At 35.8% G+C, this 134,873-nt stretch overlaps 5 protein-coding genes across 10 annotated transcripts; all 5 read left to right on the top strand.

The window, feature by feature from the left end:
- Positions 1-13,100: 13,100 nt before the first annotated feature.
- LOC100922314 (keratin, type I cytoskeletal 24-like) lies at positions 13,101-18,862 on the top strand. The gene is made up of 8 exons (XM_012548332.2): positions 13,101-13,625; positions 14,802-14,884; positions 15,688-15,844; positions 16,298-16,459; positions 16,558-16,683; positions 17,625-17,842; positions 18,426-18,499; positions 18,655-18,862. Exons 1-8 carry the CDS (start codon positions 13,101-13,103, stop codon positions 18,756-18,758), a joined length of 1,449 nt encoding a protein of 482 aa, XP_012403786.1. The 3' UTR covers positions 18,759-18,862.
- An 18,222-nt stretch (positions 18,863-37,084) lies between these two features.
- LOC100933924 (keratin, type I cytoskeletal 24-like) lies at positions 37,085-43,940 on the top strand. 2 transcript variants are annotated; one of them, XM_003768251.2, is made up of 8 exons: positions 37,085-37,639; positions 38,568-38,650; positions 39,364-39,520; positions 39,762-39,923; positions 40,022-40,147; positions 41,741-41,958; positions 42,705-42,746; positions 43,543-43,940. In XM_003768251.2, exons 1-8 carry the CDS (start codon positions 37,085-37,087, stop codon positions 43,646-43,648), a joined length of 1,449 nt encoding a protein of 482 aa, XP_003768299.2. In that variant the 3' UTR covers positions 43,649-43,940. The 2 variants fall into 2 exon arrangements, with proteins under 2 accessions (XP_003768299.2, XP_012403781.2); XM_012548327.2 differs by having other exon boundaries at positions 42,633-42,733; positions 43,545-43,940.
- An 11,190-nt stretch (positions 43,941-55,130) lies between these two features.
- Positions 55,131-67,403, top strand: LOC100922568 (keratin, type I cytoskeletal 24-like). The gene is made up of 8 exons (XM_012548331.2): positions 55,131-55,564; positions 56,004-56,086; positions 58,492-58,648; positions 58,823-58,984; positions 59,070-59,195; positions 62,225-62,442; positions 62,901-62,929; positions 67,172-67,403. Exons 1-8 carry the CDS (start codon positions 55,196-55,198, stop codon positions 67,270-67,272), a joined length of 1,245 nt encoding a protein of 414 aa, XP_012403785.2. The 5' UTR covers positions 55,131-55,195; the 3' UTR covers positions 67,273-67,403.
- A 13,358-nt stretch (positions 67,404-80,761) lies between these two features.
- Positions 80,762-100,321, top strand: KRT222 (keratin 222). 3 transcript variants are annotated; one of them, XM_031966237.1, is made up of 7 exons: positions 80,762-80,912; positions 81,630-81,704; positions 90,145-90,273; positions 94,173-94,393; positions 96,303-96,379; positions 97,394-97,499; positions 98,152-100,321. In XM_031966237.1, the coding sequence occupies exons 2-7, from the start codon at positions 81,639-81,641 to the stop codon at positions 98,378-98,380; spliced, it is 828 nt and encodes a 275-aa protein (XP_031822097.1). In that variant the 5' UTR covers positions 80,762-80,912; positions 81,630-81,638; the 3' UTR covers positions 98,381-100,321. The 3 variants fall into 3 exon arrangements, with proteins under 3 accessions (XP_031822097.1, XP_031822096.1, XP_031822098.1); XM_031966236.1 differs by lacking the exon at positions 80,762-80,912 and adding an exon at positions 83,509-83,679; XM_031966238.1 differs by lacking the exons at positions 80,762-80,912; positions 81,630-81,704 and adding an exon at positions 83,648-83,761.
- Positions 100,322-112,489: 12,168 nt separating this feature from the next.
- Positions 112,490-133,212, top strand: SMARCE1 (SWI/SNF related, matrix associated, actin dependent regulator of chromatin, subfamily e, member 1). Of its 3 annotated transcripts, none has more exons than XM_012548367.3 (11): positions 112,490-112,742; positions 114,620-114,671; positions 114,850-114,893; positions 118,041-118,145; positions 125,120-125,200; positions 125,529-125,660; positions 125,752-125,923; positions 126,730-126,902; positions 127,736-127,837; positions 128,603-128,855; positions 130,171-130,398. In XM_012548367.3, the coding sequence occupies exons 2-11, from the start codon at positions 114,665-114,667 to the stop codon at positions 130,275-130,277; spliced, it is 1,176 nt and encodes a 391-aa protein (XP_012403821.1). In that variant the 5' UTR covers positions 112,490-112,742; positions 114,620-114,664; the 3' UTR covers positions 130,278-130,398. The 3 variants fall into 3 exon arrangements, with proteins under 3 accessions (XP_012403821.1, XP_012403822.1, XP_003768300.1); XM_012548368.3 differs by lacking the exon at positions 130,171-130,398 and adding an exon at positions 129,201-129,792 and having other exon boundaries at positions 112,496-112,742; XM_003768252.4 differs by lacking the exon at positions 130,171-130,398 and adding an exon at positions 132,985-133,212 and having other exon boundaries at positions 112,499-112,742.
- Positions 133,213-134,873: the final 1,661 nt, after the last annotated feature.

Raw genomic sequence — 134,873 nt, 5'->3', positions numbered from 1 at the left:
TCTATCTCCCTTCAAGTGAGATAATATTTTTGGAAAACGTTTTGCACAGTTCCTAGCACCTAGTAGGCACTTTAAAATGCTTGTTCCTTTCAGTACTTCCCTTGAAGAGCCTCCCTATACGCTAATTTATGCCCCCACTCCTTTGTCCCTGATTGTCACTGATGAGTTTTCAATCTTATCTGGCCTTGGTCTGAGCCCAGCATGACACTCTCTTATCATTTCTAAGCTTTGTTGCCATGCCTACCATGGCCCCTCCATCCTTCTTTCCCTTTTTAGAATTTGAGTTTTTTGAGAGCAGATTGTCTTGCTTTGTATCACCATCTCTTAACACAGAATGTATCCTTAATACTTTTTTTAAATTACTTTTTTCTGTGTCGTCTGCTGGCCTGTGTTAGTTGTCTGCAGCTTCCAAAAAACTCCCAAAAATTCCCATTTAATTTCTTATGCTTACCCACTATATATTGAAACTATGGGGAAAGTCAAGATGTAGAAGAGATAACTGTAAGGAGAAGGGGAGGCAGATGGAAAAGATAGCTTAGAATTTGAATCAATAAAATTTGGCAACTGACTAGATATGGGTGATATAGGAAAAGGAAGAATCAAGCCTGAAGCCAAAGCTTCAAGCATTGGATAGGAAGAATGGCAGTGCCTTTGATAGAAAAATTAGGAAAAGGGGATAGAATTGAGGGGAAAGATAATAGGAAAGTCTATTTTGGACCTGGCAAATTTGAAATATCTATAAGATATATAGTTACATAGACATCCAAAAGTCACTTGGCTGTTTGAGAATGGAGCTAAGAACAATATATAATTATAGTTATAGATAACTGCATAGAGAGAATATATATACATATTATATGTTATATATAACATATAATATATATAGGAGAGAAAGTGAGAGAGAGGAGAGAGAGAGGGAGGGAGAGGAGAGAGGGAAAAAGAGAAGGAGGGAGGGACAGAGAAAGTTAAGAGTTTCTGGATACCATTAGTATATAAATTTGAACCCTGAAAACTAATAAAGTCACCAAGAGAGAATATAGAAAAAAAAGAGGATCCAGACGAGAGGCCTGGGGGATACCATGTTTAGGGAGATTGAACAGAGAGGATGATCTTACAAAGGAGTCTGAAGAGTAGACCCAAAATAAAAGGAAAAAGAACCAAAAGAGAGCAGTATATTTAAAAAAACGGAGAAGAAACATGGTGAAAAATATAGCAGAGCTTTCTAAACTTTTTCCACTCACAGTACCTTTTTATCTGAGAAATTTTTACATGACCTCAGGTATATAAGTATATGAAATAGGTATGCAAATCAAATATTTACTGATAATAAATCATAACTTCACAACTCCCAAATTCAGTTTTGAGACTCCATATGGGGCTTTAAGAAGCTTTGCATATAGCAAATGCTAAAGCAGTCAAAAAGATAATAATGAAGTAAACTGACATCAGATTTCATAATAAAGAGATTATTAATCACCTCAGAGATAGAAATTTCAGTCAAATAGTGGGAACAGAATCCAAAATACAAGGGAATAGGAGTGAGTAGGAGGGTAGAAAATAGCAGCAACAGGTCTAAAGAGCTTTTTCTAAGAATCTGGCTATAAAAAGGAGGGGAAAAAATGAGATGACAGCTTGAGAAAATGGTTGACTTGGTAGACTCAAGTGAAAGTTTTTTTTAGCAATGAAGATCAAAGCATGTTTGAAAGAGCCAGTGAATGAGAGAAGTTTAATAATAAGAAGGAGAGACAGGATGATTGAAGCATTCATGATCCTTCAAGATAGTAGAAACAAGTGAGGTTATTACCTCTTTAGCAAAATGAAGTGGGGAAAAGGTGAAGCTATCAAAAGGCATGCTTCCTCTCTCCAGCAGCTGCACCCCATTTGAGCCCCTTTTTCACTAATCTGTGATTCCTCTCTTTAAAATGGCCTCATTGTTTCCTTCAGAAATTACCTTATGTCCTGAAGTCTGAGCTCCTACTCTCCTCAACTTAAATATCAATTAGAAGGGCCCCTTTGTGCAACTATATTTAATCTCAGCTTTATTTCATAGGGTTCTTTACAGAATTTCTAGCTGTGCTTTTGTGAGTAACAGTGAAAATCTCCTTCTGCTGTTAGTAAATTATCAAGGCAATAAAACTGAAAATCAGAGAGAGAGAGAGAGAGAGAGAGAGAGAGAGAGAGAGAGAGAGAGAGAGAGAGAGAGAGAGAAAGAGAGAGAATGAATCAGAGAAGATTATTGCATCCCAATTTGTGGCTGAAAAAGAATGTTCCCAAATACTTCAGGGACAAGGATAGGCTTTTTCCCCACAGCTATGCTGAGCTCTCCTTTCTACGTGACTGGTTTTCCTGCCTGGTAGCATCCTTGTTCAGATTCTTGGTTTTGGGCCTCATTGAGCATACTTGGGCTTGCCTCTAGCCAGAGCACCTAAATCAATGCTTTGGGATTTTGAAATTTTAAGAAGCACTTTTCTAACAATTTACTGTTCAAGTATTACTGACCTAACATAAGCACTCTTTCAATAATGGGAACAAAGGAAATATATAATACATAAGTTGGTGAGGGCAGCATAGTATATTGGAGAGAGCATTGGACTTGCTGTGCAAACATGGGCAAATTTTTTTTTATTCTCTCTGAACTCATGAACAAAGTTTTATCTTGTTTTGATTGGTTTTGCTCATCTTTAGTAGAGTGACATCATAATTTGCTAAGTGCTTATAAATAAAACATTCAAGGTGCTAATTTTTAAGGATTTGGCAATTTAAGATTTCACTGTAGTATTGGAGAAATTTTGAAAAATAAATTATACAAGGAAGATAAAAACAAAAATAGGATTGGATTCTAGTTAATTAATTGCCTCTTGAGATAGTCAAAATAAGAACAAAAAGGGAACAAACTCACAAATACATATTTTTTTCAACTTCTCTCAAAGCCTCTTGAGCTTTTTTTATTATTATTATAGCTTTTTATTTGCAAGATATATGCATAGGTAATTTTTCAGCATTGACAGTTGTAAATCCTTTTGTTCCAACTTTTACCCTCCTTCCCTCTACCCCTTCCCCCAGATGGCAGGTTGACCAATACATGTTAAATATGTTAAAGTATAAGTTAAATATAATATATGACAAATGTTTTATATATATTTTAGTTCAGATTCCACCTCAGCACCAACTATAGTGCCTGGCATATAGTAAGTACAGAATATGATGCAAACTAATTGCTAGTTTCTTGGTTCTTACACAAAAAGACTTCATTTAACAGAATTCAGTAATCAAGTCATGCTGTCCAATTCTTCTCTTTCCCCTCTTCTAATGTTCCTAGGATCTGCACAGTGTTGAAAATATATAAAAAGAAGATACTCATACTATTTGCCACAATTATTCTACTCAGTGAGTTCTATTAAAGTTTTCAAAAATATACCCCCAAGAAAGCCTCATTCTATAACACAGTGTTCAGGAGTCTGCTGGAGGCAGTTGTAACTGGCTTATGGGCATTACTATTCAGTATGAACATTTACATCAGAGAAATTGGCAATGTGGGTAAATCATGGATTTAGGAGAGAAGCATAGGGAAAAATATAATGTGAGGAAGTTATAGCATAAAAAAACAAAGGAACACCAGAGTTTGTAATTAGAGAAGTGTAGTCCCAATGTATGATTATCCCTATCTCTGCTGACATAGGGTGAAGAAGTAGGTTATGGAATTTAAGGATAGGAATTGGGAGGTTAGGGAGTTTGAGGAAGAGGCCAGAATTTTACATGCCAAACAGAATGCTTTATAATTAATTGATTTTGAAGCTAATAGGGAATCACTGGAGTTTATTGAGGGAAAAGAGGAGATAATACAGACTTATTCTATAGGAAAATCACTGCCAGCTGTGTGGAAGATGGGGTGAGATTTGAGGTAAAGAGAGATGAATGTGCTTGTCCAGGTAAAAAGAGAAGAGGGCATGAATTATGTTGGTAGCTACGTGAGTATAGAGAAGGGAATGTGTACAAGAGATGTTACAGAGAATAAATTACATTATCTTATCATTGAACCCATAGGAACTGATGAAATAACTGCAAAAGAAAAGTTCAAAACGGAGCCTTAGGACATATGGCACCTGTGACATCAATGGAAATCCAAGAAAGAAAACTGAAAAGGACCAATTAATTGGGGAGGAGGAGAAGCAAGAGAAAGCAAAGTCACAAAAATCCAGAGTGGAAAGAAAATTCAATAGGACAATGTGATCAAAAGGGCCAGATTTTATAGAGAGGTCAAGAAGAATGATGATCACGTTGAGATTATTAGATTTAGCAATTATGAGATCACTGATTAGTAACTGGAGAAAGAGTAATTAGCAGTTTCATTTTCCCTTTTGCCACATGGATAGCCTACAAATGTTCTTTGCTCCTGTCTTACCTTAAGTTTGAACTCAATATTCCCCTATGGGGGACCTAAGTATACTTTCATGAAATTATGATCCAAGCATTGAAGAGGACATGTTTTATGCCAACTATTCCTATTTTTACTTTCTTAATAAATGTTTTTGATAAAAACTAACTAGGGCCAGTGGTACTTTCCCAAACACTTGGGAAAAGCTTATTGTAGGAAATGGGTTTTTAGTTGGAATTTGAAGAAAGCCAGGGAAGTCAGTAGGTGGAAATGAAGAAAGAGAGAGCATTCCAAGCAGGGGAGACAGCCAAGGAAAATATCCATAAACTGTATGAAATGGAGATTTTATTTGGGAACATGACAAATTCAGTGTTATACTACTAAGAATAGTAAGCAGGAACCCTCTGGAGACATTCAACACATGTAAATCAATAAAAATTATATATATATATATATATATATATATATACACACATATATGTATTTCCTACTATATGAAAGGTGCTGCATTAAGCATTAAGGAACTGCCCTCAAGGAACTTACATTTCATTGGGGAAAGACAACACAAAAAAGGAAGCTGAAAAGTGGGGAGAGAGGAGAGGAAGATAGTGAAATACTGAGGAGTGCAGCCAGATGGGAGGAAAAGATGGCTCCCTTGGGTTCCACTCTGAAATGGAAGCTCTGGGAGAAGCTCCCCATTCTTCAATCAAGGGGTGAGCTCTAGGGCTGAAGTGATCTTCTAAGATAATGAGGTTTCTAAAGTATGATGAGAAAGTATTGAGGAGTGCAACCAAGTGGCAAATGAAGAGATGGCTGGCTAGACACCACTCTTAAATAACAAGAGTGAGCTACAAATTGAGGGATTGTTCTTACAAGAAGTGATACTGATTGGATGACCCTTAGCAAATCACACAACCTCTCAATGTCCTAGGCAATTCTCTAAGACTGTGAATTGTAGAACAGATGCTCATTTTCATTGGTAGAATGAGTTACCTCATTAGAAAGCCTCCTACATCAATGACTTCACATGTGCAGACAATAACAAAAGTATGTGAATAAGTAGGCAGACATGACAAAATTAACAGGCATCATCTCACTTACAAAATATGGCCTGGAACATTCAGTACCATATCTATGACTAATGACCAAGTCTGGTACAACAAATAACATTCATTGGATTAAGAAAAATTTTATAAAAACAAACCACAGGTACAACCCTAATTAGAGTAGCATCCTTATTAGAGAGTCACAAGAAAGAGGGATAAGTTTCATGGGAAATGTGGTTTAATTATAACTTTTGCAAAACTTGAATGATGGTATATATAGGGTGAAGCAAATTTGATGGAACCATACTAAAAGGTAAGGAATAATTGCTCCAAAAAAAAAAAAAAAGACAAAAGAATTGCTCATCAAGGATTTTTTTTTAAATGTAAAATGTTGCTCTGATTCACCCTGCTGCATTATGAAAACAATTTACATTGCCCCAAGTAATCTTTCTTTTTCAATTAAACCAAATAAAACTATAGGGGCTGGGTGAACAGTACATAGAGTGCTTAGCTTAGAATCCAGAAGACTTATTTTGCTGAATAAATCTAGCCTCATAAACTTACTAGCTATGTAAGGAAAGGAAGGAGGAAAGGAAGGAAGGAAGGAAGGAAGGAAGGAAGGAAGGAAGGAAGGAAGGAAGGAAGGAAGGGAGGGAGGGAGGGAGGGAGGAAGGAAGGAAGGAAGGAAGGAAGGAAGGAAGGAAGGAAGGAAGGAAGGAAGGAAGGAAGGAAGGAAGGAAGGAAAGGAGAAAATTAAGAATTCCTTTCTTCAGTCTTGAGTGAGGTGTTTGACTAGAATTATATCCACTTGCACCAGGAAAGTGTTGGTATTCTAGGCCAGCACTGTCAAATTCAGATAGAAATGGGGATCATTAAATCACACACAAGAATCCCTGCAGGCACATATTGACTTTTTTTAAATTGACATTATTGTATAGCATCTAGCACATAGCAGAAGTCTAGTGTTTGCTGATGACACCAGGATAATAGTATAGAAGACTGTATAGGTCTTAAGGAAATAGACACCAATTAGAAGGGGTTGAATGGAAAAATAGTTTTGATTATTTATGATTTATTTATGAGCTTGTGTGCCAAGATAAATAAAGAAAACCTTAACCTATGTTTGATACTTTATTAACCTGTGTGCTTGCATGGGAGCTGAGGAACATTTATTTCCTTTTGATGTGGATTCTAATAGATTATAGGTATATCTAATAGATAATAGATTATAGGTAGAATATCAATATCAATTCTGCACTCAGAAAGATTTCTCTTCCTGACTTTAAATCTGGCCTCAGATATTAGCTGTATAACCCTAATCAAGTCACTTAACCCCTGTTTGTCTCAGTTTCTTCATCTATAAAATAAATGGAAAAGGAAATGGCAAACTACTCCATTATCCTTGCCCCAAAAAAATCCAAATGGGATCACAAAAAATCAAACATGACTGAAAAAAATGAGTGAATTAATAGATTATAAAATTAAATATTTTAAATCTTGTTCATAATATGTTTCAATATTCCAAAATTACTAAGGACTTTGTTGTTGATATTTCAAATGTAAAAGGATTGTTTTAAACTGAGAAAACATCTTCACAGTTAAAGTTTCTGATAAAGGCCTCATTTCCAAAATATATAGAGAATCGACTCTAATTTATAAGAAATCAAGCCATTTTCCAATTGATAAATGGTCAAAAGATATGAACAGACAACTTTCAGATGATGAAATTGAAACTATTTCCACTCATATGAAAGAGTGCTCCAAATCACTATTGATCAGAGAAATGCAAATTAAGACAACTCTGAGATATCACTACACATCTGTCAGATTGGCTAAGGTGACAGGAAAAAATAATGATGAATGTTGGAGGCAATGTGGGAAAACTGGGACATTGATTCATTGTTGGTGGAGTTGTGAACAAATGCAACCATTCTGGAGAGCAATCTGGAATTATGCCCCAAAAGTTATCAAACTGTGCACACCCTTTGATCCAACAGTGCTACTACTGGGCTTATACCCCAAGGAGATACTAAAGAATGCAGAAGGACCTGTATGTGCCAAAATGTTTGTGGCAGCCCTCTTTATAGTGACTAGAAACTGGAAAATGAATGCATGCCCATAAATTGGAGAATGGTTGGGTAAATTGTGGTATATGAATGTTATGGAATATTATTGTTCTGTAAGAAATGACCAGCAGGATGAATACAGAGAGGCTTGGAGAGACTTACATGAACTGATGCTGAGTGAAATGAGCAGAACCAGGAGATCATTATATACTTCAACAACGATACTGTACTAAGATGTTTTCTGATGGAAGTGGATTTCTTTGACAAAGAGACCTAATTCAGTTTCAATTGATTAATGATGGACAGAAGCAGCTACACCCAAAGAAAGAACACTGGGAAATGAATGTACTGCTTGCATTTTTGTTTTTCTTCCTGGGTTATTTCTACCTTCTGAATCTAATTCTTCCTGTGCAACAAGAGAACTGTTTGGTTCTGCATACATATATTGTATCTAAGATATACTGTGCCATATTTAACATGTATAGGACTGCTTGCCATCTGGGAGAGGGAGTGGAGGGAGGGAAGGGAAAAATCGGAACAGAAGTGAATGCAAGGGATAATGTTGTAAAAAATTACCCTGGCATGGGTTCTGTCAATAAAAAGTTATTTAAAAAATATTGCCCCAGGATAAAAAAAAAAAGAAAGAAAAAGGAATGTTTTCAAGATCACTCAACTAATTCACAAATCATTAGCAGGAACAATTCCAAACGTGAAGGATCAATACTTATTGACCACCTGCTATGGGCATGCTAGGTGTTAAGGAGGCAACAAGATAAATACATTTCCTACTCTGAAGGGCTTGAAAAGCTATTGGGCTGTGAGGTGGAAAGGTTTTACACTAGAGGCTTCAAGGGGATGAAATTGCCTAATTAAGAGAATCAAGAAGTAGGTGAGACTATGTCTGATATTAGAAATAGTAAAATTGGCCCAGGACCATGGAAGAAGAGCCTCCAAGTGGGAAAGTCTGTGGGACAGGTCTGGGTTTTTGTAAGATGTGATAAGAGAACACTCACATTGGTGAGTGAGTGCATAATGTATGTAGGGGGAATGAGCTCATGATAAGAGTTATTTCAGTAGCAGTGGGTGGAATTTCTTAGTAAAAGAGTCAACATTTTTCAGGGAAAGGAAAAGGACTCCAGAGCCCTATCTATGCCTTGATAAGCCATGATGTACACAAACTGTATGCAGGAACCAGGATCTGACTTTGTTGCTCGATCCTCCCTATATATAGACACACAGAGACAGTGAGTGGCAAGAGCTATATACAAATACTATAAAGTTTCATATATTTGTTGTTCACTCATGTTTCAGTCATGTCTGCCTCTTCACGATCCCATCTGGGATTTTCTTGACAGATATTAGAATATTTTGCCATTTCCTTCTCCAGCTCATTTGGCAGATGAGGAAACTGAGGCAAACAGGATTAAGTGATTTGCTTAGGATCACACAGTAAGTGTCTGCAAGAATGCAAGAAAATTAATTTTCATGACTCTAAGCCCAGGCATCTTGTATACTATGATGCTACCTCTCATTCCCTTCTGTTTCATATAGTTTATCTAAATCTGATTTTTGAGCTACTCGTGGTTTCTGTTAAGAAAAAGCTGTCAAGGGACAAGAGGATAACTTAGGTAATTTTTGTGTCTTGGACCCCTTGGACAACAGTTGAAAGCTATAGATCCCTTTTCAAAATAAAGTTTTGAAATTAATAAAATAAAATACATGGAATTACAAAGGAAACCAATTAAATTATAATCTAGTTAAAATATTTTTAAAATCAAGTCCCTGGATCCCAGGTTAAGAATCCCTGAAAGAAAAATAAAGGTATATCTCTCTATATAGTACTATATAGAATATTAAAGTAAATCAGTCAATTAAATAAAAGTAGCCACATGCCCAGGAAATGCACAACAAGCATTTAAGTGCTTACTATATGCTAGGCACTTTGAGAAGTGGTAGAATATAAAGAAAATTTAAAATATTTAAAATTTTTTAAATTTCTCTGAAGAATTCATATTCTAAAAAATAATTCATATTCTAATGTCTAAATTTAAAGGTACATACAAGGAGATAGGCGGTAGTCTCAGAAAAAAGCATTAATAGTTAGGGGATATAGGAAAAGAGAATGGTTTCCTAACGTCAGTGAATCACATACATAAACTCCTGGAATTTAGAGGTTTTGCTCATCTTCTGAGTCAAAAAAACATTGTATAATTTGGAGATGGGAATAGAAATTCTAAAAAACCTGCAATCACTAAAAGGATGGCAGGGAGTTGAAGGAAGCCTTCTCCCAGAGACCTGAAACACCAGCAGAAACATTAATTCAACTAAACTCGATTAAGAATAGTTTTGTGACAAGCAGGGGCACCATGGCCAAGATGAAATTTCCCCTCCCTGAGTTCAGAGTGAGAAAAGCTGCAGTGTAGTGTGGAATGTAGAGAAAATGACAGCCCTTTCCTGCCCACTCTTCCCCCCTGCCCTATTTAAAGCTGAGCATTATTGAAGTAGTTCATGCACTCTGCTAAAAGTTGTATTTTATTGACCTAGTCTTATTTCTCATAAGTGTCTGCAGTGGAGCCAGAAGTGCATTTTTCAAAGTGCAATTGGAGGTGGGAAGGAGGACAGAGGGACACTGACTGGAAAACTCTCGTCTTCCTTCCTGTCTCTGAGATAAAATACACTTGTCCAGTGTTTTCACTAATTATGATTTTAAAAAAAACTTTCAGAAATTGAAAGGGGGAATTCAGGACTAATCACTTCCAATATATTTATAACTCTAACTTTCATTATGACCTGGGCAAAATAGTAACACCTAGGATTGTATTTAGGGTTATAGATGTAGAATTGGTCATGTGACTAACAAGATAGCAGACTAGATATTTTCTCTGATCCCTATTAATATTTCAGAAAACATCAAAACAGGAATTATGCACTAGGTGTAAAACAATTACAGTTGAAAGGACAGAACACAATCACAACAACTCTTTTAAGTTAAAAGCTTATAATTAGCACTGGATACTGCTAATATTTAGGATTCATTCAATCCCCCTCTGCTACCAGCTTGTGCTGAGGGACATAACTCATGGGTTATTGCCTAGGATCCAGACCCTTAATGAAAATATTTCTAGCAGTCCCATCCATTAACCATTTCCTCCCATGAGATAAATACTGATTCTGCCAAACCACACGAATAGGAGACGAGGAGAAATGTACTACACTATGCCTGAAGTAGCATCTAAGATAAGACTTTTAAGGACTCAGTTCAGAACATTCTCTCTGACCTTCACCAATATCAAGAAACAAAAATGGCAAACACTAATTCAACCCAATTAGGAAAGGAAAGGACAAGAGGCAAGGAAGATACTAGAGCAAGAGACCAATATGCACTACTCTACTAGTCTGAAGGAAAGGGGACTGAAACCCAGGTGCAGTCAATTTTATCCTTCCAGAAGCTAGTTAGGGAAAATAGCAAGGTTGGTGAAAAGTAAATTCCCTTCAATGTGAGAGACAATTAAGGCAACTTACAATCCAACCCCCACAGTGTCCCTACCTCAAAAAAAAAAAAGGAATCACAAAGTAAATAATAGGAATATAAGATATTAAAACATTAAAGATTTCAAAAGAAGCAAATTTAATTAAAAACCAAAAGTGCAAACTAATAAATCAACAGAGATGATCCTATAACTAGAAGGATGAGTATTAAACCATCTAAAAGAACATAAAGCTCTCTTAAACATTACAAAATGAAGGAAAGTGAATCAACCTCTGAAGAAACAGAATCCTATGGACTCCTAAGAGACCATAAAAAACAGAAAGAAAATCCAGAATAGTTTAAAAAACAAACCTATATAAAAATTGAAATAAAACAAAGATCAGAATATAAGATTTTTGGAGGAAAAATAATTAGCAGATTAGACAAAATTGATTCCATATCAGTGAGTTTATCCCCCCAAAAAATGAAAGAGAGAATAGCAAAATTGGAACACAAAAATACTGAAATGGAAGAAAATGTAGCAAGAGAGAAGCAAAAATAAACCAAAAAATTATAAACAACACTGAGAGCCATACAAGCCAAAAACCACAGGTCTTAAAGATGGGATATTCAAAGACAGCAAATATGATGGGTTTCCAAGGACACAACAATCAAAAAACATGAATATTAGAATACAAGAAAAAATATCTCTCCAAAAAACTGCCCAGAACTTTTGAATATATAAAATACAATATCAATCAAAAAATTCCACCAATTGCCTCCAAAAAAGAAAAAGAAAAACCTACACTACATATAGATCTGTAAAGAACCTTAGAGGTCATACAGTGTAATTCCTGCACATAGTAGAAATGAGTCCCAGAGAGCTGAATTGACTAACCCACCACACAGGTTGGGCCCCTGATTGCAAATATAGCACTTTTTTTCCAGAGCAGCAATATTTTCAAAATAAATCTAAAAACCAATGCTAAAAACTAAATACTAATAGAAATTAGTTTTCCTTAATCTATGTGTAATCCTTTTTTACACCTCTTTTATGTCACCCACATAAACACCACAAACACATATACACACATACACATACATGGCAGTTCTTTTGAAAGAAGAGACTGTGTCTTATTTATTTTTTATCTTCCATTAGCATTTAGTATAATATTATACATATAGTAGACCCTTCTTAAATAGTCAGAAAAATTCATTTTTGCTATTTTAAATAATATTGAAATGACAAGATGAAGGGGAAAGTAGGACAATAACTACCAATTATAACTACATAAAAAAGAGACAATGGTGAGAATGAGAAAAAATGCTTGTGGATCAACCAAAGCAGATGAAATATTCTTTAAATGCTTTTTGGGGAGATGAGTAAGAACAAAGAAGAAGCATGATGCAGAGACCAAGACTTTGACAGGAGCTATTTACCTCAACCTGCTCTTTACATCTTGATAAAATGTTTAAGACCATTAACTGGCATAGACCATCTTCTGCAAATGATCTCACCTGACCTAACAATCCTTGCTTTTAAAGCTAGTCTGTAAACTTGCAAAGTCAGGCTTACATTTCCTTTTTCAAGGATCACTGCAATGCTCTATTTGTACCCCTAAATGAAAAGAAGGTAGGCATATGATGCTACTCCTAATTATCACTGGATTAAAAAAAAATCTGCCTGAGGAATCACTACTAAGTGGAGTCAATTGAATTCTGACTAATTCTGACATTATGTATAATTGTTTTACCTGAGTGACACAGGAGAAGGGAGAGGATTAAGGTCTCTAAAGCCCACCTAGATGCGTCATAAAATTAGAAAATGTGTGACAAAACAATTCAGATAAATGGAAGAAAAGAGGGGGGAAATAGAGAAATAACAGATTGTGGGATGCTCACAAGCTGAAATATGATAATGATGCTCATAGCTCCACCCTTGCTAAATTTTTTTCATTATCAATTGACCCAGCAGGGTGAGGTTAGTTATGAGAAATTCATCCACTGGGGTTAAGGGGTAAAAGGACAGAGATGGAATTGAAAGAAGCAAAGAAACACCCTAAATCGTTGTATATAAGGAGGGCCTGATCAGGGCACTCTTCACTTCCATTCCTCCCTCTGGGACAAGACTGACTTGGTGCATTATGTCTTGCTTCTCTAGGATTTCTTCCCAGGCTGGAGGCAGCGGTTGTGGCAGAGCGTCTGGTGGTGGAAGTAGCTTCAGCAGTAGCAGCAGATGTGGCTTGGGGGGTGGCTCTGCTTGGGGCTTCGGAGGCTCCAGCAGCTGTGGACTGAGTGGAGGCTTTGGCAGTGGGTTAGGCGGGGGCTTCGGAGGTGGGTTCAGTAGCAGCTCCATGATAGGAGGCCACGGAGGTGGCCTGGGTGCCAGTGCAGGCTTTGGTGGAGGCTTTTACAGTTGTGCTGGCTCCAGGGGCAGTGGAGGAACTGCCAGTGATGGGGGACTTTTCTCTGGAAATGAAAAGCAAACCATGCAGAGCCTCAATGACCGTCTGGCTAGCTACCTAGACAAGGTCCATGCTCTAGAGGGGGCCAACACTGATCTGGAGATCAAGATCAGGGAATGGTATGATAAGTCTGGGGCTAAAAATGCAGAATCTAAGAAAGACTACGACAAATATTATCAAACAATTGAAGACCTAAGAAACCAGGTAACGTAATATCTCAATCTCTTTTTCTTTTTTCTAGGTTATTAAAATGACAAAAGTAATAGATTTATTAATGTTTGTTAAATAATATTTTGCACAAAGGATAGCACAATATAAAATATAGTTAGGAAGATCTGATTTTAAGTCTTGTCTAACAAATTATAAGAATGAGAATTTTTATAGCACTCTAAATAAATATCTAGGATTATCCTTACAATCACCCTGAGAGATGCTATTATTATTATCCCCATTTTACAACTGAGAAAACTAAGGCAAGTAGAGGTTAAGTTACTTGCCTAGAATCACATAGCTAGTAAGTATCTGAGACAAACTTTGAATTCAGTTTATCTTGACTCAAGGCCTAATGCTTTATCCATTTAGCTTATTGTTACATGGGGTGCTGAGAGGTTAACAATATCAGGCATTGTTAAAGAGGGGTCACTGATTTTCTTAGGTAGAAAAAAATTTCCGCAGAGATAGTTCTCTCACATCAGTGAAATTATAGATCTGGACCCCAAAATTTTTCCTATAAAGTTAAAATTTTTAAGCTTTTAGCGACTGAAAATTGTTATATATTAATTTTATATATATAATGTAACATAATAATTATATGAATAATATAATATCATAATATATACTATTATATGAAAACATGTTACATATGTGAAAATTGTTATTTGTACTAAGTTCCTGGAGTCAGGTGACACATAATCTTTTGCTTCTAATACATAATAATTGTGCCACATTAGACAAATCATATAATTTCTGAACTTAACATGCCTTACCTTCAACATGGAGATTATATAATAAAAATCCTTATAGAACTTACTTCCTAAGCTCAAAAGAGATAATTTGTGTTCATAGCTTGGCATCTTTTTATATAGCATTTTTGGAGTACTATATAAATTTCAATTTCATTATCTAAAATATCAGAAATAAGATACTAATTATAAGGCTCAAAAGAGATGATTTGTGATCATTGGCAGTTTTTTATGTAGCACTTTTCAAGTAATATATAAATTTCAGTTTTATTATCTAAAATATCAGAAATAAGATACTGATTGAGACAAGTTTTTTTTTTTATTCCCTCAGGAAAGTATTTCTTAATTAAGGCTACCTTAATAAATATGTACAGATGTATTTAGCCTTGTTTTTCCACCATTTTTGAAAATTTTCTAGATCATTGCCGCTACCATCGACAACGCCAAGATCATTGCACCTATTGACAATGCTAGGTTGGCTGTTGAAGATTTCAGAATGAAGTAAGTTTGTTTTTAACTACTATTTCTAAAAGCAGTTTAATAAAACTAATAAAATCTAGGACTAGGAAGGACTAGAGAAATCAGGGAAAGAGCAAGACAGCAAAAAGAACATAGATAAGATATCAGTTTCCTCAACTTCAAAGTAAGAAGGAGAAGTCTAGATGACTACTTATGTGTTTTCTGATTCCAAAATCTAAAGCATCTAATTAATTGGTCATATAAATATAAGCAGCCCTATATCAGAAGAAATTGCTAAAGAATTGAAATGTATATTCTAATAAAGAAATTCTAAAAGATATAATCTTTTTTAAGCCTAATAATAATATATTATTATAATATATAATTTTTGTTATAATAATTAATTATATATAATATATGATATTATTTTGTTATAAAATTAATTATAACATAATATATAATCTTTTTAAAACAATCTTATGGTTTAATCACTTAGCATCTGATAATTATATACATCAGTGCATAAGATGGGAAATAAAAAAGTGGTAGGTTTGATACTTAGAGTAGTTAAATATAAAGTTCATAAAATAATTTGGAAAGAGGCAGAAGAATTGTGTTCAAATCCTCCTTCTGAAGATGTTAACTACCTGTATGGCCTTGAACAAAGCATTTAATTTCCCTTGGCCTTAGTTTTCCTCATCTGAAAAATGAAAGGTTTGAATTAGACTACCTTTGAGATGTCTTCCAAGTCTTAGAACTATAATTCTATGAATATTTTGTAGATGAAATCAAAGCTTTCAAATAATTCACCTAATTGAAAAATCACACTCTGGACATTTTCTAAGGTATGAAAATGAGCTTTGCATACGGCAGTCTATGGAAGCAGATATAAATGGCCTTCACAAAGTGCTTGATGAGTTGAATATGACCACATCAGACCTGAAAATGCAGTATGAAAGCTTGAATGAAGAGCTGGTTTATCTTAAGAAGAATCATGAAGAGGTAGGGAGAAAGTCCCAGGGGGCTTGATTCATCTCCTTATTCTTCAATTGTTCCCTTCCTCAATGATCAGGCTGCTAAAACCAAAGATCTCAGTCTGCCAAGGACATTTTCCCACTGCTTCCCTCACTCCCACCATGAGCCTAGAGAATTGCACCCCATGGGACCTCTGGGATCATCTGGAGCCATCAGAATGAAGGCAATTTGCCACCAGGTGCACTAGACGTTGCTGTTATACTTCTATCCATCACCACCAGAGTAAATGGAACCATAGCCTTCCCTCAGTCACTATCTTGCTCTGCTCTTCTTCAGAGTTCATTCCTGTCTGTCCAGGTCCTTCTTGTTATATCACCTGCGGGTCTCCAAGTTACCCTCTGTGCTCTCCAATATGTCTAGTAGTCTTCTTCTCTATCTCAGCAACATTATTATGGTGGCCTTTGATTTTTTCCTTTCTAGGAAATGAACAGTTCACAGGGGAGTAATCATGGGGATGTGAACGTGGAGATGAATGCTGTTCCAGGAATGGATTTGACCAAACTGTTGAATAACATGAGGGCCCAGTATGAGGAGCTGGCTGAGCAAAACCGCAGGAAAGCAGAAGAGCAGTTCCGTAAGCAAGTAAGTCCACAGCAACTGAGCAATCAGAAGCAATGACTGGAAAGGAACAATTCACACATCTTTTATTCCGTTCTCTCTTGCCTCCTATGTGACTATAGAGTGCAACCTTGCAAGCACAGATCTCCACTGATGCAGGAGCAACCGACTCAGCCAAGAGTGAGATATTGGAACTGAAGCGGACTCTTCAAGGCCTGGAGATTGAATTTCAGTCCCTAATAACCATGGTAGGTAAATGCCAGCCCTGATTTCAAACTTCTTGAAATTGTCTTGCATGTTTCTGTTATTCTACAGGTAAGGAGAAAAGGTAAGGGTAATCTATAGTTAGCTAATGTCACAGGTAAATCTAGAGGATCAAAGGCACAGAGACATAAAGGCAAAGACAAACAGAAAGATGGAAAGGGAAGGTGAAGTAGAAGAAGAGGGAGAGGGGAGAAGGAGGAGGAAGAGATGAAAAGAGAAAACAAGACACATACAGAGAGAGAAAGAATGAAAGCCACCTCCTCCTCGAGAACTCCAAATCACTTGATCTTTTGAGATCTCAGTTTACCCAAATTATGGATTGGACTAAAGGGCTGGAAGATGTTTTTTCATTTCTAAATCTCCAATAAAATTATAGGTACTCAATTCCAATTGTTCTGCAATGAAGAGAGCCATCTACACCCAGGGAGAGGACTGTGAGAACTGAGTGTTGGCCAAAACAGCATTTTCACTCTCTGTTGTTGTTTGCTTGTATTTTTGTTTTTCTTCTTGGGTTTTTTTCTTTCTACATCCAATTTTTCTTGTGCAGCAAGATAACTATATGGATATGTATACATATATTGGCTTTAACATATATTTTAACATGTATTAGAATACCTGTCATCTAAAGGAGGGGGTGGAGGGAAAGAGGAGAAAATTTGGAACAGAAGGTTTTGAAAAGGTCAGTGTTGAAAAATTACCCATGCATATGCTTTGTAAATAAAAAGCTATAATTAAAAAAAAGAAATTATGGGTACTTATGGATAGCTTGCCTTATTATGAATATTTCACTCACAATGTCAGAAGCACAATTGGGGAAGCACTTCCTACTACTGAGACATATATATGCTTAATCTCCATTAATATTTTTTCAATATTTTCGATGATTTCATTTTGATATTTTGTGTCTGAATGCACATATTTGTAGCAAGACTCCCTGGAAGGCACCCTTGCAGAAACTGAAGCAAGCTATGTGGCCCGGCTCTCCCAAATGCAACTTCAAATCAGCAGCCTGGAGAAACAAATCTGCCAAATTAGAGGAGAGGTAGATTGTCAGAATGCAGAATATGAACAGCTGTTAAACATCAAGACCCGCCTGGAGATGGAAATTGAGACTTACCGCAGCCTGCTTGATGGAGAGGGGAAGTAAGTTGAGAGTAAAAATCAACTCCATGAATCACTCCATTTCATTATTTTTTCTGGCCCTTGGAATTAAATATCTACAGGTTGAAATAAGGCATCCCTTGGAAGGAGTACACTTCATCTAATTAAATAATCAACAAGCATTTTAAAGCATCTACTATGTACTAGGGATGATGTTTGGAAGGAAATTGCATGAGCTTACTTCCCATTTCTTTGACAAGAGAAAAACAATCTACACCAAAGGTCTAGAATGAATTCTCACTTTTACCTCTTATTATTCTCATTTTCAAGGTCCAATGCAGGTGCCACATGCTATATGACATTTTTCCAGATCACCATTGTTTTTTCAGTGTTTTCTCTCCACTCAAATTATCTTGCACATACTTATCAGTGGAAATAATATCTCTCCCCAATAAAACATAAGCTCTTCAAAGACAGGGATTTTTGAGATTGCCTCCCCTCTTCTCCACCTCCCTCCCCGCCCCCAGGAATCTAGTACAGTACTTTCCTTAAAATAGACACTGAATTCTTAGTGTTATTTAATTAAATAATTGGTAATGATTCTTTCTATTTTCTTCTTTTTCAGTAGTTCTAGAGGCAAGGGAGAAGTATCAAGAGGTCTACCATCTGCTGACTCGGGCACAGACCAATCAAAGAGAGGTAAAGTCTTTGTTCCTAGTTTCCTTTCTGTGCATCAATCATAAGTAAAACCTTCATTTACTGCGCTCAGAACCTTCTATTTAAAACATAATTAGGAAACATATGTCTTTTAATCTTCATCCTTTCCAGTTCTTGTTTCTTTCCTTTTTTTAAAGAGTCAAACAAAACCAGAGTGACCAGGATGATGAAAGAGGATCCGACTAGTAGTCAAGGGCTGTCATCTCAAGCTAATTATATTTCTGGAATGAAAATTAAATAAGCAGATGCTCAGATGGCCTTTGTCATAGAGAATGAAATAACGAGTCTTCCTGGAGAAATAAACTATCTGAACAGCCTAAGAGAAATCAACTCTTTTAGGCCCTCTCTGCTTTTCTTTTGGCTTTCTCTTGCCAAATGCAAACTTGCAAAATGTGTTTCGCTTCTTAGCCATGCTGTCAGTCAATAAACTCTCGTCCTGTTGCAAATCAAACAGATTGGGTTTTAGTATTTTGTGGTATTTCAAATATTCAAGCTTACTGTTGCATATGAATATGTCCCATGAATATGTCCCCAAAAAATTCTCCCTAAAAATTTTTTTTATTATGAAAAATCTGATGTAGTCTCCTCTTCTAAGTTGGTAGGATTTTTGCATACATTAAGGGCTTAAAAGGCAGTGTTCACTGACAATATGCTAAGGACCCATTCTAAAAAGTCTACCAAAAAGGGAGAGAAATTTTGATCATTCACTTTCAATTCCATTTAATTTGGGCATGCTTTTATCTTTTTATTAATTTTTTTCAATTAACAGACATTTACTTTGCCACACATCCCCCAATGGAAAGAAAAGAAAAAAATTTAAACTCTTATAACAAATATGCATAGTCAAGCAAAACAAAATCCTACATTGGCCACATCAAAAAAAAATGTGCATCATCCTGCATTTTTAGTCCATTATCTCTCTATCAGGTGGTAAGTAATATGCTTCATCATGAGTCTTCTGGAATATTGGCCAATCTGTGCATTGCTCAAAATTCTTAAATCTTTCAAAACTAAAATAAGCATTTGTTAAGCACAAAGGGTTCTGGATTTGCTGTCAAATGACCCAGGTTTGATTGCCGGATCTCTCTCTATGTGACTTGATTAAGTCATTTAATATTTAGGGGTCTCAGTTTCTTCATCTATAAATTCATAAAATTATACTGGAAGGTCTTTAAGATCTCTTCCAGTTCTAAATCTATAGTTCAATTGTCCTATGATCATATTAAGTGTAATGCACTGTCCTGGGTGCTAAAGATAAAAAGACAAAAAAAAATGTATTTAAAGGTTTCTGTCCTCAAGAGACTTATATTTTACTGAGAGTCCAATGCTTTATCCACAGCAGTGATACATGGACTCTTGGGTTCCAGATCCTTTCAGGGGTTCCAGAAAGTCAAAACTATTTTTACAGTAATACTAAGACATTATTTGTTTTCTCAATCTTATTCGTTCATTGATAACATTTCAGATTCCACATTGCAACTATCCTTTAAGAAACTACCATTTGTCAAATTTAATAGAATTACCAAAGAATAACATCCACAATTATCTGAAAAAGCAATAAAAATACTTTTACTTCTTCCAATGACATTCCTATGTGAATCTGGATTTCTTTCATATGTTTCAGTCAAAAAAAAAAAGGTATCACAAGAGATTGAAGGCAAAAGTAGATAGGAGAACCCAGCTATCTTTTATTAAATGATATATTTAAGAAATTTTCAAAAATATGTAAAATGATACAACTCTTCTCACTATTTCTTTTTATTTAGGAAAATTTAGTTAATTTTCATAGGCCAGCTAGGAAGTACACTGAATAGAATACCAGACCTGAAGTCAGGAAAACCTCAGTTCAAATTTGACCTTAGACATTTTCTAGTTGTGAGACTGTAGACAAGTGACTTAATTCTATTTACCTCAGTTTTCTCATCTATCAAATGAGCTAAAGAAGAAAATGGCAAGGCACTCCACTATCTTTGCCAAGAAAATCTTGAATGGCGTCATAAAATGTTAGACACTACTGAAAGCAACTAAACAACAATAAGTTAATTTTCATAATTGCTTATGTCAATATGTAATTATTATTGTAATGTGTCAGTGTTATCCTATACTTATTAGTAAATGAACATTTTAAATTTTATCCTTTAATTTCTAATATAATAAATAGTGATAGATACAAATTACATGCCATGTTATTGTTGTTTATGGATCTCTCCCCTCTCTACACAATTATTATGCCTACAACCAATGAACCATTGTTTAACACTCAAAAATTTTCTAACTATTTTTATATTATACTTATATTATATTTTATATGAAACCATCAGAAAAAAAGCTTCAGCAAGGAAGCAACATGCTTCTGGTACTTGCTACCTGTGACATTGGGCAGGTCATCTTCATCTTCAGTTCTTCATCTCTAAAATGAGATGATATGGTGATTAGATGATATCTAAGGTTTCTTTTAGCTCCAGAACCAAGTAATCCTATGAAGTGTGCCTTAAAAGTCTAAACCAGATAATAGCATTAGAGCTGGAAGAGACCTTGGAGGTTTCTTTAAATACTGAGTGATTTGACCTCCTTTCTGTCCAAAGGACTTTCTAGCACTACAATTCAAAGATGCTAATTCTGCAGTTCTCTCAGCTTTTCAACTCTCACAGTCATAAATTACTACTGAAAAAAACCATAGTTTTGACTATATGGACCTTTGTCAGCAAAACTTTGTGAGAATACAACTCTCACAGCCATACTTTACTACTGGAAAAACCATAGCTTTGACTGTTCTGAGTTTTGTTTAATATGATGCCCTCATTTTCTAAGAAGGTAGAGATTCTTAACTTAGGATCCATGAAACTAGGCATCCAATGGAAAATTTTGAGAGGAGTTCATTAAAATGCATGGGGAAAATGCATCTTTCTTTCAGTATAATTGGTTTTTTGTGATCATAAATATTTAATTTTATCCATTCATAAACATTCTGAGAAACCTATGGTTTCAACACATAGGTTTCAACACATTGCCAAAGGGTTTCATAACACCAAAAAAAACTAGTAAGAACTCCTTCTCTAGGGGGAATAAAGGGAGAAAAACATTTTAGTCAGATAAAAAGCAATAATCCAGATTAGAATAAGTTTAATAATAATTGCTAAATGGAAAGTTTGCAAAGAGCTGAATAATATCTTGTTCAGAGCTGAACAAGATGATTGATGCTTTGCCCTTGGTGAAAATATCTGTGTTGCATATTTCCTGCCACTATTCTCATTGTAATTATTCTCAAATAATAACAATTTATTATTCTCCACTCAGAGAAAAAGACTTAAGCCACCTGGAAGGTCCAGTATGCAAGAGCAGAAGGACTAATGAGGAATAAATGGGTCAGGGCATAGTAAGAACTAGATGATATTCAGAGGCTAAGAGAATAAATTCTGATATTATGCAAAGAAAATCTATTCCAAGGTTAAAAAGAACATGTCTTAAGTCCCAGTTACTGATTGCATAAAAAGGGGTGTTTTCTGTGTTTGTGACATTTTCCCATTCAAACTTCAGATCATGACTTGAGTGCACTGAAGTGGAGAGATAAACAACCTGGATTCATACAGACAATAGGAAGCAAAAACCATATCAAAACCAGCATTAGCCAATATCAGCTGAGGATGGGCAATTACTGTGAATCTTGTTCTGGAGCAGATTGGTATACCATGGGATAGTCTCATCTTCCCCCTTCCTTTTCTTTTATCTTTGAGTAAAGATGAAGGTCCCTATATGAGTGCTTAGGAATTTCCCAATATACACAGAAAAATCTGAGGATAAGAAGGCTGTGAAAGACAAATAGATATTTTGCAGTGATTGTCTTGACTTAGATGGAGAAATATAATTGTCTATTTTCCCTTTTTATTTTATTATATATATATATATACTTATTCTACATGTATGTTATATATGTATACAATAAAATGTTCACTTAATTCTATATCTAAAATTTCTAAATCTGAATGCTGTGAGATGGAAGGTGAAAATAAATGTAAGAGCAGCAAATTTTATATTTTTATATTCTCAATATTTATTTTCCTAGACTATATTAGGACCTGGGGGCAAAGGAAAAAGTCCATAGAAAGACTGCATGTTGGGCAGGGAAAGCCACTTAAGCTTGTTTAGACTGCAAGGTTAATTCAGGCTCTGAGTGCTGTGACAGGTCAAGTAGTCCTCCACCTTGTGGTTAAGTCAAATATTACACTCAAAGCTGATTCCAAGCCCCTAGACTATATGATAGCCCATAAATTGATTGTTGCTGTTCAATTGTTTGTCAGTGACATCCAATTCTTCGTGACCCCATTTTGTGTTTTCTTGGCAAAGATACAGAAATGGCTTGCTATTTTCATCTCTAGCTCATTTTACAGATGAAGAAACTGAGGCAAACAGAGTTAAATCACTTGTCCAGGCTCACCCAGTTCGGAAGAATCTGAGGCTAGGTTTGAATGTGATGAGTCTTTCTGACTCCAAGTCCAGCGCTTTATCTACTGCATCACTTAGATGCCCTCAATGAGCAAATAACTCAAACAAATATAACATGGATATTTGATGTTACATGTGGATCTTTACTCTCACAGATATTTTACATTGTTATTCTCCAATGTACCATTGCTAGGAAATGCCTACTTCCAGCTCTTCTGATTCTTGATATTCAAAACCACCTTGTCCCTCAATAAAAAATCCCTTTAATTTACTTCACTCCTATCCAGTTCATCTCTATACCTTCCTATACCCTACCCTATTCTTTCAAATTCTCTTACACCTTAGATTGCTTTCTTTTATATTACCTTCTTTCTTCTTGGCTCCTTGTTCCTTCTCTCACACTCTGAATATAAGGGACCAAGATGAAAAAGCTGATATACTTCTTGCTCCCTACCACCACTTTCAGACTCACTCTGCTGTCACATTCCCAACCACCATTTCTCCTTCTTCAAAGTTCATTTCAGCCTTTACATAATCTTGTTGCTATAATCTATGGTCTTCCATGCCCCCTTTTCTTCTTCCCAATAAGTTCAGTAGTTGATTCAGAGTCCTCCATCTAGAAGAAATTCCTCAATTCCTCCTCAATTCCTATGAATTCTGTCTCCAGTTTACCTTAACAATGTAAAGGTGTGGGTTATGCTTTAAACAAGTACAACCCATTTCACTAAATTTGCCTCAGGTACAAAATTCCTAGCCTCATCTAATTTTCACAAGAACCTGGTAAAATTAGTATTACTATATTCTTTTTAAGGATGAGAAGATGGGGTAGCTAAATGGTGCAGCAGACAGAGCACCAGCCCTGAAGTCAGGAGAACCTGAGTTAAAATCTGACCTCAGACACTTAACACTTCCTAGCTGTGTGATCCTGGGCAAATCACTTAACCTCAATTGCGAGAGAGAGAGAGAGAGAGAGAGAGAGAGAGAGAGAGAGAGAGAGAAGGCATGATAGTACATGTTTATAGTCCCTGCTATTGAAAAGGCTGGGACCGATGGATCACTTGACTTCAAAAGTTCTGAAATTTATTGGATGTCTATATCCAATTGATATGACACCAATATAATAAGTCCCTGGGAATTAGGCAACTGGGCTTTTTAAATAGAGGTAAAATGGCTCAGAATGGAAACAGTACATGCTAATCAACAATAGGTTGGAACTGTGAGTTTCCACTGAACTTCCAGCCAGGGCAAGATAGGGAGAAATTGTCTCAATAAATAAATAAGATAAGAAAATGGACACTCAGAAAAGTTATAAATGACTTGTCCAGGGTCACACAACTAGTAAATGTTAGAGGTATCTGGCACGGAAAGATAAAAGTTGGATAGTGAGAAATAAGCATTAGGTATTTATTGTTCAGTTGTTTTCACTTGTGCCCAATTCTTCATGACCCCATTTGGAGTTTTGGAGTTTTCTTACAAAGATACTAGAGTGTTTGCTATTTCCTTCTTCAACTTATTTTACAGATGAGGAAACTGAGGCAAACAGACTTAAGTGACTTGTCAGCTCAGGGTCACATGACTAATAAGTATCTGAACCTGGATTTAAACTCAAATCTTCCTGATTCCAGGACAGATGCTTTATCCACTGTACCACTTAGGCTATCCAAGTAGAAATAATAATAAATAACAATAGAGTCAAGAAGATCTGAGTTCAAATCTAGACTCAGACACTTACTGACCATGTGACCCTAGGTAATTCAATTACTAAATAAAAAATAGTTGCTATTAATAATAATAACAAATTAATCTGCCTTGGTTTCCTTAATTTTCAAATGGGGATTATAATAGCACCCAATCTTCAGGGTTGTAGTGCGTAGGCAGTGAAAGATGTGTGGTAGATACTTATCAAATTCTAATTTTCTTCCTTCTTTCCTACCCAGGAAAAGTTTATATTTGAGTTCACAGGTTGGCTCTGCTACTTATTCTTGTATGATGCTGGGCAAGTCACTTTACCTCTTCAAGTCTCTGTTTTCTCTCCTATAAAATGAAGGAAGTGAGTTAGTGATCTGTAACATCACTTCCAATCAAAAATCTACCATCTTCAAAGTTAGCCAGCAAACTATAGATTAACTATAAAAATTTCAAAGTCAGGCAAAGGAATTTAAACTGATTCTAACCAAGGAAAATAAGAAACCATAGAAGATTCTTGAGTAAATAAATTGATATATCATCTAAATAATGTAATGAATGGATTGAGCACCAGTCCTGGTTTCAGGAGGATCTGCTTCAGATATTTAACATTTACTAGCTGTATGATCCTGGGCAATGCATTTAATTCCATTTAACCCCAAATACCTTGCAAAAAGAAATAAAAGTAATGTTTTTGGAAGGTTAATGCATATTAGAAAAATGGTACAAAACCTCAGGGACACTAAACAAGAAATTATTTTAATGCTATAAAGTAACGAGGGTCTATATAAGGGTTGTGGCAAGAAGAATGGAAAGGAAGAGACAGATCTACAAACAAGAAGAAATTGCTGGCAATATTGATCTCAAAGTTGAGGAAGAAGAGTCCACAAGGACTTTAAGGTCTTGGGTCTGCATTGCTTGATTGGTTATCATCCTCAATTCTTGAAAAGGACCAAAATGACATCTTGATGTTGGAGTCAAGATATATCTTAGTGTGGCCAATCAGACCCATACAAACTCAGAATGTTCTATGGCAGGTTGGGCACAAATAGTCCACATGAACATTTGGAGTGGAGATGTCTCTAAATTTGGACAGCTCACTTTTTAAAATACTACAACTCTGCTTTACTTATAAATCATGGTACCTTTTTTGTTGTGGGTACTTTGCCAGTGTCTCTCATATCATGCAATTAATTCCAAAGTGCTTCAGCGATAGAATACTAGAGAGATACAGCAATACTAGAAAAAATGGCAGCATCGATTAACAGAAATATCAGTGGTGAAAAGGAAAAAGAGATGATGAATAGTAATACTTTAACTACAGGAAGACAGCAGATCTGTATTTTTTTTTAAAAAAGAGAGCAAGAGCTGAAGCACATCATGAGTAATTTGTGATCTGCAGAGATGTAGTTCACATGCAGAAATAGAATTTAGCTAGAGTATTAGGGGAACAAAGGATGACTATTACTGCTCACTAGCATTTATCTTTTTATGTTTCTCTTGATTTTGTATCTTAGTCATACTTTGTATCTATCTATGACTTTGTATCTTAGTCATATGCTCTAAATCATTATTGATTAAAGAAATGCAAATTAAACAATAATATCATTTATTACCTATAGATTGGTTAAAATGATTGAAAGGGAAAGAGACAAATGTTGGAGAGAATGTGGAAAAATTGGGACACTAATTCACTTTGAACTAATTCAACCATTTTGGAGAACAACCTGCAACTATGCTCCAGGAGTTATTATACTGTGTGTGCCCTTTGAATTAGCTATACAAGTGCTAGGTCTGCTTCCCAAGATGATGAAGGAAAAAAGAAAAGACCCTATATTTTCTAATACATTTATAGCAGCTCTTTTTGTGATGACAAAGAACAGGAAATTGTGAGGATGCTCATCAACTTGGGATTGACTGAACAAGTTGTGATATATGATCATGTGGGAATGTTACTGAACTATAAGAAATGATGAGCTCAGTGATGTTTGAAAAGTATGGATAGACTTGCACATAATAATGAAGAGCAAAATCAGCAAAACCAAGAGAATGTTGCATGCAGTAACGACATTGTTTTAAGAATGTGTGGAATAGAGAGATAAGGTGAAGAACTTACAGGAATATGTGAATTCTTTTTCTATATTTTATTTTCATTATTTCTTTGTTTCCCCTATGACTTGTATAATATGTGCAGGCTCATATTTACTTGAGCCTTGGCCAGTTATAAACATATTTACTTAATCTGAGCTGATGACATTTATCAGTATTTGACATTTGTCAATATTTAGTCTATTAGCTTGACTACTCTCTGCTTAATTATCTGAAGCCTAAAGGCCTGATTTTCTGTTTCCTAGAAATCAGGTGATTTGGGGGAAACAGAAACCTTCCATTCCAATCTCTCCGGATAGCAACAACCAATTAGATGCCTCCCCCACCCCTTCTCAATGCTTTCTTACTTGTGATATAATCTCTTGTATAAAAGCTGTGTACCTTTACTACTTCTTTAGCCCTCCTACCACAAGCTTTCTCTTTCTTATCTTATGATGGGACAGTTCATCCTCCAGAGGTTTCAGTAAACAACCTTTCTGCTTTCTATTTTGACTGATCTCTGAGTAGTCATTTTGGGTAAGGGTCTTCTACATCCCTGACAAGAATAACTTTGAGTCATTTCAACTATTATAAACACCCATTAGCTCCAAAGGACATTTGAAGGTAGATGCTATCTGCATCCAGGGAAAGAATTGATCAAAAGAAATATGTGTAGAACATTTATATATATATATATATATATATATATATATATATATATATATATATACACATATTTGTAGCTAACATGTCTAAAGGTGGGGGGGGGAGAAAAAAGTTATATGATAACTTTCTTATATATTTAAAAGGAATAGCAAGTTGTACATAATAGATTTACAGTTTCATGTGCAATCATCTTTTTTTCTATTCTACTATGTTATGGAAAGGCTTATTTTATTTCTTAAGTTCATAAATAAAAAAAAAGAAAAAGATTTTGTGTCTTTTATGCTCACCCATTTATATTCTATCCAAGTCTCTCTTTTATATCTCTCATTTCTTTTCTAATTCTCTCCTCTATTCTTCTCATTTCATTTATCATTTTAACTACTTTAACTCTTGCTTTATTTCCTCTAGGAATTAAAATTGATTTTTCCCTCTGTATTTTTCTTTGAGAGTTTCTTGTTAGCTGTTTTGGATTATTCTTTTCTGCTTTGTATATATGTTTCGGAAATGCTTGTCATAATAATAGCTCTTTATATTTTGGGCATTCTCATTCTTCCAGCCTTATTTTCCAAAGTGGAACTTTGTGTTAAATCTAGGTTCTTTGTATTTCTGGTAGTACTATCATGACTTTGTATGGCCATAATTGTTTGATCTGTTATATGCCTGCTGAATCCTTGTTGGGTTGTTTTTTGGTTTTTTGTTTGTTTTGTTTTTTTGCGGGGGGGAGGGGGAGGGAGATTGTCCTTGAGTTGAGTCCTAGGTATTCTTTCCCAAGGGTTGAATTTTAAGTCTTAGAGATCCAAACTTCCTCTTATGGGTAAAGCCATATCACTGAGGCCTTCTCCTTCCCCAGGGACTAAGTCGAAGTTCCCACTTCTAGTGAGAGCACTATAGCAACATCAGGAGCCAAGTCCTGATTCTCAGATTTCCCCTCCTCAAAGCAGAACAACAGCATTAAGATCCTTTTCTTCATCCAAAGGATGAGTCCAAAATATTCCACTCATCCCTGAGGGCTAACTTTGAAGTCCCAATCCTAGGGTCCCAGGGTCAGTCTCCAATATCACAACCCATTCTTTCCTGATATATAATTTTTACCATAGTTGTTTGCCTATGGGTCAAATTTGTGATCTTATATTAGAAGGATGACCTGCTGTATTTTCTCCTTAGATTCTTTATCACCACCCAAACTGGTATTTATTTGAGATTATTGTTCATATAGCCATTGGGTATCTAAATGTCAGGTACTAGGGAAACATATTTTAAAGGAATGGCTATCATACTCCAAGTAGTCAGTATAAAGTAAAGGCAAAATTGTCAGGCACTAAAGTTCATCTCAACTGCATTTTTTTCTAGTGTCTTCAACAACTATCATATTTTGCTAGTTTTGAAGGAATTATCTTCATAACAAGTCACTGTAAAATTCACATAATATTTGATTGTTGAATGGACAGATGAAGTGTCTAAACTGTAACTTGCTGAAAGTAACATAAACAAATTTCCTTTTCATCAGTGGGGAGCATGAAAAAAAATTCTTCCACAAACTTTTCTTCTTTATCTTTATGTACATCTATTCAAACACTATTTCTGAATCTAGAACCTCCTAGAAATCACATCCAGCTTGCAGAAATTTATGTTGATGTCTATTTTGTATGGAAAAAAACGGAAATAATTGCCCTATTTTGCAAGTAAGACACTATGGTAATTGATAAGCTCAGACCTCAAAAGCTGGAAGGAACCTTGGAGATGATGTAGTGCAAATCCCTCATTTTACAGATGAGAAAGCTGAGACATAGTGGCATGAATTAATTGACCTAAAGTCACACAGGCAATAAGCTGCAGAGCCTAACACAATTCCTCAAATACTTGTGATTCGTATTGCAATAATATTGGATTATACTTGTGGCATGTATTGTAATATTTTACTATATTATCTCATTTTAATATGGAAGCATTTAATTGGAATATTGAGCTTGCTTAGACTTAATACCAAGCATGATAGTTCATTATCATTTGGATACCTCAGTCTCTTTTTATTTTAGTCCTATGGTAAGAAGAAAAAAGGCTGCTTTTTTTTTTTAGTTTTTAATCTGCAAAAATCTGCCTTCTTCCTCCTACTTTGTCATAGAGAACATCCTGAACACATACATTATCATATTTGATTAAATGCAAAGTTACAATTGAAGGTTCAAGCTCTCTTAGGATGCCTAATACAATAGCATGGAGGTAGAAAATTAAATATCAAGTCCAGTCAACAGAAAGATCAATTTGACTGAAATAGTAAGCATGTGAAAGGGAGTAATATGAAATAAACCTGAAAAGGCAAGCTAAAGCTAGACTGAGAAAGGCTTGAAATGCCAAGTTGAAGAGTTTTTATTTTATTCAAAGCAGGGGATCTAGACCTGGGATCTATGAAACTGGACTTTTAAAAGTATTTTGATAACTATATAATCGGTTTCCTTTGTAATCCTGTGCATTTATGCATTTAATATTTTTCTGAGAAGAGGTCCATAGGCTTCAGGGATGAATGACAAAGGTTGTTGTTTTGCGGTTATTTTTCAGTAATTTCCTACTCTTGTGACCCCAGAATTTTCTTGGGATTTACATTGGAGTAGTTGGCCATTTCGTTCTCCAGATCACTTGATAGATGAGGAAACTGAGGCAAACAGAATTTAAGTGACTTATCCAGGGTCGCCCAGATAGGAAATGTCTGAGGCCAGATTTGAACCCAGGAGGATGAATCTTCTTAACACCAGCACTGGTACCAAATAACAAAGAGGTACATCCCAAAAAAGGCTAAGAATCCCTGTCTTATCAGCAACAACTGGATTAGCATGTTATTATAATAGTTCAGAGAGAGATGATGAGGGCCTGGATGGCCATGAGAAGAAAGAGAAAAGAACAGATCAATCAACAAGCATTTATTAAGTAGGTCAGGTACTATACTAGGTCCTAGAACCAAAAACAAATAAGAAACTGGTAGATAAGGAAGATGTTTTAGAAGTGAAACTGACAGACTTTGGCAACCAATTGCCTGGTTTGGGGGAACCAAGAAAAGGAAGAGTAAAAAGTTGAGGATGACTCCAAAGGTATAAACCTGATTGACTAGAAAATGAAATGGGGAAGATGAAGGAGAAATAAGAAGTCTGAAGGAGAGACACGTATGGAGTTTGGAGGTGGAGAAGATAATGAGTCCCATTCTGAATGTGTTTAACCTGATATTTATGGGTATCCTCTCCCCCTACCAAAATAAAGTAATTCCTCTCATATATGCTTCCAGATATAAAAAATTGGGGACACAAATACCAAAATCTTGGTAGCAAAACTAGAAGTGAATGCACTTTCTTACCACAACATGAAGAATTTTTTCGTCTTTGGAATAATTTCATATCTTGAAGAGCAATAAAATATAACATAAAATAGAAAACAGAAGAAAAATCAGCCTAAACAATATTTGCCAATCACTTTTCCATGGTGCTGGGTTGCTACAAGATTTGTGTATGTGGCTTCAACAAAGGAATGACTTAAAAGAATTGGTTTTAAATATCTCTAAATAAATGCTAGCATAGCAAGCTCCTACTATCTCTATCACACATATTAGAAAGGTTGCCTTATCATATGTTAAATAGAAAAGAAAGAAATCTGTAACCCTCCTGAAATATTAAAACTATTTTTGTTGTTTTTGTTTGGTCAATTTAATCATGTCTAACTTTCCACAACTTCATTTGGGGTTTTCTCAGCAAATATACTGGAATGGTTTGCCATTTCCTTCTCCAGCTCATTTTATAAATGAGGAAACTGAGACAAATAGGATTAAGTGACTTGCCCAGGGTTAATGCATCTAGCAGGTTGTCTTAGGCCACATTTGAACTCAGATCCTCCTGATTCATGGGCTAGTACTCTACCCAGTTAAGTCTAAATAAAGAGGAAATCAAGGCATCCAGCTGGAATTTTAACTGTTTCTCTAACACTGATCTAAGGAACTTTTTTCTTTCCTGTTGGAAACCGTGGAGGGAAAATTTAATTAAATGCTTTTCCTCTTCAAATTGATTCTCAGTTAGTCCCTTCACTATCTACCCTTTCTTTTCTTGCTCCCTTCATATAGGCACATCCTCCTAAATTTTTGTCCACAGTCTTCCATTCTTCCAGTTTTTTATAGAATTTGATTTTTTTCTTCAGTAAATTTTTATCTTGAGTTCTATAATTGAAAAACAATTTTGGGGGCAGCTAGGTGGCGCAGTCACGAGCCCTGAAGTCAGGAGGATCTGAGTTCAAATCTTGTCTCAGTTTCCTAGCTGTGTGACCCTGGGCAAGTCATTTAACCCCAATTGCCTCAGGGGGAAAAAAATTAAGAAAGAAAATCATTTTTTTCCAGTTATGGTCTTTTCATCAGAAAAGCTTGAAAGCTTTCTATTTCACTGAATAACCATTTCTGCACACATACCCCAAAGGATTATGCTCAGTTTTGCTGGATAATCCTAGGTCCTTTGCCTTTTGGAATATTATTCCATGCCCTCTGATTCTTTGGTATAGAAGCTACTAAATCCTCTATAATCCTAGCTGTGACTCTCTGATATTTGAACTGTTTCTCTTTGCTGCTTACAATATTTTATTCTGGACCTTGGAGCTCTAGAATTTTGCTATAATATTCCTAGAAGTTTTCATTTTAAGGTCTCTTTTAGGAAATGATCAATAGAAGGTACTATAACCTAAGGTTACAACCGAAGTAATAAGTAACAGATCCAGAATTTGAACCTACGTCTTCACTCTCAAGATCCAGCACTCTTACTGAATCATGCCTGAACATTCCAAAGAGAAAGTCAATTGACAATTTCGATGAGCTACAAAATGAAAGATGCAAATCTTTAATTCTGAGTGTGTAGTCCTTTAGCAAAACATCTGTACAAGGCTAAAATTTGAAAGTTGCTGGATATAAATATATTCCAACTTGATTCAAGGCACTTGGATTCAAACCACGATGCTTCCTGATTGTGCAACTATGGGTAAATCACTTAACGTCACTGGCCAGTTTCCTCATTTGGAAAATGAAGGGCTTGGACTAGTGAGTCTCCCTAGGGTCTGTTCTAGTTCAAGTACTATGATCCTATAAAAGGTATAAAAAATTAAATATCTCCATTGATTTTGAATTACTTCAGGAAGCAATTTTTTTTTCAATTTTATCTGTCATTTTATAAGTTGAAAAAGCTCAAGCGACAAAAAATATAGCTATAATTTTAAAATCTGCAGGTAGATTTGTGTGAGAAAATGTGTGTGTGTATGTATTGGCAAAGCAATTAAAGTTAAGTGACTTGTCTAGTGTCACACAGCTGAGAAATGTTAAGTGTCTGAGGCTGCATTGGAACTCAGGTCCCCCTGACTCCATGGCAGAGCCATCTAGCTGCCCCATATATTTCAATAGTGATAGAAAGCTTGGGACATTGGGCTTAATCAAGCTTCACAGTTCCATAATCAGTAATGACCCACTGAAAATAATTAATGGATAAGAGTTTGTTGAATCTTCTCCAAACCTAAAAACAGTGATGAGGATATTTTTTAACTTTATCTGTAACAAAGACATTATGTGAGAGGATTTTCAGTCAATTGAAATTAATCAAGTATCAAAAACAATTTGCAAAAAAAAATAAATTGACCAATGGATAGTTCTTCTACAAAGAACACTCAAATAGTTTGTTTGTGAGAAAATAATGAATGGATTTTATTTTTTATTTTCATATTTTGTGTGTGCCCTTTGTAATTTAATATATGTAATTTGGGGGTAAACTATAAGAGTATAAAGTGATATATGAGATATGTGAGCCACTTTGCTTTAGAGATATAGAAATTGGGAAAGAAATTGTAGAACTGTTTTGTGTATTACTTGTTTCTCAAATAAACTGGTCCTCAGTTTTTTCATCTGTAAAATAGGGGCATGGGTCTTTGGCAAAGATTCCCCCCCCCAAAAAAAGGACTTTTTATCCCATCAATATATAGCCAGTTCTTATTTGTTGATGCATTGTCCAACTTTTCATGATCACATTTTGGGGTTTTCTTGGCAGAGGTACTGGATTAGTTTGCCTTTTCCCTCCCCAGCCCATTGTACAGATGAGGAAACTGAGACAAATAGGGTCAAGTGACTTGGCCAGAGACAAATTAAATGTCTAAGATTAGATTTGAATTCAGGTCTCCCTGACTTTAAGTCCAGGGTTCTAATCATTGAGCCACTTAGCTGCTTATCTTAAACCAGAGGGAAGTTATCTTAAATCAGAAGGCAACTAGAAAGAGGATCTTGTCATTATTGAAAACAAATCTACATTAGGAAATAGCATACTACACATTGTGCAAATCCTAGACTATTTTTAATTAAGAAGCTCACCATCTGTAAGAAAAGTCACATATGCACAGAAGGAATTAGGACTCATCCAAGAGCACACTAAGGGAAGAAAAACCAGTCAGGATTTTATTCACTGAATGCCTTTGGCAAGAATTGGCTTTGAGACATATAATTTCTGAGAGGCTTCAGGATGATTTAGTTTTACAAGTAGAATCTAAAAGACAAAATGGAGGTGAACTGACAAGAACTAAGAAGGTTAGCAAAAAAAAAAAAAAAAAAAAAGTGAGTAAAGGACAAACTTTCACACAAATACAAACACGTACACATACAAACACAGAAAATATTAGACTTGCAAGAGACCTCCGAAAACAGTATAGTGTAATGGGGGAAGGGGGAGATCATGTCATGGAATAAATTCAGAGTCTGAAATCAGTGGATCTGGGCTAAGATGCTGGCTCTGCTAAGTGCTACCCGAGGGTGTTAGTCACTCCCTTTCTTTCTCTCTCTCTGATGAATTTCCACATCTATAAAATGAAATATTTGAATTAAATGATCTCTGAGATCCCTTCCAACAGCTAAATCTTCTGGTAATGGAGCCCAACCCCCTAATTTTAATACAAGAAGAAATTGAAGCCATAAGAGATTAAATGGGTTGCCATATGGTTAATAAGTAACCAACCAAACTGATGTCTTCTTTAAAAACAAAACAAAACAAACAAACAAACAAAAACTTGATATCTTTTTCTTTTGCTACCATCATCCATTTCCCCATCACCTCCTACTGAGCCATCATTTGCAATGATGAGAAAGAAAAATCAATTCCCCACAAACTTAATCTGATAGTTATAATCAGTGTTCTGCATCCAAGTGACATATGTCTGCAAAGAGGGAAGAGAGATACATTTCTTCAACTTCTCTTCTATGGGATCAAGCTTGCTCATTATACCTTCTATCGAGGCCATGTGTTTGGACTGTAAATTCAATGTTTTCTTTGACCATAACACAGTTAACAAAAGCAAGCTTCCTTTACCTAGATTCACAACCCTAAGGATCCCAATACACAAAATTAAGATGCTAAAACATAAAACATAAAGCCATTTAAGTGGCTCCAGAAGAGTTTCATAAAAAACAGACTCAAAAGTCATGGGAGATGTTGCTGGGGTTTTTATTCATTTTTCCCACTCAACCTTTTTTCCCATCTCCTTTTTTCATCTCTCAAATTTCCAAATCTCTTTTCCAATTTTGGTCACAATTTGCTATTATTGTCTCTGTTCCTCTTTTCTCCAAATACCTATTCTTATACAGTAGGACACTTAAGAGGACTGAATTTAGAGTCAGAAAATATGGATTCATTTCCCTTTTCTGCCTCTAATATTGCCTGTGTAACCTGAGGCTAGTCACTTATTTGAGTGTCAGTTTTCTCCTCTAAAATATGAGGCATTGGACTAGTGACCTTTGATGTCCCTTTCATCCCTAAATCTAAAACCTTGTGATTTTATAATTAGATAATTGCTATTCCCACCTTTGGCAGTTGCATACCTTTCCACGATTAGTGTTTGAACTCTCATGATTTCACAGCTTTGGGGAAAGGAGAAATAAGGGAGACAACATAATACAACCTTTGATACATTTTTTACCTTCCTCACAAGGGTGTGGAGAGGAATTATCTCTGCTAAACAATTTTAAATTTGCAAAGCACTTCTCTTCCATGAAGGGAAATCCTCTTAGAAATATGAAACAATAATGTAACTACCAAGAAAGATAGCTTACCTTTGTTGTTCATTTGAGATTTTCTTGGCAAAGATACTAAAGTAGCTTGTTGTTTGTTTACTTCTCCAGCTGGTTTCACAGATGAAGAAACTGAGGCAAACAGGGTTAAATGACTTGCCCAGGGTTACTTAACCTAATAAGTGTCTGAGGCCAGCTTTGAATTCAAAATGATTTTGCAGTCTCCAGACTTGGAACTCTATCTACTGTGCTACCTAACTACCTTGGCTTACCTTTACCATAGGATAAAATTAAGTTATAAGAAATGCAATAAAAAGGCATCATTTTGCCTTTTAATAATATGTTCCAAATGTTGGCTCTATAAGGAAAGATAAAAGAGATATAACACCAAAATCCTGGGCAACATCAGACCAAAATAAAATGAGAATTTTTTGTTGTTGTTTAGTCATTTCAGTGATGTTCAACTCTTTGTGACTCTATTTGGGGTTTTCATGACAAAAGTGCAGAGTGATTTGACATTCTTCCCTGGCTTTATTTTACAGATGAGAAAACTGAGACATGCAGGGCTAAGTGACTTGCCTAGGATGAAACAACTAGTATTTGAGATTGGATTTGAATTTAAGAAGATGAGTTCTCCTGACTCCAAGCCTAGCACTTTAATGACAATGTCATCTTGTTGTCCTAAAAAGAACATTAATTAGTACATTCAAATAATAAGAAGGAAAAAAATAACCAAGAAGAAATTATCAAGATGATGAAGAAAAAGAGGAATACTGATTAAACAAAAACCACCTGCTTAAATATCTGACTGTCAAGGCTAAGGAAAACATGGAAAGACTTTATGCCAAAGAGTTTGTTTGTTATTTTCAAGTAGGTTTTTGAACCCAAGAAACTGCATGCTTGGGCAAATGATAAGATTCACATTAACAATAGGAAAGAGAAAAACGAAGAGAGATAAAAAGGACTGGGAGGAGATTTCTATCTTCAGTAAGTATGAAAATTATGATATCATGAAAATGGGTTGCCAGGGAAGAGCTTCATTCTTTGACATATTTGAAATGACTGCAAATACAGAAACAACAATGCCCTTACAGATTTTAGTCAAGGAAAAACATTTAAATTCACATTATTAAGGGGTATTCCATTATTTGTAGAATTTATAATGACACTGGTAATATTTAATAGGAAAATAAGATAGATTCAAAATTTTTTCTCATTTGAAAATCATTCTCATACTAACAGCTTTTAATTTTCTCTTTTAAAATTATTTAAGAAGTTGGGAAATGATAAAACAAATTAAAAGCATTAGATTTAAGAAAAATGAATGGTCATCAGAATTTCAGAACGATTAAAGGTATAATACTGAAAAATTTGCCTTTGCTCCACCCTTTCTCCTTCCTGATACAGCAAACACCCTCAGGCCCTGACCTAGCTTCAGAAAAGGAGGGGTTTGCTGAAAAGAAATTATCTAATTATGGATTAGAAAAAGGCAACTGGGATTAAAATATGACACAAAAAAGAAACACCCAAAAACTTTGTATATAAAGGCCCCAAAGCCGCCTCCATCAGTGCACTTTTTACTTCCACTCCTCTTTTACATTTGGGGCAAAAGAAATATTGACCAGAGCAACATGTCTTGTCTCTCTAGGGTTTCTTCCCGAGCTGGAGGGAGTAGCTGTGCCAGAGCCTCTGGTGGTGGAAGTAGCTTCAGCAATAGCAGCAGATGTGGCTTTGGGGGTGGCTCTGCTCGGGGCTTCAGAGGCTCCAGCACCTGTGGACTGGGTGGAGGCAGTGGGTTTGGAGGAGGCTTCGGAAGTGGGTTCAGTAGTAGCTCGGTAGTGGGAGGCTATGGAAGTGGTTCAAGCTCCGGTGCTGGCTTTGGTGGTGGGTCCAGTGGAGGCTTTTACAGTTATGGCGGTGGTGTTGGTGGGGGTGCTGGCGGAGGAGGTTTCGGTGGTGCTGGTGATGGAGGCCTTCTCTCTGGAAGTGAGAAGCAAACTATGCAGAACCTCAATGACCGCCTGGCAAGCTACCTGGACAAGGTTCGTGCTCTGGAGGAAGCCAACACTGATCTAGAGATCAAGATCAAGGAGTGGTATGATAAATTTGGACCTGGAGCTAAAGATTCTGGATCTGGGAAAGACTACAGCCACTTTTATCCAGTCATTGAAGATCTGAAGAATCAGGTAAGAAGGCATACACTAGAGTATTTCATGTTATTTTATATGTGAGGACCAGGCTTTATTCAGATAATATACTGATATGAAATTTTAAAATTAATTAGAATTAATTAACTAGAATCACTTACAAAATAGCTATGACAGACCATTTAAATTCCCAAGAGACAAGAAGCCTGAATACCAACCTATTCATCTTGTGTTCATTATTCATCAATGGCTTGCTTTTTGTCTATTAATGGAACTTAAACTGATCAGTTACACTGATAAAAAATGTACATTTCAGATTGATGACCCTGGACCAAAGTCATCCCCCAAACAGAGTTATTCTATGATCCCCTCTAGCAGAATAACATTGTTTCTGTGATGTAATAGTTTCTGTGGCATCCTTGAAATCAAGACTGAATCTTAGCAAGAGTACATGAATGTGGGGGAGTCTCTTTACAATAGTTTTCCCAAGATTTAAATCAAGCATCAATTTTAGCCAATCCTACAATAAAAACCAAGAGAAAAGATAAAGCAGTTCAGGGGAAGTGCAATTATTTTGCACTATTTTCTATATGAATTGATGAGTAGTGACAGTCTGGATTAGATACAAATACTATCATTGAGGAAAGATGTAATATGTTATACTACCAGCTCCTTTGAAATTGACCTCTCTCCCTACATTCTCCAGTGTTATTTCTTATTGGCAAATAAGTATAATATCATAATAGATGACTTTAAAATATCTTCTGGCTATAAACCTATAATCTTAAAATACATAGGCCATAAAAGATATAATTGTAATGTAGTTACTGCTACTATTATCAACTACATTCTGATATCAACTTAATTCTGAGAAAACAGTGGTAAAAACTAGAATATGATCAGTCTATCTATCTCTGTAACATTTCTTTAATTAACTCATTCTCTTATACTTTTTCCTATTTTCTAGATCATTGCTGCCACTATTGAGAATGCAGGGATTGTCTTGCAGATTGACAATGCCCGACTGGCTGCTGATGACTTCAGACTGAAGTAAGAAAACTAGCTCTTTCCGATTGTTATTAGAGAATTAAAATTAAACATACTCTTTGTTTTGCTATTGAAAAATGTTCTTGAACATTATAATTCCTTAAACATAAAAAACATCAATTTAAAAATCATAATTTTTACCAAAAATCACATTAAAAATATTATGAGAAAAAAATATTTTCTATGGAAATAATTTCATATTCATGGAAGAAATATATTTTTATGCTTCTCATTGAGAAAAAACATCTAAAGAAATTTGTCTAGAACTCACTATACTTTTTTCATAGAAAACCTTAAAGGTGGAATTTTTACTCCATTTCACTTAAATTGGAAGATACTCTTTAAGAGGTGACCAATAATGCAAAAATATTTTATAAGGTATCAAATGTCATGAGAGACAGTATGTAATGGAAAAAAGATGTATGCTCTGTCTCTGACACATACTGGCTACATGACTATGGGAAAGTCATTTAACTTCTCACCATTCCCAAAAACTCCAGACTGCAAAATGCAGAATTGGTGTTAATCTGTGCTGATGGAAGAAGTTTCCTCACCAGCTAATTCTCTATATTAATAAAATTATAGGTCCAGTTCAAAAGAAAAGTATTACAGAAAAATAAAATATTATTATTTCTATTGCTAACTCAAATTTTTGTTTTACCCAAAAAAAGTGACTAATATAGCTAACAATAATTTATTCCTCCAATTTTTTTTAGGTATGAGAATGAATTGTATCTCAGACAAAGTGTTGAAGCTGATACCAATGGCCTACGCAAGGTCCTGGATGATCTGACTATGGCCAGATCTGATCTGGAGATGCAGATTGAAAGCCTTACTGAAGAACTGGCTTATCTCAAGAAGAATCATGAGGAGGTATACACATGATCCACAGAATTACACCAACTATCACTTTTTTTTAAAATGTCTAAAATAATTTGCTTACTTAATAGTAAAATATCCACTTGATTGCTCTTTGAACATCTTATCAAAGACTATATAAGAACTAACCTACTACATTGCTGTAGTTTTCAGTATCTTGACATTATGAGCAAATGTATTTTAGGAGTAATTTATTGCACTCTTGCTCCTAATGCTCTTTCCTTCCTCCTGCTAGGAAATGAAGAACATGCAGGGATCCTCTGGAGGTGATGTGACAGTGGAAATGAACGCTGCCCCAGGCACTGACCTAACTAAGTTGCTGAACGACATGAGAGCGCAGTATGAAGACCTGGCTGAGCAAAACCGTAAAGAAGCTGAAGAGCAATTCAATAAGCAGGTAAAGCGACCCCTTTGGGAAAGGATCCCAAATCAGAAGCCAAACAAACTGCTTTTAGTGCTTCTGAAACAAGTTCTCTACCTGACTTTCAATTTCAGAGTGCCTCCCTGCAAGCCCAAATCTCAACCGATGCTGGGGCAGCCAGCTCAGCCAAGAATGAAATCACAGAACTGAAACGAACTCTTCAAGGCCTTGAAATTGAGCTTCAATCCCAACTGGCTATGGTGAGTACTTGAGTGGCTTTTCAAATGAGGTAATATTTGCAAATTTAGTACAGTGCTTGGCACATAGTAGGTGTTTAATAAATACTTGTTGCTGTTGTTGTTTTCAAACTAAGAATTTGTGAGAACACAATTTGTGATTTGGTGATCTTCACTTTGCCAAAAAAAAAAAGCTCTACTAGGTAGTACAAAAAGAAACTTATAGATACAGGAGATCTATTTTAAAAATTATTTTGTTTATAATTGCACATAAGTTCAAAATATTTTATATATTTCTGTATTAATACAAGTATATGATGTACTATATATCTGTTATAAATAAGTATATTTTATATTATATCTTGTATTATTACATTAATAATATGTAAACATATGATAATCTAATTATATTCATATATTGTTATATATTATATAACTTAAATATAATTCATTATATAGTATATATAATTATAGCATTAAAATTTTAATATGCAGCCAATGTTGTAGGCTTACCATTATTATTTCAATCTAAAATTTTCAACAGTACCTTATCATCTCTAAAAGAAAATTCTCAGATTGGTTTTTCAAGCCCTTCAGAATCATTTCCAGTCTTACATCATATCATATCTTTTCATACATTCTATACTATATTCAAATTGCACTGTTCTCTGTTCCCAGAGCTTAACAGTTGATCTCTTGCCTCTGGCCTTTTGCCCAAGACTTTTCCTGGGGATGGAATGCACTCTCTTATTCCCTTCCACCTCATAAAATCCCTTGTTGTGTTGACTTGGAATGGCACTTTCTTCTCTAGTGTACCCATTTTATAGATAAGGAATTAAGGCAAACAGGAGTTTAAGTAATTTGCCCAGGATCATAGAGTTTGTTTTCAAGTACAGGTTTGAATACAGAAAAATGACTCTAAGTGTCCTTCAGGCATTATATAACTATATAAATGTTAGCTTTAATAAATGTTATCATTTATAACAATAATGATAATAGCCTCTGTTTCTCTGTGTATCAACTATAAAAGGAGGATAATAACATTTCTTAACTGGAAGGATTTTCATAAGGATCAAATGAAATAAAATGCACTTAGAACAGTACTTGGCATATTGTAGGCTTTGTATAAATCCGTCTTTCCTTATTTTCCCCTGTCTCCCTACATTATATAAATTTTGTATTTATTTAGATGTGGATATATTGCTTCCACCCCTAGCAAAATGTAAATTCCTTGAGGACAGAGATTATTTCAGTTTCACCTTTTGAATCTCCAGCATCCTCCAGTGACCAGCAGTGTCGCCTGCATAGTAGGCACTTCAATGTTTGTTTTATAGATTTCCATAAAAATTCCAACAAGGGCAATTCCACTGGGCATGGCAGAAGGTAAAGGCGTTACAATGGCTGATAGAATTTGTGGTCGGTCTCTGGCATGTATCAGCTATGTGACCCTAACCAAGTCAACTAACTACCCAGCGCGCTGCAAGCAGTTCTGAGACCATGATTTAATGGTGTAGAGAACAATGCAGACGCTCGATGGTAGAGAATGAAGCGACTCCCGTGAACCAGCCTTTTTTCACATGTTACTTTATTCACCTTGGCTATGCTTTTTGCTGGCAGAAAAGCTCTCTGGAAGGCACACTGGCCGACACCGAAGCGGACTACGTGGCCCAGCTCTCCCAGCTGCAGATGCAGATCAGCAGCCTAGAGCAACAAATCTGCGAGATCAGAGGAGAGATGGAGTGTCAGAACGCAGAATACGAACAGCTGTTGAACGTCAAGACCCGCCTGGAGATGGAGATTGAGACTTACCGCCGCCTGCTTGACGGAGAGGGAGGGTGAGCAAAAAACCTAGGGTAGAAGAAGAGCACCCGTTCATGAAATTCTCTTATAAACAATTAAAAAAAAAAAAAAAAAAAGAATGAGCTACATTCTACACAAAAGGCAGACAAAGAAAATTGCTTTGTGTCCCATGTATATCCCCCTCCTCCATTATATTGTGAAAAGAGTGTGTTAAAGTTCCTGAGTTCAAATCTCTGCCATTTGCAATCTATGTGATCTCCATCAGGCAGGGTGGCAGCGGAGTGGATAGAGTGCCAGCCCTAGAGTCAGGAGGACCTGAATTCAAATATAGCTTCAGACTCTTCCTAGCTGTATGACTAATGGGTCATTATATCCTGTTTGTCTCTGTTTCCTCATCTATAAATTGAGATGGAGAAAATAAATGGCAAGAAAGCCCCAAATGCCATTATAAAGAGACAGATACAATAGAAACTTAACAAAAAGTGATCAGCAAGGAATCTCTACCAAATCACTTTTTCTCTCTACAACTTAGTTTTCTCATTTGTAAAATGGGTTAGCTTTTAAAAAGCCCTTTGACATCCCTCCTATCTCTAAATTCATGTACCTATATAGGCTTTGGTTCTCTTTTCCCCTGTTCTACAACTAGAACTTGTGTTGTATAAAGACTATTTTTAAAAGGGAAGGAACTTATGCTGAAATTTTTCTCCAGTGATTCCCATTCTGGAGGATCAAATTCTTGGAAATCAGGGAACAGGGGCTCATCATCTGGTGGTGACTCAAGATGTGGAAGTTCTTCAGGACAAGGAAAAGGTAATGAGAGTAAAATGCTTTTATTACAATTTTGTTAATTTGTATGCAATTTAGAAACAATAAATATTTATGGTTTGTTGCCCCCCCCAAAAAAAAACTCACAACACAGTATTTGGAGTCCACAGACAGATCTCCAAGGGATCTATGGACAGATTTCCAGAGAGTTATGAACTTGAAACACACACACACACACACAGAGAGAGAGAGAGAGAGAGAGAGAGAGAGAGAGAGAGAGAGAGAGCTTTATTTCCATTAACCTCTCATTGAAATTTAGCTTTTCCCTTAATTATTTAATAACATTTACTCTGAAAAGGAATCTGTAGGCTTTACCTGACTGCCCTAGAGGTCCAGGATGAGGAAAATGTTAATACCTGCTTTAAATAATTGCCATAGTTTAAAATTCCACATTTAATAAACGGTTTAATAATACTTAAAAAAAAACATTAATTTCCCAATATTCCCCTGATCCTGACCAGCCCTTCTCACATTGGAAGAAAAGAAGAGAAAAAAAAAAAAGAAAGAGAAAGAAGAAGAGAGGGAAGGAAGGAAGGAAGTCATTTGTTTAGGGATTTTCTTTCTAAGCAAAATAAACTGGCATATCTTTCAGACAGCACATGTAGTATTTTGCAGCTGCAGCTCACTACCCTCCTACTGAGAAGAGAGAAATATCATTAGGTCTCTGGACTCAAGATTTCCCATGGAACTAAATTGAATCCAGATCCAGATTTATATTTTTTGTGATTTATTTTTTGGTCACTGAATTTCCAAATTCTGACCCGCTCATTATTTCTTTTTTGTTTTCTTTTTTCAGATTCAAACAAAACCAGGGTAACCAAAACTATTGTAGAGGAGGTCGTGAATGGCAAAGTTGTCTCATCTCAAGTCAGTAATGTTTCCGAGGTCAAGGTCAAATAAACAAGTTTTAGGGTCAACAGTGCCTTTCAGTGAAACAAACAGAAAGTCACAAATGAAGAAATCTCTTTGGATCAATCCAGAATCCTGAAGAGCCCAAGGAACTTGTTTTGGATTCCCAGTGGATGAATGCTTCATCAAAGTTTCTGCTTCTTTTTCCTTTCTTATTAGAATGATCCTTGTCAAAATAGAAATGACAACTTAAATCAAATTGTTTCTGTGCTTCAATAAACTTACCTTTTTTGCAAGTTCATTAAACTTGTATTGCAGATGTGTACATGTTTGGGGGTGGAGAAACAACTCATGATTTCATTGGTAAGGGTAATTCCCAGCAAGGAAATTCCCTCTACCAGTATAGATCAGCATCTGGTCTACAACTTGGCATGTTGGGAGTAGGCAGAACGAGTACTGCTGAAAAGTTAAGAAACTTGTCCAGGATCATTCAACCAGGATGTATCAGAGGCAGGATTTGAACACTGTTCTTCCTGTCACTAAGGCAAGCTTTCCATCTGCTAGGCATCCATCTTAATCCTGTATATCTCCCATTCCTGAATTAAGCTGTCAGTTATAGTCAATCATAGTAGCATCAAGATTAGCATTTTTAGCATGGTATTTTCCCCTATTATTAGTTCTCCCATGCAAGAAATGTGGTTATTTTATATAGAAGCAAAACAATTCTCTGTTTTTCTTAAGATCACACAGAAAATTAAGATTAGACTTTCCTGTCCCTGAACCCCAAGTTGACTGCTTAGCTTCCAAAGGCAAACAAACAAACAAACAAACAAAATACAGGAGTCAGTCAGTCTTTACTGAGCATCTTTACTTAGCATCAGAGTCCAGGCTTCATACTAAATGCAGAGCACTATGGCAGATAGAAAATAACTGTAATAGATGGCCCCTGCCATTTTAGTTATTGGAGCAAACTAAAACACAAAAGAATTAGCAAATAATCCAAGAAACTATAAAATAAAATCTTTGATATCAGGTAAAAGTGCTATAGGCAATGGGGAAAGACTATTATTCCAGGAACACTTAGGAAACAGATCTGAGAGAAGATTCATCTTACAAATTGAAGTCAATCAATAAGCATCTTTTCAAATTTTTCAATAGTATTTTATGTTTCAATTACATATTGTATGACTAGCTTCCAACATTTGTTTTGTTCCAAATTTTATGTTCCAAATTTTTCTCCCTTCTTCCTTTCTTCCCCTCTCCCCAAGACAGCAAATACTCTGATAAAGATTAAATACGTGCAACAAGCAATGTTAAGCATTGTCTACTATGTGCTCAGCTCTGCACTAGGAACTGAGGAAGAAAAAGAGAGAGAAAGAGGAAGGGAGAGAGAGACATAAAGAGAAACAGAGAGAGAGAAAGACAGACAGACAGAGACAGACACAGAGAGAAAGAGAGCCAGAGAGAGAGAAGGAAGAAGAGGAGGAGGAAGAGGAGGAGGAAAGGAGGAGGAAAGAGAAGGAGGAAGGGAGGGAGGAAAGGAGGAAGGAAGGAAAGAAGGAAAGCTTCCTGGACTTAAGAAACTTATACTCTATTATGGAAAAATAATATGAATTATAGTCAGATGGTTAAAAGTGAAGCCATGTTAAGAATAACTTAAAAAGTCAAACAGCTGAGGAGAAAATCAGAGCAAATGCATCTCTCTCCCTTCTTTGCAGAGATGGGGGACACATGAATATGGAACAAGGCATATATACTGTTAGACTCTACTGGTATTAGTTGTTGAATTGTTCTTTTTTTATACTTTTGCACAAAAGATAGTATTTTGGGGAGGGAGAGTAGAAAGAAGGATGTGCTAATAAATGTTTAATAATTGACTGAAAAAAATTGTTCACATGACAAACTTTTAAGCTTAATCTCAATTGTTAATATTTGCTTCATTGATTTCTAGACAATCAACAAAATCTAGACAATCAAAAAAATAATCAAATATGTATTTGTAGTATTTGTCACTATCCAAGGTGCAAATACACAAACTGAACATTTTAACAATCAGTTCTCTGAAACAAATAAGAGTTGACTCCAACACACTCATTGGAGAAAAAGGAGATAGATTTATATATGAATATAGATATAGTTATACAGATATAGGTTTAGATATAAGCATAGAACTGGGCAACGAGGTAGCTCAGTGGATAGTGTGCCAGGTATGGAGCCAAGACTCATCTTCCTGAGTTCAAATTTGATCCTAGATACTTCCTAGCTGTGTAACTCTGGGCAAGTCACTTAACCCTGTTTGCCTCAGTTTCCTCATCTGTAAATTAAACTGGAGAAGGAAATAGCAAACTACTCCAGTATCTCTGACAAGAAAATCTCAAATGAGGTCACTAAGAATCAGACCCAAATGAATAACAACAACAATATATAACTATAGATGTAGATATTCAGATATATCCAAATATCCATATATGGAAATGAGAATGATGCCCAAAAAGAAAAAAAATTTTTCAAGTGAAAATATTTGTCAGACAAAAACACTCATTTGCTTCCTTATTTTTTTCTTAATCTAATTCCAGCCTACCACTTCTTTCTCTCATATGGATGCTCATCTTCTCAACAAAATCTAATCACTGATGGGGCCATAGGAAAAAAAATTATAAATGGTGATAAGCTTTCATCCCAATGGGTACTTACAAGAAATCAAAAATCTTAAACTATAAAAAGGACTCTCTAGAAGTGGAATTTCAGGCAAATAAAGGGAGGAAGAAGAAAGGAGAGGGCTAGATTTGGAAAGAGAGGGAGAAAGAGGAACTTGCTGGTATCCCTGAGATCATACCACATGAAGCTGCCAAATATTGGTTTGGTTTGGCGCCCAAGGAGGAAAGGACTATTACCAGATATTGTACCTATTTATGGTTGAACAATACTCAGGGAGAGCAATGTTTTGATGGAAAGCATCTGAAACCTTTTGTCTCAGACAACTCTGGATGTTCAGCAACTCTTTCTATCCTCACCCCACAAAGGGCTGGGATAGCTTTGAAAACTCCAATAATAGTCTCCTTCACCCACCAAAAGTCACATACAAACTGGGTTCATGCTCTGCCCTGTTCAAGTCTAAGTGAGTGACATTTCCTGGGGTGAAGGCTCTCTTTCACCAAAGATACCTCCACTTGTCTCAGAACTGGGAGTCCTCTGAACCTGACTACTATAAGTTCTTACTCATTTTTCTTCTAGGAAAGGGACAAAAGTCTATGGTACTAGACAATTGATTCAAACAAGTGACTGCTTTAACCATCTGCAAGTCCACTGTTGCTGTTGCCTATTACTTCTACAATTGCTGCTTTCTCAATTACATGCCAGAAAATTTCCCACATAATGGAAAAACATTCCCCATGTCCCTTTTTTATGAAATGAACTCAAGTCTTCCTGACTCCAGGCCTGACAAGATATCCACTGCGTCACCTAGCTGCTCTCACTCTGCCACTGACTGCTCTAATTGGAAGAACTACAAGAACATGAAAAAAGGAAAGAGTGATGAGAATATGGGCTTTATGTCATAAGAAATACCAAAATGTTTAGAACCAAGCACTAAGAAAATTGAAGAGGCCCATGTAAACACCCTCTTCTTAAATACCACTATAAAATGGCAGTAACACATTCTGAGAAAAAGCTTTAGAAAACTTGAATTCAACTGCCAGGAGCATTGGTCATGTTGTATAATATAGCACGTCCTAAAGTTTTAGTGCAGCTTTAAGCTTTAAACTGTACCAAGACTTTTGGGACACTGTATAATCAATAATATTTTATCTATCTATCTATTTATCTATATATGTATGTATGTATTATGTATGCATATATAATCTAATTATATTCCAATGCATATGGCTATGTGTGCATTTACATATATAACAATCGTATATGTGTGTACAATATAATTATATATGTATGCATATGTAATTATATATGTATAATATAATTATATTGTGATGTTTTGAATATATATAAAATCATGTTTGCTTATGTGTGTCTAAGCAATTAATTTCTTCATTTTCTACCCTGCTGTTCTCCTTTGACTTCACCACAGCCTTATTCTCTGTCTCCCACTTTTCAGCTTCCCTTTGTATATTTTCTTCCACTTTAGATTGTAAACTCTTTGAGAACAAGGACCTTTTCTCCCCATGCTTGTATCTCTAGCACTTAGCACAATGCTTGGCACATAGTAAGCACTTAAATTTTTATTGACTAATAGTATGGGATGCTTGAGAAAACAAGACCTGGGTTCAAATCCTCCCGATAGTTCACTAACTATGGGACCATACCAAGGCACATAATATTTCAGTGTAATATTTTCTTAATTTATAAAATGGGAAAAATAACAATATTATAGTACCTGGGGCTTAGGACAATACCTGATTTATGATAGGCACTTGCTAATGTTTATTGCCTAACTGAAAGGATCTTAAACATCATCTACTTCACCTTCCTCATTTTACAGCTTAAAGCCCATAAGGCAAAAGGAGTACCCTCTAGACTGCTCTAGAAAGTGAGGCAAAACCAAGATTTGAATCAAGATTCCCAGACTCCAAATTTGGAGATCATTCCACAACAACCATGAATCATGCTTTGATGGAAGAATCAACTTTGAAAAAAAAAAAAAACACAACAATACAGTCTGCAAAACCACTGTGTTGCAAACAATTATTTCTGTAATTGGCCTATCCCATGGAGATTAGACATCACAAAGAGATTTAAAATTCCAAGTCATACATGAATTACTTAAGGGTTAGCACATTCAAGTGGAAAACTAAGGATAGTTTACAGGAGGCTCAAACAGTGGTAACAAAGCAACAAGAAAATTGGGACTTCATTACCTTCTTCCAAAACATAACAATCTTCCCAATACATTCTTGTTAAGTGTCTAACCACAATAAGATAATAACTAAAGCATAAAACTACCTTTCAAAGTAAAGAACATCTACTTAAGATTCATCTTAAAAACATTAAAACCAAATACATCTTGGATATCTGAGCTCCCACTGGGTATTCCAAGTATTTTTAGTAGTGGAGTGAACTAGAACCAGAAAGTCAACTATGTCTGTCATATTCTGGAATTATGAGCATACCTCTGGAAAAAAGAACAGCATTCAATCCCGCCTCAGAAGCTTAATTTGCTATGTGATGCTGAGCAAGTCACTTTTTCAGAGCTCAAGTTTCATAGACAGACAGACAGTCAGACAAAAAGAAAGCAAAAAGATAAATAGACAGACACATAGACACGAAACTGAGAGACACACAGAGAAAGAAAGACAGAAACAGACAGTGAGAAAGAGAGGGGGGAGAGACAGAGACAGAGACAGAGAGACAGAAAGAGAGAGGAAGAGAGAGACAAAGAGAGACAGAGAGAGAAGGTATTTATTAAGTGATTACTATGTGCCAGATAATGCACTAAGGATATAAATAGTGAAAGGGAAGAAAAGAAAAGTCAAGTAGCCTAAAGTCTAAAATGAGAATAATAGCATCCCTCCCACAGTTGCTTTTAGAATCACATGAGAAAATGAATTAAAAAGTGTCGTAAACCTTGAAGTGCTTTATAAAAGTGAACCATTATATGATCCAAATCTCCCTTTTTCCTCATAAAATGACCCCCTTTTTTTGAACTTCCTTCAAGCCTTTCAGTGTTATATATTTACTACTTGTACAACTTTGGACAAATCACTTCTCTCTGGGTCTCAATTTCCTTTTCTGTAAAATGAGGAGCAATGGAAAAATCTGCCTACTTAGCCATCCTTGGCTGAATCATGAGTCATCAACTGACACCCAGTTATTACCTTTCGGCTACTTGAAACAGAGCCAGAATTCAGAAGCTATGAGCTCACTCCTCCCTGATTTGGTTCCAGCTAAAACATTAGGCTTCAACATGATGGTCATGTGACTGAGTTGAGGAGATGTCTTTCTATTAATATGACAGGGTACACTTGAGTCAAAAGTGGGGATCTCTTCAAAAAGGACAACTAGTCCTCAGAGTTTGGTATACAGAAGACATAAGATTGCATTAAGTGTAAAATAATTGTAGCTCATCCTTGGCAAAAACACAAATGTGTCACACTCTCTACAAGTCACTGAAACCTGTCTCTTGTCCTATATACCTACTCTGAAACTAAGATTGTCTAGGATTTGTGGCTCCCATTAGACTATTCCTGCTACTCCTTCTGCTGACTACTGTTATGAACTGCTTGGTTTTCCCTGACAAATAAATAAATGTCTACCTATGAAAGGTATATGATATATATGCCATGGCTTAAACCTGATTCTTAATGACACATAAAGTGAGGCTATATTTTTTTTCTTTTTGTTCAAAACCATTTTATTTTTATCACTAATAAATATTTATTTTTCTTTCCCACTCTGTTTCCCAACTGAATAAAAAGAAAAGGAGAAAGAAAAGCCTTGTATCAAATGAGTGTAATCAAGAAAAGCAAATTTCCAAATTGGCCATGTGTGAAAATGTATGCCTTATTTTGCATCCCAAGCCCACATATGGAATTAGAAATTTCATAAGGCAGAGAAAGGAGAGTGTTTCAGGTACAAGAAACAGAAGCAAGAAATGAAAAAGGTCACCTGGAAAATATGGAAAATTATTAAAGGACATGCAAATTCTGTAAAAAAAAAAATCATGTTTCTCACTCAATAGAAACTTACTAGAGCTAGTAATAATGCAAAGTATTAATCCCTAGAATTACTAAAGTTACAAAAACAGCTTTTTCATTGACACACACAAAAAAAAAAAAAACAAAACCCTGTGACATTAGTTTTACTATAGCAGATGGAATTCAAAATTACTTTAACCTTTTTATTAGTTTATCTAATAATTCAGATTTTTAAAGCACTGGTAATTTTTGTTCAACGTAAGCTTTCATTTTGCAGGATTTGGGATGGAGTCGCTCTCTTTTCCCACTGGATAATTATGCCTTCCACTCATCATAGTTTCCATGCAGGTCCAATGACATCAGAGCTTATGACTGATATAATCACCAATCTTGAAGTTGAAAACAACTTTCAAGATCATTTAATCCAATCTCCCACCCAAGGAAAGAACATTCTCTACAACATTCAGTTTCTACTTGGCAACTGCTACTGAGTAGGATTTTCACACCTTAGGCAGAATCCCATTCCAATTAAAGTTAGCCTGAAATGTTTTTGTCTCCCTTATATTGAGTCACAATTGGCCTCCCTGTAGCTACCACCCACAGGTTGTATGTAGTATTGCCTTCTACAACTACACAAGATACAAGAATGGCCCCATCTAATATTTTAACAAATTCTTCCACATCATGACTTCATATAAAAAGTAGGAGTGGGGTGAAGTGATAGCTAATGCCATAGAGATTATCAGGCACTCAAATTGAAAGCCTAGGGCTGAATATAAAAGGAAAGAGCTAGCAGATTGGGACTTTGCCCCAGAGCATAGAAATTTCCAGAGCCTTGACAGTACTTGCAGTCCTTCAGAAGCAGCAAACAACTGTGCTTGCCACCCAATTAGTAAGAATAATTAATTTGAAATTGGAAGCTATCAATGCCCTACCTCCCTCTCCTAACTTTTGAACCCTACTTGAAATGCTCTCCAGTTTGTAGCAACTTCCCAATAATATTTTGGGCATGTTTTACAATATTTGCCCAAGGCTTTATATTTGATAGTTATGGGCAGTTACATGGCTCAGTGAATAAAGCACTGGGACTGGAATCAGACCCAAGTTCAAATCTGGCCTCAGACACTTAATAGCTGTGTAGATGGGCAACTCATTTAACTTCTGTTTGCCTTAATCCACTGGATTAAGATGGAAATGGCAAACCACTCCAGTATCTTTGGCAAGAAAACCCCACACAGGATAATGAAGATTCAGACACAACTGAACAGTGATAAGAGGCAGTACTAGGATTCCATGACACTTTGGCTCCAAGTGGCTAAATTGAAAGGAGAAGATGGGGTGATTCTAGGTGTGAAAGAGCTCTAGAAAGAATACTAAGCAAACTGAGCTGAATGGGCCACTAAGTAGCTACAAGCATTAGGATAGCTGGGTTCTTCAGGGACTTCAGGGACTGAAATAGAACAGGTGAGAATTCAACAGAACTCTATGAGATCAAGGCTCCTATATTAATGGACTGATTTTACAAGTTACAGAAGAGTTTCATAGTATTAAGGCTATACAGCTAGTTATAACTTATCTGGTATTTTATAAAGGGCATGATAATATATCATGGTATATACTTTATCCTACATAAGGACTCTTCAATAATTGAAGAAGATGATTATAATCTCCAGACAGCATGTGGCACAATGACATTGATATTAGCTATTAACTTTTTTCCTTCTCCAATGGCAAGCAAGGAGGACACACTTAACCTCCACTGGGTAAGAGGTTCTCTCTCACTTGAAGTCACCATGAAGCCACTATGAAGCCAAGAGAAAATAGTCCAGTTTATTTTATGAGAATAATAGTGGTAGCAATAGAGGCTATAGCCTCCTTACCCAGACTAAAATGTGTCCCATGAAAATGGACATTTGTTTTTTAGCTCTTTGTATTTGTAATTTTTGCTCTTAGGTGAAGGAGTAGGTGTGAGTTTAGGGGTTCTAAATGTCAGGAGACAGAAATGCCAGAGGGAGGGGCAGAAGATGGTATCTATGCCAGATTTTGTGGATAGTCTAGCACAGTGAGGAGCACAGTTTAGTCCACATAGAAATGGATCATTTAAGCCAAAGGAAGCAATAGTAATCCAGGCATCAGCTTTATCAAATTTGAAAGTAAACTTTGTAAGGTGAATGTTAAGTAGAAGTGACTTTCTGTCTGAGCTCATTCTCTCTAAGAATAAAAGTGGTAAAAGAAGAAGCGTGCTGCAGTTTTTTCTATTTTGTTGTTGCTGCTGTTGTTCAGTAATTTTTTCTGTCTGACTCTTCATGACTCGATTTGAGGTTTTCTTGACAAAGATACAAGTAGTTTGCCATTTCCTTCTCCACACATTCTACAGATGAGGAAACTGAGGCAAACAGGGTAAGGTGATTTGCTTAATGAGGTCACACAGCTAGTAAGTTTCTGAATCTGGATTTAAACTCAGGGAGATGAATCTTCCTGACTCCAGGCCTGGTACTCTAGCCACTGTGTCACTTAGCTGCCTCTGTTTTTGCTATGTCAGTAAATATTACTCTATAAACCTATAGGATGTGCCATGGCCAAATTCTGGTAAAGCTATCTCAGCAGACGAGCTAAACCAGGTTGAGGTCTCACAACTGTCAGCCCATTGGTGAATTAAGGAAATATCAACATAAGTATTTGAAAACTTCCTCCTATAATATGGGTGGATGAGAACAATTTCTTCCAACCACCATGAAGATGATTGAAACAGAACCTAAGAAGAGCTTAGAATCAGACATCAAAGAAACCAAGGTCATGCATTGCATTCCAAGCCATCACCAGTCAACTTAACTCTTGTCCTACCATTGAACATTGATGGCTTAGGAAGAAAATGAAGATGATGATTTTCTACAATTCTGTCTCACTTAAGATACCTCCCCACCATGATGTAACTGGTCTTCTTCAAAAACAAATAACAGAAATTACTTTGTAAAAACTAAACTAAGTTAATAGATACTTTGAATATTTTCCTCTGAAAGATTTAATTGAACTTATTTTTTCTTCTTTATCTAGGAAGAAGGATGATTAAACAAAGAAACAAATCTGAATGGAAGGTATACTAAAGTATATGAAAGGAAGTCCTTAAAAATTAGCACCACAAGAAGATAATGTATAAATATGTATACATATATTGGATCTAACATATTTCAACAATATTTAACATGTATTAGCTACCTGCCAGCTAGGGGAGGGAGTGGGGAGAAGGAGGAGAAAATTTGGAACAAAAGATTATGCAAGAGTCAATGCTGGAAAAATTACCCATGCATATGCTTTGTAAATATAAAACTTCAATAAAATTTAAAAAAAAGAATTAGCACCAGCAAGATAATTGTATAAATATGTTTGTATATATTGAATTTAACATATATTTTAACATGTATTACATATATTGAATTGCTTGCAATCTAGGAGAGGAGGTAGGGGAAAGGAGGGAAAAAATTAGAACACAAGGCTATGCAAGGGTCAATGTTGAAAAATTATCCATGCATATGTTTTGAAAATAAAAAGCTTTAATAAAAAGAAAAGAAAAAAATGAATTAGCACAGACTCTCACAAAATTTGGTTACATATAAATAATTCCCACTGAGTATGAGACTTTGCTAACACCACCAGAAAAAGAAGTGATGTTGATGTCAACCTATTAATTTATTACAAAGATCTTGAAAGAAGTCACTAGAATTAAGAGTGAATGGGGAAGACTTTCATTAAAAGAAGGGATTTTAGGTGGGACTTAAAGGAACCCAAGGAGATTAATAGGTACATTAGAAGAGAGAAAGCATTCCAAGCACAAGGGACAGTCAGAGAAAATGTCCAGAGCTGAGAGATGCCCAGGATTACACACCTAATAAGTATCCTAGGCAAAATCTAGATCAAGATATTTTTAGCTCCAAGCCATCTATCTATCCATTCTGCCTCAACTTTCTTACTTTTTTAGGACTGGAATATCTAGAACTATGATTATATCAATCAACCAAGAAAGATTTTTTAAGTGGCTACTTTGTTCTAGGCACTGGAACAAGTTACTAGGAACTGGAGCAAGTTACATTTAAATAATAATCTTACAAAGTTGCCTTCTATAGAAGAGAAATGGCCTGCCAGTGGTCTCACAGACAGTATATATGTATCACAGGTAGGATTAGAATGCAAGTCCTCCTGACTTGAAACCCAGAACTCTACTTTGTTACAATTTTTCTAAGGAACCATTAGTCTTTTTTCTTTTAAAGTAACTGCAGGCTTCTGAGGGGATTTCACAATTCTGATCTCATCTTCTTACATATATTTAAAGCGCTCCAACAGTAATCAGGGACATGCTGAAATCCTTAACACCCAACCTCCATGTTATATGTTTTTAAATTCTCATCTCATCAAAACACATGGGAACCCTCAGATGCCACACAGGATGAGGATTTGCCCCATGCTATTACCTCACCTTGTAATCTCTGAAGCAGCCTGAAAATGGCTATCAGATCGTTCCATCAGACGGGGAGGTGGGGGAAGAGGGAAAGAGAATGACCCATTTACCATGTGTTTCCAAAGGAAAATAAATGATTATCAGTCAGCCACAAAAAAGGAGAAAATGTGTGTGGGGGCCTGAAATATGATAGAAGAAAATAAATGCTTAGCAAGGCTGAAATCACATCAAGATACAAGCTTCATTCCTCTAAGAGTGAGATAAGCAACACCCAGAGGCATCTTCAGTACCTTTAAACAAATACAGAAGAAGGTTCAACAAATAATTAATGAAAATAATCTAGGAGTGCAGATGTCATTAAAAAACAAAAAAACCTCTGAGTGATAAGTATCAACAGTGAAACACCCACTTTACCCTGTATAAAAGGACTATTAATTGATATCTCTCTGAACAGGTTACTGGAGATATTTACTTCAGGAGGGTTGAAGTGGAAGAATCATGTCATACTCTGTCCAAAAGTCAAGTCTTTGGCAGTTCAGTTCTGGCCAAGGGAGAGGGGGATCCATAAGAAAAAAGCATGGTCCTGGTGGTACCTCAGGCGGAGTCTTCAGTGGTACCTTTGGTGGATATACTTTTGGTGGAAGGGAAAATGGGCTTCTCTCTGGCAATGAAAAGGGCACCATGCAAAATCTGAATGACCGCCTGGCAATCTATCTAGATAAGGTTCGAGCTTTAGAGGAAGCAAACACTGAACTTGAATATAAAATTAAAGAATGGTATAAGAAATTTGGACCTGGCAGTACCAGTCATGGAGAAAATCGGGACTACTCTGAATATTACCAAATAATTGAAGAACTCAAACAAAAGGTAAGAAATGTCATTATTGCTAAGATTTGCAGTTACATTAAAAACAATAGACTCAGTTCCTAGAGCATCTTATAACCATGCCCATCTTTGCCAAAGAAAATTAAATCTGTAATTAATGGAACATGTATTAAGAAATAATAGTGAATATTTATTTTAATTTCTTTATTCTTATACCATTCACATTAGGAGGGAAAAATAGAATTATTTCCAAGATTCCAAAGTTTGATTCACTAGTAATCAACTGCTATGATTTGTCACTTCCCAAAATTGCATTTCTTACAAAGAAATGTAAAATCTTTGTTGAATGAATGCTGTTATTTAAAAACTAGATATTTTGCATATTACTTTAAAAGGCATTTGAAGTGGGTGTCCTGCCATCTGTTATGGTTCTATCGCAGGGAAATTTAGCATACATTTCATTATGTTTTTTTATGTCCAGATCTTGGATTCATCTTTGAGCAATACTGACATCATGCTCCAGGTTGATAATGTGAGACTAGCGGCTGATGACTTCAGACTAAAGTAAGAAGTAAAGATCTTGGTGGGAGGGGGAGAGAACTTGATATGAATACAAGTCTCACTAAAAATAACAAACCATATAGTGCTTTGGGAAGCTGGGTGGTATAGTGGATAGAGTACTGGGCATAGAGTCAGGAAGACCTGATTTTAAATTCGGATTCAGAAACTTACTAGCTGTGTGACTCTGGGCAAATCACTTAACCCTGTTTGCCTTAGTTTCCTCATCTGTAAAATGAGCTGGAAAATTAAATGGCAAAAAAAAACCTAAATAGGGTTATGAAGAGTTAGTTGGACACAACTGTGCAACAAAATATAGTGCTTTAGTCCATAGAGAAATTCTCTCACAAAGTATCCCTTATATAGAAAGCATAAATGTTATTTTCTTCATAGAGGAGAAAGAGGATATGCCAAAGTTGATTTAGAGGTATTGGAATCCTGGCTCTGCTACTCACTATCTGTGTGAAATTGGGCAAGTCATATCTCTCTAAGTTTCTTTATTTATAAAAGGAGGATGTTAAACTAAATTATTTTTAAGGTCCCCTTAATATTTTAACATAAGACAGAGGGGAAAAGCACCTGGATTCTCTGAGAATCTAAGAGTATCCAGAGTCAAAAGTTATTGAGTCATTTCAGTCATGTCCAATTCTTCATGACTTTATTTGAGGGTTTCTTGGCAGAAATACAGGAAGGGTTTGTCACTTTCTTCATTTTACAAATGAGAAAACTAAGACAAGCAGGTTAGAATTTGCCTAGGGACACACAGCTAGTGTCAGATTTGAGTTCAAGTTCTCCCAACTCCAGTGCCAGCACTCTACCACTTGTGTGGTCTTAGGAAAGTCAATTAACTTTTATGGGTCATAGTTTCTTCATCTGTGAAATGAGGGGATTTAAACTAGATCCCTTCTGGGATTCTTTCCAGTTTTTGATTTACATGCCTGTAATCCACTTTGCTGAACATTGGAGAAATGATATAATTTGCACATTATATAGCTCAGAAGCAATTGAACTAGAACTCGAACATAAGTCACAAGTCTTCAGATTCAATTTCTCCTTTTAACTATTTCCACTAAAATACAGCTATTCTTAATAGGGAAAAATAGATATGTAAATAGTAATTGTTTCTCTAAAGGCCCTATAATACATATTATAGCAGTGCTTTAGACCTATTGGAATAGGGGAAATCTTGGGAAATGATGACTACTGAATCTTATTTCACATAAAGGCACTAGGGTGCTCACAGGAATCCTACATAATAACTAACACTTACAGAACACATTAAGGTTTGTAAGATGTGGCCTTTGGCATTCTCAGAAAGGACATCACCAAACCACAAATTCTGGCAGATCCTTTTAAATACTAGTGCCATGATTGACTGTTTGTGACTGAAGAAACAGCTTAGGTTCATAACCAGGCCCAGCCCTAGAAGGAGGAGATTTTTGATAGCAGAAACCCTGAAAGTATCTACCAAGCAACAGAGGGATTGAAATCTACCCCTCTCAATAAAATTATAATTTAATTCAGTTCAATTGGATAAAAAGTTATTAGTAGCAAGTGCAAGGCACTGCAAAAAAAATTAGAAACAAAAATAACCCTTTGCCCTTTTGTCATTGAACTATTTCAGTTGTGCCCAACTCTTCATGACTCCATCTGTGGTGTTCTTGGAAAAGATACTGAAGTGATTTGTCTTTTCTTTATCCAACTCATTTTACAAATGAGGAAACTGAGTGACTTGCCCAGGGTCACATAGCTAGGAAGTATCTGATGTTGGATTTGAACTTAGAAAGATGAATTGGCCTTACTCTAGGCTCACCACTCTATTCATTGGGTCACCTAGCTGCCCCCTTACCCCAAAACCTCAAGGAATACATGTTCTATTAAATAGCTAAAGTACTAAAGTATTGGAGTCTTTTTAGTGGGAAAATGACCTGACACCATGGATAGAGCTCTGAATTAGAGTCAGAGGGCCTGAATTCAAAACTTAGCTCTACTACTCAGTAATTGTGTGACCATGAAGAAATCACTCTCTGGGTCTCAATCTTTTTATTGTAAAATGAAGGGGTTGAATTATATGGCCTCTAAATCTGTAATCTTGAGAACCAACTTCAGAAAATACTGAATTAATTTCTAAGAACTATTTCTACCAATACTATAATTTTAAAAGTGTAAAACAAAATTTATATCAAAATGATGTCTTCTTTTGTTATCTCTAATTTATTCTGTATGTAGCTTATTTCTACATAGCTGTTTGCATGTTGTTTCCCCATTAGACTGTGTTCCTCAAAGACAGAAACTGTCTTTTGCTTTTCTTTGTTTCCCCAGCTCTTAATATAGTGTCTGGCATATCAGAGGAATTTAATAAATATTTATTGACTGATTTAATAAAAAAATTGTCAACATTTTTTTTCAAGGTATGAGACTGAACTGGCCCTCCGCCAGAGTGTGGAATCTGATATCAATGGTCTACGAAGAGTCTTGGATGACCTGACTTTGGCCAAGACAGACCTAGAGATGCAAATTGAAACCCTGTCAGAGGAAGTGGCTTATCTCAAGAAGAACCATGCAGAGGTATACATATATCCAGACACCAAAATAAACATCACCTTTCAAATATTTTCCTTTAGTTTTTGATAGCAATCTGATAAGATTAAAAAAAAAAACCATGCTGTGGATGAAGTGGATTCTGTGGTACATTCCTGTTTTTACCAGGTTACTATAACACATTAATTGTTCTTAATTCAGGAAATGAAAGGTCTACAAAAAGCTACAAGTTCGGACGTGAACGTGGAAATGAATGCTGCTCCTGGGACAGATCTTACCAAATATCTGCATGACATGAGAGCTCAGTATGAAGCCCTGGCTGAGCAGAACCGCAAAGATGTTGAAACTTGGTTCAATGACAAGGTAAATCAGAGATTGCTCGAGGTCATTAAGCCAAGTTTTGTCATGTGGGTAGCACTCAACCGGCTTCATGACAATGTCATTTCAGAGTGAGGTACTACAGCAGCAAATCTCCTTTGCCAATGATGAATCCAATTCTGCCAAGACGGAGATATCAGAGCTGAAACGGACTTCACAAACCCTGGAAATTGAGCTACAGTCAGCCTTAGCTCTGGTAGGTAAAATACAAAAATGAAAAGCAACAAGGTAATACAGTAGTTAGAACACTGTACCAGAAAGCCCTGATTCAAATTCATTCTCAGACACTTAATTAATGACCTCAGGTTCCTCAAATGAAAAATGGAGATCATGATAGCAACCTACCTCACAGGGTTGGTGTGAGATAATATTTGTAAAGTGCCTGGCATAATGAATGCTACCTATTATTATTTCTCCATCTACAACTTGTGTTCAACACAGATAATCCATCAGTCAAGGAACATTTGTGTACCAGGTACTGTTAAGCAGTGAAGTTGCCTAGACAAAGCTAGGCTTTGAGCTTTGTACTTAGCAGAGCTTTTCATTTTTTGGTCCAAACTTGAGGTTTCATCACTTCAGGGACCTCTTGATGGGAAAACTGCCTCCATCAGGGTAGCTCTGGCACTGGTTACTTAGGGATACTGCAAAGCCATCTCAATCATTAAATCTGTCAGTCAGCTAACAAGTATTTACTCAATGTCTATTCAATACTCTATTCTATATGACCTGTGTTAAGCCCTTGAGATACAAAGGCAGAAGATACAGGTCCCTAACTTCAAGGAGCTGGAAATCTCATGGTAGAGCCTTCATGTACAAGATTCAGAGGGTGTCCCAAAAAAATTAGTGCAATTTAAACTCTTAAAGCTAAAAAGGAATCAGAGGTTTAAAACTAGACCAAGACTTTGGGGGCACCATATATAAAGAGGGGGTATCTCAGAGAGGAAAGCATGAGCAGCATGGAGGAACCTGAAAAAACCTCTTGTAAAAGCACACATTTAAGCTGTCTTGAAGGAAACCAGAGCAGTCAGAAGGTGGTAGTGAGGGGGAAGTACGTTCCAATCCAGGGTAAAATGCTCAGTCAGCAGTTAGCATGTTAGAATGTAGTGTGTGAGAGAGGAATGGTGCAGCTGTTCAAAGAATAGATGATGGGGAAGAGGGGGGAAGAGCCTAAGAATGTAGGGGGAGGGCAGATTGTAAAGGGTTTTAAATGTCTTGATAACATTTAAATAGCATTTATATGCCAGGCACTGTTCTAAGTGATTTATAGTTATTATCTCATTTGGTCCTCACAATTACCCTAGAAGGTAGGTGATATTATTATTTCCATTTTACAGATGAGGAAACTGGAGATACAGAAAGATTATATGACTTATCCAGGATCACGCAACTAGTTAGCAACTGAGGCCAGATTTTAACTCAGGTCTTTTTTACTTCAGTTAAGCCTCTTTCCACTGTACCATCTAATTGTTCTCAATTACTGAAATGGGAGGGGGATGCCTCAGTCAAACTGAAATTTGTTAAAGACCTTAGCTTTAAAAGACCAAAGTCTCCCACTGCATCCAAGGTCATCTCCAGTTGTCCTGATCCATATCTTACCACTGGATCCAGATGGCTCTGCAGGAAGAGTAACTTTGCACATCCCTGCTTCATATAAATTTAATTCATTTGCATGTTTTGCATCATCATGATATCATAGTCATCTTCAAGAATGAAGAAATAGTAACTAGGGCAGTGAGGTAGCACAGTGGAGAGAGCACAGGGCTTAAAGTCAAAAATACTCATCTTACTGAGTTCAAATCTGACCTCCTACTAGCTGTGTGACCTTAGTGACTTGAACTCTGTATGCCTCAGCTGCCTCATCTGTAAAATAATTGGAGAAGAAAATAGTAAACCATTGCAATGTCTATGCCAAGAAAACCCCACATGGGTCATGGAGAGTTGTACATGACTGAAAACAAATCACAATAAAAGGCTTATTGCCCCTCACTTAGTAACTATTCAATAGATAGATTTTGAATGAATGGATGCAACATTATAAATGTGCAAAATTATATCTGCGTTAAGGAAACACTGAACAGTGTTCATAATTAATCCACCAGGGTTATCTCTGGGGAAATGGTAAAAATGCACTCTTACTTGAAGGAGAATTGATCTATATAAATTGTTTTTGTGAATTTAGTAAATATTAAAAATGCATGTGTAACTTTAACTTCTCTAACAATGGTTTTAAATCAATTTATCTTTTTGCTCTCATAAATTTGCAATTGATATCAGGATGGTAATTGCAAGCATTTGTTAAGCATCCACTCACATGTCTCAGGTGCCAATGCTCAGAAAACAAAAAATTACTTTAAAATGATGTTTGTCCTCTCAGAAGTGCAATACATCTAAATTATATACATAACTAATACTTCATAGGGAGAGAAACAAATATCACCGAAAACTTCTTAGTTTTCTTAGAATAAACAGGAAAATATTAAAATATCCCCGTGAATTAAAACTAGCATATATACATCCCATAAAGGAGGGGAAGGAGGAAACGAGTTTATTGAGCATTTGCTATATACTAGTCACTGTGTTAAATTTTTTATAAATGTTATCTCCTTTAATGCCCACTGTAAATGCTATAGTTATCCCCACTTTATAACTGAATCAGATAAAGATAAAGGGACTTGTCCAACTAGTGAGTATCTGAGGCTGGATTTGAACTCCATAACATCCTGAAGAGGAAGAGCAGGATTTTTTTTTCCTGTGCTTTCAGGAGTATGATTTTTTTCACAAAAGATAAATGGACACAGACTTTCACAAAGCACTCAACAAAGATAGTAAGTCAGCACATTGGGTCATAAGTTTAAAGCTAGAACAGTTTTTAGAGGACTTCTGGTCCAATTCTGCTGTTTTACAGATAAGGAAACTGAGGCCCTGCCCAAGGTCACATGGCTAGTAAGCATTTGAGAAGGGACGTTTGTCTCTAAATATAAAGCTCTTTCCACTTCATCATGCTGCAGCAGAATCCCAAAGTTCCCCAACCTACAAATTTCTTGTTAATGCAAAAGATGTGACTCATTGTCTTATATAATCATGAAAGATGGTAACAGAACAGAACAAATAAGTGATTATCAAAGTGACTTCCTAATTATTTTAAAAGTGAAAATAAAGCATTTTGATGTTTATCTCATAGCACAGTGTTTTCCTTTCATTATATAATTGGTTTCCTTCTATCAGAAAAAATCCCTGGAAGGTAGCTTGTCAGAGACAGAAGCAGGGTATGGAACCCAACTCTCACACACCCAAAACCAAATCAGTTCCTTGGAGGCCCAGCTCATTCAGATCAGGGATGAAGCTGAGAACCAGAGCACAGAATACAAGCAACTTCTCGACATCAAGACTCGCCTGGAGAATGAAATCGAGACTTATCGCCGCCTGCTAGATGAAGAGGGAGGGTAAGTAGAGAAGCAGATTATTAGGAAATAGGCATTTCTCTGTCTGGTTGCTCTTTTTTTGCATCTCATTCAAATCAGACTAAGGTTATCTCCATTCTGGGGGGAGCAAATTGCCAGGATGCCAAACTACACAGAAGAATTTCCAAGAGCAATCCAGCATCTTTACTTTATCTTCCCTCATACCCTAAACCTATGGGTAAATACTTGATTGTTTATTGGGGGCAAACTAAACCAGTTCAAGTCAAGTCAAGAAGTATTTATCAAAAGCTTATTATGTGCCATGAACTGTGCTAAACATTAGAAATACAGAGCAGGCGTAAATAAAAATATGCAATAAACTAATGCTTCAGTATCCAACTTGCAGTTTTCAAAAATGAAAATGAAATGGGATTTAAGATTCTTTAGGAATGAATTTCAGCAATTATGAAAAGTTTCTTGTTCTTGTTTTTCTTTTTTAGAGCTGGGCTTGAAAACAGAGCTAAGAAAGGTAAGTAACATCTCTAGGAATTTTCCCTCATGAGAACATTTCTTTCAAGAGAGATTATATATATTAGGTAGAAGTGAAAATTTATAATTAGACAATTACTATATTTACATATTAAGTATGAGCTTTCGCAATAATCCATTTAGCATAGTATCTGATAGCAGATGGTTTATGTTAGTTATTATTGTTGTTCAGAAGTCATGAGATCAAATCCAGTCTCAGACACTTACTAGACAAGTCTGCCTCCATTTCTCTAAATGTAAAATGATGATAATCATAGCGCCCCACAAGTATTATCAACTTTTTATAGATGAAGTAACTGAAACTCAGAGAGTTTAAGTGACCTAGAAGGAGGCTCCTAGGAGTATCTTGGGTCTTCACCCACAGACCCATGTCCTAAGTATTCTATCTTCCCTGAACAGGTCCATTCCTGCCCCCAACAAGCCTTAATCTTAAGATCTAAGTTTTCTCCCCAAACCTCAAAACAGAATTTGTCTTGAAAAGTTGATTAGAAAATATCTTTTTTTTTATTTTGTCTGAATGAAATTTTGGGGTGTTTAAGTAGGGCACCAAAATTGCTAGTTATGGCTCCTGTGTTTGGGGATGGTTGTTTTTAGAGGTGAAACATATAACCAAAACATCGTTTTAATGGATAAATTAAAGAAAATGAGTATAAAGTAAATAAGTTTCATGATGAGAGAGCAAGATTTAGGTGATGGGATGGGAGGAGATAAAATTTGAAACTTTGGTCCAGAACAAACAAGAGGTTTTGTTAGTATTTAAATCTTTTGTCCAGAGCAAACATAAAAAGTTTTATTAAACTTGAAAGATCAATATATAATTAGGAAGGAAGGAAACAAACATTTACTAGGTATCTACTACCGGCTAGGTTCTTCAAAAATATTATCTCATGTGATTCTCACAACAATCCCACAAAGTAGGTGCTGTGATTATTCTCATTTTATAGATGAAGAAACTTAGGCAAACAGGGTTAAGTCACTTGCCCAGGATCACCCAGTTAATAAATATACGAGGCTGGATTGGAATTCAGGTATTCCTGACTCCAGGCCTATGGTTCTGTCCATTATGCCACCTAGTTGCTAAAGAATCATTGGCATTTCTTCATCAGTCGGTCTTACTACTGTGTACTACGTGCTAATTTGTCTTTCACCTAAGCTCATATTTTCTGAACAGTGGGAGAACGCTGAATTTTCTTGCTCTGCTATTTGCCCCTTGGCTTCATTCTTACTTTGATGAGTATGAGAACATCTGTCTTCCCACCAACTGTCTCTTTTCAGCCTGAGGAACTTCATACCCTGCCTCCCAGTCATAGGGAATTTTAAAATGTTTTACATTTCTCTGAATTATACTCTCCCAATTCTTTTATGCCTTTCTAAGTAGATCCCATCTATCTTGAATTCTATTAAGTGACTATCTGTTCCCATACATACACACTCCTATTCTGCTGCCTGCTGACTCTAATTTTCCTCCTTCTGACACTTGGAGAAGTATTCCCTGCTGTGCCCCCGCCCTTGAGGATGAATTTCTTATACTTTCCACACCTAGTTTCTGGACTAGTTTCATCCATTAAAAATGACGTTTTGCTTATATGTTTTGCCTCTAAAACTAGTTTATACAGATAGACCATGTTCTGTTCTTTGTTTTTGAAATCCCTCTCTCATAGGAATTTTTTTTTCTGTGATTATGGACAGATATGGGGGAGTTTGACCATCTGCCTAGTGACTTTCTTGAAAATCAATTTTGGTCTCCTTAGATGTTTCTTACATACAAATAGCCTAGAAAAGATTGTGGTAGCATGATGCAAAGCCAATCGAAGGAAAGAGGAGAATACAATAAAAATTTCAGGAGATCATGGAATAGTAAAAAGAGTATTGCACTGGAATCACAGGAACTAGTTAGAATATTAACTTTGCTACTTATTTTCTGTGTTGCCTTAAGCAAGACGCTTAACATCTCTGTACCTCAGTACAGAGGTACTCTTCATTTGTAAAATGGTTGAACTAAACAAACTAGATAACCACCATAGATCTAAAGGCTAAAATAATAAGACAAGGGAACTGATTGGAGATGAAAAAACACAAGTGAGGAATTGAAAAAAAATTTTTTGTAATGACTCCGATTTAGACAATAGCAATGGTAATAACAGGCAAAATGGGAAGGAAAGCTGATTTGCAAATGAAGATAATGAAGTAAATTTTGGACATGTTGAATTTAAATGACATTGGCTTTAGAGGCAAAAGTTCTAGGTTCAAGTCCCAGTTTTAATATTTACTACGTACATGAGTTTGAACAAATCATTTAACTTCTCTAGGATTCAATTGGCTCCTCTGAAAAATGAAGAAATTGGACTAGATAATTTCTAAAACCTCTTGTAAATCCTATGATCAAAATGGAAATACCTGACTGAAGATGGAAACTTAAACCTATTAACTATAAGATAACATCTGTATTTTATTGTTGTTCAGTTATGTCTAACTCTTCATGACCCCATTTGGGGAGTTTATTGGCAAAGATACTGGAACAATTCATCATTTCCTTCTCCAGCTCATTTTATAGATGAAGAAACTGAGGGAAATGGGGTTAAGTGACTTCCCAAGGGTTACACAGCTAGTAAGTGTCTGAGATTAGACTTTAACTCAGGAAGAGGAGTCTTCCTAACGTCAGGCCCAAAGTTCTGTTCATTATGGTGCCACACCTAGCTGAACAAATATCTTTGTTGTGTACTTTTTATGTAATTGCTCTTTGTTGGAGTTTGTTTTTTAATCTTGCTAACAGGATTTGGAGCTAGAAGTAATGAGTCCAAGATCATATATGTAGTAAATGGCAGAACCCATGATTTGAACTTTACCTCTAATCCAGGACATTTTTCTACCATACCTCATCATTTCTCCAACATGATATGTGCATCCATAACAGAATATAAAATTCCTTGTAGCTGTAGTAGTTGTTTTTCCTCATTAAATTCAACTTAGATGCTGACAAAATTCTTTCCAACTTGCATAATTTAAAGTAATCACAATCTAAAATGATTGTCTGGTTTTAAAATTAGTTCCCATCCCAGCTGTTTCTTTTTCTTTAGCTGCTGAAGTCTTTTCAGTCATGTCTGACTCTCCATAACTTCATTTGGGGTTTTCTTGCCAAAGTTACTGGAATGACTTGCCATTTCCTTCTTCAGCTTATTTTACAGATGAGGAAACTGAGGCAAGCAGTGTTAAGTGACTTGCATAGCCTAACTCTCCCTTCCATACTTTTGCTCAGGTTGAACTCAGATATTCCTTCTTCATCTCCACCTTTTAGAATACCTAGTTTCCTTCAAAGTCCTATGGGCATGCCAGCTTTTAGATGAAAGCTTTCCTGGTCCTTCCAGATATTACTGCCCCCTTCCAAAATTACTTTATTTTTTACTATACTTCTATGCATATGATCATTGGATCATAGATTTAAAAATAGAGAGGATCTTTGAAATCATTTAATCCAAAATGTGATTTTGCAAATAAGGAAACTGAGTCCCAGGAAAGTTAAGTGATTTGCCCAGAGTCACATGGTAGCAAAGATAGTATTTGATTTCATAGTGTCTGACTCCAAATTCATTCATTTTTCCATGGTTCATGTTGTCTCCAGCCATAAAATGTAAATTCCTTGAAGGCAGAGACTGTATCCAGAATCTAGTGCAAAACAAGCCAATAGACACTTAATAAATATTTTTGAAGGATTAATTGATTTATTATGCAATTAAAACCAGTAATTTTCATGCCAGGACTAATAGCGTAGGACATACTCATGAGAAGTGGTATAAAATACACCCTAAAAAGCATGTCGGAGAACCCATTACACAAGGTGGGAAATAGCCAGGGAACAGCTTACCTGGGGGGAGGGTGGCTTCTGGAGGAAGGAAGTAGGCAGTTTGACAGATTGTAATTTTTCTTAATTTTTTTCTTGCTAAGTAGGTGCTAAGTTCAGTTATTTCCAGAACTCCAAATATTCTAATTACCCTCTAAACTTAAATTCCCTAGAATGAAGCTTTGATCTACCTTACTTATAGTTCTGACATCTTTCTATAAAATAACTAAAAATCAAATTAACTGAATTTTCTGCTTAAAAATTTAATAAATATAAAATATACAGACTTTTCACTTCAGTCTTGGACAAAGACATGTCTTTTGATACTTGTATCAGAGTGTTTGTATCACATAAACACTAACTTTCATTTCCTTTCATTCACAGAATCAACAAAAACTTTTCTCTATAAAACCATTGTTGAAGAGCTAGTTGATGGAATTGTTGTCTCATCAAAAATAAAAAATGTTCATCAGAGATCAGCCTAACAGGTTATCAAAGAGGCTCTGATAATGTTAAGAGAAATGGAGCACAGAAAGTCTCATTCATAAAGATAAAATTCCAAGTCTTGGCAAGTCTTGAAAGGCTTGGGGGGAAAAGGGAGCTTTTCAAATAACTCTACTTTTAGTCATAGAAGTAAAATTATAAGTATAATCGGGGTGACCTTTATTCTTTTTCAATAAATTGTTTCTTACAAGCAATACCATTTGAACTTGAGAATTTTTTAAACCTTTTATGGGCTTTCAATACAATTCAACAGACATTTTTTTTAGATTCCTACCATGTATCAAGAACTGTGGAAGGTTCAGGGAATATAATGACAATAAAAATACAATAACCCACTCCTCAAGGAGACTACATTCTACTGTAAACAGGCAAAAACTGTAGTTCTTTCTACTAAATAGGATTTCTTGAAGTCTAGAGTTTTGACCTGAGGTGATCTAAAGCCAGGTATCTGGCACCAATATGGTGAACCCCAAGGACTGGAGAGCCACTAGGCAGACCAGCATAGGATAGAAACAAAAATTTCCATGGTAATCAAAAGTAGAATCAAGCATGAGTGGCTACTGAATTATCAGTCCTGGAAATAGCCATTTGTCCTTCATTCTTAAAGAGGATCATGATATCAAAGAGGTAATACCATGACATGCAAGCGAATTAGATTTAAATGAAGCTGGGCTTCACAAAATCACCCGCCTCACTTTTCCTCCAGTGCCATCTGGGTCCAGTGTTCAGATATATATTAGAATAAGTAAAGATGGCCCTGGATGCAGTGGGAGACCTTGCCCTTTTTGAGTTAAGATACTGGAAGAACCAGTCTCAAAAACAAAATAAAAATGTCATTTTGGAGAAACACACATATAGAAAATTAAGACAAAATATATAAAATGTAACTTCCAGGAAAAGGGCACAGATCTAATACATTAAATTTAACATGTCCAAAATAAAGTTATCTTTTCTCCCAAAGCCTCCCTGTTTCCAAATTTCCATATTGCTGGCATCAACCTTTTCTAGTCACTAAGGCTCCCAATGCAGGTGTCATTTTCAATTACTTACTCTCTCTAAATCTCCTTATCAATATGTTGCCAAGGCCTGTGATTTTTGTCCTCATAATGTCTCTCAAAAACACCCCCTATTCTCTGACTTTGCCAATGCCCAGGGGCTCCCTACTATGAATCCCTCTACACTCAGCCTATCCCCCACTAAGCTATCAAAATAATCTTCCTAAAATGCAGAACTGACCGTGTCAGGACTCTACTCAATAAACTCCAGCAATTTTTCATCACCTCCAGCATCAAATCCCTTCATAACATATCCCTATCCCCGCTATCTTGCCAGTCTTCTATACTATAGTTACATGTACACGCAAATCTTCCACCTGCTCTGTGATTGGATGAAACTACCTTCCTTGAGGTTTTTCAAACAAGACTCTTGACTCTGGCCATTTTCATTCACTGTCCCCCATAAATGAGAATGATCTCCCTTCTGATCTCTACCTCCTGGAATCAAGTTTCAATTAAAATTCCATCTTTTACAGGAAGCCTTTCCCAATCCCTCTTAATTTTAGTATTTTTCCTCTGTTAGTTATTTCCAATATAACCTGTTTTCATGTTGTTTGCATGTTTTCGCCTCAATACTGAATTCCAAGAAAATGTTTAATAAATGTTTATTGACTGACTATTATGAAGTGTTTTTAAAATAAATTTCATTTTTACATTTTCTAATTTTCCCTCTATCTCCCACTTAAAAATCCATCCCCTATACCAAGGAAAATCCTAAAAGGAACATTGGAAAAAGAGAAAAAACAGTCATCACAAATCATCAATACATCAAAAAATATGAAAATATATGCAGTGTCCCATACTTATGTTAGAATCAATTAAGTGGATAATGACATGGAATGGAGGAACATGGTCATTCTCTTCCTAGCAAGACTACTGGCAAGTCTTTTGGAACTGTTTTCCTCCCACTTATATTGCTTAAAGACAGAAAGCCTTTTACAGTTATCCCTTCCACATCACTGAGGTTACCAATATGGCTCCCCATGATCTGGAAAATCCATATATTTTGGTCCTTCCTTTATATCAGAGAAGTCTAAATTATCATGGCAATAAAGGATAAAATATGTTGATATCATAAAATGTTATACATTTTTTTATTCATTTCTGAGTTTCTAAACTTTTCTATGTCATCTATGGCTTCTACAAAATTCCCTTAAAATAGACATTTAATTTCTTTTGCCAACTTGGGGATGTATCAAACCATGATGGGGCAAGTCTAGATATGGAAGAGATGACTGTAATAGATTACTGAGTTTGAACTGATGGTGCATACAAAAGACATTGATAGGCAGAATTTCTCTTTTCTTCCTGGAGAAATATAAAATATACAGACTTTTCACACCAGTCTTGGAAAAAGCCCTCTCTTTTGATACTTGCATCAGAGTGTTTGTATCACTCCCAAGAGGGACTTAATAGTCTATTCTTCCCATTCACACCGTCCTGAGCCAGCCTATGGATTTGTGGTCTCCTAGTGAGACAAGTATCTGGGATGAGGACACTGTGTCTTGTTTCATTTGGTACAGAATCTTGTGAAATTTTGAAAGAACTTACCTGCAGGAAAAGATAATGATGAATGTTGGAGGAGATGTAGGAAAACTAGGACACTAATACATTGTTGGTAGAGTTGTGAACTGATCCAATTATTTTGGGGAGCAATTTGGAACTATGCCCAAAGAGCTATCAAAATGTGCATACCCTTTGACCCAGCAGTGTTTCTATGGGACTTATATCCCAAAGAGATCTTAAAGGAGGAAAAAGAACCCACATGTGCAAAAAGTTTGTGGCAGCCCTTTTTGTAATGGCAAGAAACAGGAAACTGAATGGATGCCCCTCAGTTAGGAATGGCTGAATAAATTATGCTATATGAATGTTATGGAATATAATTGTTCTGTAAGAAATGACCAGCAGGATGATTTCAGAAAGGCCTGGAGAGACCTACATGAACTGATGCTGAGTGAAGTGAGTAGAACCAAGAGGTCATTTATGTTGGAATCCTTACAAAGTGTTAACTCATTAGAGTTGATAGAGACAATAATTATTTAATTTAGCATGGTACTTAGCAAATTCTCTAACTCACTAATATGTAATTAAGTACTCATTGGAGTTCACAAGTATGGGAGATTCACAAAGTTAACTTTGTAACTTTGTGAATTCACACCTCCCTTAATCCGTCCCTCAGAGGAGGAGTCAACCTTTGGGAGATCATATATAAAGAAGCTCTTAGAGCCTCAGGTCAGTTAGTTCGGAATTATTGCCAAGAGTCGGAGAGGAGCACTCTGGGACAGACACAGAGCACTCTGGGAGATTGAGAGCCAGAAGCCCTCACTCGGAGGCAAGTCAAATTCATTCCAACTTTCACTTTGGTGCTAGCTGGAGACATTAGGAGTTGAGCTAGAGGCAAAAGACTAGCAACAAGAGCTCTCAGAACCAAGGAAAGCTGAAGTCTCTAAGAAAGCTACCCAGGCCCAAGGAAGGAGAAAATAAACGTTTGAACTTTTATTACCTGGCTGCATTTGGAGTGATTATTACTTTTAACAAAACTAAGGCTGCCTCCAGAAAAACTCCCCAAGAAACCTGCTCAGAGAGGACCATTATATTTTAAAGAAGAAAACACCACACATTTACATGGCAATAACAAGATTATATGATGATCAATTCTGATGGACATTTTCCTCCCAAAGATCCTAAAATGATTTCCCATTTCCTTGTCCAACTCATTTTACAAATGAGAAAACTGAGGCAATCAGTTAAGTGGCTTGCCCATAATCACACAAATAGTGCTGAGGTCAAATTTGAACTCGGGAAGATCAGCCTTTGTGACTCCAGGCATTCTGTCCATTGGACACTTAGCTGTCTTCATTGACTCTTAAGTGTGCACAATCAAAAAGTTTGGAGACTGATGCCCTATAGCAATGATTCTCCAAGTGTTACCAGGAAAGCCTTAGGAATCCCTGAGATCCTTTCAGGGAGTCTACAAGGTCAAAACTGTTTTTATAATTATAGTAATATTAAAATACTCTTTCCCTTCATAATAATCCTCCCTTTTTCAACTACATATATGTGTGGGACTCAGTTTTCTTCATGTTCTTCAACCATAATGGCATATTGAATGCAGAAGCAGATATGAGAACCCAGGTATCTTTTTAAAGCTAGACATTAGATGTGCAAAAATATATAAAATAATGTTACTCCTCACCATGTTTTAGGAAATATGTTTTTCATAAAACTATTTTACTTATGTGAACATGTGTTGGGTTTATTATTGCTACTTTAAATGAATAAAAATTTTTAAAATCTGTTTTAATTTCAGATATGGCAAATTTTAGTAAATATAGCCCATATAAATAAAAGGTCATTAGAGAGCCTTCATTAATTTTTAAGACTATAAAGAGGTCCTAAGACTAAAAAGTTTAGTCTACTACTGTATAAAAAGAAAATAAAAGTTGCTAGCAATATTCAAGCTGAAGAGAGAAAAGGCTAGAAGCAGAAAAGTCCATGATTCAGTCAGGAGATGATAAAGACTGGCATAAGATGAAAGAAGGAAAGAAAAAAGAAACAGAGACATAAAGAAAAACAGAGAGTCAAGAGACAGAGAGGGGAAGGGGGAGGAAAGGAAAAGAGAGGAAAAAAGAGAGAGAAAGAGGAAGGGAGGGAGGGATGGAAGAATGAAGGAAGGAAAGAAGTAGGAAGAGAAAGAGAAAGAAGGGAGGGAAGGAGGGAGGAATGAAGGGAGGAGGGAAGAAGGGAGGGAAAGGAGGAAGGAAGGAAGGAAGGAAGGAAGGAAGGAAAGAAGGAAGGAAGGAAGGAAGGAAGGAAGGAAGGAAGGAAGGAAGGAAGGAAGGAAAGAAGGAAGGAAGGAAAGAAGGAAGGAAGGAAGGAAGGAAGGAAAGAAGGAAGGAAGGAAGGAAGGAAGAAGGAAAGAAGGAAGGAAGGAAGGAAGGAAGGAAGAAGGAAGGAAGGAAGGAAGGAAGGAAGGAAGGAAGGAAGGAAAGAAGGAAGGAAGGAAGAGAGAGGGGGAGGAAGGAGGGGAGGCAAGAAGGGAGACAGGATGGAGGGAGGGAGGGAGAGAAGGGAGAGATGGAGGGAGAGAAGGAGGAAGGGAGGAAAGTCAAGAGACATTTCTATAGATGTTTTAAGGTCACAGGTTCAAAAACAGAGTGGTTCTTATTTTAGTAAATGCTTAAGATTAATTGGCATGCAAGATTTATCAGGAAGCCCGTGAGGTTTCTCTTCACTTACACAAACCACAATGCTGACTTCATTGTTCACCTCTTTTAAGAGTCACTTTTCCGCGTAGCCTCAATGCTGGAGTTTCTGAAAGGCACTGGAGCTTGAGATTCCTGTATGTCAACATGTCACCAGACTTTAATCTCCAAGACAAGTGATGAAAAATGGCAGAAATCCATTGGTGTGGACAACTTTGAGAAAAAAACAATTAAGGAGCTGGGAGATTAATGGATTAGCATAATGAATTCTTCAGAAACCTAGTAGCAATAAAGATATGGGACAATTTATAGTCACCAAGGGGTAAGAATTATTGCCCAACCAGCTGTTTTCCCTAAAAACCTCACTTAATTTCCAGAAAATGTTTCTCTTCCTGAGTCAAATTGATGTTAAACCTATGCTAAACCATATTTTAAGATTAATTAAATGGTATTAATACAAGTAGGTGGCACGATAGAGTGCTAGATCTAAAATCAGGAAAATTTATCTTCATGAATTCAAATCTGGCCTCAAACACTTACTGTGTGGCCCTGAACAAGTCACTTAAACATTATGGTTTAAAAATCCCTAGAGGCCAGGATCATCAGAGGATTATAACAAGAGACCTGCACCTCCTTATGTATACCAAGCACTGACACATGAAGTCTCCATGGTTGTTGCAGAAAGACCTTGTTCAAGCTCCGGCTCTGGTAAATACTGGTTTTGTGACTATTAGTCAAGTAATAATTCAGAGGGCACTTAAGATACAGACAATTGCTGATTTACATTGGTTCAGGGATTTTCTGTACTGGGAGTTTTGCCATAGTAATGAAACCACAGGTTGGTACCAAAAAATAAAATAAAATTTAGCCCCAACAAAATATGTACTGTGACACAGCAAACTAAATAAGCAAATATACTTTCCATAGACTATGTAATATATCTTGTACATATGTATTACTATTTCTCATGATCAAGCTGTTATCCCATAACTTTCTTCCCTTTCACAGCCAAAACTCTATTAAAAAAAACTGTTTACATTCATTTTCTGCTTTTTCTAATCTCACTTACTAATTAACCCTTTGAAAGCCAGCGTCTAGCCTCATCACTCATCTAAACTGCTCTTCCAGTCATCATTTGGCACTATTTACTATCCTTTCCTTCAAGAACTCTATTCGGGGATTTGGGGGGGGGCAGCTAGATACCTCAGGAGATGAGAGCAGTGGACTTAGAGGCAAAGTTAAAATTATGCCTCAGATGTTTACTAACAAAGGCAAGTCATTTACACTCTGTGTGCCTCAGTTTCTTTAATTGTAATATAGGAAGATAAAAAAAAAAACCTTCTTTACAGGGATGTCGTAAAGAGTAAATGAAGATCATATGCAAAGCACTTTGCAAACCTTAAAGGACTATGTAAATGCTAGTTACCATTTGTATGTGTGTGTGTGAGAGAGAGAGAGACAAAGACAGAGAGACATAGAGAAGAAAGACAGAGACAGACAGACAGACAGAGACAGAAACACAGAATGGCAGGGACAGAGAGAAGCTGCTTTCTTGGTTCACCAATTTATCTGCTCTTTCTTAGTTTCCGTTACTGCATCATAATTCATATCATTCCCCACTAATTGTGCGTATATCCCTCTTCTCTATCTGGGACCCTCTTTTCTTTTCCCTCTAGATATTCTCTCTCTCTCTCTCTCTCTCTCTCTCTCTCTCTCTCTCTCTCTCTCTTTCTCTCTCTCTCTCTCTCTCTCTCTCTCTCTCTCTCTCTCTCTCTCTCTCTCTCTCTCTCTCTCTCTCTCTCTCTCTCTCTCTCTCTCCGTCTCTCTCTGTCTCTCTGAGAGACATTATCAACTCCCATGTATTCTGTGACCATCTCTATTTAAATGATTCTCAGATCTATTTATCCTACCCTAGTCTCTCTCCTGTGCTCTGGTCCTATAGCTACACATATGCCTATTATAGCAGTTCTCAAACTTTTTGGTTTCTTAACACCTTTATACCCTTAAAAATTACTATGGACTCCAAAGACCTTTTATTTATGTGGATTAGATCTATTGGTATTTACTGTATTATGAGCTAATACTCATAAATTTTTGAAACATTTAATAATTTATTGAAAAACAATAACAAATCCATTACATGTTAACATAAATAAATTATTTTATGAAAAATATTTTCTAAAGCAAGAAAATTCAGAGGAATGACATTGTTTTATATATTTCTGTGATTTTCTTTAATGTCTGGATTAATAGAAGTCAGATGAATTCTCATTTTTGCTTCTATATTCAATCTGTTTGATATATTGTTCTGAATGAAGTATATGAAGAAAATCCAGTCTCATACAGATATATAGTTGGAAAAGGGAGGAGCATTATAGACAAACAACATCTTAATATTACGAAAATAGCATTATAGACAAACAACATCTTAATATTACGAAAATAGTCTTGATCTGGCAAACCACCTAAAAAGATATTGGGGACCTCTAGAGATCCATGAACTACACTTTGTGAACAATTGATCTATTGTACATTTTAGAAGTTAGCTAGGTAATATAATGGGTATAAGGCTAGGCTTAAGGTCAAGAACATCTGAATTCAATGTCTGACTTATAGACACTTATTAAATGTGTGATTTGGGACAAGTCACTTAATAAATCTTAATATATTCATTTATAAAATGGAAATTATAATAATAGTTTTTGTGAGGATCAAATGAGATAAGATATATTTAAAGGGCTTTGAACAAGATAATATATTTAAAGAGCTTTGTAAACCTTATAGTGCTAAATAAATGACAGCTAATGTCAGTCATTATCCTGTACTTAGTTCAAAATCTACATGTGCAAACAGAGTTTATTAATATTTCCCATAAAACCCACCCTTCTGCTGAAGTTGCTTATTTTTACCATCTTTCAGGTTAGCCAGGTATGACACTTAGATGCTGTCCTCAATTCTTCAATCTCCCTCACCCCACAAACCTGATAAGTTGCTGAATTCCACGGGCTTGGCAACACATTTCACATCCATTATCTTCTCTTTACTCACCAAGCCTGGTAAGACCTGCATTACCTTATACCTGGACTATCAGCACAGCCTCCTGGTTGGTCTTCTTATCTAAAACCACTCCATCTAGTCTATCCTCCTCACAGTAATCAAAGCACAATTACAAAAATATATTCTTCTATTCTCCACTCCACTCCTATGATTCCACTTTGCCTCTAGAATAAAACACAGCTCTTTATAAAAGGTCTTATACAGTCTAGCTCCAGATTGGACTTACTACATACACATAGGTTTGCCTCAGTTTGCTCAGTTATAAAATAGACATAATAATATTACCAACCTCCTTGAGGTGATGATCAAAGAGATGTTTGTAAAGTGCTTAGCACAATGCCTGACACACGATAAGCATTTTATAAATGTCTTCATATACTCTGGACATATATGACATGTATTTTTGCACAAACTGTTCTCCATATCTGGAAAGCATACACTCCTCATCTACTCCTCTTAGAATCCCTTTTTTAGTTATATCTGATTTTTCATGACCCTATTTGGGGTGTTCTTAGAAAAGACTGTGGAGTTATTTGCCATTTCCTTCTCCAGCTCATTTTACAAATGAGGAAACTGAGGCAAACGGGGCTAAGTGGTTTGTCCATGAACACACAGTCAGTGCCTGTGGCTGGATTGGAATTCAGGACTTCCTGACTTCAGATTCAATCCCCTATCCACTGAACCTTCTAGCTACCCTCTTGGAGTCCTATTTTCCATCAAAACTTAGGTCAAGTATTCATAATATTTAATTCCATAAGAGAGATCTTTTCTGAAATCCATCCCACTATCCAACCCCCAAGATACTAGTGCTTCCCCTAACCCTGAAATAACTTCTGTTAACTTTGTGTTTGTATTTGTATGCATATTGTATGTGAGTGTATTTTATTTTCAATTACCTGTGAACCTGCTCTTTTCCTTTAATAGAAGGCAAAAACTGTTTTTGTTTTGTCTTTTTGTTAAAAATGAAAACTTCAAAGAAGTGGAGCCAAGATGGTAGAGTAAATACCCAACCTCTCCCCCAAAACTGCTCCAAATTTCTTTAAATAGTGACTCTAAAAAATTTTTAGTGCATCAGAATACCCAACAAGATGGAGTAGAACATTTTCTAGCTGAAGGCAATTTAGAAGCTCAGCAGAAAAGGTCTGTGACATCAGAGTGGAAGTTCAATGTACAGTCCCAGTATATAGCGTGCTAGTGCAGCCTCAGCCCCATACCCACACTGAGCCCTGCCCAACCTCTGAATCAGTAGCAATCTTGGTGGCTTCCAGATCTCTCAGTCCAGAGACATCAAAGAGGTCCTGGAAGGAACCAGAGTGGGAGCCCAGAACACAATCCCAGCACAGGCTTGGCCTGACCCTAGCTCCAACCAGACCCCAGCATCAGCAAGGAGGGACCTCTGAATCAGCAGCAGTGCTAGAGACAACAGGGAGGATTCAGAGGTCAGTGGAGAAGGCCTATGGCAATGGGGATGGAAGTCTGGTGTACAAGTCGTAGAGCAGCCCCGATCAGCAGAGCCCCAGCCTGAGCCAGGACATTAGATGTTACAGCTACAGTGGGATGGGGACACACCTAACAATTCCAGCTTAGATTCCTAGAAGGATTTCTGAAAAGAACTGCACAAAACCCCTGAAGCTTGGGACAGTGCACTCTCCACCTGGAAACAGAGCCCTGATTTAACAAAGAGTTAAAAGAAGCATAAAAAACTAGGAAAATGAGCAGAAAACAAAAAACAAAAAAAACAAAAAAAAAAATGTCTGACTATTGAAAGTTATTAAGGTGACAAGGAAGATCAAAACACATACTCAGAAATGATAACAGTCAAAGCTCCTACATCCAAAACCTCCAAGAAAAATTAGAATTGGTGTCAGGCCATGGAACAGCTCAAAAGGGACTTTGAAAATCAAATAAGAAACATAAAAGAAAAATAAGAGAAAGAATTGAAAGAGGTACAAGAGGAAATACAAAAATGCATTTGTAATGAGGGGAATGATGCCTTAAAGGCCATTTGGGAAAGGAGGTAACAAAAGCTCCCTAAGGAAAATAATTCCTTCAAAAATAGAATTGAGCAAATGAAAGCTAATGACTTTATGAGAAATCAAAGTACAATAAAACAAAACCAAAAAAATAGAAAAAATATGAAATATCTCATTGAAAAAACAACTGGCATAGAAAATAGATCCAGGAGAGATCTACCTGGCCTACCTGAAAGTCATAATCAAAAAAAAAGAGCTAAAGAGCATCATCTTTCAAGAAATTATAAAGGAAAACTGTCCTGATATTCTAAAACCAGACAGTAATATAGAAATTGAAAGAATCCACCGATTACCTCCTAAAAAAGATCCCAAAATGAAAACTTTGGGGAATATTATAGCCAAATTTCAGAACTCCCAGATCAAGGAGAAAATATTACAAACACACAATAAGAAACAATTCAAGAATGGTGGAGCCACAATCAGGATGACACAAGATTTAGCAGCTTCTACATTAAAGTGATATAATAGGATTCTTTGGTCCCCTGATTTTTAGGAGCCTTCTGCTCTGGCAATGAGTCAGGAAATCCTAAATCTTCTGGCTTTGTCTCTCTCAGGAAACTGTAGAGAGCCAGCGCTAGAGAAGTATACTTGAAGGAGTATACTTGAAACAAAGTGTTAACACACTCAGAGGAATTGATGAGATAGTGATTATCTAGTTTACATATATTTAGTACTTAGCATGGTGATATAATAATTCTCTAGTATACACATATTCAGTATGCTATAATGATGTAATTGTAATAGGGTATATAAGAACTGGGGACAGGAAGTCAGACAGAAATCAGACTGACAGACTGGCAGACTGCTGAGGGAGACTGGGTCAAACTATGACAGACACAGACTGTGTAAGAGACAATAATGATTTTGGACTCTATTCTTGTCCATTCTTGTGGTGTCTATCCTGCTGAGACCAAGGCCCTTCTGGAGGACCTCCAGAAAGCTAGCCGGGACATTACAGGAACCTCTCTTGATTCTGACCACTCCTTTGCCAGATAGCTTCTAACCTCGGGAAATTCCTCTGATAATCAAATTTAAGAGACTACCCTTAATTAATTAATTAATGGTGACTACTCCCTAGCCCACCATTCTTCATTCATTTGGAGATTATTTCTTAGCCCCTGATCATAAAATCAACAAGTACTGCTTAATCCTAGGCTATAGAAGACTTGATAAAGTTGTTCTCTGTCTTTCAGGGCTTTGCTATTTCCAATCTAAAATCTAGCCCACTGAATTCTCAGCATCAAATAAACCTTTTTTTGCCAACTTAACTTAGAGACTGGGACTGTGAATTTTTTTTATTATAGCTTTTTATTTACAAGATATATGCGTAGGTAATTTTTCAGGATTGACAATTGCCAAACCTTTTGTTCCAACTTTTTCCCTCCTTCCCCCCACCCCTTACCCTAAATGGCAAGTTGACTAATACATGTTAAATATGTTAAAAACAATATAAGTATACATGTCCATATCGTTATTTTGCTGTATAAAAAGAGTCAGACTTTGAAATAGTGTACAATTAGCCTATAAAGGAGATCAAAAATGCAGGCGGACAAAAATAGAGGGATTGGGAATTCTATGTAGAGGTTCATAGTCATCTCCCAGAATTCTTTCGCTGGGTGTAGCTGGTTCAGTTCATTATGCTCTATTGGAACAGATTTGATTTATCTCATTGTTGAAGAGGGCCACGTCCATCAGAATTGATCATCATATAGTCTTGTTGTTGAAGTATATAATGATCTCCTGGTCCTGCTCATTTCACTCAGCATCAGTTCATGTAAGTCTCTCCAGGCAATATTCCATAATATTCATATACCACAATTTATTCAGCCATTCTCCAATTGATGGGCATCTACTCAGTTGCCAGTTTCTGGCCACTACAAACAGGGCTGCCACAAACATTTTGGCACATACAGGGGACTGTGAATTCTTTTGCAATATCTGCAACACCGACCTAGGGACACCCAAACATTGTTAGGATGTTTCATTCATCAGCAAAAGGATGGGAGGGTTTGGAGTATGATATTCCAGAGAACAATGGAGCTAGGATTGCAACCAAGAATCACCTACGCGGCAAAATTGAGTATACTCCTTCAAACGAAAAGGTGGTCATTTAATGAAACAGAGGATTTTCAAGCATTCATAATGAAAAGACCAGAGCTGAATGGAAAATTTGATTTTCAAATATAGGACTCTGGAGAAGCATAAGGAGGTAATCAGGAAAGTGATATAAGGGACTTAATAAGGTTTATTTATTTACATTCCTATATGAGAGGATGATATTTGTAACTCAATAGAATATTCTCATTATTATGGCAGTTGGAGTATATATAGACAGAGGGCAGGGGTGATTTGAATATGAAGGGATAATATCTTTTTTTAATGATGAAATTAAGGAATGAGAGAGGAATATACTACGGTAAAGGGAAAGGGACAAGTGGAATGGTACAAATTACCTGCCAAAAAAAAAAGAAGCAAGAAAAAGCTTTTATAGTAAAGGCAAAAAGGGTGAGGAAAGAGTAGAAAAAAATACACACACTCAGTAGAGATATAGAAATCTATTTTACCCTGCAGGAAAATAGAAAGGGGAATAGAATATGAGAAGGGAGGGAGAGTGATAAGAGGGAAGGGGGACGGAGTGCTCAGTAGTAAAAATGAAAACTTCAGACCCAAATTCTTAAGAGTGACAGGAAGAAGGCTTTATTTCATTTCTTGCAAGAAGCAGGCTCCATACACCTTTGAGAAGATACAAATGCAGTTTACAAAAGCCAGAACTAGTAGTTATGTTCCATAATCTCACCCTGCCTCGTCATCCTCTCAGAATTTCATCTAAAAGAGACTCTCCCAAAATCTAATATTTTATGATACTCCCACTATATATACTCCTTGATATGTTTCACGTCCCCCTCTCCCCTTGCCATATCATTATATGTTCAAAAATGGTGGATGTCTCTTCCTTAAGGGAGAAGATCTTAATATACATGAGGATTATTAAGCATGCCTAGCTAAAAATTTAAGTTTCCCAGGGTATAAACCCAGGTCATTTGCACTCAACCAGCACCTACAGTTACTTCTGTTGACTTAAGACATTCTTTAATTCTCTTCAATCAGGATACACTGACCCTAAAGCTTACATCACATTCTTTTTCACCATGGCAACGGAGAGGAAGGCTGTGAGACTCTGAAACTTTTCAACTGTGGAAACAAAACCTTACAATTTTACTTCTTACATTTTGGTCTTTTTATCTCTAGTGAAGAGTGCCTGAGAGTTAAGGTAAAAATAGTAATCATGTTGTACAAATGAGGTGCAGAAGAAGAATAAGCACAGAGGCATTAGAGGAAGATGAAGGGCTCATAGTTCTGAAAACTTAACATCGGGAATGGGTTAAATAGGCAACATTACATATATATCATATAGATTATAGCACCCTCCAAAACCTATAAAGAAATAAGGGGAGAGGGATGGGCAGACAGGAAAGCAAAGGGTGAGGGAAGAAGACAAGAGAGGAACCCATAATTGGTGGGAGATTTAAGTAATAGCAAGGAAAGTTAAGGAGCAGAATTAAAGCTAAGAGTTAGCAGAGATAGGAAAGATATGTACATGTGTAGGTGGGGTGGGTTAGAATATGTATGTATGTGCATATATGTATATGTGTACATCTACATATGTATACATAAATATATTATTTCTTAACTATAGCCTGCTTGGAGGTGGAGGAGGAGGGGATGAAAGGGGAGAAAAAAATAAAATAAAAAATGTGTGCAGCACAGAATAATAGAACAATTTGCAAGAAAGGAAAGAAAAGATGGACACTCATGAATATAACTTCTTCTACTTATATACTTTATTGAACTGGTAATTTGTTGTTATATATTTTGAATCATTCCTGCTGCTGGGCACATGACATGTTTTCTTTTGTTTTGTTTTATTCCTTTTCTGGTTTTCTTTTTTTCTTATTCTGTGTTTTTTTTTTTTTTTTGATAAAAATAGATAAAAACAATGAAAAAAGAAAAAAACGATACACAACAAATAAAAAAAATAGGAAGTGAAGAGTGCCTGGCACAGGTAGGACCTTAACAGAGACTTGTTGATTATTGATTGGTTGATTAGCCAAATAAACACATTTTTTGGTCATCGCATACTGTAGTAAAAAAGCATACATCAGAGAACAAAATAATTTACAAGAAAGTAAAGATGGACAGTCAAGAATATAATTTCAAAGACTAAAGGGGAAACATTGACTCAACAGCAGGCAACAAAATTATTCACATTCCAATTCTTTCACTAATGTTATTACTTAGGTAATTCACTTAACTACTCTGAGTTTCAGTTTTCCCATCTGTAAAATGGGAATATCATCTATTCTCCCACCAAGAGACATAAGGATTGGAATGATACCATGTGTGGAAAAATAGTAGTTCTGAAAAGTGCAAAGTCTTATACAACTGCCAGGCATTGTTCCAATTCCATTGGAGTTCCTTAGTTTTACATAGTAATTTACACAGTTACACTATACTAAGTTTGTTTTAAATACAAATGGAACAGAGACTTGCTCTTCCTGACTTCAATGTAGTCATCCTCCTTGAATAAATCTCACAGAGGTCCCAATCTGCTTGCCTTTCATTGTCTTCTGATTTACAATTATATTTAGGATTTAACATCTTGAGATCATAGGTTTAGAGCTCAAAGGTCATCTAGTCTAAGCTTTACATTTTACATATAGAGAAACTGAGGCACAAGGTCATATTGGTAATAAAATAGTTGAGCCAGGATTTGAAGCTAGGTCTCTGGACTTCATCTCCAGAGTTCCTACTATACATTCAACAAAATAAATAAGCTTTAGTGTTATTTGAACTGTCTCTCTCAATAATCAGAGTACACTTATAACATCTATTGCCCATCAATAGTATCTTTTACAGCAGCTCTGAAAATATATACAATTGAGGTATACTCAATACTGAGGTAATTGCTGTTCAATCACGTGCAACTCTCCATGACTCCTTGGCAAAGATACTAGATTGGTTTGCCATTTCCTCCTCTAGTTTGACATTTTAGACATGAGAAACTGAGGCAAATAGAGATTAACTGACTTGTCTAACATCCCACAGCTAGCAAACATCTGAACCTGATCCCAGATCCAGTACTCTAATCACTGTGCTACCCAGCTGCTAAGGGACTTAGTTTACTCATCTGTAAAACTGCCTCCAATGCCTTTTCCAGCTCCAGCCCTATGATTCCATGAAATAAGTTTAGTTCTTGTTTTATGAAAATCAATTTCCATTTTTCTCTAAGTTACATTCCTTTCCCCTGCAATAAAGGCAGATAGGCAGCATAGTCGGTCTGAAGTCAGGAAGAACTGAGTTCAAAACCAGTCTCAGATTTACCCTGAGTAAATCACTTAATATCTGTTCTTCAATTTCTTTAGCTGTAAAATGGAGATCATAATAGTACGTAACTCCCAGGGTTATGGTGAGGATAAAATGAGAAAATATTTGTTAAAAAAAAAAAACTTAGAATAAACCTGGCACATAGTAAGCACTTAATGAAATGCTTGTTTCCTTCCTCCCAGTAAAAGAAAGAGAACTATGTGCTCTAAAGAGCTGGGGGTTATAGTAAATCAACATGTGGAAAGAAGGAAATAACAGTTCCATTTTATTTTCCCTATTCTATTATCCTAACCTGGTAAAGGTCTATTGCACCCACAGCAGTTATAATAAATAGCATCTATGCATAGGCACAGGAAGGGTGGTTTGCATAACAGTACATCTGCAAAATGGATTAAAAGCCCAGAAATTCCCATTCTCTAAAAAAGGGAGCACTGCTACTTTAAAGTTTTGCTGGGCTCTCTCTGTCTGTGCTCCCATTGCAGGCAGAGCAGACTGCAGCGGCTGGCTCATCCTATCGATAAGATTCACTTAGAGCCAAGGTGGAGGATGGGAAAGGAATGGAGCTGTCCCAGCTCCTCAATGAGATCAGGGCAAACTATGAAAGGCTGCTCACCAGAAATCAGATAGAGACCGTGCTCTCAACGAGACTCCAGGTAATGCTTTCATACAGGCAGGCAACTTCCAGGATAAGGAGACAATCCATGTCTACCCCATTCCTGTCTCGGCCTCTATGAGGTACAGTATTTCCTTTTCGATGCAGCATGTACTGGGGAAGGAATTCAGCTTTCACTGCAATATGACTAGGACTAGACTAGCGAGGGAAATACAATGTTTATCTTGCAAAAATAGCAGGCAGCCATGGGCAATTCGTAGAGTGGGGTTTTTGCAGAAAGGATTAGATTACTGAGATTAACTGGACATGGGGACCACAAACAGAATGTACTGCCCTCTGACCTCTGTGACATTCTTCAGGAAGAAATCATTTCAAGTATCCTGCAAAGATGTTGCAAAGGGGCTATTTATAGAGAATGGTTTCAGTAGTCAGCATCTTCAGCTTTACAATAGAGAGATTAATTTGCTTCTTTTAAACTAAGCCATCTAAAAGATTTCCATCATCTTCTTTCATTAAAATAAACATGTAGGATCACTTTATTATTATAAATTCTCATTCGAATCATCCTCTGTGATGGAAATCTAGCATTCAGGAATAATTCTATATTTTGTCAAAATCAGTTCTTCTGCCTTCTCTAACCTCTATCTAGATTACTTGGTTTTACAATTCCAGAAATTAAGAGTATTCATGATTATTTGCATCCCAAAGGATATATAATATAAATATAAAAGGCTAGAAGAGAATAGTCTTGATAAGGTTCTAAATCCTAATTCCTTGGAATTATTCACTTTTATCGCAACAGATTCTTCATCAATTTATCACAGGCCCAATCTACAAATGTGCCTGAAAATGATAAGATATATACAGAGAAGCAGCAGTTTTTTATTGCTTACAAACCAAAATCTGAACTTAAGATCTGCCCATTTCTTTGAAAAAGGTCATCAAATCTACACACTCAAATATAGTCAAGTTAATATTGTATTGGTTTAAGCATGTTGCTAAATAAGAAATCTTGGCCCAAGAATGGGAAAGAAGAAGGGAGGTGGAAATCACTGAGCCCTGAATGTAGGCCTTTATTTCTTTAGCAAGTTATTTTAAAATTTTTATTGTTGTTGTTGTTTGGCTGTTTCAGTCATATTGACCCCCATTTGGGATTTTGTTAGCAGAAATACTAGAGTGCTTTGCCATTTCTTTCTCTAGTTCATTTTACAGATGAGGAAACTGAGGTAAACAAGGTTAAGTGACTTGCCAGGAGTTGCATAGCTAGTAAATAGCAAATCTGTACTCAGGAAAATGAGTCTTTCTGACTTTAGGTCCAGCACTCTATCCACTACGTTACCTAACTATCCCTATATTTTTTTTTAAAAAAACACATTTTAATGTATTTTATGTATAAATATAAATAATGTATTTAGATGTTTTTAAATAGCATTTATAGATTTGATAAAATAATGCAGTGGAATAGAGAGAACACTGGATTTGGAGTCAGAAGATGAGCATTCAAATCCGGGGTCTGGATAATGTTGGGCAAATTCTGTAACTTCTATGGATCTCAATTTCTCCTCTGGACAATGAGATGCTTGAACTAGGTGACCTCTAAGGAACCCTTGTAGATATTAGTCTAGGATCCTAATATCAGAAGCATTTATTTATTCAAAATCAACATTGAAATTTTCAAATGCAAGTAGAATGGGAGCACTTTACTCACTTTTATAAATAGTATTTCATGGAAAAAGTCTGAATGCAGATGATGTCAGTTTTTGAAAGCAGTCTTTGTATTATAGTATCAGATAGTATAAATGATTCTATCTTACATAAGTCAGAATGTTGTCATTAGTTGATCAGAATGAAGTGCCTTCCTACACAACATGCCACACAGATTTTTTTTTTTCTGGTTTGGCTGTCTGGTTGTTTTTATATGCCTTAAGATCCAGTGGAAAATTCATTTTTGAAAGACTAAAGAAAGTTAACTGGGATAAGTTCTTCAAGTAATTTTCATTTGTTTATGGGAAAAGAAAGGCAAATGCTAAGAGTGGCCACTATTCCCAACAAAGGATAGGAAAAAAAAATAGTCCTGAAATAACTATTGGCTAGCATTCAGAAGTAAGGGATGTGTCCAAACCTTCTCTGTTTCCTTTTTGTCTATTATTCAATCATAAAGCAGCTGCGTAAGTCTGCCAAGTTGATACCAAAAACTGAGTGATACAAGAGAAACCACAATTCATGAGGACTCCTAGTCCTACCCCTTCTGTCCACAAACTTTCACTTTCTTGAAACTTATTAGCTTAATGAAATTTCCTTGGCTTCATCAAAGCTGAATTTATAATTCTAAAATGTCTGGACAGAACATGAAATAGCAAGTCACAACCAAGAGACCCAAGAAAATTATATTCCCAATGAATATAATATAAATAAAAAAAAGAGAGGGAAGGAAGGAAGGAAGGAAGGAAGGAAGGAAGGAAGGAAGGAAGGAAGGAAGGAAGGAAGGAAGGAAGGAAGGAAGGAAGGAAGACAGGGATATCAATAGCAGGGTCTCTGAACTATGAGATATTTTAGTTCCTCCGATAGTTTTTTTTTTAATCAAAGTAATTAGTAATCTACTTTCTCATATTTATGAAATTCTTCCTCTGCTTTCTCCCTTACCTATGTATTTGGTCCCAGAGTGCCATACTAATTGGTTAAAAGGGTTATGCCACCTATTTATTAGTTTTTGTGAGGTATTTGCTAAGAAAATAGTAGTAGAAATAGCTTTTATTTCCCCTTCTCATAGCCTCATTACTGTGCTATAAACTGTACAATGGTTATTCTGAGTTCAAGAGGAAAATACAGAGCTTATAAATAGGGATGAACAAACAAGTAGATTGACAGAAACACAGGAAAAAAAAAAACTGACAAGTTATTAGCATATTATAGGATCACAGATTTAGTCCTGGAAGAAAACTTAGAAGCCATTGATTCCAATTCCCTCATTTTTGTAGCTGAGGAAACTGAAGCAGAGAAGTTAAGGGACTTGTTTAGGGTCATATTGTCAGTGTCTGAAGGAGAATCAAGTCTTTCTCACTCTAGGTCTTGTATTCCATTCATTTCCCTATCTAATATGTCATTCACTTTTTAAAAGTATAAATTATTTTAAATATAATATTGATTTGTTGTTTGAAAAGCATCATGAATTATTAATAATTTTAAGAGATAGTGATGATCACATTGCCATTCTCTGAATTTTCCTCCCGCTTACTCTCTAGTCATTCCAAGATTGTAATTCCAAGATTGGATTGATCCAAACTAAGAAATTTAAAGAGGCACTCACAGCTCTTCTAAGAATGAAAAGGCTGTATCTGCTGGAGGAAAGAGTCCCAGGGGTCCTCAAACTTTTTAAAGAGGGGGCCAGTTCACTGTCCCTCAGACTGTTGGAGGGCCAGACTATAGTAAAAACAAAAACTTTGTTTTGTGGGCCTTTAAATAAAGAAACTTCATAGCCCTGGGTAAGGGGAATAAACGTCCTCAACGGCTGCATCTGGCCCACGGGCCGTAGTTTGAGGACCCTTGGGACTCTATACACAGGGAAAGGATGATGAAAGTGGAACTAGCAGTAGCAATCTCTCACCTACTTCTGGGTGGGCAGGGGGCACAGCTGCCAGACCACACTCTGCCACACCTAGCTTGGAGAGGAAGGCATGGCCCCAACCCATCCAGCTAATCCCATAAATGCCAACAGTCTTGGCCCTCTCACATCCAGGAGAGAAAAGGCAGAATTGTGTGCCAAGAAGCCCAGAAGCCCTGATGTGAGAACAAAATGAGTACTCCACACACCACCAGCCCATTGCTAGGGATGTCCTACAGGCAGCCCTCCTGGAGGATGGTGACTAATCAAGGATTTAAGTCTCAGCCTCCCAGATGTTTTTCTTTCCCATAAAGTTTTGCCCTCCCAGCCTTCTTAAAATTTCCCACAGTCTGGAACCTCAGGGGTTGGCCAGGAGGATTAGGTGGAAGATGTGGAGAGCTCCCCAGAGAACAAAGAACTGAGGAATAAAGGATCTTGGGGTGTGTGTACGTGTGTGTGTGTGTGTGTGTGTGTGTGTAAACACATGCCTAAGAGAAACAAGAACCTCTTTCTCTTGCTTAGTTGTTTGTATTGAATCATAAGACCTGAACAGCTAAATCTCACAAACCTGGTTAAAAAACCAAATTGTGGATAATTCTGAGATCTGGCTTCTTGTGCCTACTCTAATAATGCTTCTGTTGCAGCTAGATTGTGCTGTGGATGCCATGCTAAATTTGGAGTCTAGAAGTCTTGAATTCAAATCCAACCTTAGATATTTACTACCTTTGTGATCCTGAACAAGTCATTTAATCTATTTGCCTCAGTTTCCTCATATGTAAAATGGGGTTAATAATAGCATCTCAGGATTGTTGTGAGGATTAAATGAGATATTCATATGTGAAGACCGAGTTAGCACCCTGGATACCCAGAGTCAGGATAAGCAGAATCCTTGCTCTTTATTCTTGGTCTTTAGGGATAGAAGTGAAGAGAATGGAAGCAGAATCTCCATGACCTCTCCTCTTCATCCCCACCAGAAGTGACTCTGGCTAGTCTTACTCCATCCCCTAGTACCTCCTATAATTCTCTGTATACATCAATTATCGAACCAGCACAAAATAGTGGGGAGGGCCATTTTCCAGGCATATGCTAATATTGTCCAATTGGTAATTAACCTTAAGTGCTCAGTTGTCCAACTTCAGTGTATCAACTCAAGGGTTTTAGCCCTTTATATTCATAAAGCACTTAAGAGTGTCTGACACAAACTAGATGCTATATAAATTCTGGTTCTTATATTTACACTGTAAAATTAGAGGGCTTTGGACAAAGTAGTCTCTAACATCCCTTTCCTACAGTGACAGTCTACAAACCCATGAGATTTGGGTTCCATATGACCACAGTTGAGCTCAGCTGCAATTTCAATAAGAATTCAAGTAAGCTTTCCTTTGTGACTTTGAACAAGACATTGACCTCCAGGGTTTTAATTATCTCCTCATTAAAGTAAAGGCTTTAGAGTCCAAGGTCTCTATAATTCCTTCCAGCTCTAACTTGTATTTGTGTGTGTGTGTGTTTTTAGGACAGGAGGATTGGTATCCTCCTCCAAACAATCTGTTTATTATGAGAGCTGTTGTTCCACTTTCCCCTCTATTAATTAGGCTCCTTACATGCTACCAATGAGCACACAATTGACCTCAGCCTTGGTTTTCCAGATTAATTCATCAAAATAAGAAGACACTAAATGATGAATATTTTACAACCAGCTTGCTCTTATTCTCTGTCTATGTGTCTCTGTCTCTCTCTGTGTCTGTCTCTCTGTCTGTCTATTTCTCTTTCTCTGACTCTGTGTTTCTATTTCTCTGTCTAGGTGTGTGTGTGCATCTCTGTGTTTGTCTCTTTCTCTTTTTGTATTTGTCTCTCTGTTTTTCTATCTGTCTCTGTCTCTGTTTCTCTCTGCGTCTCTCTTTGTGTCTGTTCTCTTTCTCTCTCTCTCTCTTTATCTCTCTCTCTCTTTCTCTCTTTCTCTGTCTTTCTCTCTCTTTCTCTGTCTTTTTCTCTCTCTCCTCTTTCTCTATATACATAAATATGTGTGGTAAATATAGGTAAATATAAACACATATTCTCTATATATATTTACATATATACGTACATATATACATACATATACACATATGTATATACTTAAGTACATAGATGCAGAACACACTTTTAAGTTTAATCTGTATTATTAATATGTGTTCCATACCTTTCTCAAGTCTAGACAATCAATAAGCAATAAGTCAAGGCCTGATTTTTAGCATCTGCCATTTTCTTATTGGTATAAATACTCAAACTGAAGATTTAACGATCAGTTCTTGGAAGATAGTAAGATATGACTCCCACATACCCCTAACCCTTCCTCTAGAAGGAGAGTATATGGGTAGTCTCACTCACAATGTCCACCTGATGTCCTAGAGTCTCCATTTCATCCCATAAGATTCTTCACCACCCTACCTCACACCCCCAAGCACAATGTAAGATACCATTCCTGCTATTTGTGTTCAATGTAGTTTGGAGGGATTGCCCAAGATGCAAAATAATCCTAGTTGTCAATCTGGCTACCACTATCTTACTATGTTTGTGTGATCTTAAAAGAGTTAAAGGTATGGGCAACTCAAGAAAGGGATGAGAAGTTAAGAAATTAAAAACAAGAATGATTTTTCATCTTTTCACAAAATGCATTTTATAGAATTTTGAAGCTAAAAGTTCATAGAGTTAATTCAGCTTACACAGAGGGAAAACAACCATGAAATGACATGCTCAGGGTCACAAAACTAGTTAGCAGCAGAGCTGATACAAGAAAAATCAAGTTCTATAACCTAATACCAACACACATAATTGGGAAAAAGACAGTGGTTCTTAGGGTGTTTTTAATGCTGAATTTCTATAAAGTTTTTCATTTGTAATCATGCCTCCCTTTTTGTCCTATAGCTAGAAGAAGACTTAAGCAGGAAAATGGACAGAGATGAAGAAGCACTAAAGGCAGCCCAAGCAGAACTCAAAGAGGCCCGCCGTCAATGGCACCATCTGCAAGTGGAAATTGAATCTCTCCATGCCGTGGTGAGACTAGTTAAAAAAAAAAAAAAAAAAAAAAAAAAAAACTAACCTCAGATATGCCCTAGTGAAAAATGAATCCATTTAATCTCCTGTTGTTATCTGATTAAGAGAGGAACAAGAAAAATGTCCATTAGTCTTAGTAAGAAGGGCAAGGTCAATGCCACAGAATTCTATTCCTAGACCTCTTTCTCTCTTTATCTGTGGCTGTACATGTGATAGCTTAATCATGACTTTGTGCACCTGAAAAATAAAATAAGACTTGATTTACAATCCTGAGATTCTTTGGACCTATAAAAAAGGTAGGAAATAGCAAATGCTTTATTCTTATAGACATGTTTTTAAAAGGGTGGTTGGGTATTTTTTTAAAGTAATCTGTTAGGAAAATGTTCTTGCAGAAGAACCTTATATTCTTTACCCAAAAGTCCTTGCCAAAGAATAGTTTTCTATTTTAATTTTAAATTAAGTTTATTCTGATTTTTTATTTTTATTTTAAATTTTCTTTTAAAACTAAAGAGACATACCCCCACTTTTAAAATAGAGATAGAAAAAAGTTGACACTCCTAATCTCATTATACAGATAAATTAGAATGAGATTAATCATGTCTTGGGATTCTTTGCCATGCAAAAGAATCCTCCCAGATGTCCTTAAGCAGCAGAGTCTTTTGTATATAATAACAACACAAATAATAATAATTAGCATTTATATAGTGCTTTAGGGTTTGCAAAGTGTTTTTCAAATGCCTTTTCAGTTTATCTTCATGACAATTCTAGAAGGTAGGTACTATTATTATCCTTATATTACAGGTGAGGAAACTAACAAATATAGGTTAAATGACTTGTCCAAAGTCACACACCTCATCCATGTCTCAGATCACGTTCAAACTCAGGACTTTCTGACTCTAGGTCCAGAGTTCTATCCATTACTTGACTACATCTTGATATGAATACAATTCTTCAGAAACTGGTACCAGTCAAATAATATTTATTTTTGTTCAGTCATTTCAGTCAGATCCAACTCTTCATGATCCTTTTAGGATTTTCAAGGCAAAGATAGTGAAGTGGTTTGCCATTTCCTCTCCAGCTCACTTTACAGATGAGGAAACTGAGGAAAATAGGGTTAAGTGATTTACCCAGGGTCACACTGGTAGTATCTGAGGCTAGATTTGAACTCAGGTCTTCCTGACTCCATGCCTGGCACTCTGCCTACTGTACCACCTAGGTGCATCTGTTATATGTTAGGCACTGATCTCAAGGAATTTATATTCCATTAGAGGAAAAAAAATGTACAACACGTTTGACACAGTGTATAGGGTCCTGTCTCAGACACTTACCTGTCCACTGTTGCTGGGAAAGTCACTTAAATGCTCTGTGTCTTAGTTTCTTCAATTATAAAATGAGAAATTTGAATTCAATGACTCCTAAACTCTTCTAGCTCTAATTTTATGATCCTAGATGTATCCTAAAAGTATATATAAGGTAAGGAGGCATTAGCAGCAGTTGGGGGAGAAGAAGGGAGGGCATGGAGATCAGAAATGACTTCATGGTGTGTTTGAGCTGAGCTTTTAAAGAAGATAAAGGTTGTAAGATATAGAGGTGAGAGTGAATTCTGTTCAAGGCATTGGAGACAATCTTATTATACAAAAGCATGGAGAAGGGAAATGGATTACCCCAAGTAATCAGGATCAGCAGGAAGACCAGTCTGGATGGACCAGTCAGAAATATGTGTAAAAGGAAATTATGAATAATAAGCCTGAAAAATTAGATTGAAAATAGGTCATGCAGAATTTTAAATGGCAAATAGAGAATTTTGTGTTTGTTTCCCAACATAATAGAAAATCATCACAGTTTTTTGAGCAGAATAGTTACATAGTAAGAACTGCATTTTGCTTTAGGAATATCAGTTTGGCAGCTGAATAGAAGGAAGATTAGAAAGGGGAGATATGAAGCAAGGAAATCAGGAGATTTTTGTAATGGTCCCAGGGAAAAGGCATAAGCCTAGTTCAGGGACACAAGGACACCCTTCACACATATCCCAGTATGAGATGAAGAAGAGTAAGAAAATCAGGATGATGCTCAAATTGCAAATGGTAGGCAAATGGAAAAGGTAATCCAGGTTTAGAGTTTGGCCAAGTATATGCAGTAATGGGATCAGGAGATAAGGGATTCAAAAACAGTAGAAAGTGTCAGAACTCTTGACAACAAAAGTAAACATTTATGAATTGTGGCAGATTTTGTCTGGAGCTGAAATGAATCAAAGGAATAAGTCATAGGAGCTGAATAGATTAAAATATGGATGACCAGGATATTTGAGGGAACATCAGCATTTATGTTTAAGTATCCTTGTATAAGTTCATGAGTTAGAATAGAAATTAATACAGGTATTGAATTATTTGAGGAACAAGGTAGAATTAGCTGGGGGCTGACAGATAGCTTCCATCAGGATCTGGATTGGGTCTTATATCTACAAAGAGTGAATATCAGAGAAGAAATTTATTGCTGATCCAACAAAGCCCTGAAAGAAGACATAGTAAAAGATACCCCCGTGTAAATTAATTGTAGTCGGCATAAAATACCTGAGAGTATAATTGCCAAGCAAACCCAAGAACTACAAAATACATTCTGTACAAATAAAGTCAGATTTAAATATTTGAAGAAATAATGATTGTACATGGGTGGACTAAGACAATATAATAAAAATGATAATTCTATCTAAACTAGAGGGGGAAAATTCAGTACAATTGAACAAAATATGGAAAATGTCTGAAAATATAGGTAATGTGTCATACCTGTTAATCTCCTACTGATACAAGAAGTGGGTTAGGGCTGTCTTCTCATATCATTTCATTTAAATCCTATTTGATCTTTATAATTTTTTATATTTACTTTTGATTTTTTGGTGTGTCATCTTTCCATTTCCATTTCCATTGTTGTAATTACTGGCTATGTTATTTTCTTGATTCTGTTTATTTCACTCTCCATTAGTTCATGTAGATCTTCCCATGCTTCTCTGTACTTATCACACAAATCATTTCTTATCTAACAGTAATAAACCATTACATTCATGTACCATGATTTTGTTTAACCATTCCCTATATTTGATGAGCACCTACTTGTTTCCAATTCTTAGCTTTCCCAAAAAATACTGTTATAAATATTTTGGATTGCATGGGCATTTACTCATTATCAATTCCTTCCTTGAGATGTAAGCTCATTCTTCACTTTTTTTATTTCATGGCCTCTTGGGCAGTCTAATGAAGCCTATATCCTCCTTCTGAAAATAATAATGTTAGATAATTGAAGGAAATGCTAAACTTCAGTTAGAGAATTGTGACAATAAAGGGGTAATTTTTTTTTCCCATCCAAATTCATACAACTACTTCTCCAAAATCTAGACACAGACCAAGGTTAAAAATTCCTATTGTAATGGGTAAGAAACCTCTGTATAATCAGCCATGACTACTCTGAAGGATTTAGGATGAAAAATGCTAATCATACCCAAAGAAAGAATTGATTGTGTCTGAATACAAATTGAAGCATTCTCTCTTTTTTCTCTTTTTTAAATTTAATTTTTCTTGAGGGTTTTTATTTTCATTAGGATGGGAGATCTATGTTTTCTTTTACAACTTTTATGGAAATGTTTTGCATAACTTCACATTTGGTCTCTTAATTGTGGGTGGGGATAAGGGAGAGAATCTAGAAGTAAAAAAATTTTTTTTAAAATGTAAAATTTTTTGTCTTGAATGTAACTGGGGGGAAATATTAAATATGTGAATAAATTTCTTTAAAAACCTAAAAAAAGAAAGAAACCTCTATATAACAGGCCTAAATATGTATCACTGTTGATAGTTCAAATAAGATTTCAAAGCTACATTTTGCATCACTAATATTGGTTGGTTAAACAGGAAAGGGGCCTGGAAAATTCACTACAAGAGTCAGAGCAACATTACCAGACTCAACTTCAAGACCTAGAAGCTGTGATTGAAGGTCTGGAGAAAGAACTGGCAGAAGTGAGGCAAGGCATCGAAAAGCAGCTCAGAGAGCATGAAATGCTACTTAACACTAAGATGAGACTAGAACAAGAGTTAGCAACCTATCGCCGCCTTCTGGAAAAAGAAGAAATCAGGTACTCAATGCCATCTAGAGAATGAAGTAATCAGAGAGAAAAAGAGAACATGAACCACCACCACCACCACCCCCCCAAAAAAAAAACTATCCCCTAAACTATCAGCACAATCTCATTCTATTTATCAAGTTCCTAAGATAATGGATAAAAATAGCATCTTTCTAGATGCTCAGAGTCAGGAAGACCTGAGATCAAGTCCTAAATCTGTCACATAATGGCTCTGTGATCCTAAGGATACTAAACTTCTTAGCAACCTCAGGCAACTTTCTTAAGACTGCAAGTCAAGAAAAAATGTTAACCTGCTTTGGTAATGGGGCTTCCACATCTGGGAGTAAATTGTTGTTGAGTCATTTTTCAATCATGTCCAATTCTCCATGACCCCATCGGGGGTTTTCTTGGGAAAGATCCTGGAGTGGTTTGCCATTTCATTCTCCAGTTCATTTTACAGATAAGGAAACTGAGGCAGCCTGGGTTAAGTGAACTTATCCAGGGTCATACAGCTATTAAGGTTTTGAAGCTAAATTTTAACTCATAAAGATGAGTCTTTCTGGTTAGAGACTGTAATTAACAGATGGAAGACTAGGTCTTGGCCCTTTACAAATCAGTTGTGAAAATACTTGAATCAGACATAGGAAATGAAATCACTGACACATAGCTCATTAAGGTAAGTAACTCTCAGGTACTGCCCTCACTTATTCTCGAGATTCATGTGCCTTTTATTTTTAGACTATTCTGTATCTTGCATGAACCAACCACAAAATAAGGTAAAAATGTTCAAATCCATACATCACTACTCCTTATAATCAATCCCCTGCTCTACAAAATCTTGGAGGGTAAGTACAGTATAATAGATAGAAAGTTGGCTTCAGAGTCAGGGAAACTTGTGCTCAGATCCCCTGAAACATTGGTTCATACTGGGAAATTCATTCAGCCTTTCAGTTCCCCAGGCAACTCACTCTTAAGATTTTAAATTGCAGAAGAGCAGATGTTGGCACACATTGGTAGAGGTCATTTCCATAGCAGTAGTTTCCAATAGCAATGAAATAGCAAACCCAATAAAAACAAAAACAAAATATAAGTGAGCACTATTTGATATTACAGCGATGGCCAAACATTTTTCTAAACATGGTTTCAAAGGCAGTTCTTTGTTGACAGAAAGGAATGATGATTACCTTGAAAGGGGGACTAAATTTAGCCATTCCCACAAACTGAAATTTCAACCACTTACAGGCTTAAGAGACAATGAAATTCTTTGATCTCTAGCTCTGCAAATGCTTATAAAACAAAATTTCTATACTTTGTTGAGTTTTATTTATTTGTTTGTTTTATGAGGTTTATTTTTTTAAGGCGGGGTTGGGGAGAGAGGAGATATCTAAGAAATGAACTAAATTACTATCTCAAAACTATACTACAACCAAGGCCATAAAATGCCCTTAGCTAGCAAATTCAAGGACCATGCTTCCATTACCAGGCCCCCTTATTTCACAAAATGGAAAATAAAGGTTCCTCTTTTATACATACTTGATATTATGATTTAACTCTAAAAGCCTCTCAGGTAAAATTCTAGAATAGTAACTCCCCATTTGAGTTTGCTGACATCCCAGGTATCTCTGATTATTAAAAGGAATCTGATAAAATTTTTCTTTCAAAACCTTTCAAAATTTTTTTCATCAGCTTTGTGTATTTATGTCTTTCTAGGTATCTACACATGTATCTTTGACATTCATTTATTGAACATATGATATATGAAATAACTAAACCCTTGGAAAAATATAGATGAAAATTTTCAAAATTATAATTAATTTCCTCAGAGTTGTGTATATTAAGAAAGTCCTTGTCATTCAAGATCTCAATTAACTAATCTAATTGTTTAATTATCATAATACAGTTCTTTCTATTTTTTCTTCAGATATTATGGTTCTGTTCAATCTGGGAAAGGAGATAGAAAGCCTACCACAAGTCGAGTAGGTTTTATCTTACCTGCAGGTGAGTCTGCTGACATTAGTAAGTCACTACATAGGTTGCTAAGTGGTATAGGAGCTAGAATTCTGGACTTGTTAGGAAGGCCTGAGTTCAAATCCTACCTGACATTTATTAGCTATATGATTCTCGGTAAGTCATTTAAGCTCTCTTTACCTCACATTCATCCTCTGAAAAATGAAGATAACAAAAATAATCTACTATAGAGGGTTGTTGTAAAGCTCAAATAAGATAGTAAAGATATGGTGGCTTGCAAACCTTAAAATGACATTATTATTACAACTTAGCATTTAAAAGGCTTGTATCATGAGTTGACACTGAATATTAAAAACAGCAAGCAAAAACTCACAATGTTTAATTAATTTATATAGCCTGTAACCAATTATACATTACTATTTAATTGCCTGGGCCTGGAATTCATTGGCAAAGGGGACTTTGCATGTGAAAATGCTTTCCACCAAATCAACAATGTCCTATAATAGGGATACCTTAGGTTTTTATGTGTGTCCTGGATTTCTCTGGCGAAGCCTACCAACCTAATCAGAAAATAAGATTTTTAAATTCATAAAATAAAAAAACAGAAGATCATAAAAGAAACCAATTATGTTGAAATACAGCTATCAAAAATCTTTTTATTTTAAATCAAGTTAACAGACCCAGTTAACTTATATTCAGCCACTGTATTCAGCACTTAAGATACAAAGACAAAAGTAAAACAGTTTCTACCATCAAAAAGCTCATGTACTCTTGGAATAAATAATATAAAAACATATATCAAATATATGCAAGGTAATGAGGGAGTGGAAAAGTGGTTGAGTAGGGAGCCTAGACACTATCATCTAAGGAGCTGAAAGAAACGAATATGTGTGTCCTAGCACTGGGGATCAGGTCATCTTAGCTCCAAAACTAATCCTTCAATTTATTATTCCAAGCTGTCTTTCATCATTTCATGTTTTAATGAATAATAAGTTTCAGTATCTAGTAAATGCTACATTCCTCAGGAAGCATCTTTTTCAACAGAGGCCATACACAAACGTGAGAAAGAAAAGGTAGAAACAGTGACCAAACAGGCCATCTTAAATGGAAGCATTGTGAAGGAAAGTACTGAAGCTCACGGGACCATACAGTAAGAAAAACCATTTGTGCAGGGGATAGGGAGGTGCTGGGATGAAGACCAAAACTATGAATTAATTGTCATAGGAAACTCCTAGGTAAAGAAATTCTCTCTACTAATGCAGATCATTAGCTCTCAGCTACTCTTAGAGAGTTGCTTAAGGCATGGAAATGTTAAAATGAATGCCTTGCAAAGAAACAATAAGAAATAAATGGAAAATATTTGTTTAAATTGAAAATAAATGAGCAATCCCAGTAATGAAAACAGTTGAAATCTGATTTTCTTTATTTAAATTTGTTTTTCACTTTTTTATATTAAGTTAATATATCAAATTCTTAAATTAAGCTAATACAAAATTTTAATCTGAAATAAATATCTACTAATATTTATTGATATAATATGGTGATATTTTCGAATATATTCCAATTGGAAAAAAAGAAAAAACTCAAATTTAATAGGATTAAGCCTTTCGTTATTATTTTTCTTGAAAATATAACCCTAAAACAGAACTTTACATATTTTGCCTCCACAGAAAATTTAGTTATGTTTTTCTCTACAAAAAATGCCCTAGATTTTCTGTCCTCACCTCATGTTTTTCTACTGTTTTCCATATTTTCAGTGCATTAATTCTCTCCTTAATACAAGATTTAATTTTTAATTTCAGGACAGAAAAAGTGGATGAAGTTATTAAAGAATGGGAAGGTTCTTTTTTTAAAGATAACCCACGATTGAGGAAAAAATCTGTTTCTCTACGATTTGATCTACACTTAGCAGCCACAGATGAAGGGTGCTTACAGACTAAACAAGATAATCTACCCGACATAGAGGTCAGGCTCATTATGCGGAGGTCATGCAGCATCCCCTCTATCAAACCTTCAACAGGAGCTAATTAATCCAAAGACTGTATGTAATGGGATTTGAAAATGACATCCAGATGAATCTAGATGGGTATCTTTTGTGTCCCCAAATGTGACAAAAAGGAAATGTTATTAAATCATTGTGTTAACACATATAATGAACATGTAGTTCTCTTTGAAAGAGAAAGGATAAGGAAATAAGATTTTTCAAAATCCAACATCTAATAGTTGTTTTTGGAGGTAAAATTTTATTGATAGTTACTACTTATTTTGTTCTATTTACTTTCCAAATATTGTTTCCCTCCTCTCATTCCCCTTCCATTCAGACATACAGGGGTTTTAAGAATTAAAATGTGTCAATCATACTTTACATTTTCACCCAAAACTGCTTTGAAATATTTAAATCCCTTATTTTGACCAAGATGATTAAATACGTTTTTTCTTTTCTAATCAGTAATATAAGAATAGCAATAACCATTTTATTCATAAATTCATTCAAAACTTTTGAAACTTAACAGCACTTGCCCTTTTTTTGTCCCAACCCCCAACCAGCCATTATATACCTGAACCTTATTTTCTATCTACAAAAATTTTTTTAAATTAAAAAAAAAGAATGTTAAAACCTTTTAAAGGAGAATACACTATTCACCTGCCTGGTAATTTTCTTTGAAATCAGCTGTATATGTGTTGAAGTGAACAATCCATCCTAATTGAATTATTTTCTACAAACAGCTTCATCTAATCTACAAGAACACACAGTTAAATAATATTTAATCTACCCATGCAAGTTTTGGTCTTTATTGTCTTTCAAACTTTCAAAGAAAAGTCATTACCCACAAAACACCATATTCAGTGTGTTGCCAACAAAATGTATTTTAGCCTACACAAGAAAAACAAAAAACAAAGTGAAGGAATGGTTGCTATAATTACTAGAAGTGATTTAAAAAGAACACAAATTGTTACCTAAAAGACTACCACCACAATTTTTTTCTTTTACAAATTAAATGCAAGTAACATCAATGTCCAATAAGCACCTCAGGTTGAGTGCTCAACAGGGTAAAATACTCTCACATATGAATATATCATTGAGTCATCTAAAGATAACAAAGTATAAATTGTTAAGTCAACCTAGGAGTTCTTTGCAAGATGTTTAAATTCAGAAATTGTTTAAACTGTAAAAATGCAAACAAGAAAACATACCTATGAAGAATATCCCTTTAAAAAAATAACAAAACTTGCTTAATACAGTTTATTTTCAGGTCTTCAAACATTGAAAATCCATTTGAACTAAATGGTCTACTCATTTGTTTTTAATCAAGAATCATGTTTGAATTCAACTAGCCATACTTTTTCAGTCAATGGATCACCATTAAAGGGCTACAGATTTGTCAGCATTTTAATAAAGCCTTTATTGTATTTCCCATTTCTAATTCAAACTTGAAAACACATTTCAGCTAGGGGGAAAAACATATCTTTCATATGACAATACAGGGATATTAGAAATTTTAAATTTTTTCTTTAAATCAATTTAAATTTTTGCAAATTTAGGTTCTTCCATTTGGTGAAAAGGGATTTTTCATTTTGCTGAGAACACAGCAGCCAATTAAATGTTTATGAGAATATCAGCAATTAAACTAAACCTGCTGTTAGATATGCTGATGTCCGCCTTCTGGTTTTATTTTATTTTTTTATTTTAAATGTAACTATTTCAATCTTTGTTCTATAACCACTATATTACTAGACAACAGAAAATCATGATAAGCTATGTATCTAGTAAAATTTCTTTTCAGTGCCCTTGGCATCGTGAATGTTCTTAGTAACTCTACTATGCAGCTCTCTGTGCTTATAACATGTACATTTTAAAATACTTGAATTTGTAACAAGGTTTGACTTGCTTGGAGGCCTTTTAAACTGGAATGTGAACTTACCAAAGTAAGTGATACCACTGCAATAAAGATGGTGAAACATGGAATCCAACTATGTATTGTGTTTTAGTTTGTTACATACTTCCTCCATTTCCTTCATAAATTCAGATCATAGATTTAAGATTCAAGACTATAAATTCATCTGAATCAGAGATTCAGAGCTTGAAGAGACCCTATATGTTATTTAATCTAGTTCCCTCAATTCATAGTAGAAAAACAGGTTCAGGCAGTGGTCCATTGGTAAATGTTTAATAAGTCTCAAAAAAAAGTACGCACAACAAACTTTGAAGTTTAATAAGCATTGTTAACATTTTCTCCATCACTTTCTTTAGTATGGATAACTCAAGTCCTAATTTGTATTGTCAATTTTTGAGGTATAAATGATATTATTTAGGAGAGCAATTTCTAGTTCCAGATAATGAGACTGATTGATGTTCAGGTACCAAAAGCTGAAGCACCCAGTATTGGAGTTAGGTCATGTGAAAAATTCACAATGGCCATTCTTCTTTTTTTATGATGAATTTAGAAATACTTTTCTTTTTTATTATAGCTTTTTATTTACAAGATATATACATGGGTAATTTTTCAGCATTGACAATTGCAAGACCTTTTGTTCCAACTTTTCTCCTGCTTCGCCCCACCCCCTCCCCCACATGGCAGGTTGACCAATACATGTTAAATATGTTGAAGTATAAGTTAAATACAATATATGTATATGTGTTCAAACAGTTATTTTGCTACAGCAAAGAGTTGGACTTTGAAATAGTGTACAATTAGCCTGTGAAGGAAATAAAAAATGCAGGGATTGGGAATTCTATGTAGTAGTTCATAGTTATCTCCCAGAGTTCTTTCACTGGGTGTAGCTGGTTCAGTTCATTATGCTCTATTGGAACTGATATGGTTCATCACATTGTTGAAGATGGCCATGTCCATCAGAATTGATCCTCATATAGTATTATTGTTGAAGTATATAATGATCTCCTGCCCCTGCTCATTTCACTCAGCATCAGTTCATGTAAGTCTCTCCAGGCCTTTCTGAAATCATCCTGCTGGTCATTTCTTACAGAACAATAACATTCCATAACATTCATATACCACAGTTTATTCAGCCATTCTCCAATTGATGGGCATTGACTCAGTTTCCAGTTTCTGGTCACTACAACTAGGGCTGCCACAAACATTCATGCACATACAGGTTCCTTTCCCTTATTTAGTATCTCTTTGGGGTATAAGCCCAGTAGTAACACTGCTGGATCAAAGGGTATGCACAGTTTGATAACTTTTTGAGCATAGTTCCAAATTGCTCTCCAGAATGGCTGGATGTGTTCACAATTTCACCAAAAATGTATTAGTGTCCCTGTTTTCCCACATCCCCTCCAACATTATCTTTCCCTGTCATTCTAGCCAATCTGACAGGTGTGTAGTGGTATCTCAGAGTTGTCTTAATTTGCATTTCTCTGATTAATAATGACTTGGAACATCTTTTCATATGGCTAGAAATAGTTTCAATTTCTTCATCTGATAATTGTCTGTTCATATCCTTTGACCATTTATCAATTGGAGAATGGCTTGATTTCTTATAAATTAGAGTCAATTCTCTATATATTTTGGAAATGAGGCCTTTATCAGAATCTTTGGCTTTAAAAATGTTTTCCCAGTTTATTGCTTCCCTTCTCATGTTGTCTGCATTAGTTTTGTTTGTACAAAAACTTTTCAATTTGATATAATCAAAATTTTCTATTTTGTGATCAGTAATGATCTCTAGTTCTTCTTTAGTCATAAATTTCTATTTCTTCCTCTTCCACAGGTCTAAGAGGTAAACTATCCTATGTTCTTCTAATTTATAATCTCATTATTTATGCCTAAGTCATGAACCCATTTTGACCTTATCTTGGTGTGCGGTGTTAAGTGTGGGTCAATGCCTAGTTTCTGCCATATTAATTTCCAATTTTCCCAGCAATTTTTGTCGAACAGTGAGTTCTTATCCCCAAAGATGGGTGGGGTCTTTGGGTTTGTCAAACACTAGATTATTAAACTTATTGGCTGTTTTGTCCTTTGAATCTAACCTATTCCACTGATCAAGTAGTCTATTTCTTAGCCAATACCAAATGGTTTTGGTAACTGCTGCTTTATAATTTTAGATCTGGTACAGCTAGGCCACCTTCATTTGATTTTTTTTATTAATTTCCTTGAAATTCTTGACCTTTTGTTTTTCCATATGAACTTTGTTGTTATTTTTTTCTAGGTCATTAAAATAGTTTTTTGGGAGTCTGATTAGTATAGCACTAAATAAATAGATTAGTTTAGGTAGTATTGTCATCTTTATTATATTTGCCCGAATGGCCATTCTTTTTGCCAAACAACAAGTTTGTTTAGGAGAAAAGGTTACAGACAAAATGAAGAGATACAATAGATCCCAGGAGTCCTAAATATAAAATAGAGTTGGAAGAGCATATAGCTAGCAAGGAAAAGGGTTTTAACTATTAAAGGTGAAAAAAACAAGTTCCCTAGTATAACTCACAATTAACCAGGAGAAAGGAAATCCCATGAGGTTGGAATATGTCCTTAGTTGGCAGGCTAAATATATTGAGTTTAGCACCCTAAAAGAGTTAATTAGCTATAAGAAGGAGAAAGAACAGAGATATGGTAGGGGATAAGAGGAGACATACCACATGGTCCAGGGAGGGGTGGATAAGAGGCAGGGTGCTAGGCTGGGTATAACCCAAAAGGATTCAGCAAAGATGGTGTGACAGATTTATACATGGAAAGATTTATAGAAGAAATTTAACCTCAGGGATTTGATATAACTCAGATTTCTGACCGGACATAGCATGGTGGGACTACCCATGACCTTCACAGAGAGTGGGACAATGAGGTTAAAATGATCCCCATCAGTGCCCTTCTCTGCTTGCCTCAGGAAGCAATTCCATCAATACTCAGAACCTAATCATAAATTCTCAATGCACAGACTGAAGTAAATGCATACCTCTGGGTCCAGGCAAGTTGTGACTTATCCCTTATCACACAGGTAGTAAGATCACACAAGCAGTAAGGACAGAGGCAAAATTTAAATCCAGGTTCTCTGATTCTAAATTCACTGCTCTCTGCACTATATTACACTATACTACTATGCTTCTGAAAATCCAACCCAGAAAGAACACAAGATTATAGAGCAGGAGCTGGTAAAGGACCTCATTTTATGGGATGTTAGATGTCTGACCTGTGGTAGGTAATGAATAAAAATTTGTCTATTGATTGGTTACCCAGATCACATGAGAAATAATATCAGAGGCAGGATTTGAAACCAAGTTCTTTAATCACAAAGTTTTTGTTCACTCTCCTATTTGCCAGAGGTCCTCTTCATAAATAGGTCTCTATACTATATTGCTTTTAGAAGCAAATGTCAAAATTTATTCAGATTATTTGGAAAAATAACTTCTGGCTTTTTTTTTTACTCTGTATTTATTTTTTATACTTTACTGATATCATACTCCACCAGAGATTCCTAAAGAAAAATAGGAATGTATAAGGGATCCACTTCAATTCAGTAATCATAGTGCATAGTGAATGTTTAATAAAAACTTGATTGTTTTCTATATCTACTATGCATCAGGTCCTGTGCTAGATGCTAGGAACATACAAACAAAAATAGTCTCTGTTCTCATAAATTGCTTACAATTTATGGCAATAGGAATTAGCACAAATATGATTCTAAAATGTTTCAAACTTCCCACAACACTGGATTATCTTTCTTCTAAAAACACTAGCTTTAGACTGGGTAGAATTTGGCAGCAAAACTGTGCCAAGAAGAAAGGAATTTGGTTGATACAACTGGCAAATAAGTTTATTAATATAATCTTTCAACAAGGCAGCATTTTCTAAGACAAAGAACAACTGCCCAATTTGAATAGTTCTCCAAATACTAAAATCTGGGTTGACAAGAATAAATCCTATAAGAAAGAAAGCAAAAAAACTTAAATAAATTTGAACCTTTTAACCTTTTAAGTTCAAACATCAATAATAGATACAGCTATACATACAGAGTTAATTTTACACACATATGTGGGCATGTGACAGTTTTATATTGTCGTCAGTCACAACTCAAGAACATGAGTAGTAACTTATTTTATTATAAGAGCGAGCAAAAGACAGGAATGTCAAGTATCTTCTATTTCAGGTACAAAAGGGTCCAGCAGTTCTAGTAAATCCTTGAGTAATTTATGTGTTACAGCAAAAAAAGGGAGGTTGCATAGAAGGAGAAAGGAGCAGTCTCCTCCCAGATTGGAGGTTACAGGATAGAGAAGGGGCAGAAGGAAGAAGAGGAGCAGCCCCCTTTGGGAACTGCTTATCTGAGAAGCCCCAGCTACACAGTATATCAATCTGATTCAGACTTATTGGGACAACTCAAAGCTTCTCACACTGTGGTTTGCAACTGATATAGAGTTTTGTAACAGTGTGAGGTCATGAAATAATGATTTATTATCAGTAAATGTTTAATTTATATACTTATTTTATATTCTTCTATACCTGGAGTCATATAAAAATTTCTCAAGCAAAAAGGGGTTGCAAATGGAAAAGTTTAAGAAGTCTTATTATAGATGACTTGACTTCAAGTGCACTGAGAGTTCCTTTAGTTGAGAGCTGCAAAAGATGACATATCAGCTCAGGGGGGGTTCATCAATTGATTTGTTCCAGGTCTTTTTCATACCCAATACTTATGAAATACTTGGGTAGAGGACTAGCCTTAGAATTAACAGTTGAATTCAAATCCCAGCTCTGCCATATATTGCTGTATATATAAGTATATAAGTCATTTAGCCTTCTCATCTGTAAAATGAGATTACATGATCCCTAAGGTCTTTTCCAGCTCTTGAGCAATGATCTAAGAACATATTTAACATTTTTATCGGTGACATGGATAATAGTTTAGATGATATGCCCATCAAATTGATAGATGACATAAATTTGGGAGGATACCATAATAAGGATTCAGAGAAACAATGACAGACAAAAGAGAAGTATTGGGACTGAATCTAATAAGATGAAATTCAAGAAACAAATTGCCAGCAAGCTGGCATAGGGGATAAAATACTAGATAGAATCAGAAAGGCCAGAGTTCAAATCCTACCTCATAAACTTACTAGCAAGGTGACCCTGGACAAGTCACTTGATAGTCCTAAGCCTCAGTTTCCTAAGCTATAAAATGGGAATATTAACATCTGTCTCACAGGGTTGTTATCAAATGAGATAACATATGTAAAGCACTTTATAAATCATAAAGCATTTCATAAATGCTGACTATTGTTATCACAAATGTAAAAATCTTATACTTTGGAATAATCTTTAGAAGCATATGATGGGGAAAGCATAGTTAGCAAGCAGTTTGTCTTAACAAGATCTGGGGGTTTTTGTAAACTGCCAGCTGAATATCTTAGCAGTGTGATCTGGCTGCTAAAATAATAAAATTAATAAAATAAAATAATAATAATGCCATATTGAGTTAAAGGAAGAAATGTATCTTTTCTATCCATAAGGAGGTAATAGTGCCATTGTTCTCTCCCGGGGCAGACTACATTTGGAGAATTGTGTTCAGTTCTAGGAACCACAATTTAAGAAGGATATTGATAACTTCTAGAGGAAAGAAACCAGGTTTGTGAGCCATAGAGTGACTAGTGGAAAGAGCTAGGCACATTTAGAGTAGAGAAAGCAAGACTTAAATATATGTAGACATCTTTTTGAAGGACTGTCATATGGAAAAGGGATTCATTTTGTTCTGTTTGTTTCCAAAGGACAGAACCAGGATGAGTAAGTGGCAGATGAAGAAACAAATTTAGGTCTCATGTCCAGGAATTTATTTTTTTCTTATCAATTAAAAGAATCCCCAAAGGGAATGGGTTTCTTTAACCTAAAGTAGAGATCTTCAAGCAAAGGTTGCATAACTATGGTCAGAAATGTAATAGTGGGAAAGGAATCCTTTTAGTATGAATTGTACTGATAGTCACTGAGGTATCTTACAGCTCTTAAATTCTGTTTTGATAATGTGACCTTCAATAATTCAAGATCAATCCATTCAAGATCCACGATTCATTGGTGCTGATCCTTTACCCATTACTACAGATTACAGACCTTCTGTGTCATGGTAGATAGTCTACCATAGACTATAGAATTCCAGGACTGGAGTCAGGAATTCACATCTTCTTAAGTTCAGATCTAGCCTTACACACTTACAAGCAATGTGACTATGGGAAAGGCATTTAACCCTGTTTGCCTCAATTTCCTTATCTGTAAAATGAGCTGGAAAAAGACATAGAAAACCATTCTGGTATCTTACCAAGAAAATCCTAAATAGGGTCATGAGGAATTGGAAACAACTGAAAAACAATTGAACTTTTATTGTGTAGCCAAAACTTTCATCACCCTGTTTCCTCCCTGGCCCTGGAAAATCAGGAGTCTACTAACTCCATATCAAGGTGGAGCACCAGAGAAGACCCCTTGTGAAGTTTGGAATCATTTTAGAATAATTTATTTCAAAACCCTCTAAAATGTTTTGTAAATTATGATATACAGATTGAATGAAATATTATAGCAAACATAAGGAAAGAAGAATCTGGTGTATTCAAAGACATGGTAAGATTCACATGAAGCAATATAGATTGAAAAAAAAGAGCTAAAACAACAACATATGCAATGTCTTCACCAATGCATATAACATATACAACAAATGTAATGACTACACCAACATTTATAAAGATAACATGGAGAAAGAATGAAACACTTCAGTTAAAATAGAATGATAGCACAATCAAAAAAATTAAGGATGCATTCCCTTTTTTATTTTATTAATAATCAAAAGTCCAATTTTTTTTCCCCAGGGAATGCAATCAGTCAGCAAACATTTGTTAGCACTATGTATTGAGTTATGTATACAGAACTATAGTAAATGCTAGGGCTATAAAGAAAAGCCACAGCAACCCCCTCAAGAAAACATACAAATAAGTTGTTTGTTTGTTTTCAAAACTAAATGCAGTGTAAATGGAAGACACCTTAGAGGAAGACACTGAGAGGAGATGGGGGGAAAAAAGAATTCTTAAAAGGCCTTTTCTAGAAAAAAAAATGAAGTCAAAGAAGGAAGTCAAAGAAGACAGATGGTGGAGGCACAGGGGGACAGTTAGTGAAAATGGACTTTATAAAAAGGTTGGAAAGTATCTATTGAGCCAGGACAAAATATAGCAAAAAATTTACTTTTAAAATTAGGCAGCTAGATGACACAGTGGATAGAATACTGGAATGTGGAGGACTTGAATTCAAATTCAGCCTTAGGCATTTGTCATGTACTAGCTATGTGATCTTGGATGCTAAAAAAATATTAAGCAGTTAAGGATAGGGCCCAAATCTATGATTTTATTAGTTTAGGGAACCCTTTGATAAGGAAACTCCCTCTACCAAAACATACTGGCACTTCTCTGCAAGGTATATAGTCTGAGGTCCCTAGACTACTGACCTATTAAGTGATTTGTCCAGGGTTACAAAGTCAGTATAGATCAAAGACAGGATTTGAATCCAGATCTTCCTGACTTCAAAGCCAGCTTTCTATACACTATGCCATACTGCTTCTCCGAGTACATATGATAATGGGAAATAATATTTTTGCAAAAATTATTATTTTTTCCAATAATACTTTTTGTAATCATCTTAGGTCTCTATGATAATCAGAGTTTATATTAAACCCATCATGTTAAAAATATTTTAAATAAACCTTAGAAATTGGGAAGGATGAGTATCCCCAATTTAACTTAAACAAGTCTGAACAACATGCTTATTTTGTATGTCAAAATTCTCTTCTCAGTATATTAGGCCATTATCTCCCTAAAAAGTTCTGATTTGGCTTTTCTACATTGCTCAAAATATGGAGTTTATGGTTTCTTCTATAAGGCCATCAGTCATAGTGAAAATGTCAAAAGGGCATACATTTATAGCTTTCTACTAATTAATGGGGCAAAAAACAACTTGATTTGTAACTTATTCTCCAGTAATTTATGCAGAGTGCTCTTGCTTTATACATTGGCTATATATATATACCTGAAAGGCAGTGTAAACAGAATTTTACACACAAATAATGTGTATTGCCCAGTTCTTGCTATTTAAAAAAATCAAGTGAATCCCCAACATCAGTATTCTACAAATTTAAATTTGCACATTTTGGATTTTCTTAAAGTAAGAAGTCACATTTAAATTATATCAACACAGTTAATCCTCAATTACTTTTAAATCTAGGTCCATTGCTTGGATTACATGGGCTTCACAAATAAGAATAAAATTAGGTGGGAGGCAACACTGGAATAACATGCATTTTATTTGAAATGTTTAAGAGAAAGCCCTTGTGGATCAGGATAAAAAAGCAAAAGAAGAATGCTAAAGTAGATCACTGATTCCCCTACTACTTCCTCCTTTAAAGTGGGTCTCCCTCCAAAACTGAGTTAGGAAGATGTAAGAAAAGGACACATATAGGACAATCTCCAAAGAGTCAAACACCTAGAAGAGGCAGGACTGGCTCGTAAAGCAAGAGGCTTTAGTTAGAGGAGGCAGAGTTAGGGAAGATCATTCAGTTGAGGAAGGGAGGTATCCCATGAGGGGAAGTCTCATCCCTTAAGTCATTAAGGAAATACCAATAAGCCAGGAAACCAAATTTCTAACCTAGAAAGGAAGGAAACCAGAAAGATGATCTGAAGGAAGTAACACTTGGACTGAGCCTTAAAAAGATCTAGGAATTCCAAGAACCAAAAGTGAGAAGGGAGAGCATTCTAGGTATGATTCCAGAAAAAAATATTAAGTAAATTAGTTTGTCTGGAATATAAAGTACATGAAGGAATTACATGAAATCATTTTGCAAAAAGTTGAAGCCAGACTGTGAGAGATTTTAAATAAAAGGAATGTTTATTTTATTTGAAAGCCATTAAGAAGTAGGGCATGGTTATCGCTATTCTTTAGGATTATCAATTTAGCACATGGGGGTTGATGATGGATTTGAGAGGGAAGAACATGGGACTGAATTCAAGAAGACAAATTAAAAAGTCATTTCAATAATGCAAGTAAGAGGGTTTTAGACGTGCTAAACTAGGATGCCAATTGTATACTTCCAGAGAAAGAACCTGAGGCAAGAGATGTTGGGGAGCTAAATTAATAAGACTTGGCAATGATATAGATGGCAAATATGTGAAAGGATGGCACTGCCCAAAAAATGGAGAAAGTACCCACACAAATAAAATCATGGATTTACCAAACTATTAAGAAACAAAATATGTTATCCAATTCCCTCCCTCTCTTCTCTTTGTGGACTTCATCCTTTCCCTTGCCCCACCTACATCTGCCTATGAGGTCCCACAGCATTTTTCTAGATCCATTATATTCCTCAGCCTCTGGATTTCTCTTTCTCTAGCTACCTTCTTTTAAATATGTACAAACAAGCTATACAAGACAAATAGGAAATAATTAACGAGGAGAAGAGACTAGAATTAAAAAGTGTTAGGAAAAGCTTTCTGTAGAAGATGGGCTTTTTTTGTAGTGGCAAGAAACTGGAAAATGAGTGGATGCCCAACTGGATTTCAGTTGGAAAATGGCTGATTAAGTTATGATATATGAATGTTATAGAATATTATTGTTCTATAAGAAATGATCAGCAGGATAATTTTAGGGAAGCCTGGAGAGACTTACATGAACTGATGATGTTGAGTGAAGTAAAGAGAACCAAGAGAACATTGTACATGGCAACAGTCAGATTATACAATGATCAATACTGATGGACGTGGCTCTCTTCAACAATGAGATGATTCAAGTAGTTCCAATGATCTTGTGATGAAGAGAGCCATCTACACCCTGAAAGAGGACCATGGAAACTCAGTGTGGATCAAAAAATGGTATTTTCATTCTTTTTGTTGTTGTTTGCTTGCATTTTGCTTTCTTATTTTTTTTTTCTTGTTGACATGACTTTTCTTGTGCAGCCCAATAATTGTAGAAATATGTACAGAAGAATTGCACATATTTAACATATATTGGATTACCTGCCATCTAGGGAAGGGGATGAGGGGAAGGAGAGGAAAAATTTGGAACACAAGGTTTTGCAAGGGTCATTGTTGAAAAACTATCCATGCATATGTTTTGAAAATAAAAACTTTAATGAAAAATTTTTAATTTTTCTTTTAAAGATGAAATTTATATGAAGCCAGAGAAGCTTATGGAGGAAGATAAGGTAGGAAAACATTCCAGGCATGGGAGACAGTCAGTGAAAATGCCAGGTACTGAGAGATGAAATCTTGATTGTGGAACAACCAAGAGGCCAAAGGCACTGGATAGAATCATATATATTGGGAAGTAAGGCATAAGAAAACTGGAATGATAGGAGGGGACTAGATTATGAGGGACTTTGAATGGCAAACAGAAGATTTTGTATTTATTCCTAGAAGAAACCAGAGAGCCACTGAAGTTTACTGGAATGGGAATATGATAATATACTACTTGTATAATGAGCTTCTAACAGCTGAGGAGACAGGCTTTTAAAGGTCCTCAAACTTTTTAAATAGGGGGCCAGTTCACTGTCCCTCAGACTGTGGAGGGCAGGACTATAGTGAAAACAAAAACTTTGTTTTGTGGGCCTTTAAAGAAACTTCATAGCCCTGGGTTAAGAGAATAATTGTTCTCAGCTGCCACATCTGGCCCGCTGGCCATAGTTTGAGGACCCCTTTAAGGTTAAGTGACTTGACAGTTTTCTTTTCTTTGTACCCTACTCTTAACTCCAAAGCTCTCCTCTATTTGGTAACATAGCTGTTCTAAATAAGTCAAACAAGCTCTGTTTTCCCAAATCAGTACACATTCCTTTTCTGAAATTCCTCTTAGAAATGAGAGAAGTAAAAAATTTAATGACTGCTAGAATCAAATAATCCCATACTTTTTACCCATTCCCAACCTCCCACCCATTGCACCTCCATTCAGCAGCAAAACCCTTAGATTGATAATCAAGAAACTTAAATTCCAATCTTAAACTTATTTTAATGTACTAATCTAAGTCAAATGAAATCAGCTCATCTCTGTGGACCTGTTTTCTCAGCTATCAAAAATAAGTACTGAATTAGACCAGGACTTCCCAATTTTTTTTTTTTTTTGGTACTCCAGACCAAAAGGCAATCTGGTGAAATGTATATACCTTTTCTCAGTATAACGTGTATATGTTTATTCATTATTGAAGGAAATGCTAAATTTCAGAGAGAAATTGGTAAAAATGAAGATGCATTTTCTTTTTCATTTCCATATTCACGGTCTTCCCGACCCCACCACCACCGAATCTCTCCCCTACGTTAAGATTAGAGATTCTGTAAAATCTTTCTTCCCCGCCCCAATCCTAACTTTCCGAGTCTGTGATCTGAAAGCTCGCAAGATAATTAGCAGGTTACTATGGAAACAGGCAGATTAGTCGCCTGGCAACAACTTCCTTTCCCTTTATCCCCAGGATGCAAGTTGTTCTCTTTGAGGCACCCTTTTTCTTCCCTGAAAGATTGCCCTGAAACCCTGTGTAGGGGTAAAAGCACAGGAGCTTATATTGTCACAGTATACACAAATACTAGAGGGGAGAGGTAAGAGAGCAGGTGGATCCCCTAATTTGGTGTTATTTGGAGATGCCTCTAGCTCCTGCTATTTACCCCCTGTGTGACACTGGAAAGTCAATTACCTTCTCTAAATCAGTTTCTCCTGTAAAACACATGGATATTGACAAGATGTTCTATTCCTCAAATTCTTTCCAATTCTGAATTTTATAGCTCCTAAACCCACCCCTCGTGGGTGGGTCATTCCCTCCCTCATTGCCCCGCCGGTTCACGAGCTTATTTGTAGTTGACAAATACTGCTGCCAGACTAGGAGAGAGAAGTGGCTGAGCGTCTACTCAGCCCAGAAAAAGGATGAGCAGTTCTCTAGGATAGCGAGCACGCATGCATACGTGCACACGCACAACCACAGTCTTACGTAACGGCGAGTCTCGCATCCTCCCCCAATTCGAGTCTGTGCGAGCGCGCGCTCTGGGCCACGAGGTACTACATTCGCCACGCACCCGGAGCTTCCTCGCGCTGACCACGCCTCCAGGAGCGGCTGCTTCCTACTGGGCCTCTTCCTGTCTATGGGCAGTCGTCTTCCTCCCCGCCCCTCCCACTCCCGCGCTTGTGGCGAATCTGCGGTCAGCTAGAAAAAGTCGGAATTTGAGAAACTTTGGGGAAAAATAGAGACAAACTTGGTCTCAGGTACTTCCTTGCCCGGAAATGCGGTTGCTTTGCGCTCTTTCTTCCTCCCAAGAGTCGCCACTGGCTTCAATCATTAGTCCAACCTTGTGTCGAAAGTGCGACCGCGAAAGCGGCTGCGCCGCGCGAGGGGGTGGGGCCTGCGCGGGACAAAGGAAGAGGAGCCGGAGCGGCGGCCTCTCTCCAGAACCCGGGTAAGTGAAGCTAGACGGGGAATACGGGGCCTTTGAGCCGGGGGTGAGAGCCCTGTGGCGCTCCTGTTTTTACCCCGAACCCGGGACCGAGCTGGGCGGCGGGGGCGGCCTAGAGGCCTGGTGGGAGGAACGGAAGGAGGGAAGTCTAGGACCGCTCCAGCTGGAGTGGCCTCTGGAGCTCGCTCTCCGAGGACTGGGAAACCGGAGCCCTTTGTATAGGCCGCGGCCCCAGAGGACCCACTCTATCCGTTTCGGTCTGCTAACTGAGAGAATTTAAATGTCGAGGCTTGTACCGCGAGGTGGGGACGCAGTCCGACCTCATTTCCCGGGAGCAGCCCGGTTCTTCCATCCTCCACTCCGGGAGTGCGGCCGAAATCTGGCCGAGCGGGCTCGAATGTGACAGCTTGTAAGGGAAGACTCCATAGCTAGAGCTCCGTGACATCTGCATGCTCCTCTTCCTTAAAAATGCGGGAATCCCTAGAGTTAGAGACTGTATCCATCAGGAATTCCCATCGCGTTGCGAACATGATTTCTCTTGTTCTCAGGAACTTTGTTGAGGTGATACATGCCCCGCAAAATCATCTTTGTCTGATGCATTCATTCCACATTGCAGTCACTGGGTGTGATGCTGGGTGAAAGTTATCTTATGATGTTTAGGGCCTTTACTAAAGGAATCCTTAACTTTGTCATTTTTCTGATTTTTATTTAAAACTTTCCCATTTCCTTTAAAACAAACACAATCATAATTTCATAAATTTAGAGCTGGAAGAGACCCTAAGAGCTACCTAGGCCAATCTCTTTTCCCTCACCCCTATTATTTTTTAAGATGAGAAACTGAGGCCCAGAGAGATTAAGTGATTTGCCCAAGATTACACAGGTTTAAAAATACATATATAGATGTGGCATTAGAACCCTGGTCCTCTAGAGACTGTTCTTTCCACTGTCCTTGGTTGCCCCATTTAGTCACTTTATGCTCATAAATCCTTTGTCCAAATCTCAGAACATGATAGATTGAAATGCTACTATTTCTGTAAAAGTTAACAGTATATAGGATTTAGATTTGCAAGAAACTTTAGAAATCTAGATCAAAGATTATAACTTTTTGTTTCATGGATTCTTTGACAGTATGGTAAAGGCATTTCATAATTTTTTTAAAAATAAATAAAATGCATAGGATTAAAAGGAAGCAGGGGAAACCAATTCCATTGAAATACATGTGTCAAAAGTATTTTTTAAAAATTTCATGGACCCCAGATTGAGAGCTCTTGATCAAGTCTGATCACCTCCTTTTGCAGGTGAGGAAATTGAGGCCCATTACTATGAAGTGATTTTTTAAAACCTGAGGCCTTTGATTTCACATCCATTGTTCTTGTTTATATATCCTAGCTGCTTCTCTTTTTGAATATTGGTAGTTTTATTTTAAGAAGTAGAAATTTTTACTCTTTACCCAGTTTCAAATAGTAATGAGCAATTTCAGACACGGAATATAAAGCAATTACTACTTAGTTATTTTCTTTATACCAAATCATTTTTAAAAGGGACATCTTTAAATTTACTTATTTTATCAGCAATTATTTCTTGAAATGAGAATAATTCTGTAATTTCATAAAATTTCAGAGTAAACTTTAAAAAACTATGTGCTAGTCCAATTGCTGACTATTTTTCCCAAATTAATTTATAATAGTTGTTTTAATTCTGGAAAATTAACTTCCTAGCCACATTCTTAGAGGATTAAAAAAAGAGAGAGAGAGAAAAGGCAAAAATTGGAGTTGTTTTACCCAGAAACACTATTTTGTTTATCATATTCTTTGCTTAGGAAAACATTCTCTCATGCATACTTTTGATTTTCTTTGTTGTTTTGTTGTTTTTTTTTTTAGTGTCCCAAGTTCATTGTTAAGGGACTGAGAACTTAATCTTCCAAAATGTCAAGTAAGTTTCATTTTTTATATTTATCAAACTATGTGAATAAGGGACTAATGCCCTAGCAAATGGGAATTCCAAAATATTCTTTCTCAAATTTTTCTTCAAAACAGGGCCATTGGTAGTTTTGTTGCTTAGTATTATATCTCCGTTGTTTACAAGAAGTTATTTATTTTCTTTCAAACAGAAAGACCATCTTATGCCCCACCTCCCACCCCAGCTCCTGCAACAGTAAGTTTTAATTTTCTTGTTAATGTAATAGCCAAGTCTGGCCTTGCTACAAAAACCCAGATGTCTTCCAGTAGCAATCATTCAGTAATACAGCAACCAGAATGAAAACATTTCATGTAAAAATAGCATTTCCTTCTAAATATTTAAAATTTCTTCACATTTTGCCTTGAATTAACCATGAAGTTTTAAAAGAATAAACTGCCAAGATACAGTGATCTCTCAATTGCAAAATAAATTCCCAATGGTGAGTTTTTTCTTGTACTGGGAAAAAATAAGAACCCTATTATCATAACTCTAAATTCAAATCTTTTTATCATGGCAGTAGTCATCATTTTAAAAAAAGTTATAGAATTTCAAGCTCAGAGGGACCCTAACGGTCATTTAGGCTAATCCCATCAACTTATTAAGTGAAAAAACTTTTGGATTTTTACCTGTCAAAACATTGCGTTTTCTTCAATAAAAAAATCTTGCCTTCAGTTGGTTGTTGCTTATTTCCTTCTGTCCATATTTCTTTTTTTTTTTTTTAATAAGTTACATAAGTTTTTTTTTTTTTTTTTAGAATTGTGAGATCCCTAATTTTATAACAATTCTTAAATACTTGCTGTAAAACATTTTCATACTGTTCAGGGAAGGACTGTGTTATAGATGGACCATATTATACTAAAATAATAGTATCATTACATTTCATTAGAGAAATAGTCATAGTTACAGTACAGTAGTTTATTTTCTCAGCAAGATCTGGCCCAATGCATACAAGACCCTTACCTGGTCAACGTGAAAGTAATTGGCCAGTCTGCAAATCTGATTTTGAATAATTAGTTCATCAGACTTCAATGGACTTGATTCTTAGGAGTTTAAGAAACATTGAGCTAGTTCACTATATCACAAACCCATGTATATAAAATCTGTGTTCCCTCTATCAGATTATTTTGAGCTTTTGCATAGTACTAATATTAGATTCTTTATATGTTGCTACTTATGTGTCTTTCCCCATCAGATAATCACTATGGTAATTAATGTTTCAAATTAACTACATTTTATTTACATTTGTTGGCAATTTTTTGTTCTCTGTATAGTGAGATGCTTTTAACATAATTTTAAAATCATATTGCATGCTTTCAAATAGGATAATTTACCCAGTCTTAAGCATTCATAAATGTGGATATTTCTGTGTTACAAACAAATGGTTCTGAAGGGTCTGTGGAGTATTACCCTCCCCTTAATCAAAGAACATTTATTAATAAGCTATCTCTAAGGCACTGTATTAAATATCATACAGATGAAATTGAACAAATGTTTAAAGTCTTAAGTATAGTTTTGAAATTGATATGATCTGTTATGTTTCAGCTTCTTATTTTAGGTCTGTAGTTTACATGGTTTTTCTTACATTACTTTATTTTAATAATTCCTATTATTTTTGTAACCTGTTAGAGATACTCATTGATGGAAATAGACCCTTTAATCAGTATTTAGGCAAAAATTCAAATTTGTTTATTTGTAATTCTAAGTAGTTAGCAACTGAAAAATCACATTCTATTGCTAAAATACAAAAATGTATTTCTACCTGTCTTGAGAAATAGTTTTACATTGTTATATCATGATAATATTGCTTTAGTTATTGATTGGTAAGAATTCTGATAACAGACTGATGTCAAATTAATGGCTCTCTCCCTCACCTTCTCTTTTCTTCCACCAAAATGTACTACTCAGAATAAATGCACTCATCTCTAACATTTGCATTTCTTCTGTACTTTGACTCCCTAAATTGTTTTTTGCGTCTTCCATGATAGGAAAGACCAAGAGTTGGTCAACAGCTATTTCTCCTAATTAAATTCAGTATTTCTTTGTATATTATATTTAGATACTAAGGATGGGTCACAACAGCATGTTTTGAGATTTGTTTTTATTTTGCACTAATAAGTTGAATCAGGGTGAATTTATGAATTGCGTGTCTGTATTATAAAGGGTTAAAGTTGTGAATCAAAATGTTCAGATGAAATGGTTGTTGTCAGCTTGTTTTGGTTTGGAGTTTTCATAAGAAAAGAATTGACTATTTTTAGTGTCTCTGTTGCATCTTATGCATCTTTGTTGTGATTCTCATGAACATTGAAATATGTTCATATAAACTGATAGAAATCATATGAGGCTCCTGTGTATAATGAACTTAGGACCATTTAAGACCCCATTTCACTGTAATGACAAACACAATGTTTTTGCTGCAAATTAAGAAATTGAATTTTAAAATGTCTAGTGCTACAAAAGAACTAAGTAGGAAAAGAAAAACTAAAGACTTATGTAGGAATTGACTAAAGAAGTAGTACACCTTAAGACAAAATTCAGGAAGTATTCGGAATTGAGCTCTAGAAGATGAATCAAAGAAGCGGAAGTGGAAGAAGAAAAAGGAGCTTATAAAAGTGACTGGATTTTTTTTTATTTTTTTATTTTTTAAGAATAGAATGTAGTCCAAAAAAAAAAGTTTAAACAAAATCCATGCATTTCTTACAAGTCTTTGTTTTGAAATCATGTGTTTGACATCCATTGAATTCCACAAGGTATGTTCCCCTGTATTCGGGAACCCCTGTCTTAGTTAAGCAGGTGCTTGTCATTTTTCACATTTACATGCAATTATATTTTATATATATACATATTATATATATATATATCTTGAGAGCAGATCCATTGCTTGTTTTTATTTGTGTGTTTGGTAGATGACATCATTGGTGGTGTCCACATAATTGCTTAACAGTGTGCTGTCTTGTATGTAAAAATGTTCCTGGACCTCTGGTGTATCATGTTTCCAGGCCTCTTGTCTCAAAATACCATATATTCCTGAGTTTTGCCATTTAATAGCCTAAATTAGAATGTATGTGTTTGTCATTTTTAGACCCATGCCCATTTTAGTTGATTTTAAAGTTAATTCTGTTAGTAAAACTAAATGCTTTATCTGCCAAAATAAAAACAAACCTGCAAACAGGTTTCTCTTGGAGATGTTTCCGTATTGAAAAAGCCAACCAACTACAACCCATCATTTGCTTGTTTAAGTTCAGGTTGCTTTTGCATGCCATATGCAGATCATTTTTCATTTCTGTGTTTTCCTCGTTTGAGCTCATTTCTCATTCGTGTTTTTGTCTCATTTGTTTCCATCAGCAAATGCCCAGCACACCAGGGTTTGTGGGATACAATCCATACAGTCATCTGGCCTACAACAACTACAGGCTGGGAGGGAACCCGGGCACCAACAGCCGGGTCACGGTAGGAGAATCAACTATTACAGCATCCAGCAGACACCTGGAGTTGACCAGAAATGGCTTCAATTAGGTCCTTCCAAATCATGGATACAGCCATTTTTAAAAATAATTTGACTGCAAAATTAACTTTGCTTTTTCCAATATTTTGTGCACTTCCATTGTAATATTTTACATTTCCCCAAAATGGAGTTTTGGGGGAAAAAATTCTTGGAGCAGAAGAATATCTTATTCTACTTGATCAGTAGGGGGAAGCCTAAATACTGAATTCACTTACTGAAAGTAGACAAATCCACAAATTTTTGAAGATTAAAAGTCTCCTTAAGATAGAGAAGTTTATATTTCTTCTAATGTTTTAGGGATTAGATTAAAGAGCTAAGTTTCTAATTAAGAATGAAACTCATTGAGTAGGTTAGATAAAGGATAGGGAGAGGACTGTCCTGGTCTGCCAGAAACTTTGAGATTTCCATTCTCGATGATACTGGCAGTTCATTTGTTCTTTGAATTTAATAACAGATCCCCAAGCAGGTACCAAAAGAAAGCAAACTATTTCTCTTCATTTGAAAAGAGAAGGGTCTTTATGTAACCTCTGCTATAGGAAATAAATCTTTCAGGTCAAAATTTGATGAATATGACCTCCATTTCCAGGGTAGGAAGAGAAAGCAATGTAAGAAATAGGTTTTTTCAAACTTGTTATGCTACTCAATTTTAATGAACAACCTTTAATATGTTATAAGCTCACTCTTAACAGGATTTGATGGCATTAAATTCAGTAGGAGGCTTGTCTCATACAAGTAAATTTAATTATTAAAAAAAGTAAAACTATAAAAACCATACCATAAACTTATAAATCAAAAAGCCCAAATTATTTCCAAATCTTAAGTGTAATGTTAATTAAAATTTGTTCATTGAATGGCTGTTACAGTTGAAATATATTCTAGATATGGGTAGTATAATTGATTATGATAGCCATAAAAGAAACCCTCTCACCCTGTTGTAAACTGTGAGTGGAAGCTATTATCAAAATTTGTGTTAAGTCGATTTCTTGGCTCGATGGGTTCCTCTCCTCCTAGTTTTTTCATTGTTTCTACATGATTTGTATTTCACAAGCATATCAGGTTTTATGTGCCATACCTATTTCATGGTATTTTAGAAAAGAATCCTAAGTGTGTGCATGTGTGTATGCATTCTTTAATGCATACAACTTTTATGTATGTTTTTTGTTTTTCTAGCCTGAGTGCTTAACTTTGAAATGGCAAGATTGTGACCGATTAATAATACATATATAATTAAAGGACAAAATACAATTTATATTAGTTCATTCAAAATACTGGCCAAAAGTTAATGCAGGCAGCAAATTCAATGGAATAATGAATTTGAAACTGTGTTCTACAGTCAGCTCTTGATTATCAGTACTGATGGAGTAGAAATAATGATATCTGTAATCTCAAAATAATTTTCTTTTTTATTTTGAAATGTATACTGAACTTAAAAGTGAGTATGTCTGACATGTGAATTCATTGTCCACCAAGTAATGAGGGAACACTACTCCAGGAAGAGCTGGAAAACTGTTATCCTAACTCTAGTCCCTTCTCCCCTTCTTCATCCTGGTGTCTTAGGACAGCATTTTGATTGTAGGCAGTCTCCAGGGTGGCCTGGTATGTAAATGGTGGGGTTTAGGAATTTGTGGCTCTTTGGGTTCTTTTTCAGTTGCTTTTTTTATATTTTTCTCCTGTGCATGAAAGATGAAGTATTAACTAGCTAAGCTTTCCTAAGTCCTTGCCCTGAAAGGCCTTTTAAATGAAACTATTAATTTCCGTTCAATAACTTCAAACATTGCAGACATGAACTCTGTTCTCTTAACTCTTTAAAATTGTGCCCTCTTTCTGCTATTACTCTTAATAGGTCCAGTCTTTTATGGATTTTATTTTACTTTATGTTTTTTACCCTCACTGGAAACTAGCTAAAAAAATTTGACCCATTATGATCATCTGCTTGAGTACTTTTTTCATAACTTTGGGCACATCTGTTGGATGAGTTCAGAGCCCTTAGACCAAAAGGAAAAAAGTGACAATGGAAAGGTCCTGAAACAGCATGAATATGTTCACCCTTACAATCTATGTTGTTGACATTTGTCAAACTATAGTAGAATAATAGAACATAAGATGGGAGGAGAGGCCCAGGTAAATTGATAATTTGCCGATAAGTACACACTTGTTAGTGACAAAGCTTAGTTTAACAACTAGGTTTCCTGACTCCAAGGGCAGTACTTTTTCTACCACACTATAATGCTATAAGCCAAGTTCTTTTTTTTATTATTATTATTTTTTTTTTTAAGCCAAGTTCTTAAAGGACTCTGTAAAAACAGAAACCTCCTTTAAAGGGGACCCTTTAGGTTTGCCACAAATAGGTAATATAATTGGCAGATGTGGGACTGGGAGGTGGGGGGGGTGGGTGAAGCACAAAACTACTGCTTGTATATATAAATTGACCTCCAAGAACATATAAATAGAATCTTTGACATAAGTTTTTCACATAATTATTTGATATAACAGTCCTGTGAGATATTTGATACAAGTACTTCCCATTCTTTAGATAGGGAAACAGGGCTAAAAAACCATTTATATAACTATTCAGAGATAGAAATGGAACTTTAATCCAAGTCTCTTCTGACAGTTTTACTTAGTATTCTTTTAGTTAACTCGTTTCTAATACTGCTGTGATGGCAATTTTAAAACTACCTTCTTGATTGCCCATCTACAAGAATTTTTCTGAATTACTTTTTAAGTCAACAAGTATGTTTTTAAGTGCCATGTGCCAGAATCAGAAACAATCTAGGGAAAAAAAATTATTTTATGCTCAATGCTTTATTTTCATATTTTAGTCTGAAAAATCCATTTGAGATTTGAGGATACACATCAATTCAAGAGATTCCCCCAAAATGGTAAAGGACAATGGAAAGAGCCCTGAGGTTAGCTTCAGAATTATGAAACCTGGACTACAGTCATTGTTCTATTCCTAAGTAGCTCTGTGTCTTGGGCAAGTTACATATAACCTCTATGGACCTTAGTTCTTCCTAGATAAAATGAAAGGTATGGTTAGACAAGATCATTTGTTCATTTCTTTCTGTGAGTTTCCCTCAGTCTGTGTTTAAAACCTTGTTTCCCTTCATTCTCAACCTATAGCCAAAACAAATAACTACATTAAGTACCAGTGAAACTTTTTTTTTTTGCAAATCTAATGATAGCACTCAGCTTTTCACAAAGAATTGTAAAGGCAAAATAATTCATATCTTGGATCAAGGTGTTTTAATACAAAGTCTCAACAAAAACGTCATCATCTTGTTAGCTTTAAATAGTTAAATTGTTCTTTAGTAATTGCTTCATCTATTCTAAACATCTGAAAAATAGGTGATAACCAAAAGGATCTCTCTGAACTAGAAAAGTAGATGTCACAAGGTCTTCAAATTAACAAGGAATTTTACTACTGGGAAGAGTCTTTTAAGACTCCTTCAATATTTATTTTAGTCTACTTTAGTCATACTCTCTGGTTTCCAAAATTAGAAAGTATAAGAGTAACAATTGCAGCCCAGTTATGAGACTAGCATTGTTTGACAATATGACATCATTCAAAGTTGTCAAGAAAAGGTATCTTCTGTTTAGGCATATATATATATCTAAAAATTATCTAATTACTTTCAGCCAGAATAGGGAAGAGGCCTGAAAGCCTCTTAAAAAATTGTTGATGGGATATACCTCTGAGCCAGCCAGAAAGTAACTGTTGAGGATCGCTCATTGCCTAATAATGGAGTTTCACTGTATTTTGTGCAAATTAACTAGTTAACTACTGGGGACAACTTCCTGTGTTTAATGTTTTTAAAATGTAATTCAGGAAATGGGTAAAAAATCTACAGAGATAATATCACTAATGCAACCTTCCTTAAAGAAAAAAATCAATCCTCTAGATCTCTAATGTGGATAGATAGTATCATAATTTGATCTTTTTTTTATTTCCTTCTCTGGAACCCAAGCAGTGTAATGTTCTGGTTTTACTGCTTGTAATAACATTCTTATTTGCTGAAGCTTGAGGATTTTGTCATGAAAGGATTTTAAAATCCTTGACACAAAAATTCAAAAAAAGTAACTGCTAGCTCAAAAATTGCAATTAAGTAATAATTTTTAGAAATACATAGGCACCTTCTTAGACACACTACTCTAGTAGTAGGCCCCATTATTTTTATTGCTTTACAGCTTAGGGGTAAAATTTTCATAATTTGAGTGCAAATATAGGTTTTGTCAGTTTAGCTATACATTATTCCCATTGTATTCAAATAATACAGCTGCCAGCTGACTTACTATGTACCAGGGACTGTGCTTAATTGGAAATACAAAAGTAGTAACAGGGTCCCTGCCCCACAGAGAGTTCACAGTCTAACAGTAGAGACAAGAGGCAAATAACTACATACAAACAAGATATAGACAGTAAATTGGAGAAAATCAACAGGGATTAACAGGACTGACATGGGAAATCAAGAGATTACTCATTGTAGATAAAGTTTTAGCTTCAAATATAGAGAAGCTAGGAGACAGGTGGAGAGCATTCTAGGCATGGCAAAATCCAGGGAAATACTCAGAGTGTAGGGATGGAGTATTCTGTTCAAGGGACAGAAAGGAGGCCAGTGTCACTGGATCACAACAATATGGAGGAATGCAGGTGGGGAACCAGTTTTAAGGTAAAAACAAGACTGAAAAGGGAGGAAGGTACCAGATTGTGAATGACTCTGAATGCCAAACATAGAATTTTATATTTGATTCTAGATGTGAAGAGGAACCATTATTGAATAGCAAGGGTGGAAAATTCAAATCCTGCATTTTAGGAAGATTAATTTGACAGTGAAGCAGAAGGAAGACCAACCAGCAGATTGTTGAACTAGTTCAGTCTTGAGATGATATTGTCTCCCACCAGTGATAGCAATATCAGTAAAAAGAAATATGTACATTTGTTCAAGAGATGTTACAAAAAATAAAAAATACTGCAAGCTAGGAGACTTCTTCCACTTTCAATTCAGTTAGCCTCATGTGAAGCAATCATTGAAGACAAGAACCAGACACGTGGTCTGTGCTAGTCTATATAATCCCTTATATATGGCATTGTTTCTAAAAGAAAATGTGTTTAGAATACCAAATTTACAAACGAATTTTACATATTACAAATTTAAAATATAGTACATTCATATGTTGGAGCCTGCCTTCATTCCTCCAATTCTGCCATTTCCATATTTTGCATTGTTATGGGGAATTTTTTAAATAAAACTTTAGAATTTCAGAGTAAGGGAAGGAGGGAATAAAAAATTGTTTAGCAGCTGCTATGTGTCAGTCACTGTTTACTTTACAACAAATATCTCATAGTAACCCTAGGAGGTAGGTGCTATTATTATCCCCATTTTACAATTGAGGACACTGAGTTCAACAGAAGATAAGTGACATGCCTAGCAACACAAAGTTAGTAATTGTATGCATTAAGATTTTAATTCATATCTAACCAACTCTAGGTCCAGCACTATTATCTATTATCCTACCTAGATGCCTCCAAGGATAAGGGCCCCAAAATAGCTTCTTGGACCTGAGGTCATCAGCTATCTAACATAATTAAAAGTCATATGATGAGAATCTTTTTTTTCTCCCCTCTCCCCTTCCTTTGCTTTTTTTTCCCTTTCTATTCTTTCCACCCTTCACTCTGTATGTCTTCTTTCTCCTAAATCCCTTTTCTAACTCTTTCTTTTCCTTTTCTCTATAGTTTACATGAAAATTATGTTATATAGTATGGAACTTTTCATAGTTGATATAGCTTCCAAACCCTAAGTACCATAGAGCCCTGTATCTTGTACTGTAGTTCCCTATTACCTAGCTTTTTTTTTTTAACCTATTCATTAAAGAGAAAGAGATCCTATTAACTAATGCAGTGCATTGGATATTTGAAGATTACTATTTTGTTCCTCTTAAATCTTCCTTTGTTCAGGCTAAACACATCCAAATCCTTTAGCATATTCTTGTGTAAAATGGTTTTCCCATAATTCCTTTGCCCATCACTACCTCATTCTCCTTCCTAAAATATGTCTCCTAATAATATTCAGAACAGTACAAAAATTTGGATCTCGCCTCTTCCAAATATTCTTTGCCTTAAAACAGCCTAAGATCCCAGGATTTTGAGTTGCTTTAACATGTTGTTGACTCTTTTTAAACTGGTAGTATGTTCTTAAAGTCCCCAGAGCTTTTTTTACATGAATTACTGTATGGTCATATATCCCCCGTCTTGTGCTTATGCTATTGATATTTTTTAACCCAAATATAAAAGTGAAGATTTGAAAATTACCCAGTTTCTAAGGTTGGTAAGTAATGGTTGCGATATTTTGGGTTGTTGATTTGGTCTGAAGTAGTTAGTTTGGTTTTTTTGTTTTGGAGGATAGGATTGGGGGTTTTTTGGTTTTGAATTTGGAATTTTACGTCTAAGTACTATGCCGTTAGTTAAAAAAAACAATGACAAAACAGCTTATCAGCAAACTAGATTTGTCTGGTAAGTGCTGAGAGGGCTCAGGGTTTGGTGCAGATAATCAAGTGTTGACTGTATGTCATTGGAACCAAATATTTGCAAATTAAAGGACCTAGAATGCCAGTTAGTGTTTCAACTGTAAGTCACTGACATGTATCCATATTTCTGATGTCTAAATCATTTCATACTGCTTTTGTCTTCTCCTACCATCTTTTTAGTTAAGTATTAAGTTGACAAAGCAGTGTACCTTCAGAGACGTTTTCTTAGTTTTCTGGTGATGCTTTTGTGAAGACATCTTCCAGTGGAGAAAACTGAATCTTGTATCAATGGACAAGTAGAAAAAAATTATTGTTTTTATGTCTTATTTCCAGGTTGCCATATATTACTATTTGCAACTGATTATCCAGTTCTTTTTTTTTTTTTTTTTTACAGGCTTCCTCTGGCATTACAATTCCCAAACCCCCAAAGCCACCAGATAAGCCTCTGATGCCCTATATGAGATACAGCAGAAAGGTGGGTACAAAAATATCAAGAAGTGGGGGCAGCTAGGTGGCGCATTGGATAGAGCACCAGTCCTGAAGTCAGAAAGATCTGAGTTCAAATCTGGTCTCAGACACTTAACACTTCCTAATAGTGTGACTCTGGGCAAGTAACTTAACCTTAATTGCCCCAACAAAAAAAGACATACATATCGAGAAGTAGAGGTTGTGTTTCTATTTTAAAGCAGAACTTCCAATCTTAATGCTAGTTTTAAGTATAGGCTTTTATCTTTTTTTTAATCCAGACTATTTTTAAGCCCACAGGTGATCAATATTAAAAATATGGATGTTTTCTTTTTAAGGTTTGGGACCAAGTAAAGGCTTCCAACCCTGACTTAAAGTTATGGGAGATTGGCAAAATTATTGGTGGGATGTGGCGAGACCTTACTGATGAAGAGAAACAAGAATATTTGAATGAATACGAAGCAGAAAAGGTAATGTGTCCAGGAGCAGGGTAAGAACACAGAACAGACCATTTGGATATTTTAATTACAAGTGTGAAAAACCAATTTTATCAAATTACAGATAGAATATAATGAATCTATGAAGGCCTATCATAATTCACCTGCATACCTTGCTTACATCAATGCAAAAAGTCGAGCTGAAGCTGCATTAGAGGAGGAAAGTCGACAGAGACAGTCTCGAATGGAGAAAGGAGAACCTTATATGAGCATCCAACCTGCAGAGGATCCAGATGGTAAAAAGGACAAGCTTTTTCAGCTAAATATGGGAGGTCTTGATATTAAACATGAGCCTGCAGGGCCTTTCATTATCACTTCCCTTTTTGTGCTTAAAAAAAAAAAAATACAATTGCTGCTGTTTCTGGTTTTCTCCTATTCTTTGTCCTCAGAATACTGATAAACTTCTCAAGTTGTGATCAGAATTTTCTTCCTTGAATGTTTGTAAAGAACAAAGGAAGCTGGAAGGAGCCCTCAACATAGATACTTTCAGTTCTCCTATGACTGGTCTTGACTTGAATTAAACGGAAAAAGCATAAGGCATTGTATGCAGGGGATTGTTTGAAGTTAGCCCATCCCAGGAAGTCAAACAAAAAATTATATTTTAATTTAACAAATGGACATTTATAGTATTATGTTATAAAAATTTGAAAATAAAGGTTTTACTCTGTTAACTTCACAATAATTTACCTACTTTTAAATTCTTAAATCATTGCCAAGAATGAAAGACAGATTCAATTAATATGAATAGACAGCCTTGAAACCAAAAGAAATTTGACTTCTATCTCCCATTGCACTTCAGCCAACTCCTCTGCTATTCATTGTCCCATAAAAGTTTGTAAGAAACTTCCCACCTTGACCAGTTATCTCCACATGTCCTAGTCTTTGTTTAACATCAGAGTGGTCATTGCATGGCTTTGTGCCTCAGCATTCTTGGATAAGCCCAGCACCATTTGCTAGTGAGGCAATTAATTATTGACTTTGCAATACCATTCTATATTTGTACCTGTGAGAAGCATTTTCACAAACATTTTGTTTATTTCAGACTATGATGATGGTTTTTCAATGAAGCACACAGCTACTGCCCGTTTCCAGAGAAACCATCGTCTAATCAGTGAGATACTAAGTGAAAGTGTGGTGCCAGATGTTCGTTCAGTTGTTACTACAGCCAGAATGCAGGTTCTCAAACGACAGGTTCAGTCCTTAATGGTTCATCAGGTAAAGAGTGCTTATTTAGAAAATATTTGACACTTTTTGAGTAAAGCTATGCAGTAGGTGACCTGATTTTGTACATTCATGAAAGTACATGTTGAATGCCTATACGTTGTTTAATCTCTCTCTGGTTAGAGGAAGAGATTAAGGGTGAGGTCTTCCCCTTGAAACTTACTGCATAATTTATACATCATTTTAAATTATAGTACAGCATCTTGTAATAATACTTTGTCAGTTTTTAAAATATAGATTAAATTAAATACCTATCTCTTTTTTTTAAATTTAAGGTATTTTGCCTTAAATCATTGAAGGGTTTGAGAATTAATAACAAGTTAACATGAAATTCTATTGTATAGCAACAACGTTAGTAATATCTAACATTTATGGCCCTTTAAACTTTGCAAAAATGCTTTTATCTCATTTTTCCCCCCAATAAACATGTGAAACAAGTGCTATTATTTTCCCATTTTGCAGATGAGAAAACTGAAACTGAGGGGCAGCTTAATTATTTGTCTAGAGTTATATAATTTGAAAGTATCAACAGCAGGATTTGAATCCAGGTCTTTCCTTATTAGATCTAGTCTTATATTTTCTACCCAACCACACAGATTCCACTTTCACTTGCCTCTCCTGGATAATAAGTTAAAAATACTGTATTAAAAAAACAAAATGCAAAACTCAAACTCTTCTTTAATGCTGTGGCTAATACAAAAAGGGGGAAAGGGACTACTGGAACAAGCAAGGTGGATTTTTAAACCAGATTTTGGTATTAAGTGGAATGGGCATAAAGAGGAACGCTCATCTGGCTATTAGCTCAACCTGAATTTTGTGTTTTGCAGAGAAAATTAGAAGCTGAACTCTTACAAATAGAAGAACGTCACCAGGAAAAGAAGAGGAAGTTCTTAGAAAGCACAGATTCATTTAACAATGAACTCAAGAGGGTAACAGTTAAATTCTCTTTGTGATAGGAATTTTTTTCTTTATTGTTTTTGGAACCAATTTTTTATTTCATTGATATAGAGAAATTCCTTTGAGAAAATTCCACCAAAGTAAATATGGTTCCTTGGCACACTGAGAAGTTAAGTGACTTGCTGTGGTCATATAGCAATTGTATGTTACAAGTAGAGCTTGAACTCGAGTCTTTCTAACTCCAAGATCAGCTTTTTATCTACCACTCTCCAAATTAATTTTACTATAGCTTTATCCCTTTTTGAAAGAATGCCTTACAACCAACTTATAACAACAGCCCATTTGTGACAAAAATATATATTCATATGTTATATAAAACTATCAGTTTGCTTAAGTATGAGGTTTTTCAGAGTATGTTCTTATCAAATGGGATTCACATGTGACCCTTCCCATAATGACTAGAAAACTTGGATTTGAGTAACTCAGGTTTTGAAATTGAAGTCCTCTATTCTCATTCCTATATTTTCATTAGGTTACTGACTGCTCTGTAATATCAGTTATGAGAGAGCTTTTGGAACCGTCAATTTTGATGGCTTTCCTTATCAAACTGATAAATGTGATAAATAACTAAAAAGTGATGATTTGTCTCAGAGAAGGCCTAGGTTCACACATTCTTTTAAAGCATGCAGTATGATAGTTCGTATATATTTATAAATCCATTTTTGAGCCAGATTTACTTGTTTAAAATGAAACTTTGGTAAGAGACCTTTTTTTTTTTTCTCTCTCCTGATTTGTAGTTGTGTAGCTTAAAAGTAGAGGTAGATATGGAAAAAATAGCAGCTGAAATTGCCCAAGCAGAGGAACAAGCCCGCAAACGGCAGGAGGAACGAGAGAAAGAAGCAATGGAACAGGCAGAACGCAGTCAGGGTGGTGTCAGTGCTGCTGCTTCTGCTGCCGCTGCCGCCACCACTGCCGCCACCACGGAGGACGACCAGACTGCCAACAAAGGTGATGAGAAGAAGGAAGAGGAAAGCACTCCAATGGAGACAGGTAGTAACATCTGTCCTTGTAACACTGTCTAAAACCCTGTGCAGTGGGACCAAAGCACACTGCTCCAAGTGTGGGCCAATGGGTATGGTGTTTAACCTTTTCCTTTCTACAACTATCCAGAGGGGCTGAACAGATTAAAGTCTAGCTCTGGGTAAAGGCTCTCAAATAAATGGAGTCCCATTTCTTTCTTCAAAAATAATAAGAAAATAATTGCAGTTGTATCATCTTGAGTCTTAGTTTTCTTGTCTATAATGACAAGTGTCCCGAGGAAAAACTTCATAGAATTAATAGACCTACTGCTGAAAGGGACCTCAGAAACCATGTTCCAATCCTCTCATTTTACAGATTGAGAAACTGAAGCCCAGAGATTGACTTGTCACAGAGGACACTCTCAGATGGAATTGGAGTCTAGGCCCTCTGACTCAAAGCCAGAGCTCATTTCACTGTTCTTCCCCACTCTTTGAGAGTCCGGTTTTAAAGTTTTCTTGTTCCCTTAACCTTTTACCTGCTCCCAATCCTCTCCAGTGTACAAGCAAGATCAATCAAAAAATATTCAAAGAGAAGCAACCAGATATCATCCCAGCCCTCTCTCATACTTTAATTCTAAGAAATGGAAGAGGCATCTTTAAACCACAGACTTGAGATTCAGGTGTTTGATGTCCTTATTTGACATGTGAAAAGTAAATACTCTCCTTGTAAAGACTTAATTCAGTAGATTAACACTTCAGATAGTAAAATTAAACTTTTAATTATCTATGTCTCTTACTATTTAGTATGAAGATGTTTTTGATCTTGGCAAATTTGGAGAGCAAAGCATGTCTTGTGGTTACAGCAGAGCTTGAGAATCAACATATTGTTCTCATCTACTTTACCACAAGACAAGACATAACAATTCTTTGTTTTACTTCACCATTTGTAAATAAATTAATGCTTATTTATGAAAGCTTTTTCCAGCCCATTAATGGAAGCAGTAAACAGTTAAGAATATTTCTAAGCTTTCAAGATTATGAAATCTTTTTGCCTATAAAATTGTTTCCTGGGTCATTTGAGAGATACATCCCTCTCCCAAAAAAGAGGGATCAGTCTCAAACCTTAGTAAATTATTGGGACTGTGGATTTGGTTTGCTTACTTGGGAGAAATTCATTAAGCTGGAATATTTCTTGGGGAATGAAAAATAGAATCATTCTTAGCATATCAGTGACTTATTATGCCCCTGAAACTAAGGCCAAATAAAGTGTTGTTCTATTGGGTTAATGGAAAAAATGCTGGATTCTAATCCCAGAAGCATTTTTGTTTGTTTGTTTTGTTTTAAAGGTACAAATGTAGAAAATAGAAAAGAAGAGAGAGATTCAGATGACCAGCTTGAGCATAGGATGAGGGGCCAATCTTACATTGGGCCACAGCCAAGCAGGACACCTTAAGATGGGGCTCCAAAAGCATGGAGAATCATGGCAGGGCCAAGGATTCTCAGAAGACTCCCAGTTCAACAATTACAAAACATTCTCCACACAAATAAAGACAGATCTAAATAATTGAAGAAATTTTAATTTCTCATGAGTAGGCCTAGCTTTTTATAATAAAAATGATAATACTATCTAAATTAATTTACTTATTCAGTGTGATACAAATCAGACTACCAAAGGATTACTTCATAGAGCTAAAAGATTAATAAAATTTACCTGGAATAACAATGTCAAAAATATCAGAGAAATTAGTGAGAAAAGAAATTACAAAGGAAAGAGGGTTTAATAAATACCAGATCTCATACTATACAAAGCAAATACTACAAAATAATCTGTTACTGTATAATAGTGTTTTTGATCTGTGGAATGGCTCAGGTACACAATATACAAAGGAAATGAACACACATCCTAGTGTTTGATTAATACAGAGATCCCAGCTATTTGGGGCAAGTACTCACTATTTACAAAAACTGGAAAGTAGTCTGGCAGAAATTAGGCATAGATCAACATCTCATACTATATTCCAAATTAAACTCAAAAGTGGATATATGACAGACATAAAAGGTGATATAATAAGCAAGTTATGGAAGAAATTACCCCTCAGATGTATGGATTGGGGAAGAATTTATGACCAAACATGAGATGGGATTGCAGGATATAACATGCATAATTTTGATTACATAAAATTTAAAAGTTTTTGCATGCACAAACCCAGTGCACCAAAATTTAAATTAGAAAAAAAGCAGGAAACTGGGGGAAATATTTTACAACTAGTTTTTCTGTTAAAGATCTCATTTTTCATATAAATAACTGGGCCATATTTACAAGAATGAGAACCATTTTCCAGTTGATAAATGGTCAAGGGATATAAGCAGGCAATTTTCAAAGGAAGAAATCAAAGCTCTCAGTATTGAAAATAATATTCCAGGTCTCTAGTAATTTAGAGAAATGCAAATTTAAAACAACTCTAAGATACTACCTCATACCCAGCAGATTGGCTAATATGATAGAAAGGAAAAATGACAAATATTAGGAGGGTTGGAAGGAAATATGAAACTCTGAACTAGTTAAGCCATTCTGGAGAACCATTTAGAATTGTACCCAAAGGGCTATAAACCTAGACCCTTTAATTCAGAAATACCACTATCACTATATTAGGCTATGCATACCCAAGGGGATCAAAGGAAAAGTACCCATATATTCAAAAATATGTATAGCAGCTTTTTTGTGGTGGCAGAGATTTAGAAATTGATGGGATCCCTATCAATTGTGCAATGGCTAACAAAGTTGTAATATATGGTTATGCTGGTATAATACTATGCTATAAGAAATGTTGGGGGTGGAGAGGGGGATGGTTTCAAAAGAACCTGGGAAGACACATGAATTGATGCAAAGTGAAGTGAGTAAAATCAAGAAAACATTGTGCACAGTAAAAACAAGTGTTGTAAAAATAACCAGCTGTGAAAGACTGAATAACTGATCAATACAGTGATCCACCACAGTTCCAAAGGACTAATGATGAAAAATGCTATTCACCTCCACGTAGAGAACTGATGGACTTAAAGAGTTCAGGTTGAAGTAATTTTTTTTTCCTTTTTCTGGGGGAAAGAATCATGGTTAATGTTGGAAATGTTTTGCATGATATTTAAAAAAAACTTCTAGTACCTAGATTCTTAGATTTAGAGCATGAAGAGACCTTGAAAGCCATCCAGTCTAATTTCCCTTACTACTCTGTTGCCTTCTTCCCCACATTTTGCACATTAGGAACTGGTCTAGATAGAATAAGTTTCTTTCCAAAAATCGTCAAAGAGAAATCAGTAAATTTTTGAGCTACCTAGCTAATTTTTGTAGATTTTTTTTGTGAATACTTTTAACTATGTACTCTTTGTATCGATATTTCCAAATTTATATTACTCCTGAGGAAAGGAAAAAAAAAAAACTTGATCTTGTAAGTGTGACAGAGGAAGAAGCAAAAGAAAATGAAATTTAGTATAAGAATCAGGTAAACTGTTATTACATTAATAGTTTACATACTAAAATTGGAACAGTGCAGAAAAGATTGATGTGTCCCCTGTGACACAAATTCATGAAGTGTTCCATATTTTTACAACTCAGACTACCTTAGGGTGGGAAGAGAACTAGATGAGCCAGCCAAAATTGTAGTGGGAAGGTAAAAGGACAGTGGGTTCAAATAGGATAAAGTAAAAATTCAGGTTAATTCCGATTTCACAGTGTTCTGTGTATAAGGGCATAGAATTGATAGCTTACAGGAAGGAAATATGAGCACCATCAAAGTTTATTACCTTGAGAAGGTCTAGATCCCTCTTTGAGCTGACTAAAAGGTGATTGAGGGGCCCTTAACTCAAGTTCTTCATAAAACCTCTTAAAACTTATTCTCATATTTTAAAGGGGAAAAAATTGAATTAGATGTTAGACCAAAATCCTTGTTCTTTTAACAAGAAATGGGCAAGCAGCAATTATTAGTTGCCTCTTTCTCTGGAAGCTTTGATTTGAGGTTTTTGAAACAGCCTTTACATTTAATAATAGTATACAATAATAACACTAATTTTGACACATTTCACCCCAAGAACAATAGTTTATCAGTATATTTAGGAAGAATAAGTCTTAGCCTTCAAACTGACAGTGGAAAAATATCTGATTGCAGAAGAGACACACCCAGAGGAAACTACAGAAAGTCAACAAAATGGTGAAGAAGGTACATCTACCCCTGAAGATAAAGAGAGTGGCCAAGAAGGAGTAGATAGTATGGCAGAAGAAGGAACCAGTGACAGCAACACTGGCTCAGAGAGCAACAGTGCAACAGTGGAGGAGCCTCCAATAGACCCTGCACCAGATGACAGTGAGAAGAAAGAATAAATGTTGATGAGTTCCATGTGTTTTGAATTTTTTTTTTTTTTTAATGAAATACTGTTTTTGAGTTTTAATGGTGTTTTGTGGTTTGTGTATATGCTCTCTTTGTCCATCACCAAAGACTACTGGACCACTTACCTATGATATCCCTGGAGACAAAATGGCCTTTCTTCAGCGATTGTGCAGAGATCACTGTTTTCTTCAGATTTTTGTTTCTAGTCTTGACTACTTAAAAGACTCAAAACTTTAGTGGATGGAGGAATTCCCATCTCTTTTTATAGTATTGACTTTTGATGTTGTAGACTTGACTTTTAAAGATGCCTTTCCATGTCTTACTTGGGTCCTCACCAAGGCCATAGCTTTAAACTTTCTTAGTTCCCATCAGCAGTGTTTAAGCGCCCTTACTATGTTCATAGTCTTTGCCAAGGCAACACACAGCTGAATGTGTTAGAGCTCACTGGTGTAACTCCTCAAGTGAGTGCCACAGGTGTTGAGTGGTCTCACTTCCCACACCTGAGCCATGTTGATCTACTGACTATCCTCATAGCAACCAGATAGTGAAATGGGTCACTCCACAAGGACGTAATAAACACCTCATATTGTATAGTTTGCTCTGATTATCCAAGTTTCATGCCATGGGAATGAATATCCTCCATATTTAGTTAATTAATTCAAGAAATTACTTTTTTTTTTTTAAATCTAACTTTCCAAAGATGGAGAAGGTCCCAAACTTAGATAATTTAAAGTGCATTATATAGACTAAAGAGGCCTGGTTCTACAGAGACCAGAGTGCTGAGGTTGAATTCAAGGAAACCTGGATTTCATTACAGCCTCTGATGGTTAGCTGTTTGACTCTAGACAGGTCTGTTCACCATTGAGTCTAAGGCACTTCCCTAGCAATTAACTAGGTTGAAACTAATCTAGTTTGCAAGGAGAGGATCCCATACTGGGAGTTTCCTATAGTGATGACATGACAGACATTTGTGTGTATATAAAATAATCAGGCCTTCTGAAACAAATAGCCTGTTTCAAAGTAGTCGGCTGGGAGTTATCCTTTGAATTTTTAAGTAGCGGGATAGAGTTTTAAAATTGTATTAGAAATAAAACTTCAAGCCGCAGATTTCTTTAGGTCAGAGCTTAACTTTTTGATAAAACATGGAAACTTTAGATTTAAGATAGTACATGATGAATCTCCTTCGTGAAAAAAAAAATTTTTTATTAAAGACTGGTATATCCAATGACATGTTTCTTTTTAAAATTTCAAATTAATAAAATGTTTTGCTCTTTCAAATAGTGTTTTTAATACATGGATTGATATATGCAAAATACAACTTAGTTTTATTTCTTTAAATTCAGAAGCATTTGACAAAACTGTCAGCAACTGGATCATCCCTCTGAGATGTGATAAGAAAGGAACAAAATAGCCACAGAACACAAAGAAAATGAGTGTCGTGTTATACCTCAGAGATTTGTTCTTGCATCTTGTTACAGGCAAAATATGTGTTTACTCTTAAAGTCTGAAGAGCAGACGGAATTACAAGGTATTCAAACTGACTTGAAAAAGATAGCTGTCACTAAATATTAGGCACTGATTGAATAATTAGCCTTGCAAAGGGGGCATTCACAAAACTAAGTTTTCTGATATGTTTTCCTCATGGATAGCCTCAGAAGTCACGTCTCAAA

This window comes from Sarcophilus harrisii, chromosome 4 (assembly GCF_902635505.1).
Source record: "Sarcophilus harrisii chromosome 4, mSarHar1.11, whole genome shotgun sequence".
Classification (NCBI taxonomy): domain Eukaryota; kingdom Metazoa; phylum Chordata; class Mammalia; order Dasyuromorphia; family Dasyuridae; genus Sarcophilus; species Sarcophilus harrisii.
Note: the sequence above shows the minus strand (reverse complement) of the source record. Positions and strands in the feature narration are given on the sequence as shown.

What these genes read in the sequence shown, in the direction of transcription:
- LOC100922314 (XM_012548332.2), top strand. Translation starts at nt 13,101, where the DNA reads ATGTCTTGCTTCTCTAGGATTTCTTCCCAGGCTGGAGGCAGCGGTTGT. An exon ending in TTAAGAAGAATCATGAAGAG is followed by an intron (nt 15,845 to 16,297) that starts GTAGGGAGAAAG and finishes TTTCCTTTCTAG; the next exon opens with GAAATGAACAGTTCACAGGG. An exon ending in CTGCTTGATGGAGAGGGGAA is followed by an intron (nt 17,843 to 18,425) that starts GTAAGTTGAGAG and finishes CTTCTTTTTCAG; the next exon opens with TAGTTCTAGAGGCAAGGGAG.
- LOC100933924 (XM_012548327.2), top strand. Translation starts at nt 37,085, where the DNA reads ATGTCTTGTCTCTCTAGGGTTTCTTCCCGAGCTGGAGGGAGTAGCTGT. An exon ending in GCTGATGACTTCAGACTGAA is followed by an intron (nt 38,651 to 39,363) that starts GTAAGAAAACTA and finishes AATTTTTTTTAG; the next exon opens with GTATGAGAATGAATTGTATC. An exon ending in TTCTTCAGGACAAGGAAAAG is followed by an intron (nt 42,734 to 43,544) that starts GTAATGAGAGTA and finishes TTCTTTTTTCAG; the next exon opens with ATTCAAACAAAACCAGGGTA.
- LOC100922568 (XM_012548331.2), top strand. Translation starts at nt 55,196, where the DNA reads ATGTCATACTCTGTCCAAAAGTCAAGTCTTTGGCAGTTCAGTTCTGGC. An exon ending in GCTGATGACTTCAGACTAAA is followed by an intron (nt 56,087 to 58,491) that starts GTAAGAAGTAAA and finishes TTTTTTTTCAAG; the next exon opens with GTATGAGACTGAACTGGCCC. An exon ending in TGAAAACAGAGCTAAGAAAG is followed by an intron (nt 62,930 to 67,171) that starts GTAAGTAACATC and finishes TTTCATTCACAG; the next exon opens with AATCAACAAAAACTTTTCTC.
- KRT222 (XM_031966236.1), top strand. Translation starts at nt 83,584, where the DNA reads ATGGAGCTGTCCCAGCTCCTCAATGAGATCAGGGCAAACTATGAAAGG. An exon ending in TGCTCTCAACGAGACTCCAG is followed by an intron (nt 83,680 to 90,144) that starts GTAATGCTTTCA and finishes TTTGTCCTATAG; the next exon opens with CTAGAAGAAGACTTAAGCAG. An exon ending in GAAGCTCACGGGACCATACA is followed by an intron (nt 97,500 to 98,151) that starts GTAAGAAAAACC and finishes TTTTAATTTCAG; the next exon opens with GACAGAAAAAGTGGATGAAG.
- SMARCE1 (XM_003768252.4), top strand. An exon ending in CCACCCCAGCTCCTGCAACA is followed by an intron (nt 114,894 to 118,040) that starts GTAAGTTTTAAT and finishes TGTTTCCATCAG; the next exon opens with CAAATGCCCAGCACACCAGG. An exon ending in ACCTGCAGAGGATCCAGATG is followed by an intron (nt 125,924 to 126,729) that starts GTAAAAAGGACA and finishes TGTTTATTTCAG; the next exon opens with ACTATGATGATGGTTTTTCA.